General features: G+C 46.5%; 1 protein-coding gene across 1 annotated transcript; it reads left to right on the top strand.

The window, feature by feature from the left end:
• The first annotated feature begins 58,702 nt into the window (after nucleotides 1-58,702).
• ATXN1L (ataxin 1 like) lies at nucleotides 58,703-119,558 on the top strand. The gene is made up of 2 exons (XM_086945491.1): nucleotides 58,703-58,799; nucleotides 113,720-119,558. The coding sequence occupies exon 2, from the start codon at nucleotides 113,840-113,842 to the stop codon at nucleotides 115,997-115,999; it is 2,160 nt and encodes a 719-aa protein (XP_086801617.1). The 5' UTR covers nucleotides 58,703-58,799; nucleotides 113,720-113,839; the 3' UTR covers nucleotides 116,000-119,558.
• Nucleotides 119,559-144,179: the final 24,621 nt, after the last annotated feature.

The following is a 144,179-nucleotide window of genomic DNA, read 5'->3' on the forward strand; positions in this document are numbered from 1 at the left end:
TTTTGACCAGACCCTACGGAATTTCTTTGGACAGCCCCTTGCCTTGTAGGTGACCCTCTCTGCCGCCATATATAGGTCTAACCCTCGTCTCCACTACTCCAGATCCGGTGGGTCCGGCGAGCCCCAGTGTTTTGCGATGTCTCGTTTGACGACCACCAATGCAAGGACTAGGAAAGTGAGTAATGGGCGAGTCAGGTCCACCTCATTTGTCATTCCAAGTAACGCTAACTTGGGGTCCCGTGGGAGTGAAGCCTCAAGGACATCCTCCAGTTCCCCAAATATCTGGGCCCAGTATTTCTGTATTACACTACAGGACCACACTGTGTGAAAAAAGTCCCCCTTCTCTTGGAGGCACCGAAGGCAGCGTGGCTCGTCTATCCTCCCCATCTTACATAGACGCACTCTGTCAAAGTATGTCCTATGGAGAAAGTTGAATTGAATGAGTCGTAATCTAGATTTAATTGCTACCTCCCGGGGATGACTCGACACCCATCCTTGACCTTCTGACCCCCGCTGGCTACTCTATTCTCAGAAACGATAGACTCGAAAAAATAGGGGGAGGCCTAGCAATTATTTTCAAAGAAGAATTACAACTCGCCCAAAGTAACAACCCTGACTATTCTACCTTTTAATACTTAGGAGCTGAACTCAAAATAAAAAACGCCCCCCCAATACGAGTCCATACAAATACCATCCTCCTGACGATCACCTCCGATCTGCATAAGAAGTTTCTGATCTTATCTCCTCTTCACTACTGCGTTCCAACTCCAATGAACTCTTCCTTGGATATCTCAACCTCCACTGGAACAAACCCAATGATCCTACTATCAACCTTCTCAATAACCTTCACGAGATTAGCGACCTCAAGCCGATTTGCCATGCCCCCACCCATGCTAAAGGAGCTACCCTTGACGCCATCATCTCCAAACCTGATCTAGCTTCCTTATCCAACATCATCCCTATGGACTGGTCTGACCATCATCTTATCCTGTTTACTATTGCCCCCCCCAGTGCCACCCGCCCCTAAACAAAACATTAAAACTACAACTATGTCCAGAAATATTAGGCAAATCCCCCCTGGAGTGTTAGCGCATGAACTCCAACCCCATCTCGGTCACTCTGCCCCCTCCTCCAACGCAAATGAACTCACTGAGAACTTTAATAAAACTATCTCAGAGGTTCTAGACAAACTCGCCCCACTAAAAATAAAGACCCAAAAAATGTTCCCTCTAAAAATGGTTCACCTTTGACCTTAATAATGAAAGACGCTCTCTGAGACCGGCTGAAAGAACATGGAGATAACACCCTTCCCCATCCCATCTTGCTCCCCTCAGAAATGCCAGATCGTCCTACAAGAAACACATCTTTTCCGAGAAAGCCTCATTCTTTCGTCTCCAACTCTCTTGTGCCAAAAATAGACCTAGAGAATTGTTCAACATTATTAGAAATCAAACCTCTCCTGCACTGCCTAACCCGGAGGCCTCCATTAACAAATGTAAATAAATCGCCAACTTTTCAGTGAAACAATTGCTAAAATTGACTGCGCCTTCCTCCACGCTCAACTGCCACCCACCCCCCAACTCCCTCGCATTCCCAACCCCCTATTTCCCTGTCCTTGCGAACACCCCTCTGACTCCTCCTCTCCTCCTCTCATTGCTCAACACTTCTGATCCTCTCCCCATTAACCCACCGCCTAAAAACAATGCCTCATGGCATTATTTCTTCCACGTATCTGAGCAGGAAGTCTTCAGCATCCTTACTAAACTCAAACCATACTCCCACACTAAAGACCCTCTCCCGTCCGCACTCGTCCTAGATCTCAAACACGTTATTGTCCCCTAGTGGACCAACATCATTAACACCTCCCTCGCTACAGGAAATGTTCCCACGTCACTTCAACTCGGACAAATGACCCCCATCCCCAAAAATCCCAAAGCCAACACTAATGTCCCGAACAATCTCAGCCCTATCTCCAATCTTCCTCTCCTCTCCAAAGCCCTCGAAAAATGTGCTCTCCACCAACTGGACAATCACATTGACACATTCGACCTTCTAGGCCCCCTTCAATCTGGCTTCCGCAAAGGATGTAGCACTGAAACCGCACTGCTAAACATAGTAAATGATATTCATTTAGCCCTGGATAAGGGCGAGAGTTACCTACTTATCCTCCTTGACCTTACCGCCACATTTGACACAGTCTACCACCCTACCTTACTCAACGCACTCAAAGATCGCTTCGGCATTAATGGCACTGTCCTTACCTGGTTCACTTCCTACATCCAACATCGAACTCAACAAATTTAAATTCAAAACAGCCTCTCTAAACCTACTCCTGTCTCTGTAGGTGTCCCTCAAGGATCCATCCTTTCCCCCGCCCTCTTAAACCTCTTTATGGAACCCCTTACCATCATACTTAAACAAGCAAAAATCAACTACCACCTTTACGCTGATGACACCCAACTGTACTATAAAATTAAATCACATGCTGATATCCTTCACCTTAACTCTACACTAACTAAGATCCAAGCCTGGTTTCATAACAACCATCTTAAACTCAACCCTAACAAAACCGAGATCATCCTCTTCTCGTCCAAAAGCAACCCTCTCCCCATCCAAGCATGGATCGCGGACCTTAATGCCCTAAACTGCTCTTTCTCCCTCACTGATTCTGTCAAATCACTCCGTATCACCATCAGCAATAAACTCACACTCAACTCCCACGTAAAAAAACTCAGCTAAAAGTGCACTCTTCACACTCCGCCACCTCAAAAAAATCAAACCTTTTATCCCAGACAACGACTTCAAACTAATTATCCAATCTCTCGTCCTAGCCAAAATTGATTATGGGAATGCCCTTCTCTCTGGTACTCCCAAAATCCACCTCACCCCCATCAAATCCGTCCTCAACCTCGCAGCTAGACTAACAGCTAACAGTCAACGTTTTGACCACATCTCCCCTACCCTCAAGACCCTCAAATGGCTCCTCATTGAAGGAAAATCCTCTTACAAAATTGCCTGTATCACACAGAAAGCCCTCTATCAGGACACTCCAACATACCTCGCAACGAAACTCAAAAAAGCTGATAGCACCAGATTGTTGAGCAGCTCCAACACCCTTCCTCTCATTCTACCTCTTCTCAAAAAAAGCTAATCTAAATCCTGCTCCTTCTCTGGCAAGGCCCCTACCATTTGGAACGCCCTCCCCAAAGACCTCCGGTGCAACCCCTCCTATGACAGCTTCAAGCGAGACCTTAAAATTCACCTCCTCACCAAATTCCTGGGGCAACTTAGAGCCTAGGCCCCCCTCCTCATACTACCGCCCCCTCAGGAGACTGTCTTACTAGTCCTCCCTACTTTATTATATAGTTTACTCGTAGCAACGACCCACTGATCATAACTATTTGCTCTCTATTACGATTTATGCGTGATGATCAGTATGTTATTCTATTTATACTTTTATTCTCATGTGATGTTTGTTGGTATTTGCCTCATATATTGTTTATTTTATGTTTCCTTTCATCTCCAATGTTGATGTAAATCGCTCTGATACCCTCGGGTGTAGCCAGCGCTATATAAAACCTTTTAAAATAAAAAAAATAAAAAAATCAGGTGGCATTGGGAAGACGTAGTACTAATATTAATACCTTGGTGCCAGCTGCATTACATCTATAGTTGTTATGTCTTATCCATGTAGAGCAGAGGTCTTCAAACATTTTGACTCTGAGCCCCCCTAAACAAAATCTTTTGAGGTCACCCCCCCCCCCCCCCCCCCCAGGGCTTATGAGGTGATTTCAAGAATGCTTTTTCTATAGCTTATGAACCACACTAAATATGAGACTTATAAAACAGCAAATGCATCAAACAACAAGCATTTGCAATGCAATAGGTCTCGCATTAGGAAAGTTTGAGCTATTGGTATTGTAAATAACAATTTTTGTATGTATGTGTTGGTTTTGAAAATAGCGATATTAATAACTTTGTCATTTACAATGCCAATAGCTATAACTTTCGCACATGTCACACCTATAGCATTTGTAATGCAATATGTGTTGTATTTCCGTGACTTAGATGTATTGCTATTACAAATAACAATGGCTTTTAATTTGTTTTAATAATGAATACTTAAATAAAAGTTATTGTAATTTATAATGGCAATAGCTTAAACGTTTGTAAATAACTTTTGTGAAGATTATGTTCAGAGTATTTTATTGTGACGAAAATCCAAGAACAGAAGTGAAATATTAACATCTTTTTGTGACATTTGTATTAAAGCTTGAAACATTGAGAGAACTTATTTGAACCAGTTGTTGAATGGTTGCACAGATTGATGCTGTGGTGGCGCTGAGTGATGCTGTTGTGGCGCTGAGTGATGTTGTGGTGGCGCCGAGTGATGCTGTTGCGTTCAGTGATGCTGTGGTAGCGCATAGTGATGTTGTGGTGCCCCTGAGTGATGTTGTGGTGGTGCTGAGTGATGCTGTGGTGATGCAATAGAGTGAGGGCGATAGATAGATAGAGGGAGGGCCATGAGATAGATAGATAGAGGGAGGGCGATAGATAGATAGATTGAGGGCGATCGATAGATAGATTGAGGGCGATCGATAGACAGATTGAGGGCGATCGATAGATAGATAGAGTGAGGGCGATAGAGAGAGTGAGGGCGATAGAGAGAGTGAGGGCGATAGAGAGAGTGAGGGCGATAGATAGAGTGACAGATAGAGTGAGGGCGATAGATAGATAGACAGATAGATGGATGGTTGTGTGTGGTTGTGTGTGTGTGTTGTGTGTGTTATGCTTTGTTTTGCTATGCTATGTTTTGTTATGCCATGTTTTGTTATGCTATGCTATGTTTTGTTATGTTATGTTTTGTTGTGTTTGGTATGCTATGCTATGTTTTGCTATGCTATGATATGCCTCGTTTTGCTATGCTATGTTTTGTTTTGCTATGCTGTGTTTTGTTAAGCTATGCTATGTTATGCTATGTTTTGTTTTGCTATGCTATGTTTTGTTATGTTATGTTATGCTTTGTTTTGTTATGTTATGCTATGTTTTGCTATCCTGGTGTGTGGTTGTGTGTGTGGGGTTGTGTGTGTGTGGTTGTGTGTGTGGGGTTGTGTGTGTGGGTGTGTGTGTATGTGGGGTGTGTGGGTGGGTGTGTGTGTGTGGGTGTGTGTGGTTGTGTGTGTGTGTGTGGTTATGTGTGTGTGTGTGGTTGTGTGTATGTGCGGTTGTGGGTGCAGTTGTTGGTGTCTGTGGATGTGTGGTTGGGTGTGGTTGTGTGTGTGGTTGTGGTTGTGTGTGTGGTTTTGTGTGTGTGTATGGTTTGTGTGTGTGGTTTGTGTGTGTGGTTGTGCGTGTGTGTGGTTGTGCGTGTGTGTTTTTGTGCGTGTGTGTTTGGTTGCATGTGTGTGAGAAAGAGAATGTGCATGTGTGCGTGCTTGTGTGTGTGTGAGAGAGAGAGAGAGAGAGAGAGAGAGAGATAGCGTGCATGTGTGTCTCAGGGGGAGAGAAAGAGAGCAGAGTATGCGTGTGTGTGTGTGAGTGCGAGAGAGCATGCATGTGTGCCTATGTGTGTGTGAGAAAGATAGTGCGTGCGGGGGAGAGGGAGAGAGAGTATGCTTGTGTGAGTGCATGCGTGTGTGAGAGGGAGAGAGCTTGTGTACGTGAAAAAGAGAGAGTTGTAGGGAGTGCTGGTATATCCTATCAATGAGAGGAAAGGCGCCCTGCGGGACCGTTTTTCATGCAAATATTTTTGTGTTTTAGGTATTTCAAATGCTGTGTTTTTTGGACCTCTGTAATATACACACGAGGGACAAGCGGGAGCATGGAGTAGAGCAGGAAAAGGTGTGAGGGAACGCACACACCACCCTAGCCTTTCACAAACGCACCCACTGCTGACTCCGCAGCTGCAGGAGAATCATTAACAGGCACCAGCCCTGAGCAGCTGGAATGAATGATGCACCACCACTGTTGGAGACTTGATAGGGAGCAAAGGCCTGCCTGCTGTCAAGCCATGGCCCTATTGAAAGCAGTGAGCACCAATGAATGCCTTACCGTGCATAGCAGAAGGCAAAGGTGCTTCGACACTGCGCACTGCCACCACTAGGCCACCAGTGCTTGAGGCCTGAAAGGGAGCAAAGGGGTCCTTGTATCATACCACAGTGAAGCTAAAAGCACCAGTGAAGGTCTTACTGTAACTACCCCCACCACGCCACAAGTGCTAGAGGCCTGGCAGGGAGCAAGGGGTCCTTGTATCATAATAAAAGCACCCATGAATGGCTTACCGTGCCTAGCAGGAATAAATGGTACTTCGGCACTACACACCAAAGAAAGAGAGAATGCATGTGTGCGTAAGTGCCTGTATGTGTGCGCGAGAGAGGGGGGAAGAGAGAAAGAGCGTGCGTGTGGGCGTGTGTATATTAAAAGGTGTTAAAGCGGGCAGTTTCCCTTGGGCTTGTGATTTTGCTTTGGATTGCTTATGGGAGAGGACTCTCACGCCCGCCTTCCACCCACACTTTGCCTTTCTGCTGACACTTGTGACAAAGAACATTGTTGGACCAGTCTGCGTGAAAATAGCAAAAGATCAGAAGCACGCATAACCATTCACTGAAGGGAACTGCTTGATTACCCACAAACTGCCTGCAGCTTGGTTATAAGGATGGGACAGAAACTTTCTGTGACAGCATCTACAACGCTACGAAGCATCTGCAATGTGAAAACGTCTGGCTCATAGTTGCAAGTGCCACTTCGGTCACTGGTGAATTTTAGGTCTCCATACCCAATCACATGTGCGCTCTGCCACTCAAGCTTGCACTGATCCATCCATACATCAACTGGCTCATTCTTGCATTCATCCACTTACGAACCCACAAAAACACCCTCATATTCTCAAGAAAAATATGCAGGATAAATTAAAATAATAAAAGCAGAAAAAGATCAATGTAGCATATAATTTTGGCAGGCAAGTGCGTACAATAAAAATAGGTACAAAAATATACATAGCAGGTCTGGCTGTCTTGGAATAGTATTGTGCTTAGTCTATTGTTTTTATTCTGATCCAAGGTGGCTGACCTCTTGCTTCTGAACATGAATGGAAAATAATGATGCAGCAAGGCAGTCTGATTTCGAAGCAGTGGGCTTATGGGATGCGATGCACTGTAGATTAAATGAATGGCAAGTGAGTCGGTCATTGGTTTTAACACAGTGCAATAATAATCTATCCTCAAAGGTATGTTGGCTTTGCCAATAAATAATTCAGGCCTACTGCTGTTTTCATACCGTTTCAGGCACGGGCTCACAGCTGTTATACATTTGCTTTTGTAATTTGCGCACTTGTAATTTTCTCCTCATGTATCTTTACTGTTCCTATTGTGAAGCGCTCTGACGCCTTCGGGTAAAGTCTGCACTATATAAAAGCTATATAAAAACACTAAAATTAGTTGCATGAAATAATAAAAACTCACCGCCGCAGCCCGGCTTGAACAGGAAGCCAGGCAACCTGTGTTGGGACGGGGGCGGGGCCGCAAAAAGGCAGGAAGCAGACGGGAGCCTACCCCGCGCTCCTGTGCTGAAGCGCTCCTGTGCCCGTCAGCCGGAAGATTTGCGTGTCAGCTAGCGGGGCTCCCGTGCTCGTGGAGAGCCACGCCTGCTGCTGAAAATGACCCGCTGCCTGCCGAGGGAGAGAGGGACACACGAAAAGAACTCGGTGAGTGGGGTGTGAGGGGGGATGTGTGTGTGCGCGCGTGTGTGTGTGCGGGTATGTGTGTGCCTGTGTGTGCGCGTCTGTGTGTGCGCGTGTGTCTGTGTGTGCGCATGTGTGTGTGTATGTATGCATGCGTGCGTGTGTAAACAGAGCCCGATGACTGGTGGGGGGATGGAAAGTGAAAGTAACCAGCAGGCTTGCAGTGGAGACAGGAGATGGGTGTGCGCGCGTGTGTTTCAGTCTGTGTAGTGTGGGGGCTGGCTGTGTGCGCATGGGAATATGGGCACGGCGCCTTGCGCGCCCACGAGGAGGAATCTGAGACAGCAGAGACGTGGCCCCGAACGCTGTCTCAGATTCCCCCAAACACGCCAACAAAAGGTCCTTCGCTACGCTCGACCTAAAAACAGACATTATCCCAAATAAACTGCTCCCTATAATTGGGGTGTTGTGAGCCCCTCACACTCCTTGACCCCAATGCAACTCTACCTGCTGCACTAATGATAACCACAGTCCTGAGTAGCAGGCTATCTCCTCTGCATCTTTTACCTCTTGCCTTCCATGATGGATCATCACCTTGGTCCTAATGCTGGAAAGGAAAATATGCTCCAATGCCCCTTTTTTAAAGGTAGACAGTCATAACTGAGATGCAGTGGGCCCCTCAAATTCCTGGGCCACAGTCCTGCTGCATCTGCTTCCTCAATGATAACCAGCAGTGCCTACTTACACACTTGGCAGCAGTACCAGCTTCACTAATGAATGTCCCTAAAAAAAACCTCTTATATTGTCCCCTTCTTTGAAGAAGCTGTCTCTGGCCATTTGTAAACTTAAAAATAAGTCCCCATACAGTGCTCCCTATTCTGGGCCTTCTCTTTGACAAAATCTATGCATCTCGCTCCTTTCCTCTGTCTCCTAGACCATTACTGTGAGGCCCCAGAGATCGAGAGGATTAGGGCTCTGTATTTGAATGCAACCCTGCTTGCCTTCTACCTGCCAACCCTCTGACTCAGCTTTCACAAAAGAAGTGCCCCTTAATGGTTAATACTGACTTTGAGGTGCCTCTGCCTCAAAGCGAAGGGTGTGGTGGTAGTGCAGATGGTTAAAAAAAAACAGCCTTCTTACCAGCTATTAATTGATTGAGTCACTTAAAGCCAGGGCCACTGGAATTATGTGTTTCTGCATCAGCAGTGTTTTCCACATAATTATAGTTTTACTGCATTTGCTCCCTAATCTGCAGATTTGAACTAAAGAAACATGATTCAAACTCAAACGGAACAAAAGTTACTTAAAGCGTGACAAAGTGTTCCGGAGCATTGGAAGGCCCGTTGCAAAGATTCACTGGTAATCTTGTAGTTGCTTAATGCTTTATTTGGGTGTTAAACTGGTAATAATGAGGTGAAATATTTCCCCTGACAGCGTTACCTTGAGTTAAAATGACAAAATAATGAAGTAATGCTAACCACAAAATGTAGCGCATTGTGCCGCATAATTTACATTTTCTTGCTGCATAATTTAGTCAAACATGCCACATAATGTGGTCCTCTTCTGCTGAATAATTCCAGTGGCTCTGCTTAAGGCTATTTGCCCGCCCAAATCAACTCCTTCACCCGTTGTGAAACATGCTGGGCCAGGCTTTCCCTCCTGGAGGGTATTGTACCTGCCCCTAGTACCGCAAAGCAACCTTCTTACCACTTTCAGCGACTCGCGTTGTCGCAACACTCTTTTCTTTTCCCGCATCGCTGCCTGAACCTGTTGTTTGAGGAGAAATCGGTGCGCTTGGCACTCCACCGCCACCCCTAGCCACCATGATTTTTTCTACCATTTTTTGCACTTCTGCGGGGGGATCCCCCGAGGAGGGTAACATCCCCCCCATCCCCAGCCAGGGGAGTACTGCCGCTATCTGTGCTGCCAGCTCAGGGTGTACCTGACCAACCCCGGGGGTGCAATCATTGGGGTGGGTGATGCTGTGTCGCTCACCGGGGTAGATGCCGGGTTCACCAATGGTACCACTGTAATTACTGCTGGGACCACCGGTGGTGCTAAGTTTGCGGGTATCGGCGGTGTGGCTGAAGCCGTTGCCACTGGTACACTTATCGGGGTTGGTGGAGTAGGTATGGGCGCTACCGGTGGTGCAGGCACTCCGTCGGGGACCATCCCAGGTGACCCCCCTACTACTCGTGACTTGGGGGCCCAACCATAACTCCTCTTGGCTCTGCCCCGCTTAGGCAAAGCATCTAGTTCCCCCCTGGGTTGAGGGGGCACTATCACCCGCTTGGGTCTCCCCGATGGCCCTGCTTGACCATCTAACCTCTGACTCATCTCCGCCAGGTTTTCCCCAAACTGGTCCACTTTCCCCAATTTCCTGTCCATAGCTGACATTCTGCGCATCATGCCCTGCAACATGAGCTCCATGCGGGAACGCTTAGCACCGCGCCCACTAGACATTCCCCTTCCTTTGCAATTGGTAAACAACCTACACTGAAACTCAATGATACACCTATGGGCACGATGTGCCTTGTACCTGTATCAAAGCTGGAGGCTCACAGGCTGGCCATAAGCACCACGTAACTGTGACCGCAACACACCAGCTAGCGTGGGTGCTTAGGCGAGCGCACTCTAGCCCGGCGGCCCGACAGAAGCAGTAAAATGCAGGCCTGCCCGTGTCCTCGGATAGCGTCGTCCACCGTGCCACTCTCCGCCAGCTCCGTCCGCAGAGCCCCCGAATGCAGGCCTACGATGAAAAGGAAAGTTACAACACAGTAATGGCTCCTAGAGACAATGGACCTCGTAGTTGAAAAACCCCAAGCCTTTGTCCTGAACACTGTTACAGGGCCAGCGCAATATTAAATTACCATTACCTTGCCCTGTCCTCATTTCACTAGCGCCCTGGGAAATACATTTTTGAAAAAAAAACCCTAGCTGAGCGTAGAATTACCCACAATGTTAGCCCCTAGCGCTTTGTAAATCAAACAAACAGGGAGCGTTGAAAACTGGTCTCCCATCTGTGTACTAACCAGGGCCGACCCTCCTTCACCTGTCTAAACCACTCCTGACAGTCTTAAATTACTTGCTGGAATTCAGATTGTTGCAAAACAACCCTAGCTGAGCGTAGAATAACCCACTGTAGTCCCCTACTGCTTAGTATATGGAACAAACAGGGAGCGTTCAAATCTGGTCTCCCATCCACGTACTAACCAGGGCCGACCCTGCTTCGCTTGCTGATCGCTACCTTGCAGCACAATGGCTCGGCAATGCTAATCCGCCTTACGGCGATGCTAATGCGCCTTACTGCCGCGTACCAACACGTGTAACACACCCAAACGTTCCCTTTTGCTTTAATATCCCATCCGACTTTAAAAAAAGGGGTAACCTTATTCCCCAAGGCCAAAAACAAACGGTTGCCAACACTTTAGCACCCTCTCCTGCCCCGCAACACTACTGTGCTCGGCCTTGGCCTGTAGCTCACTCTCCCCTCCCTCGCTGCCTTACCGCGTGTCAATGGACCTCGGCCCGGTACTCCGCGGCCCAAAAGAGCAACCCGCCCTGGAGCGCCTCTCCGCACTCGCAGATTACTGCAATTAACTCTGCCCGACTGCCGCGCTCGCAGTTTCCTACTGCTCTGTACCACCGCAGCTGGCCCACCGCTGACCTCTTGTCCCGCGTCGATGTTCTGCGTGCTCCCTCGCTGATCCTGCAGATAAGAAAAAGGACAAAAATTATTCAGCCCCTAGCTGAGGGGCACGGAGCGGGCCTGGAGAGCGTGGGGGAAAGAGGGCGCCTCCTCCTGATTCTTGTCTTCTCCTGTCAGATACCTTCTGACAGTGGTGAGTTTTTGGATACCGAGGCAGTAGCCTCATTACTCCATATTCATTTAGAATGTTGTAGTCGCTGTTTAGGTTGTCTTATTGGTGTGTGACGCTTTGTCACAGTTGAGGTTGTATCACATGGTCAGCTCAGTGATGGGCCGCGGGTAGCGGTCAGTAGAGTTTGCAGAATTGTCAGCATGTTTCCTCAGAGAGTCTCTTCTTTATCCGTCTAGAACCTTCTGTTAGTGTTGAGGTTTGGGTGCCTGCCGCGGCGATTATGCCATCAGGCAGTGAGCGGGTTTTAGTTGCTTGCCGAGGCGATTATGCCATCAGGGCAGCGGTGAGTTTTGCGTATCTGCCGGCGTTTGCTTTCAGGCAGTGATGAGTTTTTGGATGCTGCGTTGCTGTTTCAGTTTCACAAGGTTAGCGCTTCAATGGGACGCGGTTAGCGGTCAAATGGGTTTGTAGAGATATCTGCAAGTTTCCTGATCAGTGGGTTTTCTTTTTGATCCAGTCCATTGTAGAACGTCCTGTTGAGTGTGAGGAGATGGTCGTCCAACATCTCGATGCCTAGGTCTCTGTGGAGGTCTACTGTTCGTGTGAACATGGGAGCACCTGCTGCAATCCGTAAGGCCTTACTCTGTAGTTTTTGTAGGTCCTTCCGAAGCTGTGGGCGGCAGCCACTCCAAACTGGTGAAGCGTATGTCATAGTTGGTTGAATTATTGCAGTGAGTACTTGCACCTTGCTCTGCATGGGCATCGACTTAGTCTTCAGGAGTGGGTATAATGCAGCCAGTTTGGATGCTGCTTTCTGGCAGGTCTTCTCTATGTGGTTTCTCCAGCTGAGTTTAGAGTCCAGAGTCACCCCCAGGTAGGAGCTGCTGTTTTCCCATTTGACCTCGTCCCCATTGAGGAGGATCTGTGGGTGTTTCCTGTTCTGCTTCCTGGTAAATAATGTTGCAGTGGTTTTGCCTGTGTTCAAGGTGATCTGCCAGTCGCTGTACCATTCGGAGAGTCTGCAGAGCAATGTCTCCAGGTTCTTAGCCACTTCTTTGTCGCTGAAGGATTGAGAGATGACTGCAACATCATCTGCGTAAAGGGCAAGATCAGTCTTCTTTAGGTGCGTGGGGATGTCGTTTGTGAATATGTTGAAGAGGAATGGTCCTAGGATTGATCCCTGAGGCACTCCAGCAAGAATTGGGCGTGGCGATGAGCATTCTTCTCGCACCGCCACGTGAAGTACAGTTTTGTCAGGTAGCTGGACAGTAGCTTGACCAGGTAGCTGGGAAACTGGAGCTTGATAAGTTTTTAAAGCAGTCCCTCGTGCCATACTCGGTCAAATGCTTTGGCTACATCCAGAAAGACTACTCCGGTAGACTTGTTGATGTTGAATCCATGGCTGATGATGTCCACAACTCTGAGGAGTTGGTGATTGGTTGAGTGGTCTTTCCGGAACCCAAACTGTTCTTTAGCAAGGAGGTTGTTGCTTGTCGCGAAGTCCACGAGACGGGCGAGGATAACTTTTAGAAAGAGTTTTGATAGGCCAGTTAGCAGACTTATGGGGCGGTAGTTTGCAGGATCTCGCAGTGGTTTCCCAGCCTTGGGGAATACGACGACTCTTGCTTCTTTCCAGGCGTTTGGGAAATACTGGTGCTGCATGCATGCGTTAAATATCTCAGCAAGGTGATCCACTGCAGTATCTGGGAGCATCTTGATGGCTTGGTTGGCTATTCTGTCCTTCCCTGGTGCCTTGACGTTTTTTAGTGTTTTTGCCAGGGCCAGTAATTCGCCCATTGAGCATTCCTCAATGTGTGCAGTTTCTGTTTCTGGTGGGTGCTCCCAGTGATGCTTGGCGACCTCTTGCTCAACTTCTGTTGCCAGTTTGCCTGCCTGGTTGGGCCTGAAGGATGCCTCCAGCGTGTCAGCGAAGACCTCAGCCTTATCCCTGTTGCTGCATGCCAGGTGAGTCATCCCTTGTATCGGTGGGTTTGGTTCCTTCTTTCCAGTCAGGCGACGGATCATTCTCCAGAGAGAGTTGTCTGAGTCCTTTAGGTTAGCTGTAGCTGCTTCCCATTTTTCGCCTCTGTGCTGGCTTATTTGCATCTTCAGCTGTCTTGTCAGTTCATTATACTTCTTCAGCAGGTCGGGGTGCGGTTCTTCTGCCACTCTCTGCGGGCTCTGTTCTTGTCAGCTATTGACTGCTTGATGCCCTTCGGGAGATCGTAGATAGAGCACCGTTGTAGTTTCTTCTCTGGAATGCTGTGCTCAATAGCTGTGTGGATTGAAGCTGTGAAGTGGCGAATCGCCTGGTCAATGTCTTCAGTGCTTCGCAGGGGACCAGGGACCAGTGTCTCCTCCAGGCATCTCTTGTATAGGCACCAGTCCGCCTTCTTGAAGTTGTGCCTGATGCCCTGTTGCTGGTCTTCAAGTACGTCTCCAACTGTGATCAACACTGGGTTGTGGTCGGATGTCAGCGCTGTTAGGGTATCAAGCTCCATAGACTGGGAGAGATTCTTCATGACCACAATGTCCAGAACATCCGGTTTATGCAGTGCAGAGCCTGGATAGTGTGTTGGTTGAGTCGGGCCAGCCACTACAAAGTCCTCCTTCTTTGAGTGGGCAAGTAGGGCGTGTCCTTTGCTGTTTCCCGTCCGAGAGTTCCAGCATTTGTGCTTGGCATTAAGGTCGCCTCCAATTAGTGTTGGGATGCTGGGGTCCAATAAAGCATCCAGGTCCTTTGGGCTTAGCTTGCCTGGGGGTGAGTAGGCGGCGATCAGCCGCAGCGGGCCTGCAGATGTCTGGATCTGTATGCCAGTTGCTTCAATGCTCCCAACTGGTGGTAGAGAGATCTCGTGGTGCTTCACTTTTGTGCTGACGATCACCGCTGTTCCTCCGCCCTTGGCTTCAGTGGTGCGATCTGTGTGGTATACCCTGTGGTTTGCTATGTTGAGCTTCTGGCTTCCTTGGAGGTGGGTCTCGGAGATAAGCGCTATACCCATGTCCATGGTTTCCATCAGGTGCAGGAGTTCTGCAGTTTTCTTCTGAATGTCATTAGCATTCCACATCACGAAGAGGGAGTTTCTTTTAGATTTTTCTGCCATTGCTGGTGTTTTCTTCGCCCTGGAAAAGTCCGGCGATGAGATTCGCCACCATTGTCACCACGGGGTGGATATTCATGTCTGCAACTGTTTTTGCAATCTTCGCGATGAGTTCCTGCCAGTTGATGGCTGAGCCTATTTCACAGGATGGTGCTGGGGCGGTTGTTGGTGCTGGGGCGGTTGTTGGTGCTGGGGCGGTAGTTGGTGCTGGGGCGGTCGTTGGTGCTGGGGCAGTTGTTGGTGCTGGGCTGTCCTGTTTGGGTTTAGCTGGTTCTGCGTATGATCTTCCATCCATGCGCGCACTGCTATGGCTGTTGGTTGGATTGCCATTTGGGATCCTGTGTGCCAATGAGGGTTTGTAAGTCTTCCTTTGCCCCTGGTCCATCGTTGTTGAGTGTAGGGAAGTCTTTTGTGGTTGGAGGGGTTGGCGTTGGCATTCCTTCTTTGCCTTCTGGAGGTAGGAACAGCCGCGGTAGCTTGCTGGATGTGGTCCTGCGCAGTTGGCACATTTTGCTGGTTCGGTTTCCCGGTTCCTTGTGCATTGGTTAGAGGTGTGCTCGCCTCCACAGCGTACGCACTTTGGCTTCTGTTGGCAGAAAGCAGAGGTATGCCCCAAGCGCTGGCAGTTGTAACACATGACTGGTCCTCGTTTCCCTCTAGGTGCTTCAGTGGTGACGATGCAGCTGCAGAGACGTGTGACTCCTGAGAGGTCAGCTGGCTTCCCATCATGGCTTGCTGACAGGGTTACGACAAAGAGGGGAAATTTCTTGCTCTTGTCTGCTGGAGAGGTAATCTGTGCGATTTTTTTGACTGGAAGCCCGCGTTCAGCTAAGTCCCCAGTGATGTGCTCAAGTGATGCATTTGCTGGGAGCCCCCATATTACAAAGCGCTGGGCTTTTGCAGTGGTCATTGGAAGGTGTAATACTCCATTTTCTAGTCGGTAAGTATGCTGGTCACGCTCCTGTAGTCGTCTGGGGTGGTGAGCATAATCTTGGCGTGGTCTTGCCTGGGCTTGATCGTGTAGGGGCAGGTGCAGTGTTCATCCAGCATCTCCACGAGGTCCTTGTGAGTGGCTAGGTTCTTCAGGATGATGGGGGGGATCCTTAGTCGCTTGGTGGGACCTGAGGAGGTCTCGGGTTCAGGAGCGGTGTGGTCTTGAGGGTGGGCGTCACCGTCCTGGGTACCTTGGACAGCCAGATAGCGGTTTGAGGTTGGTATTGCGCTGCTTGCGGGGGGAGGGCGGGCAAGCTTTGTTGCTTTCTCTGGTGAGTCTGGGCACGATTCGCGCCCCCTCTTCATTTTAATCTGCCATTCCATGTCGCCATCGGCGGCGGTGCTGGGTTGAGCCATGGCGTCTGCCTCCGTGGTCATTTAATGCAGCTGGATGGGGTGGGGGGGGGGGGGGGGGGGGTTAAGGGGTTTGGGCTCTTCTCCTTCCCCTCTTTGGCGCGCAGCCTGGCCCCGGTCAAGCCAGGGAGATGCAGGCCCAGCACCTTAGAGGAGCGGGAGAGAGGGCAGGGCAGGGCAGAGCGGGCCGGGCCGAGTGTCGGTGTGCAAGATAAATCAAGTTAAATCAAGCAAATCAATCATGCAGCGGAAAAGATACAACAAGCAGAGCGCGGGTGAGCAAATTGGAATCTGAAAAGTAAAATCAAACAGGCAGCGGAAGTGATTCAACAAGCAGAGCGCAGGTGAGCAATTGGAATCTGAAAAGTAAAATCAATCAGGCAGTGGAAATGGTTCAATGAGCAGAGTGCCGCAATTACAAGGTGCAAACTGTTATTAAAATCACGTTGTAGAAATTAATTGGACACAGTGCAGCAATGCCAAGGCAATCAGGGCACAGAAACAAGCTAAGGAATTTAGTCAGTCAAGCAGAATTCAGCAAGTCAAATTGCAATCAGTAGCAGCAAGAATAACAATCAACAAGCACTAAGCAGAGCAAAGCTCCGACCGAAATTCAGTAAGAAGCTGATCAAGCAATGTAAACAGGCCAGATCTATCACAAAGGACAGAAAATGGCGCCTACCGGGTGTCTGAGGTATCAGCTGATGCAGTCATCGGCTCCGGCAGATCCGCTGGTCTAATCGGGTCCTCTGGGGACCGTCTCGATTGGAATCCGGAAGCAAATGGCGGCCTGGACGCAGCTCCCACGCTCTCCAGGCCTTTTATGCTCTTGAGAAATGGGGGGGCTGACCAGTTCTAGCTGGCCCGCCTCCCCCTGGCCCCTCCCCTTGACCCGGAAGCACTCCTATTGCTTCCGGGTCAACGGTGAGCCTGCACCAATCGGTGGTAGGGCGCCCCCTGCCGCGTCATCAAGACGCGGCAAAAAGGGGGGGGGCACGCCCCACCATCGAGGAGGGAGGGGGGAGCCGGTGCCCCACCATACGTGCGAGGGGGCCGAGCGGCCCCCCTATCCTTTCTGTGAAGTAGGCCTGCATGCACTGCAGAGCATCATATATAAATAAATACATTCTAACCTCGCTGACCACTACTTGATATGACTTACCTCTAGACAATTCAAACTGCAAACAAATAAAACCATAAAGGGTGCCCAGTTTCTGATAGAGGCTTGGGACAATATAAACTGGTAAAGGACTACACAAATTCTCATAACATACGCATCAATACATAATTTGACGTTGACTGTGTGCATTTAAATGGTCAATGTTGCTACATAACGCCCGTCTTTGTAGGCTTTCTTCCTGAAACACCAAGGACCATCTTATAGTTTGGTGCAAATCAGCTTTTTTCGCTGGTTGGGGTACATTTTATTTCTGCAGAAGTCATTGGTGCAGATGGCAGTGCAATGGTAAACAGCACAGGTACAAGTGTATGCAAGTCATCTCAATTCTGACACATATGAAAGTTCTAACTTTATGTCTTAAGGTTGAGTTTTTCAGCATCTCCTTTAGAGAGGCGCTCTAACACTTACACAAGCTTTTATCGATTTATTGGACAGCTATTCCAATATAGGGGAAAAATAGTCCGGACAAGTATGTCAGTGCCAGGCAAGCAACAGAGTGAAAGTACTTTAGGACATAAGCTTAGAAGTCATTCCATGGGAGAATATTGGGGCAGATGAACAGTGCGAGGAACTGAAAGTCAACTGATAAACTACTAGAAACTGGGCATATGGACAGGCTGAAGAAGTGCTCCCTACCATTAGTACTGTAGCTTTCAGCACCATTCACTACCTTAACTTATTTATGTATTAATTGACAATATTTAAAGTCCTTATTGTTAATTATCAATTATATATAGTGCTGTTGTGTCATCTTTCAGCCACTTCATATCAGTTATAAACCAACTCTTTAAGCGGAGTAGTGATGTAGACATAGCGCATTGAAGCTGAGGTAATGGGAGTGTTGCGTCCCTGCCGTAGCCAAATGGGTATAATGGGGGATATGAAGTCCTCATGATATTTAACCTCCGCCAGGACTATTTCTGCTCCAGGAATGCGAAGTACTAAACCTATTAGAGTTTGGAATTGTTATGAAAGGACACAAAAGTCCTGATTCATGTACACCCCAAAGCTGTAGGACATTCTCTTATACACACCTAAAACCTTTTAGGTGTTTGCTGTATGAATCTCTAAAATTTTAATGAGGTGTAGGAGTTTTTTTAACTAGCAGACTATGATCTTATGATTACAAAGCGATGTTATTAGCAAGACCACAAGAAAACATTATCTTTAGCCACAAACTTAGGCAAAAGAAGAAAAGACAATAAATCGAAAGTAGCCATGTAAGCTTGAAGTTCCACTCAACACGTTTTTGAGGACTGAATGCACCCTAAACCAAAAACCAATTTTCATACGTTTGTTTTAATTTTTCTAATGTAGCCTTAACAGCTGAAAGTTAACACTTGGCACCACCCCCATCTTACTCTCCCCTAGTTTGTTCTCCGACATATTTCAAGGGAAAAGAGTTACACTTACTTTGTTCCTGTCACTGTTATCCTCCAACTGGGCAAATACCTAACCAGCCATAAGGTGTATAGGCCTATTTCCCTGTATAATTATGATTATAAATGTCAGGTGTTAGAAATTGGATTTCCGGTTGGCTGAGGCTTGCGTCAAAGCCAGGCAGAGACCACCACTCTAGTCAGGGTAAGGGAGTTACACGCCAAAGATAACCCCTGCTCACCCTCTAGGTAAAGTGACGCGAGCAGCAAGGCTAATCTCGGAGGCAATGTAGGTTAAGTATTTGCGCACGCATCCAGCAACAACACCCAAGGCCCGCCACAAAAGAAACTCCACACCAGGTTATATATAAAAATAATTAACAATCAGAGGGGGGAGAGAGAGAAATCAGAATGGATTCATTCTCCCTGGGCATATTTAAATAAACAGTTAGAATCCACTCCTTGAGATTAAGGGTGTCTCCTCCACAGTGGGGAACACCTTTATGTTTTTAGGTCTCCTCACACACCAACAGGCCCCTTGGTGTCATGCTTCATCATCGGGGTCATCGTACCCCTCTACGGGGTACGGCGTGCTGCGACCTACGGAGACGTGGGAGCACTTGTTAGACTATGTGTGGTGTTGGTGAGGGGGTATTTTGAATAAATGTGAGTGTATTGTGGGGTTTGGGAAATAGTGATAGTTAAAAAGAACCTGGCTCGTGGGGTGACTAAAAATTATTTAATAAGCCCCCGGGCTGGTGCTGTTAAAAATGAGGGTGGGAGGTCACTACGCTGACAATGTGCGTTACCTCCTTTTTGTGTGCGTCGACATGTTTCGGTGCCAGAAGCACCTTCTTCAGTGGATTCTAACTGTTTATTTATATATAAAAATAGCCTTTGTATTATACCAAACACATTAGATAATAAACACACACTTTACAATGTGCCAACAGGCACAGGCGGAATTTAAAGGGGATTATATACAGGGGACAGGGCCACGTGGGCCACTGTCAGGAATAAGCACTTTTAGAACTAGCACTTGGTATAATTAGCACTTTGTAGGAATAACACTAAGAACATAGCAGACATAATAACTTGTAGCACAAAATAGAAAATGTAGCACACAACCAGTAACCACTGGTAGAAGGTAAGTACCACGTACGCAACCCTAACCACCTTAGGAAAATATCACGCAGGGAACCATGAACTCACTAGTATAACTATACTAGGAAAAACAACCACCTAAGCATATAAACCCATTTAGAGGTATAGGCACAAAGACATTATACATGATGCTGAAATCACACTAGGCAGGTCATTACAAATTGCGCAAAGATCACATAGGGCCAAAAACATGTACCCCACGCAAGGGCACAACACATGAACTGTCCCCAAGGCCAACTGGCATCTCAGGGGATGAAACGCCCTTTGTCCACAATGTCAGGGCAGGCTGTGCAGGCAGCCAAAGAAGAATGGCAGGGCCTAAACGTAGCAGCTGCCCACTAAGTGCTGGGCAGCTGGAGAACTGAGCCTGGCACCAGCGTGCCTCCTGGCTCTCCTGTGGGCTCTCAATAAACCATGGGGCCAAAACCAACGTAGGAGCCTTGTGGACTCGAGAGAACTGGGTGCCCTGGAGCCTCGCGGGCTCTGAAGAAACAACTGCCGGGGGGAGCGGCCCACTGCCAATCGGGGCCGCTCTACCTCAGGGAAACTGCCCCCGCGTTAGTGGAGCCTCTTAGGCTTTAAATCACAAAATGCGCCTGTTGAGCCTCGTGGGCTCGAAAGAATGCGTGCCCAGACGTTGGAGTCCCTCGTGGACTCTGAGGGAATGCCCCCTCTTCGTGGGAGTCCCCCTCCTGGGGACTCGGAATACAAAAATGCCCCCGGGGTCGTTGGAGCCCTCGTGGGCTCAGGATCGCCAGAAAAAGCTGCACTTCAGCAGAGGAGCGACCCGCTACCAGCCGGGGCCACTCCTTACTACTTGGGACCCCTCCCGAGACGCCCGCACTCACCGGCTGCTGGGAGGCGGCGTCTCCGTGGGGTTTCCCTGCTCCTCCTGGCGGCGGTTCTTCTCCTTGTCGCGGGCTCACCTTTCCACACCGGAGCCTCGCCTGCTCCTCCAGGCGGCGGCTCCTCTTCTGGGCTGCGGGGGCTCTACCCTCGCTAGGGGAGCCCCGGGAGATGACGCCATGATCTTCCTCGGAGCACAGGAGCGCGGGGTGGGCTCCCATCCGCTTTCTGTTTGCAGCGCCTGCACTTCCGGGTCGTCGCAGGCATCGCGGCGGCCCGGAGTGGGGGGGGGGAAGTGGCTGGTGGCACAATCTGGGGTAAGCACCCGGTGATAACAAATAATGCGGCGAGGTCCCTGGCGGGGTGTGCACCCGTTTGGGACGTCGTAAAATCTGCAAATAAGGGGGTGGGCACCCGCGCCGCAAACTCAGCCAATTTGCGGGGCCACACGCAGGGTGGGCCCCTGCTGCGAAAAGAAAACGCTCCCAAGCAATAGGGGTATAAATACAGCACTCCCAATTGCTACAGGGATAAAAGAAAAGCACTCCCAAGCATTAGTGGCAAAACGAAGTCCAGGGAAGTTGTGTAGGAGGTGGAGGGGGCAAGGCTGGGCCCAGGGTCCAGCTCACAGGGCCCTCCAGGCAGGGAGGCAGTCCCAGTGGCGGTCCTCCTGGTGCCCAGCAGCAGCAGCAGGCCCCCTCCCAATTAGGATCAGCAAGAGAACATTTACATGGGGTCACAGCCCCTCTTTTATACACCAAATCCCTTTGTTTAGGCTTCAGGGTGAAGGGAAAAACCTGTTGCAGCTGGTTTTGGAGCACTCTGTTGTGCTCTGCCACTCTTCCTATTCACTAGTCAGGCTAGGGCACGAGTACTCATAGTACGGCCCGCGGGGCAACAGCGGCCCGGCTAGACTTCCCTGGCGGCCCGTCCAAACATTGTACCGTGTTTTTTTTTTTTTTTTAAAGTGTGTCAGCAAACACCCCTGCGGCAGCGTGACTCAAGAGACTCTGCTGCTCTGTGGAGGCGGGCGATTCCCGCCATAGTCAGAGTGGAGCTGCAGTGGCCTAAGAGGTGAACAAAGCCTCTTTAACATGTGAATGGTCTTTTAAAGACCTGTGAAGTGCTCGGGTGTGGCTGTGTATGTGTGTGTGCCCAGAAGATGTCTCAGCCAGGGCACACACAGGCAGGGTGAGATGAAGAGGGTGACAGATGGAGAGGCAGGAGGTAGAGGGGGAGAGAGACAGAGGCAGACTGAAGGAGAGCGAGGGAGGGAGACAGAGGCAGACAGAGGGAGAGCGAGGGAGGGAGACAGAGAGCGCGAGGGAGAGGCAGACAGAGGGAGAGCGAGGGAGGGAGATAGAGAGAGCGAGGGAGAGGCAGACAGAGGGAGAGCGAGGGAGACAGAGGGAGAGTGAAGGAGAGGCAGACAGAGGGAGAGCGCGAGAGAGCGAGGGAGGGAGAGCGTGCGAGGGAGGGAGACAGAGGGAGAGCGAGGGAGGGAGACAGAGGGAGAGCGAGGGAGGAAGACAGAGGGAGAGCGAGGGAGAAGCAGACAGAGGCAGAGCGCGGGAGAGCGAAGGAGAGCACGGGAGAGCGAGGGAGAGCGAGGGAGGGAGGGAGGGAGACAGACAGAGGGAGTGCGAGGGAGAGGCAGAGAGAGGGAGATCGCTGGAGAGCGAGGGAAGGAGACCGAGGCAGACAGAGGGAAAGCTAGGGAGGGAGAGCGAGGGAGACAGAGGCCGAGGGAGGAAGACAGAGGCAGACAGAGGGACAGCGAGGGTAGGAGACAGGGAGAGCGAGGCAGAGCAAGGGAGACTGAGGCAGACAGAGGGAGAGCTAGGGAGAGCGAGGCAGAGCGAGGGAGGCAGACAGAGGGAGAGCGAGGGAGAGTGAGGGAGAGGGAGATAGAGGGAGAGCGAGGGTAGGAGACAAGCAGACAGAGCAAGGGAGAGCAAAGGAGACAGAGGCAGACAGAGGGAGAGTGAGGGAGGGAGACAGAGGCAGATAGAGGGAGAGCAAGGGAGAGCGAGGCCGAGCGAGGGAGAGCGGGGAAGGCAGACAGAGGGAGAGAGAAGGAGAGCAAGGGAGGGAGACAGAGGGAGAGCATAGGAGAGTGAGGGAGGCAGACAGAGGCAGAGAGCAAGGGAGAGCGAGGCAGAGCAAGGGAGAGCGGGGAAGGCAGACCGAGGCAGACAGAGGGAGAGAGAGGGAGAGCGAGGGAGGGAGACAGAGGGAGAGCATAGGAGAGCGAGGGAGGGAGGCAGGCAGAGGCAGACAGAGGCAGAGCGAGGGAGAGCGAGGCAGAGAGAGGGAGAGAGACAGGCAGACAGAGGGAGAGCGAGGGAGGGAGACAGAGGGAGAGCAAGGGAGACAGAGGAGCGAGGGAGAGCGAGGGAGGGGGAGGGAGACAGAGGAGCGAGGGAGAGGGAGGAAGACAGAGGTAGAGCGACGGAGGGAGACAGAGCGACGGAGGGAGACAGAGCGACGGAGAGAGACAGAGCGACGGAGGGATACAGAGCGACGGAGGGAGACAGAGTGACGGAGGGAGACAGAGTGACGGAGGGAGACAGAGCGACGGAGGGAGACAGAGGGAGGGAGGGAGACGAAGGGAGGGAGGGAGGGAGACAGAGCGAGGGAGGGAGACCTCAGAGTGAGGGAGGGAGAAGGAGAGAGAGGGAGACGGAGGGAGAGGGAAGTAAAGAGGGGGAAGAAGAGAGAGGGAAGGAGAGAGAGGCAGAGGGAAATGGAGAGAGTGAGGGAGAGGGAAACAGTGAGGGAGAGGGAAACAGAGGGAGAGGGTAACAGGGAGAGGGAAACACAGAGAGAGGGAGACAGAGAGAGAGAGAGACAGAGAGAGAGTAAGACAGTCGGAGTGAGTGAGGCAGAGGGAGAGAGACAGTCAAAGTGAGTGAGACAGAGGGAGACAGAGAGACAGAGGGAAAGAGAGGTAGAGAGAAGGAGGAAGAGGTAGGGAGAGAGGGAGTGAGACACAGAGAGAGACTGAAAAAGAATGAGAGAGAGAGAGAGATGTGTGTATGCCGGGTCTGGTGGCTCAGTGAACAAAGGCGTCCGCTGCAGGGACCAGTGATCAACCTCATGGTACCAGTTTTTTTTGTTGCTCTTGCCCCGCCCCCACCGGTGCAGCCCACGGACACAAACCACACTGCAAATGTGGCCCCCGAGAGAAAGTTTGTGAGTACCCATGGGCTAGGGTCATCAAACGCACCACAGGGGGCGGAGCCAGCATTGTGTGGGGAAAGCCCAGCCCTATTCAGGTCCCAGGTGCACTCCTCCCTCACATCACTCATGCAGATCTCCCATTCACCACTGGGGCAGGCCCATCCTGACTCCTGGAGCCTGGCACACCAGCCAGCTCCAGCCAATCACAAGCCAGCCAGTCATTTCACCTAATTTACACAGACATGCCAATTTGGCACTTCCACACTAGACACATTCGTGCCACACACATCATCGCGCAGCATTTAATCACACGAGTCCGCACATACCAAACTCGAGCTTGCACTCCCCACGCATCAGGAACTACCAGGGACACATACATTCCCCATGCATTCCTATGGGAGGGCAGGCCAACCTCACTACACGCACGCACTTTACCCTGGGACACAGTGGTAAAGTGCGCAGAAGCCAAAAATCACTAACACCATGTCACAAGTAAAAGCAAAAAGTTTAGGGGTGAACCTGCCAGAAGGGCCAAGTCCAACATCAGGGATCTTGAGTAATAAGTTACAAAAAAAGAAAATGTTAAATCGTCTTGTCTAGGCCTAAAGGGTTGTCAGACTGACTTGTAAGAAAATTAAGAGGCCTCTGAAGGAAAGGGGATATGTGTATTTAGAGCAGTGCTTTCCCATGTAGGTTGCCAGCTGATTTTTGATTGGCTGTGAAAGACAAAACAATAATTAAAGAAGCCTTTAGATTCTGTATTTATCTTGTCACATTTGCTGTGACAAGATAAATCAAAAGCCAGGCTCTGTCGTCTGACAAATTGCTTCATGTTATTTTAAGGTCAGGATTGGTATTTACAAACTCCTCTCACTTTACAGTCAGTGAGAGATGGAAACATAAAGTGAATGTTGTGAATTATGTGACAATGTTGCGTACACTGTGTGAAAGAAAGGCTTTAGTCAATAAACATGTACACATTGAGCAGTTACGAAAGCAAAAATAACACTTTTTTTTGTAATTCTGAAATGTGATGAAAATAAAGATGTTAATAGAATCAAAACAAATCGAGACACTGTACTTGCTGATGCACCAATTATAAATATTCACTGAAACCTGATTTCTAAACATTATCACTTGTGTGCTATATAATGTTATCAGTAATTGCATGTCTGTGCAAATAAATGTAGTGTAATTTCAATGGAAAATGTGCTGTCTGTAAATGATAGTGCACTATCATACGATGCTTTAACTTTAGCAAATCATTAAACACATCAAGAAATCGCTTCAAAAGTATTTGAGAGCTTTCTATCTCATTTCTAAATGATTACTAAACAAAACAGATGGTCAAGTGCTAGGTTACAAAAGAATTATGAGAATTTTGCAGTCATTCTTTTTAATCTACCAGCTCTGTTCCAGCATATCAAAACGTAAACAAATTACCGGTATTTTTGCGAGGAAGGTGACAGCCTTATACATAAATAAAATCTATAGACTATGTCACTTTTTTGTATATGGGTTTAGGTGTATTTCCTATTGAGCTGCAACCTGCACTGTATTCCCATGGCACTCATGTTTACTGGTTCCTTACTGCACTACTCGCAGTCAAGTTTTTTCTTAGCATTCTGGGATTTGGAGTTCTGGTTAGGCCATTGTAACACCAGGATCCCATGCCGGAGCATGCAAAGAAAAAGAAGAAATGACAATGCCAGTAGTTCTGGCCTACATTTTAAGTCCTGACTAAAGTATTAACACTAGTTGGCCAAGCACTGCTCCCACATATAAGGGCATTAGCAGACCTTCCAGACTTAAATCCTTTGAGGGTAAACTTCTTATGGGAGACTTGAGCAACCATAACATTTCCAAAATCTACTAGACCCTGATCTCTAACCAACCTGATACATTTGGAGCATTACGCGCTGCTTGGGAGGTTGATGTGGGTGCATTAGAAAAGGAAGACTGGGCCGAGATTCTATATTTCCCCAGAGGAACAGCCATAGCTGCAAGGCTTCGGCTGGTTCAATTTAAGTACCTCCATCGAGGGATCCTAATGCATCACCGGCTATGGCATATAGGAGTGAGTGCCTCCCCCACGTGTCTTTGCTGCAGTGCGGAGGAAGGCACATTCTTCCACTCAGTGTGGAACTGCCCAGAGTTGGAGGGGTTTTGGCTGGAGGTGATCACATGTTTGGGGGGTCCTATTCTGACACATCCCGCGTAGCCTGCAGTTGGCCATCCTTCACCTTATGGATGATGTGGATGGGAATAAATATAAGTTATCCTTGCTTCTTCTGGAACTAACACTCGCTAAACATGGCATAGCCAAGGAGTGAAAGGTGGCGCCCCCTCCATCATTATCAGTGTTGAAAAAGGGTTTGGACCACTGCATGGGAATGGAGATTGTGGTGTATAAGGCTAGGGGCTGCCCCTAAAAACACCCAAACATATGGAAGAGTTGGACAGAGTATAGAGGAATCGAATGAGCACTAATCCATCAGATTCACCAACTCCTGGATGACAAAATTAAGACATTCCACAGCCAAAAAGAGACTGTATCAAACTGAACTACTGAACGTCATGGGTTAGACCAAACTTTTTCGACCCACGGATCCCTTGACCAATTGGGCATTGGTTGCAGCTCCCCATTACATTACTTCATTTTGGCAGGGGTAGAATGTAAGCCCAGCCTATGTAGTACTTCCATGTTAATGCCTCAGAATAATTGTGATGAAGGTATGGAGAATAGTGTATGCAATGCAGGGATATGTCTACTCTTTTTTCACAACATTTGCACGCCCCGGGCCATGCGATGACTGGCTCCATTTCCTGCTTGGTCACGGCCAGCTCGGAGCAGGACACATCCAGCCAATCATCAAACAACAAAAAAAGAGAGGTCTGGTCAAGCACCTAGCTACCAGGGATATGGAGCAAACAGATAAGAGGGTTATTTTGATCACAGTCACTCTATCTGAGTAGGAAAGCCCTCACACACCGACCTGGTCAGTGTCATGCTTCATCATCGGGCCCCACCGAAGAGACCGAGTGTCTCTTCGGTGTGCTGCGACGCCAGAAAGACTGCGGAGCTGGTCGTGTGGGGAGGACGTGTTGTGGAAATTCTAAAATTAAAAGTGACTAACAGGGTATCAAAAAAACTTTCAATGAGTGATCCCTAAGACACGTGTAAGTGGTATATGTGTCTGAATTTAAAGGCCAAGGTTATTAGGATTTTGGATAAATTCAGCTAAATACCACAAATTCTAAAATTAATCAGTCAACATGTTTCTGCCTTCATTGTGGTATATATTCACCATGGCATTCGTCAGGACTATACCCCGGCGGTATGGACACTCTAATAGTCCACCCTGGCCTGGGGACGTGAAAGTGAAAAAGGAAAAGTGAAAAAAGTGCTTAAAAATTAGAAGAGCAAATGCTCATTCCAAAAAAAACCCAAATTCAGGGGTGTATCAGCACCTGTAAGAGAAAATACACAGACAAACAGATATGGACATACATACGATTAGTATATGCCAGCGTAGACTTATCATAGTGCTCCTAAGATGGTGGCAAACCTTTGTGTGCCCACAATAACTGATATCTTATGCACCATCCAAGTAGCCCTTGGGGATGTTGTACATGCTAAGAGGTGGAGTGCTAAAGGTGTTTAAAAACTACTATTGTAGTGAGGGAGATAAAAACACGATGTGAATTCTCCATGAGGAGGGATCAATTTGACCAAGTGGTCGGTGTCCCCCCTAGAATGGTAAATATGGAGAGCATCTCACTTTTAAAACAGGGCGCTACTAGCACCATGGGTCTCGGGAGGAGGATTGGAGCGCGCTTGGCACATCCTAGAAAAAGAAGGAGTGAAAGGTCAACACAAACCACACAGCACACAGGCACTTAGCTTATGGGGATCGCGATAGACGTTCCGCTGGGGATGCAGACTCACGCCCTCAGCGCTCGCAATCCGCTTGTCAACCTGCAAGATTCCTCTGAACCGGACCCCGACGATGGAGAGCGGGGCCGGTAAATGGGTTTAAGAGCGCTCTGTTTCTGTTTGCGCGCTCGATTCCGGGTTGGGCGTGTCAAGCGCGCTCCAATCCTCCTCCCGAGACCCATGGTGCTAGTAGCGCCCTGTTTTAAAAGTGAGATGCTCTCCATATTTACCATTCTAGGGGGGACACCGACCACTTGGTCAAATTGATCCCTCCTCATGGAGAATTCACATCGTGTTTTTATCTCCCTCACTACAATAGTAGTTTTTAAACACCTTTAGCACTCCACCTCTTAGCATGTACAACATCCCCAAGGGCTACTTGGATGGTGCATAAGATATCAGTTATTGTGGGCACACAAAGGTTTGCCACCATCTTAGGAGCACTATGATAAGTCTACGCTGGCATATACTAATCGTATGTATGTCCATATCTGTTTGTCCGTGTATTTTCTCTTACAGGTGCTGATACACCCCTGAATTTGGGTTTTTTTTGGAATGAGCATTTGCTCTTCTAATTTTTAAGCACTTTTTTCACTTTTCCTTTTTCACTTTCACGTCCCCAGGCCAGGGTGGACTATTAGAGTGTCCATACCGCCGGGGTATAGTCCTGACGAATGCCATGGTGAATATATACCACAATGAAGGCAGAAACATGTTGACTGATTAATTTTAGAATTTGTGGTATTTAGCTGAATTTATCCAAAATCCTAATAACCTTGGCCTTTAAATTCAGACACATATACCACTTACACGTGTCTTAGGGATCACTCATTAAAAGTTTTTTTGATACCCTGTTAGTCACTTTTAATTTTAGAATTTCCACAACACGTCCTCCCCACACGACCAGCTCCGCAGTCTTTCTGGCGTCCCAGCACACCGAAGAGACACTCGGTCTCTTCGGTGGGGCCCGATGATGAAGCATGACACTGACCAGGTCGGTGTGTGAGGGCTTTCCTACTCAGATAGAGTGACTGTGATCAAAATAACCCTCTTATCTGTTTGCTCCATATCCCTGGTAGCTAGGTGCTTGACCAGACCTCTCTTTTTTTGTTGTTTGATAATTGACTGGGGTTTAAGAGAGTGCCTCTGATTCTCCCTACCTCTCTCTTTGTTGTTACACACATCCAGCCAATGACACCGGGGTGCCAGTGTTCACTACTTGGGAACCACTGCACCAAGCAATCATTGACTACAGAAGCAACCCCTCAGAAACCCATACACTGATGGAGGATGCCTCCCCCACCTGCCAAGCCATCACCTGCCTTCGATTCTCAGTGACGATCGACCCTCGGAGATGGGCACCGGCAGTCGATACATATTTGAGCAAGATCAACTGAGGCAGCACACATCTTCTCGCCTGCCCCCGGTAAATTGGTAAAGAGCACAATTCCCTCCTGTTCCCCACTCTGCCACAGGAGACTAGATGCTCGTCCACGTGACTGTGGACTCCAAAGTACTCAACCCACCGACCGACTCTGGAAGAATGAAAAGCCAGGTCTGCAATGCCTGGACCCGAACCCGTGACTCGCAGATCACCACACTCAACAAACCACCCCGCCTCTAATACACCACTATTGGACTTGGCCTTTTCCCCCGAAATTTTTTACTTTTGACCCCCTTGTCTAGGATGTCTCCCCCATGGTAATAAACCTGTATAGGCCATGTGTGGTAGGAGTTGCCCTGTGTTAAAATTTAATTTTATGTAATGGTGTGAGCACTTGTAAATTTCCCCCCATTTTAGAAATGCACCTGACTAAAATGTTCTGTGTTTAAAATGTGTGCCATGGCCATGGGTTTTGCCACTGGACTGCCATAGGTCAGCGGTCTAGATATTATTACCCAGCCACCCCTAGCTTTTGGAGGGAAAACCTGGCACTCAGGGTGCTCAACCCCTCCCCTTGAGCCAGTTTAGGCCAGCTTTGCCAACATTCTAGATGGTTCTGGCACTGCCTGGGAGGAGGGTGTAAGTAAGGGGGATGTGCCACCAGAGAGTGAGACAGAGCTGGGACAGGAAAGAGAGGGGACCTGCTGCGAGGTGTTACCGCCACATGGGCCTGTGAGCTGGGCCCTGCACCCCTCAAAACCCCCCCTCTACTGTCCCCGGGGTCCCTGATGGAGGAGGGCCCCCCTCTAGGTCCCTGACGCTGTTGGGACCTTGAACCACGCCAGCGCTGCGCAAAAGAAGCGCCCAGGAGGTGAGGAGCGGGCCCCTGAGGAATTGTTGTGGGACTGTCTGCCCCCCCTGCTGAAGCTGTGGCCCCTTTGGGAGCGCTGGGCTGTGAGGAGCCTACTGTGAAGTGCTGTGGGCTGCTGACTGGCGTAGACTGCTGCATTGCCCCGAAGCGCTATGAGTCCAAAGACTGTTGCAGCCTGTGAAGCGCTATTATTTGGAAGCGCTGGAGAAGTGCTGTATTCCTACCCCTGCTGTGTGGGCTGAGAAAGGAGCTGAGAGCTGTATGGGCCTATGGGGAGGAGCGGTGCGCTGTGAATAGCGCCGTTTGCTGAGGAGAATAGCGCCATATAAATAATTAATTAAAAGGGAGCCTACCCCTTACTGCCGCCGAGGAGACTGTGGCGCTGCTTGAAGATTGCGCCTTGTTGCCGCCGATCTCACCGCCACGGCCTGGCGTTTGAGGGACCCCCCCACTGTGGTGGTTATCATCGCGACGGCCCCCGGTGCCAGGAGAGGGCCGCCAGAGTGGAGTGAGGGCCGCGATAGGCCTAAGACCGGCCTTGCCCGCATCACGTGGCTGGGGCGCAGGTAACGGCACCTGCCACGCCCCCAGCCCGCCGCATACGGATTGGCCTGCGCGGCCGTGCCCCTGGAAGACCGTGAAGGGATTGGCTGCCGGCCGGCAGCCAGAGATGAGGAGCCGACCCGAAGCCCTGGAACCCCGTGAGGGAGGGGGACCCGGGTGAAGAGCCGGTGCAGGGCCCCCATGGTCGAGGGGGAGCCCCGATTGTGGCCGTGAACCGGAGCGGATGCCCATACCGCCGGTGAGTGCCCCCGCTGAAGGAGGCCGACGGACGTCCCGGGTCCCCGTGTGGAAGGGGAGGGGCCCGGGTGAAGTTGTGGAGTTACCGGTGCGGGCCCCCGTGGTCAAGGGGGAGCCCCGATTTTGAGCGACCGAAGCAGGGAGCCGGCTGGAGGAAGTCTGCACTCCGGCAGGGTTCCCAGCCCGTGAGGAGAGCCCCGCATGTGGAGGGGGACTGACAGGGAGTGTCTCGGCACAGCGTTGGTGCCTTCCCTGCCCGCGCCCCACGAGGAGGCGCCCCTGCCGAGGGAGAGAGAGCGTCGAGGCACAGGGGCATGCCGGTCCCTCCCCCTCATCTAAAGAGAGTCCCAGAGGACCCCAATGAGCTGGAGTCAAGAGGTGGTGTAGCGGGGCCCCCGTGGAGACGAGGGAGCCCTGTGGGGAACGGCAGAGCCCGGGCCAGCCTGGGAGACAAGGAGGGAGGGGCCTCGAGGCACATTGTCGGTGCCTGGCCTACCGCAAAGGGAGGAGCCCCGGAGTAGCCCGGTGAGTGGGGCCCTATTCAGACTGTGTGAGGGGGTGGAGAGGGCAATGGGGCACAGGGTCGGTGTGCGCCCCCCCATGACTTGGAATATTAGAGACCTTGGATGGTAAACATACCCTGAACTGGACAACAGCCTGAAGTGCGAACTGGTGTAGGCTGGTTGTCAATGCTGTGCCCCCTGGTCCCCCATGGAATCATTAAAAGCCCCAAGAGCTAGGGCCAGGACTTAGGTTAATGCTGGGTTGATGTTCAGGCCGATGGTTTCGCGCCCAGTGAGCTTATGGCCTAGTGTTAATGCCCCTGTTAATGGTGGGCATCCCCATGTGTTATACTGCTGAGGCCGACTGCCCCTCTAGGGAAGTGTTAGTCGCCCGAAAAGATATTTAGGGTTGCCCTAATGAAATGTTTATTCCTGCCCAGTGACCAGGTTATAGGAAATGTTTTATTGGTTGTGACCGGTTATTACCGTTACTGATGCCAATGTATATTGATGTTTCACGCCTGCTAGGTGATCCTACGCTGATTCCAGGCTGTTATACAAATAAGGTTGTGGGCCCCTGCGGATGTTATTTACCTACCTAAGTGAGCCTAATGTACGCACTGGTGAGGTGCGCAATGTGGTGGATGCCCAGGTTATTGCTCAGGAATAATGCGCCAGTGTTGATATGCTTATGGTTAAATGCCTAATGTCACAGCGTAATGTGTATGCCTAAGGTTCTATTGCATACAAGGTGCCTACTACCCTGATGAGATGGTCATCTCCCTGGCCTAAGGTGATGAGACCGATATCTAATGTTGATGTGCCCTTTTACTGCAGGTGTCCTGCCCCTGTGCTGGCCTGACGTGCCATTCCAGGCCCCGGTTTACATCCCATGTTTATGAGAAAACCTGCTGCTTTATTACAGGTGCTCCTGTCTGTTGGGATTTGCTGTGATGCCATGAGGTTTTCCTTTACAGGGGTCGTGTTGGAGTTATTCTGCATGGGGTATCCTGATGCTAATGTTGTACTTTGTAGTTACAGTCTACTGCTAAGGATGAGAGCCTGAGTTGGCCCCGCCATAGTGACCACAGGTTTAATGACAAGTTTAATCACCTTCTTTATTTCAGCCACGGACTTACAGACTCAGCCCTTACTTCCCATGTAAATAATCCCCCCTGATACACTTGGCTCTGGTGCCAGTTGGCGCCGTGTTGTGATACCACTGTTGATGCATTTTTGCCTTGCAGGTTGGAGATATTCTACTTATTGATTTTCCAACTCAAACTGGTGTCCTGCCTCTTTTGTGGTGTGCCTAGTGTGTCGTCTGTGGGTACTGCGTGAGTGCTTCACATGTCCTCTGAGGTTTGGCCTGCCCGCTTGGTTCCATGCTACCCCCCTGGAGATTTGGTAACCCCATTTCTTACAACCACCACTGCCTGACAGCATGCTATACAACAAACACATTCAAGACCAAAGTAATACATTCTGGGCGAGCCACAATTGGAAGCCAAAAAAATGCAACTGAGAATGTGTGTGAACTATGATCAAACATACAAACAAGCCTGCATAGCTTGCACAGTAATGCAGATACAAAACATACAAGAAGGAAACGACAAGCGAGTCAGCCTCTAACAGCATTGTCACACTTGCCATGCTTGACGTCTGCGATTTTCCCTGCAATGCCCTCACAAAACATATAAATACATTCCAAGGTCACAAAGCACATCCACAGAAACCCCAAATATTTCCCCTTATAGACTCACTCCCTATCACTGCTGCTGACCCCTCATTGCCAAATGCACAAAATTCAAACTTGAGAATTTCAACCACCTCCGAAATACAATGTTCATTCTCGACACAAAACAAGCATTTGCAATGCAATAGGTCTCGCATTCGGAAAGTTTGAGCTATTAGTCTTGTAAATGACACATTTTTTATTTATGTGTTGGTTTTGAAAATAGTGAAATTAATAGCTTTGTCATTTACAAAGCCAATACTTTTAAGTTTTGCAAATGTGAAACCTATAGCATTTGTAATGCAACATGTTTTGTACTTACGTGACTTAGATGTATTGATATTACAAATAACAATGGTTTTTATTTTTTTTAAAGTAATTAATACTTAAATAAAAGTTATTGTAATTTATAATGGCAATAGCTTTAACTTTAGTAAATAACTTTTGTGAAGATTATGTTCAGTGTGTTTTATTGTGGCGAAAATCCAAGAACAGAAGTGAAATATTAACATCTTTTTGTGACATTTGTAATAAAGCTTGAAACATTAAGAGAACATATTTGAACCAGTTGTTGTTGAATAGTTGCACAGATTGATGCTGTGGTGGCGCTGACTTATGTTGTGGTGGCGACGAGTGATGCTGTGGCATTCAGTGATGCTGTGGTAGCGCATAGTGATGTTGTGGTGCCCCTGAGTGATGCTGTGGTGCCCCCTGAGTGATGCTGTGGTGGTGCGATAGACAGATAGACTGAGGGCGATAGATAGCTAGAGGGAGGGTGAAAGATAGATAGAGTGAGGGCGAAAGATAGATAGATAAATGGAGTGAGGGCGATAGATAGATAGATAGATAGATAGATAGATAGATAGATAGATAGATAGATAGATAGATAGATAGATTGAGGGTGATAGATAGATAGATAAATAGAGTGACGGCGATAGATAGATAGATAGAGTGAGGGCGATAGATAGATAGATAGATAGAAAGAGTGAGGCAGATAGATAGATAGATAGATAGAAAGAGTGAGGCAGATAGATTGATAGATTGATAAATAGAGAGTGAGGGCGATAGATAGAGTGAGGGCGATAGATAGATAGAGTGAGGGCGACAGACAGATAGATAGAGTGAGGGCGGCAGATAGATAGATAGAGTGAGGGTGACAGATAGATAGAGTGAGGGCGATAGATAGATAGAGTGAGGGCAGGGCAGGGAGTTAGAGAAGGAGGTGGGTGGAAGAAAGGAACAGATCAGCACAGCAGAAGAGAACAGGGAGTTAAAGAAGGAGGTGGTGGAGGAGAGCAGCAGATCATCAGAGGTTAACAGGGAGTTAAAGAAGGAGGCGGGTGGAAGAGAGCAACAGATCAGCACAGGAGAAGAGAAGAGAACATGGAGTTAGAGAAGGAGGTGAGGTGGAAGAGAGCAGCAGATTAGCCCAGCAGAAGAGCACAGGGAGTTAAAGAAGGAGGTGGGGTGGAAAAGAGCAGCAGAACAGCACGGGAGAAGAGAACAGCGAGGTAGAGAAGGAGGTGGGGTGGAAGAGAACAGCAGAACAGTACGAGAGAAGAGAACCGGGAGTCACAGAAGGAGATGGTGGAAAAGAACAGCAGATCACTACAGGAGAAGAGAACAGGAAGTTAGAGAAGAAGGCGGGTGAAAGAGAACAGCAGATCAGCACGGGAGAAGAGAAAAGGGAGTTAGAGAAGGAGGCGGATGGAAGAGAGCAAAAAGATCATCACAGGAGAAGGCAACAAGGAGTTAGAGAATGAGGCGGGTGGAAGCTGAAAGCAGATCAGCACAGGAGAAGAGAACAGGGAGTTAGAGAAGGGGGCGGGTGGAAGAGAGAATCAGATCAGCCCGGGAGAACAGAACAGGGAGATAAAGAAGGAGGCGGGTGGAAGAGAGTAGCAGATCAGCACAGGAGAAGAGAAGAGAACAGGGAGTGAAAGTAGGAGGTCGGGTGGAAGAGAGCAGCAGATCAGCACAGGAGAAGAGAACAGGGAGTTAAAGAAGGAGGTGGGTGGAAGAGAACAGAAGATCAACACAGGAGAAAAGAACAGAGTTAAAGAAGGAGGTGGTGTGGAAGAGAGCAGCAGATCAGCAGAGGAGAAGAGAATAGGGAGGTAAGGAAGGAAACGGGTGGAAGAGAACAGCATATTAGCACAGGAGAAGAGAACAGGGAGTTAGTGAAGAAGGCGGATGGAAGATAGCAGAAAGATCATCACAGGAGAAGAGAACAGGGAGTTAGAGAATGAGGCGGGAGGAATGGAACAGCAGATCAGCACAGGAGAAGAGAAAAGGGAGTTAGAGAAGGAGGTGGGGTGAAAGAGAACAGCAGATCAGCACAGGAGAAGAGAAAAGGGAGTTAGAGAAGGAGGCGGGAGGAAGAGAACAGCAGATCAGCATGGGAGGAGAGAACAGGGAGTTAGAGAAGGAGGCGGGCAGGAGGAGCCAAGCCTGCAACCGCGATGGCCGCTTAGGCTCTTGGCTCCGCCAACCTTCTTGCTTTGCTTCTACATCCTGTAATTTATCCTGCACTCGAGTCGTGTTTTTGCGATGGAGAAATGACTCTGCTCTCTTTGGCGTGTTCCCGGGATTTTTTCCAGCTGTAACACCGGCGAAACGTCCTCGCTTCTTCCCCGGCCCTTAATGACCACGAGACCGGGTCTTTGAGTGTGGGGGACGGCCAGCCCCTGATACAACAACAGCGGCCATCGAAGACGGGGAGGAGTCGGCCGGCCGGAGTGGGTCTACCGCACTGCTCTTCCCTTGCTGCAGCCATCCAGCCCACCCAGCGGTTTTGTGTGCCTGAGATACATCGTAGATCTGGGGGATTACATTGTATCTATTCCCCGCCCGTGAACTGCCCGGACAATTCTTTCATCTTTCCCTACGCTGTTGTGGGAGCCATTTTGAGCACCGCGTACTCGGCGCTTGGCACTGAGGGCTCTGGATCGCGATTGTGGGTCCAGGTGATTGCCGAGACCGCATCAACGCCGCAGATCGCGACGATATGGAGTCTGCTATCCCTGTGCTCCCGACCCTATTGTACTCTGATGAGTGTCAGCGGGGTGATCAGTTGGACGCATGGGAGGACAACGGTCGGGCTCGAGAGTTACTACCTGCCAGTGAGCCTCGAGTGAGGAGGAATGCTGGAGCCTATGCTTTTGGGGCACCGCCGGGGATCAGTGATGTTCTGGTTGCTCTAGGTGCTTTGCGGGCTGCCCTGGATTGTAGTGCCCAAGACCTGGGGAGTCGGCTGGATGCTATCGCTCCTGCTGTGTTCTTGGCTGAACGTGATTGTTCTCGAGTGCGGGACACTGCGCCATACCCTGCACCCGACCGCGGTGTACTGCTTACCCCGGTGGATATGGGGGTGTCGGGGGACCAGGATCTCGAGACTGCCATGGTGCTAACTGATATAGTCGGGAAGAGGTCTGGTGTTCGTGGACTCGTACAGTGGTTGGAGAATCGTCTCCGGACACCGTGTCCGGCAACTCATTTGTGGTCTGATGGTGTGACTCTACCTCCTCTCATGGAACTGATACTACCGGACTGGTCTACTGGCTTTGGGGGATTAATGATGCGCGTGGATCCTTCCCACATCGTCTTTGATCACACATTATTGGTTTTGGCTGACTTTGGTGGGCAGCTTAACGTCTTATTATTGCCATCCCGTTCGCCCACTCCATCTAAAATGGCGGCTGGACAGCTGGACTCCGTTGATGCAATTGACCGCATGGGGCAAGGTTGAGGATGTTTTCTTGATTATTGTTGCACGTACGGCTGGTGACTACGAGGGACAGGCGGGATATTGACTGATCCGAATGTTGGTTCTGTATCGGTTTGATGGTCGGAGGGTGGGCGGCTGGGAGCCCGTACATTAATTGTCTTCTCCTCCTCCATTTTCCTTCTTCACTTCTTATCTAACTATATTTCGGGTCTCCTATTTAGGGCGACGGGCACACTGCTGGGGGGATAGGCCATGGCCTTCTGCAGGGGTGCGGGGTGGGGGTTTGGGGGTTGGTTTCTGTGTATCTTCTTGTTTCCTCCTTGGTTCTATGGCCCTTTTTCTTTATTCTTTTTCTGTCTTATTTTACAGGGTTTCTATGGCGTAATAATTTTTTGTGGGGTGGGGCAATGGTTTGTCACGTATAGTGATTGTGTTGACTGTTACTCTGTATTGCTTACTTTGCCCTTCACTCCCACTTTAATTGTTAAGTTAGTTGCCTTCGTACAATTTGAAAGTCGGCTGTAGATCCTGAAACGATCGCTTGGCATTGATCCTCTAATCATTAGAATAAAACAAAAAGAAACCTCATCCATCCTGGTATCGTTTTGATACGGACATTATCCTGAGCTACAATGGGGCAATTGTGAGACGTAATGTTGCATGCTTATGGCTTTATTGATTTGCTTGCCCATGATTGTATCTGCTATACGTACAATAAAGGTTTACCAAAAAAAAAAAAAAAAAAGAGAAGGAGGCGGATGGAAGATAGCAGAAAGATCAGCACAGGAGAAGAGAACAGGGAGTTAGAGAATGAGGCTGGAGGAAGAGAACAGCGGATCAGCATGGAAGAAGAGGACAGGGAGTTAGAGAATGAGGTGGTGGAAGGGAACAGCAGTTCAGCACAGGAGAAAAAAACAGAGTTAAAGAAGGAGGCGGGTGGAAGAGATCAGCACGGGTGAAGAGAACATGGAGTTAAAGAAGGAGGCGGGTGGAAGAGAGCAGCAGATCAGCACAGGAGAAGAGAACAGGGAGGTAAGGAAGGAGGCGGGTGGAAAGGGCAGCAGATCAGCACAGGTGAAGAGAACATGGAGTTAAAGAAAGAGATGAGTTGGAAGAGAGCAGCAGATCAGCACAGGAGAAGAGAACAGGGAGTTAAGGAAGGAAGCGGGTGGAAGAGAACAACATATTAGCACAGGAGGAGAGAACAGGGAGTTAGAGAAGGAGGCGGGGTGAAAGAGAACAGCAGATCAGCACAGGAGAAGAGAAGAGACCAGGGAGTTAAAGAAGGAGGTGGGTGGAAGAGAGCAGCAGATTATCACAGGAGAAGAGACCAGGGAGTTAAAGAAGGAGGTGGGTGGAAGAGAACAGCAGATTATCACAGGAGAAGAGAACAGGGAGTTGAAGGAGGCGGCATGGAAGAGAGCAGCAGATCAGCACAGCAAAAGAGAACAGGGAGTTAAAGAAGGAGGCGGGTGGAAGAGAGCAGCAGATCAGCATAGGAGAAGAGAACAGGGAGTTAGAGAAGGGGGCGGGTGGAAGAGAGCATCAGATAAGCCCGGGAGAACAGAACAGGGAGATAAAGAAGGAGGCGGTGGAAGAGAGTAGCAGATCAGCACAGGAGAAGAGAAGAGAACAGGGAGTGAAAGAAGGAGGTGGGTGGAAGAGAACAGCAGATCAACACAGGAGAAAAGAACAGAGTTACAGAAGGAGGTGGTGTGGAAGAGAGCAGCAGATCAGCACATGAAAAGAGAATAGGGAGTTAATCAATCAATCAATCAATCAATGCATTTATATAGCGCACTACTCACCCAGAGGGTCTCAAGGCGCTTGGGGAGGGGGGGGTCCGCTACTGCTCGAACAGCCAGGTCTTGAGCTGTTTCCTGAAGGCGAGGTGGTCTTGGGTCAGGCGGAGGTGGGTCGGGAGGGAGTTCCAAGTCTTGGCGGCCAGGTAGGAGAAGGACCTTCCTCCTGTGGTGGCTCTTCGGATGCGGGGGATGGTGGCGAGGGCGTGGCCGGTCGATCGAAGCTGGGGTGTGGGATTGTAGAAGTTGAGGTGGCTGTTGAGGTATCCTGGGCCTTGGTTGTGTAAGGCTTTGTGTGCGTGGGTGAGGAGCTGGAAGGTGATTCTCTTGTTGACCGGGAGCCAGTGCAGGTTTCTCAGGTGTCCGGAGATGTGGCTGTGTCGGGGGATGTCGAGGATGAGTCTTGCTGAGGCGTTCTGGATCCGCTGGAGTCTCTTCTGGAGTTTGGCAGTGGTTCCGGCATAGAGGGAGTTGCCATAGTCCAGTCGGCTGGTGACGAGGGCCTGGGTGACCGTCTTCCTGGTCTCGGTGGGGATCCACCGGAAGATCTTACGTAGCATGCGCAGGATGTTGAAGCACGACGCAGAGACGGCGTTGACTTGTCTGGTAATGGAGAGGGAGGAGTCCAGGATGAAGCCCAGGTTGCGTGCGTGGTCTGTTGGTTTGGGTGCGCTGCCCAGGGCAGGGGGCCACCAGAAGACGTCCCAGGCGGAGGGCGATGATCCCAGGATGAGGACTTCCGTCTTATCTGAGTTCAGTTTCAGGCGGCTGTTCATCATCCACTCGGCTACGTCTTTCATCCCCTAGTGCAGGTTTGCTCTGGCGGTGGCGGGTCGTTGGTGAGGGAGAGGATCAGCTGGGTGTCGTCGGCGTAGGAGATGATGTTGAGGTTATGTTGGCGTGCGATGGCCGCGAGGGGGCTCATGTAGACATTGAAGAAGGTGGGGCTGAGCGAGGAGCCTTGAGGAACGCCACAGATGACTTCGGTGGCTTCTGATCTGAACGGGGGGAGGCGGACTCTCTGTGTCCTTCCGGCGAGGAAGGAGATGATCCATTCTAGTGCCTTCTCCTGGATTCCGACGTTGCAGAGGCGCTGTACTAGGGTGCGGTGGCAGACAGTGTCGAAAGCCGCGGAGAGGTCCAGGAGGATGAGGGCCGCTGTTTCTCCATTGTCGAGCAAGGCTCGGATGTCAAGGAAGGAAACGGGTGGAAGAGAACAGCATATTAGCACAGGAGAAGAGAACAGGGAGTTAGAGAAGGAGGTGAGGTGGAAGAGAGCAGCAGATTAGCACAGGGAGTTAAAGAAGGAGGTGGGGTGCAACAAAGCAGCAGATCAGCACAGGAGAAGAGAACAGGGAGTTTAAAAGGAGGCTGGGTGGAAGAGAACAGCAGATCGGCACAGGAGAAGAGAACAGGGAGTTAGAGAAAGAGGCGGGTGGAAGAGAACAGCAGATTAACACAGGAGAAGAAAACAGGGAGTTAAAGAAGGAGGCGGGTGGAAGAGAGCAGCAGATCAGCACAGGAGAAGAGGAGAGACCCCACCTGACTCTGTGCGTAGTCACCTGGGATTCCTGCTCCACCCCCTGATGTTGGCGGACGGCTGCTGCGGGTTGGCCGGCGTGTAGAGCGGCCTGCCTCTGCTTCGCTAGGAAGAAAATCAGTGCGGCGTTTCTTTTTTCGAGTGTGGAGATGCTTAGACACTGGTATCGATTTCGAAGCTGAATCCGCATTTGGGGCTTGTCTTTTGAATCGGAATTGCCGGGACCTTAGCAGGTGAGAGCAGACGCTGAGGCTGAGTGAGAGTCCGCGTCTGTGGCTCCCTGGGGTATCGTGATTGGCAGTGCTGGTTACTGGGGGGCTTTGCAGGCAAAACCTGGATTGCCTGCTTCTTAACTATTTCGCGGCTGGCTTCTGGTTATTACTGCTGGTTACTGGTTGAGGGCTGGGGGCTTCACTCTTTGTTTCCCCGGGCTCCGTTTGGAAAGCTATTTGAAAACGATGGACTGCCATACCTGTAATTAATCTTGGATGCTGGGAGCAGGAACAAACCTTGACTCGGGACGCCACCAGGCAAAGCCGTGAGGGGAACGGCAGTGTATCCCGGCACAGAGGGAGCGCCGGGAGACTCCCTCTCTCTCCTACAGCACCAAGCAGCCTCGGGGGCAGCGCGTGCAGAGCGCCCATAGGCGCTATTAAACAGACTGCGGCCTCTCGCCCCCGAGTCGCGCACGGGAGCGCCCGGGGCTAAGCCCGGGCAAAGGGCGGGCCCACTGTGGCCCTCAAAGGCTGAAGAGGCTGGACTGGGCCAGATATCCTGGTCCTATTGAACTGATCCCGACTTGTTTAATTATCAAGTGAGACTTTCTATCTTTGTAATTATTGTGTTCACATTGCCATATATCTTGACTTACGTTTTGCCCTATTCGTGACACAGGATGTCTAAATCCAAAAACGACAAACTGTACCATCGATAATTATATGGTCAGAAAGGTTTCCCAGATCAATAGTGAATGACGGGCATCGCTGGGGAAGGGGAGTACTGCAATTTGTTTGGTTGAGCCGCCGCAGGTAGTGGGGGACGTTGTGATGGAGGCTAACTGCGATGGTTTAGTTGGTGAAGAGCCCCCAACACCCATTGTGGTTAGGGCGGAGGTATATTCAGATCATCATAATGTATTTAGTGAAGAGCGGGAGGAAGTTCCATCTAGCACAAGGCCGGTAAGGACCTGCAGGAAAGCATTGACAAAAAGGGGGGGGAAGCAGAACAAGAAAGGAGGTGTTGTAGAACCCAAAACTAATATTGGCCCAGGGATTAATCCCTTTGTATTCACGGGGAATAAAGACGGTAGCTCTAATTTAAACATAAATATTGAACAGTTTACCACTCTTATTAAAAACTTGGAGTCCAAACTGGAGGCAAAATTAGAGGAGGCACTGAGACCATTGGTTGCCAAGATAGACACCCTGGTCACGGAGGTGGCTAGGCTTGGTGGCCTGGTCTCCCCCCAACAAAGGGCAAAGACATGTATAAGAGCCAAACCGTGGGAAGGAAGGCAGGTAGCGGTAGCGCAAGGTAGAAACCAGCAGAATACCAGCAATGCTGTGGTAGTGGCCAGCACCGCGAGTAGTAGGCCTTCAATAACCCCAATTACCCCACTTCAACCGGAAACTTCAAACCTGCAGTTGCAACCCAATCCAACTGTATGTAATAGAGCGGATCCTAGACCCCAAAGAAGTAACCGCTATCTTAATCTACTACCGGACTGTGCGCCATTTGTGGTGGTTTTGACCAATGTTCCACCTGTTGGCACCCATCCTGCTTCACCTCATGGCGAGTCGCACACCTCACTCAAAAACGAAACAGTGTCCTGGTTAAATAAAAACTGTGGTTTTCCGATTGGGTATTCAGACCAGGTAATGGCGGTAAGGAGGGTGAACTGGGTGGGACCGTCTAAAAAAGTAGGCAGTGGAGATTGTATTGTGGTGAACTTCAAACATCCCCAACATGTGGCCACGGTACTTCTAAGAGCATCTTCTTTAATATATAATGAGGGTAGTGTATGTGTACGCCCGCTAGGGTATTTCTACGCACATTTGTGCAATAACCCCCCCCCCCCAACAAAGGCTTGCGACACCCTTGTGCGATATTCAGACCCCGGTCAATGACACGCGTTTTATGTATAACATTGTTAATTCGTGTGGACCTGGAAATGTTGTTAATACGCACAATAGATCTAACTTCACTGATCATTATCAGCAGGGATTTAATGTCAACACACAGAACAGGTATGAGCTTCTATCAGGCCTGGAGATGTGTGATTGACATGAGATACCTGTGGGTCAGGGCACGATAATCTCAGATGGTCTAGTACCCACTATGAACTCACAGGATAAAAGTGGACGTAGGAATGTTGTTTCATGGAACGTTGCGGGGTTGGCTGCAAAAATGGCAGATGTAAACTGGCTCACCTATATCAAACAATTCAAGGTTATTTGTCTCCAAGAAACATGGTTGGTAGAGTGTGATTTGTTCTTAGAAGGGTACAAGGCTTTCTATGTACCTGCTACACCATCAATTATAGGCAGGCTTGGTGACTTTTGTTTCTATTCTGGTCACCTCGAAAATTCACAGAATTGATGTATATCAACTAGGCGTGCAGGGTGTAGTCCTAAATGGTAAAAATAGTAGGGTTGGTCTGGTGAATTTTTATAATGCTATTAATGATACTACAGCATCTAATCAACTTCTTGTACTTCATGCTTTTATTACTACTTCTATGAAGGACTTTAGTCATAACCTAATGATTATGGGAGATTTTAATGTGCATTTGTGTGGCGATCCGCTTAAGAAATGCATAGTGGACTTGCATTGTGAACGTATTAATGGTTTACATTTGGAACACACAGTGGATGGGGAACTGTGTAATGCTCTATTAGACAATTTGGATCTCTCATTGGCTATGACACTCAGGGATCCCCTAAGAAGTTTTGAAACTCCTACATTTAAGGGGCACATTCATTGACCATATGTTACTATCACAGACTATGTTGCCCTTCCTGGAATCTTTCGATATTGAGAAAAGCGAATTTAGTGATCACAACCCTCTTGTAATTTATTTGAAGGGATTGGGGATCACCAATGACAAGCAGATACGTAGTGCAGGGAGGTTGAATACTACAGATGGGAGGCGGCGACTTAAATAGTCAATGGTTACCCCGGATCTTCTGCTTAAAAACATTGAGGAAAATTTTACAGAGGATATTGTTAACTGTACTCGGAAGGGGGCAGAGCCACGGGAGGTTTTACTTGCCTACCAAGACCTGTCGGGGAAGGTGTCGGACCTGCTGATGGTCCCAGCTAAAAAGAGTATGGAGAAAGGTGGGCCAAGGTGGTTTAACCATGATTGCTCCAAAGCTGCCCGCAATCTTAGGTTAGCCTTGTCAGCTTCCCCGAGAATCCAGGAGAATATTGGAGCATGTCGTAAAGAATATAAGTCTGTTCTTAAAACCCATAAGGAGTTTTTGAGAGAAGAGGCATGGTGTGAGATACTGGACCCATCCACTCTAAATTGGTGACGGCCTGGACTGCTGCATAACTAAGGAGGAGTGGGAGCAGCACTTTAAAAAACTGTACTGTTCAGAGGACACTGTAAGAGTGGAGTTAGTCACTGGCGGTAGAGGAGGAACTATTGAGTTTGACAGTAGGGAGGTGTTGGAAGCCATAGAAGGATTGACAGCAAGAAAGGCCCCAGGACCTGATGGGATTCCCCCAGACTTGTTTAAGTCTAAACCACATTTTTGGGCACCTATTTTGGTGGCAGTTTTTAATGCTGCTGCCAAAGCAGGTTGTCCGCTGGCTTGGGGACTATCGACTATTGTGCCAGTATTTAAAAAAGGAGATAAGGGCAGTCCCCACTGTTACCGGCCAATTTCATTAATTGACTCGATGGTCAAAATCATGGGGAGAATTCTGTTACAGAGATTTACATGCTGGGCGACCGACAATAACATCATGTCGACCTCCCAGTATGGTTTCTGGGGGGGGCGTTCCACCACAACCCAGTGTCTTAATCTGTTTCTCGTACTGAGTAAATATACGGTGGCACAGAAGGGAACTGTCCATCTCGCCTTCATGGACCTGTCATCAGCCTTCGACTGTGTCAACAGGGGAAGGCTGTGGCAGTACATGAGGGAGAGGGGAGTAGATACAGGGATTGTCGACTTCCTGGTGGACATGCACAGTTATACCAATGCTAATGTTAGATACTCTGCGAATGGTGACACTACTGGCAAGTTTGATATTAAGAAGGGAGTGCGCCAGGGATGTATTCTCGCTCCATTTCTTTTTAATTTTTATATAAATGAATTAGATGCTGTTTTACAGAAGGTACAGGCAGACTGTCCTAGAGTGGGCAGGCGGGGTATTCCAGTTCTTTTATACGCAGATGATGCGGTTTTAATTTCAAGAATGGAGAAGGGACTCCAGATGCTTTTAAATGCTTTTAATGCTTTTATGACCGACAGGGACTTACTGGTCAATAACTCCAAATCATACATTATGCATGTTGGCCGGCAACCAAAAAAGAATTTTGTGTTTAAACTTGATGATGTGCCAATCCCGGTCACAGAAACGTTTTCTTATCTTGGCGTTTTATTTGATACCAAACTTAGCTGGGGCCCTCACTTGGCCAAGAAAAAGGGGGAATTGGCGAGGGTCAACGCATCCATTTTCAATTTTGCCACGAAACTGGGGAAGAAACCAGTTAGTGCAATGGTACAATTATATAACGCCAAATCAATCGCTACAGCAGTGTATGGCAGCGAACTATGGGGCTATGTAACAGGAGAACAGTTACAGGTCGCTGAAAATAATTTCCTAAAACGTCTTCTATGTGTTGCCGCCAGTACTCCTAATCTGGCAGTCCATGAAGAATTGGGGACACAGTACCTATGTGATAACTTTGCTCTAAGGCCGTTGACCTGTTGGGTTAACCTGTGGTTAAATCAGGATATAACTCTTACTCACCAGATTGTAAGAGATCTTGTATCTCAGGATAATTCTATGTGCATCCCCTAGCTAAAATATTTGAAATCCTGCTTTGAAAGGCTGGGGCATCCAGATTTGTTTGACCACCCTAGCGGGATTGTAAAGGGTGATGTAGCAGCAATTAAACATGCATTCTGTAATGACAGGCTCGCCAAAAGAGAACGTGAGGAACTGTTGAAGCCAAGTGTTAGGAAATATGTTATGTTATGGAACCTTATTTAACAGGATCGTTTACTTCACATGAAAAATTTCTCTTGTCAAGGTTCAGATTTAATATTTTCCATCATCTTTTAATCAGACCCAAGTCGGACATTTTTAGCAAGTCTGCAGCTCCCTGTGGCTGCGACGGGAAGTCTCCACAGGATATGCTGCATTTTATGTTTTTATGTAGGTTTTATGAATATCCCCGCCGACGTTATCTTGTTGCCCTCCTAAGAAGACTTAATTTTAACCAAATCAGACCAGCTCTTATTTATCTACAGCTCTTGCACAGTGACAGTGTTCTCCAAATAATAGCGTTTTTAAAACTAGCTGTTAGACTGAGACTCTATCTGGACCAATGACCGTTTTATTTTGTTTGAGTAATTGCCCAGTTTCTGGATTATATAACTATGTCTTCTGCACTTCACTTTGCACTGTTTGCACTTTTTAGCCATCCCGTCTACTTATCGTTATTGAGATATGTGTAATATGACTTTGTACTGTGGCTATAATCTGTGGCAATAATGTGAATAATGTGTTTTTTTTTAATTGTATTGTTTATATGTGTACTTTTATGGTTTGAAATATAACCGAAATAAAGTCTCTTTTGATTTTGATTTTTTTGAAGAGGAGAGAACAGGGAGTTAGAGAAGGAGGCAGAGTGGAAGAGAGCAGCATATCAGCACGGGAGAAGAGAAGAGAACAGGGAGTTAGAGAAGGAGGTGGGTGGAAGAGAGGAGCAGATCAGCACAGCAGAAGAGAATAGGGAGTTAAAGAAGGAGGTGGGGTGGAAGAGAGCAGCAGATTAGCACAGCAGAAGAGAACAGGGAGTTAGAGAAGGGGGCAAGGTGGAAGAGAGCAGCAGATCAGCAGAAGAGAACAGGGAGTTATAGAAGGAGGCGGGCGGAAGAGAGCAGCAGATCAGCAGAGGGAGAAAAGAAGAATACAGGGAGTTAGAGAAGGAGGTGGGTGGAAGAGAGCAGCAGATCAGCACAGTAGAAGAGAACAGGGAGGTAGAGAAGGAGGTGGGGTGGAAGAGAGCAACAGATTAGCACAGGAGAAGAAAACAGGGAGTAAGAGAAGGAGGCGGGGTGGAAGAGAGCAGCAGATCAGCACAGGAGAAGAGAAGAGAACAGGGAGTTAGAGAAGGAGGTGGGTGGAAGAGAGGGAGGGTGATAGATAGAGGGAGGCCGATAGAGTGTGGGTGATAGATAGAGGGAGGGCGATAGATAGAGGGAGGACAATAGATAGACAGAGGGAGGGTGATAGATAGAGGGAGGGCGATAGAGGGAGGGTGATAAATAGAGGGCGATAGATAGAGGAAGGGCGATAGATAGAGTGAGGGAGGGCGATAGATAGAGTGAGGGAGGGCGATAGATAGAGTGAGGGTGGGCGATAGAGTGAGTGAAGGTGGTAGAGTGGTAGAGTGAGGGCGGTAGAGTGGTAGAGTGAGGGCGGTAGAGTGAGAACGTGAGGGCGGTAGAGTGAGGGTGTGAGGGCAGTAGAGTGGTAGAGTGTGGGCGGTGGAGTGGTAGAGTGAGAGTGGTAGAGTGAGGGCGGTAGAGTGAGGGCGGTAGAGTGAGGGTGGTAGAGTGAGGGCGGTAGAGTGAGGGCGGTAGAGTGAGGGTGGTAGAGTGGTAGAGCGATGGCAGTAGAGTGAGGGCGGTAGAGAGGTAGAGTGAGGGCTGTAGTGTGAGGGTGGTAGAGTGAGGGCGGTAGAGTGGTAGAGTGAGGGCGTTAGAGTGAGGGCGTGAGGGTGGTAGAGTGAGGGTGGTAGAGTGAGTGCGGTAGAGTGAGGGTGTGAGGGCGGTAGAATGAGGGCAGTAGAGTGAGGGCTTGAGGGCGGTAGAGTGGTAGAGTGAGTGCGGTAGAGTCAAGGCGTGAGGGCGGTAGAGTGGTAGAGTGAGGGCGGTAGATTGAGGGCGTTAGAGTGGTAGAATGAGGGCGTGAGGGCAGTAGAGTGAGGGTGTGAGGGCAGTAGAGGGGCAGAGTGAGAGCGGTAGAGTGAGGGCGGTAGAGTGGTTGGGGGACGGCAGTGTGCAGGAGCAAGGGAGCCGAATATCACAACCATTGGTGCTGACAATTAAGTGCTCGAAAACCACGGGCTCAAATTAAGCTCTGCCCGCCTTCCTCATAAATATACACTAACTGTTTTCCTCTCAAATGGCTCACTAAGGTAAAAGCTTTCAGATGCCACCTGCAGATCACCAGCTTAAATTCCGACATGACCAACTCAAACTAACATTTTTCTGAGGTCGGTAAACCGAGTCCTATTTCGATATGATCAACACATTTTATTTACAACTGATTAGGACAGGTGGTAACAAAGTTGGAATATCACTAACTCTTTCACAGAAACCACACAGGTGTGCTGTAAAATGTAGTAAAGGGTGGGATTTGTTATTAAAGAGCCAAAACCGAAGCTTTTTTCAAGTGTTTACTGCAACAGCGCTCGACTATTTTGGGAATGTACAAACCAGGACGCCCAATATAAACATTGGTTTTCACATAGTCAAAGTGGGGGAAGCAAGGTCTGAGGAAGGTAAAACCACAAGGGAGTACAACTACGAGTAAAACTTTGAAAGGAAGGCTTTTTTCTGCTTATAAAACCTCATGACCGCTGACCCGCAAGAAAATAGACTTTTTAAAACGTTTTATCGTCACCACAGCTGGCTTTAGCGTGCAGAATACTCCACGGCGTCACGCTCTTACACTGCTATTTATAAGTTGAAAGGTAACCATTTTACGGGCCTCGGAATGTTGTAAAGCAAACTCAGTCCTGCTTGGGAGACAACCCGGGACATCGAGACTGCACAAGCACCTGAAACACATTGTTGTATTTTAATTGCATTTATATAGCGCTTACTATAGCGGACTGACGAGGCACTGAAGCGCTTGCATGCATTAATAAACTAACCTATCTTGCACAATAGTGCTATATTAACAAGCACAATTAGTTTAAAATAAAAGCCCGGGTTCATTGTTGCCCAAACTGTCATAGATCAGACTTGACTTGAAAGTCTCCTCGAATCTATACTTTAAAAAAAAAAACTAAGCCTTCACCTCATCTAGGTGCCCTGCCCCTAACTACATCTCACCCCTGACAGATGACCAGCTGCTGGAAGGTACGTCATGTGTTTAGTGCTATGTATGTGTGTAATGGGTGTGCAGCGGAACGCTTCCCGGCCTTTTTAGAAGACAGGAACTGCTTGCTTATTCTATATGCTAGTTTAGTGCACTTCATGGTTAAAAGTCCACAAAAAAATAACCAGACTGATTTCCAATCTAAAAGAACATTAATCTCCTAAATTGAAATGACAAAATCCAATGACTGTTCAAAAACTGTGGTGCAGCAGCTTTAGGGTATCCTGTAATCCAGAGGGATAGGTGTTCGATATCAATATATTGTTGGGTCACACAAATCCATCCGTTCTCCTGTATATCCTGAACCCAGTTACAACTTGTCAAGGTCCACCAGTGACCTAGCCGTTAGAAAACAAATGGCATCGGTTGCAAAAGCAAGCATTCCACTGTCATTATCAGGTGAATAGATTGATACGGCTGTTAAACAAAACAGCGAGCACTGGTAGTTACAAAGTTCCCCTTGGGCAGGTGCTCTGAAAATAGTGAATCACGGCCCGTGTCTATCTGTAAAACCTAAATCTGCTAACCTCAAGAACGAAAAAGCATTGACAAAGTCAATAGATCCTGCCAATGTGAAAGTAATTAGCTTTACTTAGGTGTTTTGCCATGTTGTACGGCACCGTGGTTGTGCAGCATGACAAAAGGTCAAGGTTTTGTTTCCTGGCCGCTCTGCTGGGCAGCTCTGTATAAAGAGTTGTCTGTTTGCCCAGGTGAATACACAAGGAAGACATCTTGCTATAGTGACCTGTGTCAGTACCTACATCACTGCTGCTAATGTTGAGGTCTACTACCCGTGTCCGTAACCTGTACCTATCAGAGGTTGTTCAACTAAAATGCACAACAGCTATTTTACGGAGCCTTGAGTGATGGTGAACTGGAAGAGGAGCAACCACACGCTCTATGCTCATGTGCCAAGATGGGCATAACTGTACATCCATATGGGACAAACTGAGTTGCAAGTATATCTCCTATATGCGTGGTGCTGAAAGCGAGCACTATGGGCCCGTGACTTCCGTTTTCAATTCGGACTGATGAGCTTTGTAGTTGAGATGGAGCTTGGGGTCGAAGGTCTCTGCAGCAGTGACTTAGGCAGAGTCCAAGCTTGTTAAAGATATAAGAGCCCTTTTTAATTGCTGGACAAGCTCTTCAAATGCCTCATACGTTCCACTCACGGTTGAGCCTGTATAGCTTTGTTTGAAAAGCGATATGACCCGGCTAACACAGGCCGCGACATAGAGCTATTTTTTCCTTACATCTGGTGGGGGTAGGCTACATGAAAACAGGATGGAGGGTGGTAAGGGGCAACAGGATGGTAAAACAAGGCAGCGCTGGTAGGGGGGCTGGGCACAAACTGAAGTGCTCTGGGTAATGTTTGTGCAAGGCGGGCAGAAAGGACGGCCGTGGGAGGTGGTAGGAGAAGTAATAGAGTGGTGCAGGCAGGGGGCTAAGAGTGGAAGGGGAGGAGGGAGCGAGGAAGATCGAATGGAAGGGTAGAGACTATGAACAGAGTCAGGGAAGAGACAGAGGGAAGGGGAGGAGGGAGAGGGCATAGATTATAGGGGGAGGGTGGGATATAGAACCAGGGAAGGGATGGAAAGAGGGGAGAGAAAAGGAGGGAAGGCAGGGGAAAGGATGGTGACTGGGAACGAGTGAGAACACAAGCTCTGCAGGACACGTTTGCATTGTTCTGTCAGATGTAGGGAGGGGGTGGGCAGGCTGATTAGCTGCGGAGCGGATCTCTTTGAAGTAGCTCACGGCCTTGAGGCCGTGAAAATTAAAGCAATTAGGGGGGAGGTGGGAGGGAGGCTGATAGGCAGAAGGCTCGGGGAAGATGTGGGATTAGAGGGAGGGGGTGGGCTGCCTGCAACTCGAGCGACCATATGGAGAGGGAGGGGGGTGGGCTGCCTGCTGGGAGAAGCTTGTGTGTCTTTGATGATCGAATGCAAGCTTTTGCACGAGGAGCTTGTGGTCACGTGATTCACGTGAACTGTTGAAAATTCTCATCGTAAAAAGTCAGCTTGGTGGATGGGCGGCAATAGGTCTCTCTGCGAGACCTAAAAAAACATTCTGCTTGAGTACTTGGCTGTGTTAATATCGCTACATATACTTCAATAAAATGTGTTTTAAAAACAAATTGTTGACAAAGCGAAAACAAAACAAAAACAAGCATTGGCATAGCCAATAGGTCTCGCTTTTTGGACCCTATAAGGATTTAGTTATACAGCAGAATATCCTTGGTGCAACGACCCCCAACTGTTGCATGGCTAAACACTTATAAGGTCCCAAATGCGAGACCTTTTGGCTATGCCAATACTTGTTCCTGTGAGGGAGCGCTAGTTAAGGACTGCACATTCATTTATGGTATGCCCCTTAAAGATGAAATGATTTGCCCAGAATCACAGGATGTTGAGCCAATGTCAATCCTCAAACCTTCTGCAGCTCCATTATGCCACATCCTCTCACCACTTTCATGGTTATAGCGGTTAGTTCGAATAATAAGGGCTTTTGACGGGTGTGTGTATTTTTCTTCTAATCCATTGATTACTGTTAAATTAGGTCAAAACTCGAATTACACATGGACTTGGTTACTCAGATAAGCTTTAATAGGAGGAATAAATATTGACGTGTTATTTGTTTCTGTTGTGTTTTAATGAGGATAAGGTGCTTGATAGGTTTCCCGAGTTAGTGGAGAAGTGTGGCTCAGGGGTTAGAGGCGGCAGACCCGGAAGCTGAGATCGGCCCTGGACCAGGGTTCAATTCCCTGCCTTGGCGGGTCTTGGGCTAAAAATTCCACGGACTCGATAATTCTCGCTCCGGTGCCCTCTCGACTCACGGGTTCACACTCTGCGACTCTGGGCAATAGCTTGCTTAATCTCCACAACGGCCCCTTGCGGCGGGATGCCTGGCTTTCACCTTGTGGATACCCTGCCGGGGTTATCTCACAGGGGAATACCAGGTAAGCATGGGCGAATTTTGCGAATCTCGCGTTCGCGAATTTTGCGGATTTGCGAACTCGCAATCCGCAAAATCCGCGAATTCTCGCGAATTTGCGGATTTTTTTTTTTTGTGTTTGCCCGGGTTTCTGCGAGTTCGCGAGAGTTTTGTACAATTTCGCAAATTGCGAACTTACCTGTCGGGTCGCAAGTTTCGCGAACTTGTTGTTTCTACGTGTCCAGCCTGTTTGGGACACTCTTCTTCATCACTGCCACTCTCTGTCACCACTGCCACTCTCTGACTACTCATGCCACCCTCTGGCCCACACATGCCACCCTCTGTTTCATCACAGCACCCTCTGGTTGTCCAGTCAGTGTACATTATTGTGGCAACGCAAGCACACCTTCCCTGCCTCAAGTGACCTGAATTAATTTGGGGCTGATTAATGTGTCACAGAATATTTTTTTAGCTGGCACCTGCTTCCTTAGTGCTTCCTGATTAGTGATCTTTTGCACTTGCTAAGTGCTTTCATTGTTGCAAAATTAGTTACAACACCTGCCCTGCCCCAACTGACAATAATGAATTAGGGGCTGATTAATGGATTTGAACTTCCAGCCTGGCTCCTGCTTGTCTCCCTTAGCTGTAATTCAGGACCTTTGTGGCATATGTGTAACTATTCTGAGGTTCAGAGCAGGGTCACATAATAGTTGCAACTGGCAACTGAACTCTGGAGGGGCCCCTCAGGAAGCACTACAGGAAATGGTTACTAATGATGAGCCTGAACTTTTGAACCTGGTAAGTAGTTTCAGTTTTGCTAAGATCGTATTTCTGCAATTTTGCACTTATTCGCGGGGCGCGAAGTTGTACTGGGAAGCCGCGAACTCACGCGAACAGTGCGAGCAGTGCGAGCAAAATCCGCTGCTCGCGGATTTGCGGATTTTGCGGGAGATTCCCGAATCTCGCGGATTGCGAATTTACCGAAAATCCGCGAGCGAAACGGATTTTCCGCCCATGCTTAATACCAGGACGGGTTCCCTAAGCAAGCGCCGGGAAACCCACTGCGGGTAGCTGTGCGCTATATAAGCTCAAATACATTTACATTTACATTTACACACCATGCCAGCCCCGCCACTCTGGAACGCCTGCAGAGGCCACGTTAAAATATATATATATATATCTGTATCATGTTACCTTTTGTGGGGTGTGGAGCTGGCGGGTATGGAATTGACAGGTGCCTCTGGTGACTTGAATCTAGGTAGCCCTGTGGAGAGGTGGGAAGACATGGGTCTGTGTGAGAAATGTGCCCGCCTTCCATCTTTCCGTCCTTGCATGTCTGTTTACATGGTCCAGTGACTCCCTCAGCATAGAGCTCTAGAACTGGACGCTGGATAGCTCAGGAGGTGGCACACATATCCAGTCTCCCAGCCTATACATGGAGCTCAGTCATCACCAGCGGTTGAAATGCCTAAACACGTGCGCGCGCTCGACAAGCACAGCAGAAGGGGGTAGGAGGGGGGCTGCGCGATTCACTTGCAGGAGTGATAATTGCTATCATATGGCGGCGCTCGCTCCCGCAAGTGAATCGCCTGACGTGCACTCATTGCCATTGAAGGCAATGGAACGTGTGCACGTGTTTGGCTGAAAAGCTGAAGCGATAGCAATAGGTCTTTTTTTGCCTAACCAGCGCATACGCGTTGTGTAGGCGAGACCTAATCAGGTGCTTACTGTATACAGTGCTTCTGTGAGACAAAAAAGGAACGCAGAATAATCTATGTCAAGACTTGAGGCTCTGATTATGCTTCTCTTTTTTATTTAAATTTTTACAGCTCCCAATAAAAACGTTAAATTGAAACTACTACTTTTCCAATTTACACACCATAGTCACATGTACCAATCATAAAGCCCTCAGCCATATATAACCTTCAACCGCCACTTTATGTCCTCTTTTGCTGCCAGTTAAGTGTCTCATCGCTTATATGATTACTTACAGTGTTTTTACTTGATATTGTATTTCTTGATTAGCGCTGTGTTACACAATTTCATTTCAGGGCATTGTGCACTACTGCAACCTGCTTTGTACTCTACTGCCCATATTGTGGCTCAATTTTTCTTGCAGTGTTATTTTTTTTCCTTTGCAGTTACTTCGAGCTATTTTGCACGTTGGGAGCGCTTCGGCCTCCTGGCTATGTAGGGCAGAAGCACAAGCCTAAAATTGTGGAGTGTGCAGTAAGGACGTGCTGGTCTCCTCCTCGCGTAGTCCTCTTTCATTAGGTCTCGCCTGAGCCAGGGTGCATGCGATGCTATTCGAGACATTCAATAAGGGCTTTAAAGTTTGGAACACACGCTTGTGCATGTGCTTTTCTTTTCTCTACCTGCTATTGGCCTTTGCATGCGTCTTTTTAATAACGACAGCACGCAATTGGCCAAAAGTGGGAGCATGTCCTGCCTTCTCTTTGTTGTGGCCTGGTGTGCTCGTGATTAGCAGGGCATTGGCGCGCAGTGTGCCAGATGGTGGGCTGGCTGCACTCTAGCTTCAGGTTACTTGTTTCATCGGCTTGGAATGCACCTCTGTATCACCTTAAGTTGCAGCATGACATAGGAGTTTATTTAAGCCTGGGAATGTGGAATAAAAGGGGTCTGTGTATTTTTTGAGCTGCTGGGAGATATCGGCTTTCCACGTGCTTATAAGGGTCACCTTCGCCTCTTATGTTCACACTGCCTATAGCATCTGCTCTCTGGCTATGGTGCCGTGTGTATGCCCTCTCCCAGCTCCCACGGCCGCATGCACACTGTTCTCACGGCTTGTACCCCTCACTGTGAACACGCCTTGGAATGCCGATGTGCCCATTGCCCCTCACTGTCTGTGTCCCTCTGTTTGTCATTGCCCTCTGCTCCCCCTGCTTGCACCAGTGGTTGCGCCCCATGACCACTCTCTGTGCAGCTCTACCCAGACCACAGTCCGTTTCTGCCTGAACCTCACAATGCCAACGTTCTGCCCAAACCTCTCACTGTCCCCTTTCTACCTTACCCTCTTACAGTCTCTGTTCTGCCCATACCTCTCACTGTCTCATTTCTGCCTGAATCTCTCATTGCCCCCCGCTCTGCCCGAATTGAACACTGTCACTTTTCTACCTGAACCTCTCCCTTTCCCCTTTCTGCTTGAATCTCTCACTGTCCTCGCTCTGCCCGAATCTTTCACTATCCTATTTCTGCTCGAACCGCTCATTGCCCCCGCTCGGCCCGAATCTCACACTGTCACTTTTGTGCCTGAACCTGTCACTTTCCCCTTTCTGTTTGAACCTCTCATTGTCCCCACTGTCCCCTAACCTGTTACTGTCCTATTTCTGCCCGAACCTCTGATTGCCCCCGTTCTGCCCGAACCTATCACTGTTCCTTGTCTGCACGAACCTGTCACTCCCTCCTTTTGACCTGAACTTCTTCCTTTCTCTGCTCTGCCCAAACCTGTCACTGTCCTGTTACATACAATTCTACCTGCATCATTTGTGCGCCTATTAACTCACATTACCTCACCTCATAGTGTTTGGAAGCCACTCTTTGCCCCTCGCCCATGACCTCCTGTGCCTCTCCCTGCCCCTCCATGTGCTTATAAGGGTCACCTTTCCCTCTTATGTTCACACTGCCTGTAGCATCCGCTCTCTGGCTATGCTCCCATGTGTGTGACCTCTCCCAGCTCACACGGCCGAATGCCCACTGTTCTCACAGCTTGTACCCCTCACTGAACCTGTCCCTTTCTGCTTGAACCTCTCATTGTCCCCGCTCTGCCTGAATCTCTCACTGTCCTATTTCTGCTTAAACCTCTCATTGCCCCTGTTCTGCCCGAATCTCACACTGTCACTTTTCTGCCTGAACCTGTCACTTTCCCCTTTCTGTTTGAACCTCTCATTGTCCCCGCTGTCCCCCCTAATACTCGACGATCCCAGAATAACAATTCATGAGAACTGAGTTGTATGATAAGCCTGACATGTAGAAGTACAGACGTATAAATTAGACTCTTGCTACACACACATAAATTGTGTTAAATGGTTAACAATGTGTGTTTGTGCTTTGTTCGTAAACATAGCCAATAGGTCTTGCCTTTGGGACCTTATAAGTGTTTAGCCATGCAGCACATTTTCCTGGCTTAAACTTGCGTAAATGCGAGAACTATTGCATTGATACCAATGAGTGATAGCAAAACACAACAGTATCTCCCCAAAAACTACTGTTTTATCTTGTCACTGCTTCCTCTCTGCTGTTGACGTACCTCCTGTCGCACGTCAGTCACATCTTGTATTTAGCACCGTCATCGGAAAGCTGCAACACGACACATTTATAAGGTCCCAAAGGCGAGACCTATTGGCTATGCCAATGCTTGTCTTCGTGGGGATTTGTGTGTATGTGCGCCTCCCCCTATTGCTGGCTCACTTAGCGCAGTTTGATTGAATGCGTCAGTGGCGTGTTAACACCCACCTGTGCCTCTCACACTATGCTCTCCCCGTAGATACCCTGGTTAGATTATGACTTCCAGGGTTGAAATAATTTCTTAGGCCGTTTGCCTAGAGTGCAGCAGGCTGCTCGCTCCATGCTTTATTTGTATTGCTACTGTGCCTGCCTGGGGTTTGCTTATTTGGTGGCACTCCCCCTCTGAAGCTCTATTTTATAAAGGTGTGATCAGACTCCCCTGAAGTTCAACTGTGACTGCTTTACAGCTTTATGGCGATGTATGATCCATTTGAAAGTGAGATGGACCAATATTATCATGACCTTGTGGGGTCTCTGGAGCAAGACCTGGTCGAAACCCTGGATGTTGGTGTCCAACAGTCAGTAAAAAAGGCCTTAGTTAGGGCTTTGGGCCCTATTATTCGACGTCTGCATTGCTAAGCAAGTAAGCAAGGATGTATCTCTATCCCTCTCCTTTACTGGGTATGATGGCCCACCTCACAGACAAGGCCAGACCAGAGGGAAATCTGCAAAGGAACTCCAGTCAGCAGCCTTTGAAGAACTTGCAGACTTCCTGTCGGGGGAACTTGAGTAAAGCACTCCTCCTGCTAACGCCTCGTCCACTTCGCAGAAACTCAGGGATTCAGACTCTTCAGGCTCTGATAGCTTGGACCATGATGACGAGCCAAGTCACATCAAAAGAAAGTGCAAGGCTCACCACGACGAGTTCCAGAAGCGCCTCAAGGTGCTTGAATTTTAGCCAGGAGACATCATCCACCCAGGGTCCACCAAAAGTGGTGGCTGATTATGTATAGTCCCACATATGCCAGGGCCTTGATAAAGAGGTCAGGGCACAACTAAGCTCTGAATGCCCCAGGCCGAATCTCCCCAGCAAGGGGTCCAAAATGTCTCTCATGGACCCAACTATGGTCATATATCTTAAAAAATACTCAAAGGATCCCAAGAAGGGACCGAATCGTGCCTGGTGCAACGATCAGGAAAAGTTGTTGGATGTCACTGGCCCTCTCAGTAAGATCTTGCAGCTGGCTTTCCAGGCCAAAGATTCTGAGACCCCGTTGTCTTAGTAAGATGGGCTCAAAGATCCATGTGTCAACTTGGAAATGCAAACTGCGCAATCTCCACTGAGCGTAGCCGCTCCATACTCATGAAGATTGACCCCAATCTGAAGGAACTGGAATTTTCCGATGCAGGTCCAGTGGCACAGGGTCTCCTTTTTGGGAGACAAATACTCATATACAGAAGACGGTGAGGGTAACTAAGTCAGCACAGAAAATAACCAAATTAATGCATTCAGTAGTTCAGGTAAATTCCAATCCAATGTACGCTCAAAACCTCATTTGGATCCACCGAAAAAATCCAATAATGTCCATAATCAAATTCCAACATGTTGAGGGAGCGACTCAAATTTGTCAAGAAATATCAAAGGTTCACAGATGTGGATTCCCCAAAGTGTTCTTTGGGGAATCGGCTCTTTGACATGTGTACTGATTAATGAACAATGAAGATGTACCACTGGTCCACACTATCTCTGTTGAAATAATATCAATAAAGAACACTTTGGGGAATCCACATCTGTGAACCTTTGATATTTCTTGACAAATTTGAGTCGCTCCCTCAACACATTGGAGTCTCCTTTTTGGGACTCTATTCCTTAAAAACTGTCCAAGTTGGTGGCGATCCCTGGGGTTTCAGGTGGATTCGGAATTAGCACAGCTAGTCCTTCCCCCTGAGAAGATCAGGAATATCAGGGAGTTGAAGCCTGCTTTGTGCAGACAAGACGGTATCATTGAGATCAATAGCTCGGTTTGTAGAGCTTCTAGCATCTTCTATCCAGTTAATCTTCCTGGGCCCTCACCACTACAGAGCCCTTCAATAGCTCAGGAGTCAACACCTCCAGAGGGGCCTCAATTATTCGGAGCAAGTCAGTTTGTCAGAGAAGGCCAGGATGGAAATGTCCTGGTGGTTGGATCAGAAGGCGGCCTGGAATGGCAGAGTGATCTTTGGCTCTGCTCCGGAGATGATTATTGAATCGAATGCCTGATGATGGGACTGGGGTGCGAGATGCTGTCCGATCTCGACGGCGGCAAATAACTGTTGAAGGGGAACTTTCAACAAATCACAAACTCATCCAGGTTTCCAGTCAGTGCTTTAAACGGGCCGGTACCGTCCAGTACTGGTACTTTTTTATTTTGAGAGGGAGAGTACCTGCTCTTCTCAAGAGTGACGTAATACTTTAAATTGGAGAGTACCGGAACTTCTCAGAAACAAGCCTGTACTCTGGTGGAGGGTACCTACCTACACTTCTATTTTTCCATTTCAAGCACTGTTTGCAGTTACTTATCACTGTTTCCTATGAGGAAAGAGTACACTGAAGTCGAAATCACTGGCCATCATAAAGAAAATGTCATAACATCGAAACTATACCAGAATGAGAACTTATAACATCAGCAATCAGTAGATCCAAACAGTATAAATACATATATATAGGTTGGGTTGGATAAGCCTCGCCTACATGTCCTTAAAAAAATAAAAAATTCTTACTGCGAATGCTAGAATTTTTTTTTGTTCAGTGTGCTACTTTCGAGATGTCAGATAGTCGGTCGAAATGCAAGGACTCTGTGGAAAGGGAAAACCGCCAAACGTAACAGTGAGGTGAACGTATTCCAGTGTAGTCTGAGCCAAAGCACACAGTATATTTGATCTAAATTGTCAACAATGAAAGCTCTCCAAGAGAAGCAAGTTAAGAGACAGCGTATATTCTAAATGAGTCTCCATTTCTTTGGTTGAGGGCGTCTGATATGAATGGAGTTCCTGATGTCTTCTTGTGTGATCGATTTCTCTTCCCGGATTGTAAATCAAGAATCGTTGTCCTTCCTTCATTTCTTTCATTGTAGGCCAGACGGTGACGCGAGTGCCGCGCGCCGGCTCAGCTGAGAGGGGCTGGATGACGCAGGGTCGCGCGCCGGCCGCTGTGCGCAGGAGGGGTTGTGGTCTGAGCGATGCGGAGCCGGGCGCACTCGGAGCGGCCGCGGCAGGCTCCTGGAGACGGCTGTGTGAGTAGCCGCGACCCGGGGATGGGTCTGCTGAGACCTGGGAGGGGCGCGGACGGGGCAGAAGGGAGAGATGTGCTCGGGACATGTGAAGTAAACCTTTGCCCCTTTAGCACGGACAATTACGGTTGAGGGAGGCAATACGATATCACCCTCCAAAGGAGAGGCAGAGCCAGTCTGTCCTGGGCGAGAGGGGTGAGAAAGGTCTGTTCCTTGATTAGGGTCAAAGGGACTTGCTACGGGGACTAACGAGCTGTTTGCCTTTAGAGAAGGCAACGAGATCCCTGGGGACCTAAGGTTAACATTTCTGGCTATTTACCTAGAAGGTGGGTAAAATAATTTATTGCATCAAATAAAAAAAATGAAATACATGCCGCTTATAATACCGTAATCTTATATGCTCAGAGATATATTTGTAAAAACAATGGCGGAGTCTGGTATTCTCACATATGCCTAGTGTGTAGAGAAATTATTTTCATTGATTGAGAGTGCAACATATCCGCGCTGGATTGGTGGAGGGAGGGGGTGAATTGAGTCGAGGCTTATTTGATCTGGTATGAGTGTGGATATCTGTGTGACCTTGGTGGGGTTAACAAGATCGGTCTGAGTTGGGTGAATGACGCCTGCTTCGGGATGAAGAGCTCTTCCCTTGAGTGAAAGTGTGCGATGTACTTTTAATGGGATGGCGGGAGCTAGGTACGTATAGATCTTTTCAGGTTGATGGAAAAATATCTGACTTTAGGTGCAGTTTTACTTAAGAGATTTAATCCAGGCTTCTCCAACGAGTAGGTCGTCGGCTAAAGGTAGCTCTCCAGCTACCTGCAAGTGTCTTTCCTGTGTGCAGTACAAGTATACGATTTTGCTTGGATGGATAAATATATGTATACCATAATTGAAAAGTGTATATTTGAGACAAATGTGTTTATTTTCAGAACTTATCAGCTGATGTTTGGAGAAAAATGGTTGCATTTCCAAAATACAATTACATTTGATATTTGAGTGATAAATCATCACTGCTATGATTGTTATGTTTAAATATATAGATTTATGCCTCATTGCCAAAGCTTTTTTCCAATTAAGGCTGGCAACCATGCCTGATGTCCTGAGTTGACCAGTGCTGGTAATATTGCTTTTAGTGGCCACTAATGTAATCTGGTGTGATGTGGTCAGTAGTGCAACGCTAATAATAGTACCTGTGAATGATTGTAATTGAACATAAGTAGCTCGTATTACAGACTTGGTTGAATATCCCTTATAATCTCTGGATTGGGTCCGTCTTTCTTGTAGATGAGTCAGCAAAGGGAATATGCAGTGTAAGGCCAAGGGTGATAAATTCTGCTCAGATAGGATAATTCTACTAATGAGGGTCATTCATGTGATGGGTGTATAGGACTCCCATGGTAGAACATAACGCTAGTGCTAGTTGACAAAGATGCCGTTAGTAAGGAGGAAATACCGATCTTCAGTGGGGTAGGTGAGAGGGGGTGCAGTGTGTGGACTTTAGTGTGTTTGCCTTTGTCATATTAATTAGGTAGGACACAAGTGCGAGAGTTCCCACCAGTGCCTTGTTACATTGTGTTTAACAGACAAGGGACGTTCCAGAAAGCGCAGTTGGACAGTTTGTCAGCGGCATTCTGTCAGATGTACACTGTTAGTCTATGCTTTGTACTTAGTACACTTTCATTACTTGGCCCAGCTGTGTTGTATCTTACCTCGGTTTAACGCTGGCGACAAGCTGCAAAAGGTCCATGGAGTGCGGTGAGGAGACTGGTTGGTGCGCTGATTACTGTGTATGTTTTTGGCAGAGCCTGACCTGGGAGTTTTTCGTTTAGGACTGCACTTCCCAACAACCAGTCAAGCGCTGAGATTTGTGTCCTGTAAATAGGGTGACCAGATTTGGAGAAGTAAAAACTGGGACAGGCCAGACATAGAGGTAAGGCTAAAGATATATATATATATATATATATATATATTCCGATAAAAAGGACATTTTGATGTCAGAGATGCCCATCCTGTCGGGCCTGGTAGAGAGTGTCAGTTCCTTAATATTACAAAGAAAAACGTACTTCACCTTTCGGTTCCGTAAAATAAGCCCGCCAGCCAGTCATAAGTGACAAAACTTTTAATCTCAATAATGCTCATAGCATAAGACGTTTCGACCCTAAATGAGTCTTAGTCCTATGCAGATAAAGAGAGTGATCACTTCATTGGTATTTAAGTAATTGAAGCAACAACAGTGAGGAAGGACATGTAATTCATAACACTTCTACATGCGATGTAAACAGGAAGAACCTTTGGTACACAAAATCACCCAAGTGGATATTTCTTAGTCTTTGAAAAAGTCACAGTGTATATGTCAAGGGTTTGATGCACTGATACATCAGTTCAAATATATTCTTTCCTAGCATAATTTATTAACACTGGTGGCAGGGGGGTGTCTGTGTGTGGAGAGAGATATTCACTGAAAGCAGCAAAAGTTAAAGTAACACCATAGTTAGGTGTGATTAAAAACATCTGCTTTTGTTGGAGGAAAAAACATAGAAATTTACTGAGAAAATAAAAGGTTAAAGAAACGTTCTAGTTGGGTGAATAGGTCGAAGACCACATTAACATTTTGAACAAAAAAAAACTAAAAAATTCACTAGTTATAGACAGCAGAGCAAATTATTATTTGAGCCCCCACAATGCACTGTTTATGACCTCACATACTACATCACTTATGATGGCTAACTATAACTTGTGCCCCCGCAATGCACGGTTTATGACTTCACATACTGCATGACTCATAACATGTTCTGACTTCATTAATGACAAGTTTGCAACTTGGCAAAGATTCTGCATACTAAGTATTGTAAGTATCCTTGAGTTATCTGTCAGCTGTCTAAGCATGACTATTTCTACGTAGCATAGAAGACTGTGTGCAAAAGGTATTAACCCCTCCCACGCTGGTGACGGAATCGCTCCGTCACGCCCCTCGGGTGGGCTGTGCTGGTGACGGAATGGCGCCGCGTTTTATTGAGCCGGCGGGGCCATGACGGAACCGCTCCGTCACAAGCACAGCTCACCCGAGGGGTGTGACGGAGCGGTTCCGTCACCAGCGTGGGAGGGGTTGATACCTTTTGCACACAGTCTTCTATGCTACGTAGAAATAGTCATGCTTAGACAGCTGACAGCCCCCGCACGCCCCTTAGCGCCGCAGCGAAAGGGTTAAGCTATGTACATGTGATTGTTTTGCATCAGAAGATGGTTTATCTGTAAAAGTTTCACCACTATATGAAGGCTTCTGGTAGTATAATCTTTAGCATCTTCAGACATTGCTTATTTTAGGCAAATAATGTATTCTTTGCCAAGTATTGCATAGTGTACACTGTCCTTAGATACTTTTTTAATACTCTGTAGTGTATTTCTCATGAATTCCTCATAAGTTTCACGGTCTGCGAACAGTATGGTACAGAATAAACTATCTCCATAGTGTATACTGTTTACAGTACCCACTTGTATACTTATATCAACTTAATTTCTCTATATAGGTTCAGTGACTGTCAGGGGTTTGATACAGACTAAAACTGTCCATAGTAGGGCATTCATTTTGGAACAGATGTTCAGCATTTTCAAGTACCTGGCTTGCTCTAAACAGTTGTATATAGATTGAACACCGTATACAATGAGGGTTTCCCATGTATCTGTTAATTTGAACTACGCTACACGTGAACTGTGTGGTATAGGGTTGATGCTACACAAAACCCATGCTTTCTACACCTAAGGGAATTGTATCTGAAATTGCATTAATAATGCTCGTTTTATTCTGAGCAATTTGGTACTTTCAGGCCTTCAATGCCTACTAATTTATAGAGCTGTATGTGCAAAACCGAAGCTTGGATGATGTCATCAGTGATATAAATGATGTCATGAGTGATGTGAGGTCATAAGCAGTGCATGACGGGACGCTAGTTGTAGTTGGCTCTGCTAACTATAACTGGTACATTTCTGTGTTTATTATTTTTTATTTTATCTTTTTAGTTCAAAATGTTAATGTTTTCACAGACGTATTCACCTAATTAACATTACTTTAACCTTTTTTTTCTCAGTAAATTTCTACGGTGTTCATTTTTTTTAAGCATCACTGCAGGCAAAGCAGAATTGTCTGAAATAACTTATGTAATTTATCTTTTTCATGCGACCCAAGAGGAGATCGGATTTAGGGTAGTCTTGTAAATGCACACATTTCCTAGGCTAGGTTTAAATAACATTAGCTAAGGTAGGGCCTCCACCCTGTATCACCCGCCTTCCTTCCCACTCTTTTCCTATCTGCTGGTAGCATGCAGCTGACCTCATGTGCGGCCTGAAACAAAAGATACATTATGTGAGTTATTAAAGACTTTAGAGGCACCGAGCATATTTTTGACTTTTGCTTTGCAGTTTGAATTGAAATTTGTCCCAAAAACAAAGACATGTATTTAAAATTAGAAAACGCGTCAGAATGCAGTGACAGTCCACTAAAAACCAGAACTGTGTGGGGAAATCAGGGATGTTTGCTCACCATACATCTAAAGCACTGCTCCTATCCGCTGGAGGGTCTTTGCAGTCCAGTTGAACAGTCTGTGGTAGTATGTAACTTTGGGAGGTGATGGAAGTAGGTGGAAGCTGTGAATTGCTTAGGGAAACAGGTTACAGAAAAACCATTGTGGTTTTGGAAAGACACAGGTTTTTTTATTTAAAGACACCAAGTGCATGAGTTGTTGGCTGAACATGTAGCTGCTTTAAGGGTGTAGGCAGCTTTAGATGACTTGGGTGGATATTTAGATAATTATGTTTGTGATCAAATCACAAGTTTTTGCTTCCACAAGAAAATCCAGTAGTTCTTATGGTGTAGCAGAAATCTGGCTCTTGAAGAAACATTACTTTGGGCAAAAGGGTTGAACGGTAAATTCTAGTGTACACATAGTTGGACAGTGGAGAAAGAACAGTGAGCATTAGAGGCTGGTTCCAAAGATTGCAGGACAACCAAGGGGGTGGCTCAGAAGCTAAAGCTATTTGCTACAAGTGTGGCGCCAAGAGGCTTGCCAATGCTAAATTGTGTCCAGCTCTGGGCAAACAATTTTATAAGTGCAAAAAAAAACAATTGGTCCTTTCAGCAGGGTTTGTAAAGAATAGCAAGTGCATGTTATTGCATTAATTGGAGAACAACTATCTAATAGTTTCGAACGGTGCAAGGTAGCCTTGTCCTTAAAGACAGGATGTGGTAGTGGAACAAAATATAGATTTTGTATGGTCGTGATTGGGGGGAACGGAGGTACAGGTAACAGTGAATACAAGTTCACATATCACACCAGTTTTAGTTGCTTTGTGTGGGGATGATTTTGGTTAGAGTAAGTTGTTTTCCCCATGACATTTTGGCGTTTGCACATGATGTGAGTAGGATTAATCTTGATGGGTATTTTGAATCCACTGTGGTATTTCAAGGACGACAACTATGTGTGAGGGTCTCTATTGTGAATCAAGGATGCAACATCTTGCGGTGGCCTGACCATGGTAATGTGGGAATGGTGATACGCCCTGCCACTGATAATCCTATCAGTGTGTCGGAGGGTGTGATGGCCGATGAGATCAGCTTTTTTCTGAAATACCCAAAAGTGTTTCAGGAGATACTTGGTTGTGTGCGTAATTTTGAGCACAAAATTGCATTAAAAGAAAAATCTTGCTAAGTGGTTAATCAGGTATGAAATGTTCCATTGTGCATAAGGGATGAGCTTAAAGCATGTTTGGATGAGCTGTTTGAAAGACGGAGTAATTGAGAATGCTAACTCAGCGGAATAGGTACCATCAATTGTAGTTGCCAAATACAAGTTGAGTGTAAACATTTGTGTATGGACCTGAGTTCACTGAATAAGAACATTCTGATAGATTGCAACCCTGTGCGCAGGATACAAGAACTTTTAGCATCCCCCTAAATGGGACGTCAATATTTTCCTTGATAGATTTGTGGACGGCTTACCACAGGACAAGATGAGCGATTTAAAACACTCACAGCTTTTGTCATACCTTTTTAAGCTTTTGTTTCTCGGCCATGCCTTTTGGACATGTTTCAGCAGCGTCAGTGTCTCAGAAGTTAATGTTAAGATTCTCTGGGCATGAAAAAAGAAAACTAGCGTACTAGGATGATATCCTGATGTTTTTCTATAACCAAAAAAGAGCATATTTCACCATTATATAAGGTTTTAGGGATCCTCAGCTGTCACAGTATGCCTGTCAGAAAGTAAACTTGTTGATTCTGTCCTACTGATGCATGAGTCTACCAGTTGTATACACTGCTGTTTACAATAACAGCGATTATGAATAAGGACTGGGAATATACCCCACTGCTTCGTTCTGCAAGGTGTCAATTCTGCTCTTTATAAAGACAACATATTTGGAATATCATGAATAGATCATATCCACATACATATTCAACAAGTATGAGTACCACACACATAAATATGTATAGTGTATTTTCAGCATATTATGAATTTATGGTGTTCAAACAAACATTCTGCGTAGAGTACCCAGATAGTGTGCGAGAGGAGCCCACTTGCCTCATGGTCTGATCTGAAGGGCTTGTGCTTCCGCATATGTCTCTGCTTGTTCCCCAAAGCAGGCAGTGACCCTGAGCCAGACAATTGTAGAAGGGGGAGGGCCTTTCATCCATGAATAAAGAGACACTTCTAGGCAAGCAATAACTGTACCACTGTTAACCATCTTCTATTGATTTGTGGACAGGTTTGATATAGCCTAACAGGGTCCATCTCAGGGAGCAGTCGACCTAATACGTTTGCATCAACAGACATTTCTGTGCAAGCTTTCCTAGCTATTGCCCATATTGACCAGCTTGTGCATCATACCGTTTGTATTAATTCGAGAGGTTTAGTGTTTTTTCTGCTATTATTGTGTTTAGCGCTTCCATGGTCTGGTCTTTTTCAATATATACACGTGGAGCACGGGTACTACAGTCAAACCAATAGTTTGCACAGTGGCATTGTGCTGTGTGATTCAAAGCAAGACACAGTGAACCCTCTGTGTCATAAGCTAGGATGGGTAAGGTCCATCTAAGCCTAGGGTTTTTGCTACCCTGTATCAATTGACTGAGCTGTGACCTAATACCTGTAAGGAACCTTTTACTGAGATGCATTGGAATATAAATATAACAATTTGAGGAGTGTTATCATTTTTTTAAATTAAAGCAACTCTTCCCACTATAGACTATGGTAATGTTGTCATTTGGTCTACCTGCTCTCTAAGCTCAAACATGGCCAGTCCACAATTGTCCTGGATCAGTGTTTGTCTGTCTCTCGAGACCTGCGCTCCCAGGTATCTCACTGGTCCCTCAAACCATCTGAGTTGGAATTCTAATTCTGGTTTTATAGCAGCAGCTGTAAGTAGTAGCATTTCAGATTTCCACTGGTTTATGCAGCCTCCAGACAGGCTGCCAAATCAAGTTATTTCATAAAGAAGGGTTATAAGATTGGTCTTGGGGTCTTTTATAAAGAGCATAATTTCGCCTGTGTGCATAGATAACAGGAAATGTCTTGTAAGGTTCTGAGGTATATCCACTGACACGTACACATGCAAGGGGATCTATGTATAGTAGTTTGTTTTTTTAAAACAGATTTTATTTGTCACAGGTCACATATATTGCATAGCTCTGTAACCCGGAGACTGCAGCACACATCAATGAAGTTACAATAATGCCGTAGACTTTTATGCCAAAATATGTGTAGCACAAGACAATCCCAGACTGTGTGTAAAAGTGTGCCCTCATGCGTCCCACATCGGAGACATTCAGGGGAGCCTATCATCCCTGCCCTCCACAGTCGCACCCTGGTGAAATACACACGATGTAGGTACTTAAATTGCACTAACCGCAGGCGTGTGGATATCGCGGCTCCTCGCGGACTCTCCAGTGCCTACGCCCAGTCTTCTTCTTCAAGATCCCCCCCCACCCCCCACCCCACATCCCCCGCCTATGCTGTTCGCAGACGCTGTAAATCAGTAGAGCAATGATGGACTAATGTCTGGTATATGCGTGAAATCTTCCGGTCTGGCAACTCACCCATAAACACCTTTGCCTCTAGAGTGCTAAACTCAGGAAGGGACTCTAGCCCCACCAAATGAGGCAACAATGCGTGCCTGAATTGCAAATATTAAAAGAATTGGGACCACGGCATTCCATATTCATTGCACAGCTCCTGAAAGGATTTAAGTGTCGGACCGGTCATCACGTCACCCAGGGACGAGATCCCTATGGAGTCCCGGCCCTGAAAACCTTGCAACGCCCCCAGCTGAGGCAGCCGCCCATTACTCCACAAAGGCGTTTCACGTGTCAAAACATTCCACCACCCCATCCTGTGCAAAGTCTTCTGCCAGACATGGAATACCACCTGTGTGGCCGAGGGGAGGGCTCGACGCAGCGGCGCTGAGTAGAGCAGCGTGTGTATCGACCTGTTGCCCATCAAATGTCTCTCCACTGCGTACGCCGGATCTTCCCTATCTCCGTACCACCATTCATTAAGCACCAACAGATGTGCCGCCTGATAGTAGGAGAGGACATCCGAGGTCGCAAGCCCCCCTATGTATGCAGAAAGGAAGCACATGCGTAATGCTACGCGAACTGCCCCCCTTCCACAGAAACCCACCCAGAGCCGAGTTTACCTGCTGAAACCAAAGCGGCGGGATCAAATAGGGGTGATTCTGAAGTTGATATAGCAGACGGGGGAGCAACACCATTTTAAAAATGCGGTTCAAAAGGGGGTGGTGATGGACGGAGCATCTGAACCAATCAAACACTCACACCCAGTCAACAGATCTGGGTTTAATCCATCACCGTTCTTTAACCCACTCTGCCACCCCAGTTCAGACATGGCCATATACAAATCAGTCTGACCCTGTGCCTCATGGGAACAGTCCAGCCCGAACTGCCAAGCCATGCCTTCCCTGGACCGGAAACAAGCTTCCTAGGACCGGTTTCTGGCATTACAGCCGTCTTCAGCCAGGCTTGCTTGAATCCAGTGGCAAAGTGAGCAAGAGACTCACGTCTGAGCATACCCTGCCATTTTAAAAATAGCCGATCTACCGTAGATGGTAAGGGGTATACGAGACCACGCCTTGAGATCCTCTTGTGTGCGGTCCCACACCAGGGCTAGGTTCCGCTCCCTAGAGACAATCGGTGAAGCCGAAAGATACACTCCAAGGTATTTCATCCCCCCATGAGCGAGTTGTAGAGCGGAGTCCGTAAATATCCGTAAAGAAGAAGGACATCATCGGCATATAGCTCTATTTTATCAACGACACCCGGGGCCCACCTAATGCCCTTGAACTGAGCCTCAGTACGTACCCACGCCGCCAGCGGTTCCAAGCAAGCGCAAATAGATAGAGGGAGAGGGGGCACCCCTGACGCGTGGCCCGGTAGGATATTAAAGGAGCGAGATATTACCCCCCCCCCCCCCCCCCCACCCGAACCAACGTCGTAAGATATGTATAAAGTAGCCACAGGTAAGCCAAGAAGCGTGGGCCCAAATTAAGACGGCTCAATAATGCAAACAAATACACCCAACTCAGGGAATCGAACGGCCTATTCATATCCGTCAAGAGTAAAGCCGCTGGCTCTCCGAGCCGCCTCCAGGCCGATATTGCAACATGCGCTCGTCTGATATTGTGATGAGTAGCCCTCTGAGCATGAATCCAGCCTGGTCCGAGAGGACCAAATCTGCGATATGTGGCCTAAGCCTAATGGCCAAAGCCCTAGCCTGCACCTTGGCATCAATATTTAGGAGGGAGATAGGGCGATAGGACTCATGCCGCTCTGGAGCCCTCCCTTGTTTAAGAAATATCACCACTTCTGCGTGTCTCCAATCTGGAGGAAGCGAACCACTCTCCAGCGCCTCCTCAATTACTGATCTACGGTGAGGGCCTAGCTATACTGAAAAGCGTTAAAAAAAAAAAGTCACTCGGGAAACCACTTGAACCCGGGTGCAGCTCCCCCAAGGCTGTCATCAATTTGTCGTCGGACAGGGGTTGATCTAACCTCTCCCGCACCTCGTTCGATACCGCCGGGGGGGATCGTCTATAAACTTTTGAACGGTCTCCAGGAGACACTCCTGGGGTGCATACAAACCCTCATAATAGGCCGCGAAGCTTGCAGCGATAGCCGAGGGCTCAACAACCGGCGCCCCCCTCCAGATCGAGGACCCGAGGCAACGGCTGGGCATGTAGGGAGCCCTGACACAGGCGGTGGAGCATCTTACTGGATTTATCGCCCCATTGATCTACTCGACTGCGCGTAGCCAGCCAGGCCTGACGCGCCTCATCCATCAGAATCGCAGAGTATTGCTGTTGGGCTAATATTAATTGTCTCCTCGCCAAACCTCCATCGGCTTCCTGGCCTCTACGATCTAACGCCTCAATGTCCGCCTCCCGACGTACCAAGTCTCTCTGCCGCTCCGTCCTTGCCGCCACGCACCAGGAGATATAGACATCCCGCAACGTTGGTTTCAGGGCCTCCCAAAGAACCGCGGGAGAGTCCACGGACCCCGCATTAGTGACCTATGTATAGTAGTTTAACAAGATTAAACAACACTAAAGAATATTTGGGGCACATCAGTACACCTGATGCCATCAAACCAGAAAAGATTTGCTATGTGCCTTAAAAGAGTCCCCAAAACAGACTCAAAAGGTCATTGTTATTAAGGCTTTGTGAATATTAAGCATGGTTTGTTCCTGGGTTCGCAGTAGTGACTGAACTGTTTAAAGAAATTACTAAGGAAAACATCTTTTGTGTGGGGTGAGGACGAGAACAGCGCATTTGAGGGAGGGAAACTTATGATTGTGTGTGCCCCAGCTCTCAAACCATTTGGTTTCTGGTTGAGCTGCATTGTGACATTTGAAAAAAACTTAGCAAGTTGCTGTTGAATATTTGAAAACTTTTTGGGGGCACAAGATTCAAGGTGGTTACGGATCATAAACCTTTGATATTTCTTTTGGGAGCGTGAGACACTGGTTACACAAGTGTTTGCTGTTGTCTCGCCTTCAGGGATTCAACTTACACATGTCAGGTTTCCTGCTGCAGAAATGCTAGAGCAGATTTTTTGCCACTTTTCCCTATCGCACCCGAGGCAGATATTGGAGTTGATGATAGGTTAAATGAATGTGTGGTTGGTTTGGCTTGTGTGTTGAAACTAAATGTGGAGATCGTAAGTACGGAACTGTAGTTAGAATGGTTTAAAGCGTGGGGTGAGGATGAAGTTTGATTACAGGTGAAATATTTGATTTGTAAGGACTGGTCTGAAGAGAGTAAGTTTCCATAGACACCAATTGGTTGGTGCAAAGCGAGAGATGAGCTCATCATTGAAAAGGATCTATTGTTGAGATGTGATAAGCTTGCGCCTCAGTCAGGGGTTAGGGAGCATTCGGTATGGCTGCCTCACTTTAGGTATGTATGATTGACGTAAACAAAGAAGTTGAGGTTATACCTTTTGGTGGCCTGGCTTTCATGCTTTTGTTGATGTTATCATGCTGTCATGATCTCTATGTAAGGATGCTGAACAGTATTTTATTCCACTTTTGTCATCACTAGAATTCCTGTGTTTTTATCGTGGGAGAAGGTGGCAGTTGTTTACATGGACCCTAGTTCGGTTTTATTTGATAGAGTAAACTCCTTGATTGGTCACATGGACTACCATTCTAAATGTTTTTATGTGTGTCTTGAGCATGCTGATTCTAGGTCTGTGATTGACTTTTTGTGGTTTGTTTTTAGCAGTGAAGGGTTTCCCCTGAGGATCATAAAGGATAGATTGGTACAGTTTGTCTCTTCTGAGTGCAGCATATGTTTGGAAGCTTTTGAGAGATTCACACATTGTTTTTAGGGCTCGCGTCTGTGTTGCAGTGCATAGCATTGCTCGCACAGCATGAGCTCTTTTTGTAGGGGGTTCTGAAAGCTGCTCACACACTCGTGCGTGTGGTTTTGCTTTCCGCGGCTGCCATTGGCTTTCGCATGCTTAAAAGAAAAAAGCCAGCACGCAATTGGGCAAAGTCGGGCGCATGTCCCGCCTTTGCTCCGCTCATTCCCGTCAGTGGCTAGCACGCGCATCATTGCATGTTGGCTTCGCTGCCACGCTCCCTAGCCCCCACTCCTCTGTGTTTTATTTATAGCTGCATATCACAGTATTTTGAACGCTCAGTGCTTATCTAATGCATTTATCAGTGAGGCACTAGCTGGCGCTCTTAAGGTGACAGTCTTTCGACAGGGCAAAGCCCTCTCGCCAGGCTGACCAGCACAGCACCAGCAAAGTATTTTTGGGATGACTACAGCCCTTCAGCGAATATCCCGGTAGCGGGCTACATTGATGAAACGTTAACCGTCTTACTCCATACCTCGTGTATTTTAACTTGTATCTGCATATAATTGTATTTTATGACTCGCGCTGCTCATTTAATCACATGATCAGTGAGGCACTTGCAGCCTTTTTTAAGGAAGTAGTCTTTGTACGGGGCAAAATAAGTCCCCCAAACTGACCAGCACAAAGCCCCTAGGTGTTTTTGGCTGTTTTCAATATTTTAGATAAACTCCCCCAGCTGTCTAAATTGGTTGAATGCTGGCAGTCGTAGCCCCGCATACATCCCTTTCACCCTCTGCTGTTAAACTACCCAACATCGGACATTTTCATTTACAGCTGCATTTAAACTGTATTTATAACTTACGCAGCTTATGAATTCTTTTTGCGGATGCACCCATTTGCTCAATTTTGGACGTTTACCTCACGCACAATGTTATTCACCATTACGAAAACAAGGTTTAATACATTTTTTCCACCCTTTAAATTGCAACTGCACAGATTGCTTTGCTTTAAGGTATTTTAGAGTTACGATATGGTAGGTGAATTTTCTGGGTTGCATTTAATTTACATTGTCTGACCATCACCATATCTCACTGTGATATTTACTGTATGTTGCCTGTTATACTCACTGGTGCGGCAAACGATTAATTTTGCCTGAACATTATTTACGCAGATATAACATCTCGCTTCTTTACAAAAAAATATAACCTGGTACATGCAGCAACCGACATCGTGTGGTCACAGAATAGTGAATAATAAGAGGTCAAAGCTAATCTATCTGTTCTTTGTAGCCAGGACATTCCTGAGGGAGGTACTGACAGGTGCTCTTAAGGCAGCAGTATTTGTATGGGGCAAAACAACTCTTGCCCAGCTGCACAGCAGCAACAGTGTTTGAAAGCTATCGTACACATAAAACATACTGTAACAGCAGGGAATTTTAAAAGCACAAGGCTCGCTTTGCCTTTTTTGTTAACATAAGTGAATTTAGGTCAATTGGCACAGTTTAACCACAATGCACTCAAGATTCTTTGCAACCCAATCATTCAAGCGCCTGCCTGCAGCTTCCACTGAGGGGTCACCATCGATGCTGCCAGCAGAAGAGATTCTCGTTCAATTCGGGAGCCCCACTAACTTCTCTGCGCATGCCCCACATAAGCCAACAAAAGGGTCTACTGGGACACGCCATTTCTTTTCCATTGTGTATTACAGAAAGTGAAGCTGCCTTTTCATAACGGTGGCAGAAAACCTTCTTCCACGCCATCAAAATCCTTTTTTCTCTCCCAGAATAGAAAAAAAGTGTACTCATTTACTGCTCTGCAATATTTTCGTTTTCAAATTTTTAATGAAAAAAAAAAATTAAGGAAGAAAAGTAATATCCTGCCTGTGCCGATGTGCTTCGGTTTCTATTTTGGCTTGCTGTAAATAGCTTGGATACTGAACACCTGCGCGTCCAATTAATATGTATTAAACAGATTCATGTGACCAACATGCGTTAAGCACATCTGTTTCATTGTACAAGTCCCTTCCCACATAATTGTTACGTTTAGTAACAACAGAATCCTTTTATTTACACTTCTGCCCTTTGCCTCCAAAGAGCAGGTACCTAAGGCTTGGGTGATATTTCTACCAGCACTCCATTCCTCTCACACTCCAACCACACCTCCGCCTCAAATAAAGCCCCTCAACCAGCACTCATGCTATTTACATAGAGCTCACCCTATACTTGTACACCTCTTACCTAGTGCAGTGTAACATCGCTTACCTTGTACACTCAGACAATTCCCATTTTGCATTGAACATACATCAATCATCATGCATTGAGGCACTTCCACCCCTGCACTCTGACACTTATCAACCTTCATTCATGCACCACTCACCCTGCACAGAGAGCACTCACACTGTTCTCCCTGCACTTATACACTGGTCCCACAACTCTTATTAATCCCATAAACAAACCTAATGCATTTACCAATGCTTGTTACATTTCCGCTGGAGAACAGTAAGTTATTTGTGCACAAAACCAGTTCTCCTCTACCTTTGCGTTCCATCTTGGCTTTATCAATGCTTGCTCAGCTAAGGCCGTCTTCATCATCTGGAGACAAATGCATATATTTTTTTCACTCTTTGCTATGGCTAAATTATGTGGTATTTTTCACTCTTTCCTTTTTCCCTCCTTCCCCTCTTATTGCTCGACCCTTTAGTCTTTCTTCTTTTTGTTTCTTTCCCATATTTCATGTGCTTTCTTCGTCTGTAGCTCTAATATATACCCTTCTCCAGCCTTTCTCTCTCTACTTCCTTTCTCCCTCCGTCTTTAATTATTGTTTTGCCACCAACTGCAGTTGCAAAATCTTTATAGTGCACGAATGTGTCTCTCCTGGGCTTGTCCATTTTTGTGTAGTCTTTGTGTGCATGTATATCTGTAGGTCTGCATTTATAGGTCTTGCTATGTGCTGCTTGTATCTGTGTGTGAATGCTAATACGATTAGCTCTAATGTTGCGAAGCATGCAGTCAAAAACATGAACAATTCTGTTTTTCTACATGATCACATTAAATCCAGACCTATTGGCTTGCCAATTACTTTTTTTGTTCACGTTGCTGTTCAGAATTGGCAACAGGAATTGGCAAAGCCAAACGACCGGCTAACAAAGGCGAGACCTATTGGCTTTGACAATGCTTGTTATTTATGGCCCCCAGTTCAATGGATTGGTTGAGAGGGTCAGCAGGATGTTTAAAGAATATGTGCAACTTGCAGTCCAAATTGGATATTAACCTGTTAAATGTGGGCACTGTGGCATGTGTTAGCTTTTTGCCGACACCGGGGAAGTACCTAAAGGACCCTCTGATGATTTTTATTTATTAATTTTTTACTATAATGACGATTCGGGCTTAATGCGCACGCACTTCATTACAGTAAAAGCAAAAGTAAAACAAGCCAATGGGCTCATTTTACTTTCACTGTACAATTGCTCGGGGGGGCTAACTCAGCCCCCAAGCACTGATTCTATTGGTAAAGGTACCATTGGAGAGGGGAGTATCTTCTTTTTCAATGGTTCCTCTGCCCATTGGATCCCTGCTTGAGTATTGCCGCAGGAGAGCCATACCCAAGCAGGGATCCACCCAATAGACACCAGGGAGAGGGAGAGCAGCCCCTTTGGCAGTTGGTCAAGGGGTCAGTGCTCACCCTTCACCAATAATTTTTTGTACAATCTATCTGCGCCCCCCTCAATAACCACTGATCTGCCAGAAAGCCGACTAGGCACCAGGGATATTTTTATGTAGAAAAAAGGAGTGGGGATTGCCCAGCTTTGTCGTGGCCTACCCCCACCCAAAATAAAAGTGGAACGTCTTTCTGCCCCAAAGCGAATCTGCCCCCAGAAAGCCCACTAGACAACAGGGGGAAAAAATACATATATTGGAGTGGGAGCTGCCCACATGGCCATGTACCTACCCCAAGTAAATCAGCCAACAGTCCCCCCCACCCCCCGCCCCCTCGGGGGGCAGATGGGGTAATCACCCCAATCTGTTCACAGGGGTTGGGGGAGACAGAAAGCCCACTAGACTACAGAGAATGCCCCCCTCCCAATATAGGGGTGGGGGTGCCCCCTATGTGCATGGTTATGCCCTACTCCAACTAAAGGGGCAAAAGGTCTTCTGCTCCCTGGGGGCAGATTAGTGTTTTTACCCCCAATATGTCACCCCCACCTACCCTCCTCCGGGGTGTGGGGGGGGGAGCAGAAGAACAGCAGAAACCCCACTAGAAGGTTTTTAAAAACATTTTTATGTAGGTGTGGGGATGCCCAGCATGGGCATAGCTATGCCCCCACGCCAAGTAAATAAGGCCACATTCTTTCTGCCCCCTTGGGTGGTAGAAAGGGGCAAATACCCCTGATCTGCCCCACAGGGGCAGCCTGCCCACTCTATGGCAGCAACAAATATTTTTAATAAAATAATGGGGTGGGTCTTTCCCATCATAACATCGGGCCCCACCAACACCCCTAAAACCTCAACAGCCTTTCGGCTTCCCTGCAGACTAAAATATCCCATCTTAATGGCAAGCACGAGAACATTTGATTCTTTTGAGTGTTGTTTTTACATATGAACCAGGAGAGTCCGCAGACTTTTTACATATGCTGTGGTCTTGTGTCTTTACACTCATACTGGCTGGAGGTTGGGGTGGCACTTGCGGCGTTCACTGAAAGGACACTACCAGAGACAAGGGAGGTGTGCATACTGGGTTTATATCGCAGACCCAAGAAGCACAGAGTCACATCTAGGTTTATTGAACTGGGCCTTATAAGTAGCTAAAAGGCTAATCACTAAACGGAAACATGCAACCCAACCCCCTCCCTTCCCCCCCACGCAATGGCCGGTTGGAGGAACTGAACTCTTTTAGTATAGGCACAGGGGGAAAGTATGTCATTACACAGGGAAGAAATAGCAGGACTGCGTAAATACCCTATTGCCCAGCTGTGGGGCGCTATACTGACGGATGTGACGCGCATGGGTGGGAAGGGGGGTGTGGCTCTTCCCAGGAGGTTGAGAGACACGATGAGGATGATGAGGTGGAGGCAAGCACGACTAACTCTCCTTGAGCCAAGGTAGCGATGATAAAATCACTAATTCTCTTAATCACCAGGAAAATGGGGGACCCGTTTAATTCAGCATGGCTACATGGCCGACACATTTCCTCTAAATATACTAATCAGGGCATGACGATGATTATGTTTGTTTGTTTTTATGCTTAACCCCTTCGGTGCTTAGGACGGCCGGGGGCCGTCCAAACCCCGCCCGCTCATTACTTCTTCTGCACCGCTGGGGAATTATCGCAGCACGCAAGGGGTTAAGAGTAAGATTCATGAGTATAACAATTTGTATCTGATTTTGCCTCAATTTGGCATTGAGCCGTATAGTCCAGTACAGACATGGATGTGTAAAGTTGGGATAGGATGGATCATTTTCTCTGATTAGTACGGATACTAAAAAGTGATCCTTTTGATAGCTGATACACCGAATATGCAATCTGTGATCAGTCACTAGCCACCTGGACTTAATGTAAACCACAGTTTGTGACTGCACCGGAAATGACTGCTGTTCTTTTCCCACACTTGTGATGGTTTCCTTTTTGCCTATTATCCCATCCGTGCATGAGTAATTAGCTTTCTCCCCTATTCCCTCTTCCCCCTCCTTTCCTCTTTCATTTATGTCCACTGTAAATTGCTTGTTTGACAAAATGCAAATAAAGATATCTTTTTAAAAAATGAACCAGGAGAGTTTGGCTAACTCTCAATATCATCCCACTTGCGATGGTGAACTGCTGCACTTTTTGGGCTTGGGTAGGTTGCCACCTGTAAAGACCTACCAGTTCCAGACAGTTCTGGAAGCAAGACCTCTGGGGGAGTCCAGGGTGGCGTGCTTCGCATGCATCCCCCACCATTTTCTTAACCCAAAGGCACTGCAAACCTCAAACGTTGACTAAAAACCTTTCCCTCACATTTCTATGAGGAAAACTTCTGGAATCTGCAGGGAGCCACCAATTTCCTACCACACCGCATTCCCCCCAAGTCGCCCATTAAAAGTGGTACCTCACTTGTGTGTGTGTGAGCCAAGAGACCTTGACACAAAAGGCCCTTAAGTCCTACTTGGAGAAATCAACAACAGGGGTAGCTGCAGGATTTGGGGCCATGCTCAGCCACCACCCATGGAAACTTACCAACCACAAGCATTTTTGAAAAGTAGACAACGAGGGGATTCCAGGGTGGTGTCCCTTGTGTAAATTCCATGAGGTTTTCTTAACCACAATCCCCAGCAAACTTCAAACTTTGCCTGAAAACATTAATTTTCCATACATTTCTGTAATGGAAACGTCCGGAATCTGCAAGAATCCTCAAAATTCCTGCAACCCAGCATTGCCTCACTTGTGCCACTGAAAACAGTGCACTACTTGTGTGGTTGGGCCTAGTACCAGCGACAGGAATGGATCAAACCGAGGTCAATGGGAACCCCACGCAAGGTTTCCTATTGACCATGGTTTGATCTGTTCCTGTTCTGGGCTCTAGGAAAGTACAATCAGTACATGCTACAAACCTAATCCTCTTTAGAAGGGTTGCTCGAATTTTACACCATGTCTGTTAGTTACATCAGGACTACAACATTTTATGCCTGTCCAACATATAACAATTGTATAGCTATTGTTTACAGTCAGACTTGCTTGCTAATGCAAGCCAAAAGCAGATTAGTGTTCTTGTATAGTCAGGAAAAGTTGTGTTCATGTTTATTGCCACCGTTGGGATCGGATTGTGCATTCCCGACTCCTACCTTGAGTTGGTACCCGGTATCTCCCGTTTAACCTGGGAGATACGGTTATTCTTCACTGATCAAACCTTCCTTTTGGACTCTGTTTTCTAGGGGACTTCTTTGCTCTTCAGTGTTTGCCTCTGTCCTAATGTGGATTAAGATATTACCAGTCTTGTATCTTTCACCACAAATTGGGAAAGAAAAAGCCACATCACAAAGAAGATTGTCAGAATTCTTTGAGACTTTTTTAAGCCCAGTATCTCTCTGCTAACCACCTTTAAACACTGCAGCAACATTGAGGAAAAAAGGCCGTACAACGGAGAAGGTCTGCATTCTCTCCTAGAGTGGACCCATAATGTTTAATTGTTAGAAATATTGGGTAAGGAGCCAATGCCGGTTGCTCAGTAGTTCAAGTATCGTGGAATCTGATATACACATTTCCACGGAGTCTCAAAGAATACTGAAAGTGGCAGTGCTGTCTGAGCTTTGCAGTGTGTTGGGTGTCACTTCATTCCACTTTAAGAACTCCTTTAAAGCACTTTTCCTTGTTGTTCACAGGGATTATCTGCTTCTTCATTGCAAAGGTCCCCACAGCTGTGCAGCCTTTGCCCCATACCCCTTTCCCTCAGATTGGCTGCAAGGCTAATTTTCATTTTGGCTGCCATACTGTGAATCACACAAGTAGCTTCCAAATTAATCCTAAAGATGCTAAACAAAATTGAAGCATATCCATTGGCAGCTCATCCAAAGTGATTCCTACCAAAGTAGATTTTAGCAGTAACCCTTCCATGTATGTTTTGTAGATGCCCATTGCCCTGCAGTTATTAATTTCACTCCACTCCCGAAGTCTCATCAGTCATCTTTGAGATCACCAGTGGCGTGTAGTAACATTGTGTTGCCATTGTTTAATCCTATTTCTATAATCCGCAAAAACAGTAATTCCTTGTGTAGTCATCCGCAAAAGTTCAAGAGTTTATCCCTTTTTTTGCTTTACTGTGATTGCATTCCATTTAATTGGTATGTTCATTATCTGTGCTAAGAATCATTGCACTGCAAACCGTAGGTCAGCCCTCTTCTCCTATTAGGTGTATTTCACATGAACTGCTGAGTTCAATCTTTTGTCCGTACACCAAACAGTTTGTTTTTGTCCTGAGACGTCACATAGTAGGATCCTTAATATTCATAACAAACAGCTATGTGATTTTCGATTATCAAAGAGCTTCATATGGAGAGTTTCTTTATCACTTGATCTCTGCAATCACCTCTCTATCTTCTTGGAGATTAAAGTTCTGAAAATGCTGCATCAGCCCTTTGTTCTCCAAAGGACTGACATATGAAGTTTTCTGTAGCATCATCCTTCACTAAGAGATTTATTCAGTTATGAATTCCCCAAGAACTGTCTACCCCTCTGAATGTTACCACCAAAGTTTTCTTGATATCTACTAATTACCTTGGTTGGATATAACCTTCCTGCTTCCCGGGGAGTAAAACCATAATCCTTCCTATCATCATTTTAGTATATTCAAATACATATTCATTGGTGACACAAGGTGATGAGATGCAGAAGAACAATTTTTCTTATATTTATAGATGTCATGTGTTCCATCATAGTAAGTTACAGCAAAATTGCATTGGACTCATTCTATTTCCCTATTAAAGTCAGTGAACTTTGTTGCTGTTACGACTTCGGACACTTCTTAGCTGGACCACTAGTTTTATGTCTTCACAGGGGTCAGCTTTGGAATATTCAGGCTGTCTTTAGTAGTACATTTTAATGTTATCACATTGCCTACTTAGCAATTATTTTTTTGTTTTTGTTTTGCCACTGTGTACGGTCTTCTTTTAACCTTACTCTGGATGAGTAGACCACCCTCAGCAATGGTTTACATATAGTTCTCACTACATCTCTAGACAGCTTTTCACCAGCATGTTTCGATATACAATTTTTTAATTTGGTCCTCGTTTTCTTCTTTACGAGCTTGTCCAACAAAATCATATGATAGCATATCTTTGTTACGACTGCTGAAATGTCTTTTTATTTAAAAATTTTACATGACACCCCCTCCTCTGATTTAAGTATATCTGGTTATGTTTTGTTCTTTGCATACTTCTTTTAGGAATGGATTTTAACACCGCAACTATCACACAGACCTATTGCTAACAATTTATAGATCTTTAGGTTCACCTTTCCAGAGAAGAGAAGCAAGGAAATGACGATGTTATGTTATGTTATTTCCACTTGTAGCGCGCACGGGTACTCATGATAGTGTCCCGGCGCGGAGCTCGAGAGGAACAAGAAGAGATTAAAAAACAAAGAGATGTCTTGAGTTTCTTTTTAAAAATGGCGGGCTTCTGAATTGACCGTAGGAAGGGGGGGGCATTCCAGGCTAGGCTGGCCTTCACGGCGAGGGAGCTGCCGCCCATCTTCTGAAGTTGGAAACGAGGCACCCTGGCAAGGCACTGAGTGGCAGAGCGAAGGGCACGAGCCGGGCGGTCAAAGGAGAAGCGCCTCTGGAGATGGAGGGGGCCAAGGCCATGAAGGGCTCGATGGGCCAGAACCAAATATTTAAATCTAACTCTATCTGCAACAGGAAGCCAATGGAGAGAACTGAGTTGAAAGGTCACACTAGTCCTGGCTGAGAGACCCAATAGCAATCTGGCAGCCGTGTTCTGGACTACCTGAAGTTGTTTGAGCAGGTAACCAGGGGACCCGACAAAAGAGAGCATTGGCATAGTCCAACCGGGAAAGGATCAGGGCACAGGTGACAGTTTCTCTAGCTGCTTGGGGAAGGAGCGGAAAAAAGGTGCGTAGAGGCTTGATGAGACCAAAGCAACAGCCTGCCAGTTTCTTAATGTGGGAGGAAAAGGATAGACTCTCGTCAAACCAGACTCCCAAGTTTTTAGCAGACTGTCCTGTCCCCGAGGGGAGCGGGAAGTCAGGGGGCCACAGCTGTTCACGAAAGTCAGTGGGAAAGCTGCCAAACAGTCAAATCTGAGTTTTGTTCGTTACGTTTTAAGCTGAGCATCAGCTAGCCATTTAAAGATGGAAACTAGGCACTGTTGGGCTGCCACAACTGAGCTGGAGGTCTTGTCCCAGGTGAACAGCACCTGTGTATCGTCAGCATAGGCCATCACCTTAGCCCCAAGCTCCTCTGCCAGATGTAAGAACGGCGTAACATAAATGGTAAAAAGGAGCAGGCTAAGGGAGGAGCCCTGAGGCACTCCCGTGGTAACCAGCTGAGGCGAAGAGGAGAAAAGGTGGAGCCAAATCTGCTCGGCTCGCTCTTCCAAGAAGGACCTGAGCCAGTCCCAGACTGCTCCACATACCCCAATCTCAGCCAGACTGGCCAAAAGAAGGGCATGAGGGACCGTATCGAACGCAGCCGAGAGGTGAAGCAAAATTAATGCTGCCCTCCCGACCTGCGTCCCGGCACTCCCAAATAGCCTCGACCACCTCCACCAGGACAGTCTCAGTGCTGTGAGAGGTGTGAAACCCCGATTGAGCAGGATGCAAGAGGCCCTCTGTCTCCACATACTCTGTAAGTTGGCTGTTAACAACCTTCTCACAGACCTTAGCAATGGCTGGGAGAAGGGAGATGGGACGATAGTTCCCAGGAGTGAGAGGATCCAGGGAGGCTTTCTTCAGCAGCGGCAGTATCTTCGTCTGCTTCCACCTCAGAGGAATCGTAGCTGTCTGGAGGGACAGGTTGACCATACAGTTCACCTCAGACGACAGGCTCTCAGCCACTGAAGCCAGAAGCCTGGCTGGCAGGAATCCGAAGGGGAGCCCAACTTGAGCCCCCTGAGGATTTTAAGGGATTCCAGGGGAGTAACTGCTCTAAAAGCTGAAAAGGAGCAGACAGGGGCAGCAGGTGGGGAAACCAGAGGACCCATGTTACCGCCATTGCCCACGGAGAAGGAAGCTTGAATGGCCTGAATTTTCTCTCTAAAGCAGCGGGAAAGCGTATTACACCATGCGAGAGAAGAAGGAATAACACTCGCCTGGGCCGGGGGAGAAGTACAATTCTGCACTATGGAGAACATTTCTTTAGCATTGTTCCTTGCTGAATCAATGCGGGCAGCAAAGAATTGCCCCTTGGCCACGGCGATAGCCTCATAGTAGATTTTTTGCATGGCTCTCAAATTCCTCTTGGCCACAGAACAGTAGCCACTCTGACACTAGGCACGCTCCAAAACCTTGCAGTCATGCTTGGCGCTCTTGAGAGTCGCAGTAAACCATGGTTGAGACGGCGAGTCTCGGGCAGATCTAGAGGGTCGAGCAGAAGCAGCAGAGGTTGCTGCCTTGGCAACCCAAGTAGAGAACTCGGACAGACACTCCTCCAGTGCTTCCGGCAAAGCGGGTCTGGACAGGTCCAGAGCCAGTTTAAATTTCACAGGGTCAATCCTGCCGAGAGCACACTTCTGGTGGGGAACGGTCCGGGGAGCGACGATGAAGCCAACCAGTGGTAAACAATGGGCACACTCTAAACTCCCTGTTAGTAAACAAAATGTCTCAGAAGCATACGATGTTTCTGGCAAGACCTAAAGTATAGGGAATTGGGTGGGAGAGAGGGGCAAAGAGGTAAAGGTTTAAAAAATTTATAGCCCTAGGGTGAAGGGGTGTTAATGTGTCCTGCCGAAGGGAAACTGTCTTTTCCATGCAGCCTTTAACACGCGGTACCTTTACCATCCTCTCTTTACCACACAGGTAAGTATTTGTATCTTTATGATACAGTACTTTGCCATGCAGGTAAGTAATTTTTTTTTGTTACATAACTTACTTTTTTATGTTATTTTCAAAAACATATTTTGAAGTTTAGGCAGAGGTAAAGGGAGGTGAGGTTGACTTGAGGACGCAGGGGTGGATAGAGGTAAAAAGAGCTGATGGTGACTTGAGGACTCAGTGGTGGTTAAAGGGAAGGGAGGGTGAATTTAGAATTTGAGGTGGGTAATGGTATGGGTGATTTTAGGGTTCGGAGGATAGAGTTAAAGGGAGGTAAGTATGATTTTAGACTTCGGGATGGGTAGAGGTAAAGGGAGGTATGGGTGCATTTTGAGTTCGATGGTGGGTAGAGGTAAACTCTAGTCTCTAGGACAACACCAGTGGTTTGGTTCTTTTTGCCATGCCAAAAGCAAAGTATGACTATTACGGTGTCTACATTTAGCCCTCCATGATGGATTGTAGTTAAGGCTCCCGGTTTTCCGTTTAAGCGGATTTTTAGATATAAATTCCGACTGAAACCCTTTTGGTTTTTGTCTGTATTTATATATAGAAACGGGAAAATACTTACAAAACAAATGCTCCTGCTGCCTCTGTGCTCCACTATGAAATCAGAGTCAGAGGTGCACAGGGGCAGCCAAAAGAAATCGGAAACTGCTGAATAAGTGCAGGTGAGAGCGCTGTGTCCGCAGAGACCCTCCAGCACCCCTCACATCGGTTGTCACGCAAGGTATACATTGTTTGAGCAGTGCAAGCAGCGATGTCCATTAAGAGGTGTGAAAACACCCCAGGACATCGGCTGCAGGCCCAGCAACCTTTTGTTTTGCTTTTAGTATGGGCGAGAGGAGGAGGTTGATGTGGCAGTGCACGGGGCAGACATGCCTCCAACAACTATTAGCTGGCACTGACCAGATCAAAAAGGAGCACATTAAGGGCACCATTTTAAAATATAGAGGCTCTTCGTAGGTGGAGCGATGGTCCCATGACCTATTTTACAGTGCCTTATAAACCCAACAGCCGAATTGAGAAGATATTTCCCCTATTGACAGTGAGTAATGTGATCTTCCTACTGTAGTAGTGTGGAGGGATGCACTTGAACTGCGGCGTTCAGAACAGAGGCCTAACTTTGTGTGCCAAGAGCTAGGCCTACATCGTGTGCAAAAATATATTTAAAATTAACAGTAGTCTTTTTTAAATTTTTTTTAAATAAATGTAGTTGGGTTGACCTTTTCAGGCGGAGGCACAGGAGTATGGAGAGATTGGTGCTTACGCCGTGGTGTAATGGGGTGGTGGTGGTATGTGAGCGGCGTGGGTGCAGCTCCGAGACGTGCACACAGCCCTAACTGACTTGCACTCTGGCTGTGTGCTGATATTACCCCACTGAGGACCGAAGCAGTGCCCTGGCCGCCACGTCACGAAGTGCCCTCTCACGGAGTGCAACAGTGCAAGGAGACACTGCGGCCTGAAGAAAAGAGATAGCGTCATTACTGCCCCCAATCGTGGACCTTACATATTGTTTAAGACAAAAACAATGGCAACAGAGTTCAGGGAAAGAACTCCTAAAATGACATATCCTAAACAGGCCTCCTAAAAAGAATGAGTTCAGTAACGCGTCCTAAATTACCCGGAAACGTGTTCCATACTTGTAATACACAGCAGGGAAAACGTTTTGTGTGCTTCTTTGTGGTAATAGTAGGTTGCTGCATATGATCTCCGGATCTTGTGCGGCCTTATACTGCCACTTGCTCTTGTCTCCATAGGCCCTAGGCGCCAGAGAGATTTCACTTCTCTGGGTAGTGATGGAGAGGGCCTCCCCTTGCCGAACAGCCACCAGGCAGGAGAACATGCTTTCTTGCCCTCAGTAGGGGCATAGGGGTGGAACGATCCACATGCCTCCTGAGGGTAGGAAGGAACTGCCCTGCACTCTCAAAGGAAGGCACGGTCGCTCCCAATATGTAAAGTGCGCTAAGCATAGGCTCAAATTGGAAAAAAACAGCAAAACAACCTAGTGCATGTGTGCATGTCAATTGAAATAAATGAGGGAAAATACTAGCTTGTGTCTTTTTTTTTTTTTTTTTTCTTTCTTGCTACAAAAATAAAAATGGATAAATGCAGATAAAATGACCCAAAAATAAATATGGATAAATACAGATGGAAATGTTAAAAAAAAATATATACCATTTAACCGGGAGCCCTAATTGTAGTGTAGTACCCCGCTCATGTGAATCTGGAAAATGAGTGATTAAAAAATAAGTTAACAATCTAAATAAAATTAACTAAGATTGTCCTCTACCAACCTCATACATCCATGCAGTCAGGGGATTTCATGACTTCCCCCTATAGGTTCCACCATCTTGATTTGTATCTAGAGGAACAAGGGGAATTCTGTGTTTGGTCTAAAACTGTGGGATGCTTGTCTCCATATTTGCTTCCATTCCATTCTGGGTGCCTAGTGAAAGGCAGCAGCGGCTCCTTTGTAATGACGGAGGAGCGTCACCTCACTTCTCAGAGCCAGCAGTTGAAAAATAAAATGATGATTAAACAATTTTATTATGTTATTTTTCACTGACTTACAGAGACATGCGAGGGCGGGGCCGGGCATGGCTGGTAGGAGGATTGATGGGCACTTGTAAGTGCACATGTCAATTTGGCCGGCTCTCCTAGAGTGGCCAAACCAACATGCACACTTATATTTCTCCATCCCAGCTGTATTGCACAGTCGGTGGAGAAAAATGCACAGGTTCCCTTTAACTGAGCAAGCGTCAAACCAGCCCGCTCTGGCCAATCCCGGTCCTTCTCTTATGCTTGGTAATGACATGAGAGCAGTGTCTGGATTGGGTCCATAGTCTGTGTGGCCCATGGACCTGAGGAGCACCGAAGCGACCGTCAATGGCAGACGAGGCTTCTTATTTAGTATTTTTCCTCGCCTGCTTCCCCACCACTTTATATTGACAGCAGTCCCCACCGGTGAAAGGTTGCAAAAATCTTATTTTTTAATGTAGCTGCCTTGTCTAGACAAAGTTCTCTGTGCTATTGACATTCAGTGAAGTGATTATGTATTCAGTACTTGCATACTAGTCCTCTATGTATTTTAAATTTTGGATATTGCCACATGTGTTTTTTTTTATTGTTGCGGAGGATAGGTCAGTTCTGTACGTTTTTGGCGTTTTGTGACCTGAAAAGTTGAAATGGCATGCAGAGAGGCTACCATATCAACTGACTTTGATGAGTAACTTTTTGGCCATGGTAGATAGCAGGTTGCAAGGGGTGGAAATTAACCCTTGGCAAAGCGCTACGCTTGTGTATTTTGTGAAGTTTGCCCTACTTCACACTACGCAAATTGCCCGTAGCACAGTGCAAACATGTGTAGCATAGCGTAGTGCAGAGGTCAATGTTTGCTAGCTCACGGTTCTCAACATAAAGTTGGCGACCGCGAGCAAGCTAAATGACATCCCAGCGAGACTTTTTCCTTGTTCACGAACAGCAACACAAGTTGCCGAGCACGAACGTGGAAAGTAAACCTCCTGGCGAAATTCTCAACGCTCGGAGGTCCGGTTTCTCATTGCGAGTGGTCGCGTATGCTCGCGATGAGAAACTACCAGTCCGCATTGAGAAAGCTGCCGCTCGGGTAGAAATCTACTCGAGTGGCAGAAAACGACCGCTTGCACTGTTCAAGATGCAGTTTGAACTGATTGCACAGTGCGGACAAGCATCCTGCACTGTGCAATCAGTGCGAATAGCATTTTGCACAGTGCACTAGCTCGCGTAGTGCGCTTCACGTTGTTACGCGTAGCGCTACTTCGCGTAGCGCTTCTTCGCGAACTACGCCCATGCTTAGTGGAAATATGATCAAGTGGGCATAATAGTCAACATTGCTAATTAAACTCTCAAGTTAGGAATTTGAATGTGGGTATACAATTTAGCTTATTGTGATTGATCCTTTACTTGGGCTCAGACTGTGGTGATGAGGATTGGTGCATTCATGGGATCATGGGATTTTGCTGGAATAGGTAAGGCTGGTTTCAGTGTTTCTGGCTAAGTTCAGCTAGAGGCCTTTGAAGTGAGTGGAGGTTTTTGAAGAGGAGCGGTTTACATCTGAGAAATGCATCCATACATTGAAATTCCCCATCACTAGGTCATGGCACACGCTTTGACGAAATGGCAAATTTTCCGTTTGGTGTGCAATAGCAGAGAATCAACAATTTCCTAGCTAAAGTAACGGAAAGTTTCAATTCTATTACGGACTCGGAGGCGAGGATTATGCTCATCTTTCTTTACTTTAATCAAGCAGCCATTCAAAGATAAACAAAGATAAAACCACTATTCCCATGAACCATAGGGAATAAGAACACAGGAACAATAGAGAGTGTCCAAGTATAGGCAGTCCTCCTCCAATGCACCAATCACTTGGCTCCTAGGAGTATTTAGTCCTCTGTTACTCTCCAGTCCTCCTCTTTCGTCGCGCCAGGCCAGCCAGTCTCAGATCCTCATGAATCTTGTTTGCCAGAGTCGCCTACAGAAAAAGAGGCACATTATAAGCAATTGCAGTGGATAAGGTTTAGCTCTACAGGGGAAAAAGACACCAAAACATAACATGCGTATTCAAGAGAATGGCAAGAAACTTGAAAACCAATTACTTACCCCAGTACGAGGGTGGGAAAGGTAACAATGTAACTGGTACCCGGGTGGGATAATCCTCGCCTCCGAGTCCTTAATAGAATTGAAACTTTCCATTACGTTAGCTAGGAAATTTTTGATTGTATGGCAGGACCAGAGGCAAGGATCATGCTAGTTTAAAGCTTACTCACCACCAAATGTGCCATATCTAGCACCGGTTGAAAATAGAACCGCTTAAAGGTGGAGTCCGAAGACCAATCTGCCGCATTGAGAATGTCTTCCAGACAAGCTCCCAGGGTAAACACTTTGGAGGCCATGGCCCCCCTAGTGGAATGGGCCCTAAAGGCCCGGAGATTGATCCCAGCCTCCTGCGTCACCCACCGCACCCAGCGGGCTATCGTGGGGGAGGAGACCACCTTATGGGGCTTCTTTAGAGCAAGGAGCAGTCGGCGCTCCCCAGGAGGACGAAATTCCTCTGACATCTCCTCGTAACCCTTGAGGCAAGATACAACGCTGAGTTTAGGAAAATCCGGAAAGGCCGGGTATGAAATAGAGGTCGTCCCGCACTTCGTCCGCTTCCGGATTGTGAAGGTGACCCAGGAAGGGGAGAAGATTCTGCCGGAGTTGTCCAGAGTGCGGACGTCCAAAACCTGCTTGCATGATATCAGGCAAAGAAGCATGGCCACCTTAGCCGAAAGTTCTTTCCTGGAGAGGTAACGGTTTGGTGGCCACAACAGAAACAGTTTCAATACCTGATTGACGTCCCACAACTGGGAATAGCAAGGCTCTGGAGGTAGCGAGAGACGAATGCCGAGGAGGAGGCGACAGACCAGAGGATGCTCATCCACCGGGGCACCATCCACCAGGGAATGACCAGCAGAGATGGCCGACCAAAAGGTATTAACGGTTCTATAGGCCACCCCGTCCTCCGCCAAGGTAGCCAAGAAAGTCCGACCTCCAGCTGAAGAACCAGGGAAGCTGGAAATCGAGCCGGGAGGCAAAGAGGTTCACCAAGAACGGGCCCCAGAGGAGCTGGAGGTCCGCAAACACCCCCGGGTGGAGCTTCCACAGACTCACGTCCTGTAAGTGTTGTGAGTGGAAATCCGTGACCCGGTTGTCTTGACCCGGGAGGTATTCCGCCATCACCGAGACGTGGTGATTCAGGCAGTACTGCCATAAGTTCGCCGCTAGGTCTGAAAGAGACAGCAGCCGGGTACCTCCTAGATGGTTGATGTACTGGACCGCCGATATATTGTCTATCTTGAGGAGGACACAAGACCTGACCAAGTCCTTGGTCCAGCACCAGATCGCGAAGGAGCCGGTTAAGAGCTCCAGACAGTTGATGCGGAGTCGTTGCTCCTGAGGAGACCACACACCTCCTGTAGTTAACTCTCCACATCGCGCTCCCCAACCAGACCTGCCGGCGTCTGATTCGATAACGAAATCGGGCGCGGAACCAAAGATCACCCGTCCATTCCAGGCTTCATATTGGCAAGCCACCACTGAAGTTCCTCCCTGGCCTCGGCCGAAAGGGGGACCTTCTGAGAGTAGGAAAGACCCCTGCGAAGATGGCAGGCCTTGAGGCGCTGGAGGGCCCTGTAATGTATAGGGCCCGGAAAAATGACTTGGATGGAGGCCGACAGGAGACCCACTATCTGATCTAGTTGACGCAGAGACAGGCGGGACTGAGCTAGAGCCATCCTGATCTTGTGGCGGATCTTCGCCATCTTTCGCGCCGGAAAGCTGAGCATGGACGCGACCGAGTCGACCACAAAGCCTAGGAGCACAACCTTCTGGGCCGGAACAAGAGTGGATTTCGCCTCGTTGATAATGAAGCCCAAGTCTTGATGGAGAGAGATTGCGTATTGCAATTGACGGATTAAGGCCTGGGGGCACTGCGTAATGGGTAGTATATCATCCAGGTATACTATCAAACGCATACCGGACACCCGCAGGCGCTTGATCACTGGCCGAAGAACCTTGGTGAAGCACCAAGGCGCGGAGGAGAGACCGAACGGGAGAGTGGAGAACTCGTACACCTTGTCTCGCCATAGGAATGGCAAGAACCGCCTGTGAGGAGGGAAAATGGGAATTGTGAGATAGGGTCCTTGAGGTCGAGGTGCGCCATCCAATCGTTAGGCCGGAGGAGGTCGCGCAATAGATAGATCCCTTCCATCTTGAAGTGGCGGTGCAAAAGCCACCCATTGAACTCCCGGAGGTTTATGACCGGTCGCTTCGTCCCGTCCAAGAACAAATTGCTGAGAAAACCGCGTTGGTGAGGAAAAGTCTCCACGATCACCTCTGTGTCGAGCAATGAGAAAACCTCTAGGTCGACGAGCACCGCGTCGGCGGCTGAGAAGGCGAGCGGGCGCGGGGGGACCAGTTGGAAGGGCTCCCCTTGGAACTCTATGTGAAACCCCTGGACGGTTTGCAACACCCAGGCGTCCCCATGACAGAAGTCCAGGCCTGGAATAAACACGCCAGACGGCCCTCCCACTTTTAGAAGGGAAGAAGGGTGAACACTCACCGGAGGAATTGGATGCTCCATTGCCTCGGCCGCCCTTGCCTTTCCTTCAACACCTCTGGTCAGATAGAAGTTTCCAAACCTTGCTTGGTCTTTGTAATTGTCGTTACAGGAGCCTTGCCCTCTGCCCTGGTTTTGACGGCCGGACGTGCGGCCCATGCCATGTCCGTCCCCCCGGAAAACCAGAGGACGGAAGACCTTACTAATGGAGGATTGGGCCTAGTCTAAGGAGGTGAATTTACTGACGAATCTTCCCAGCTCCTTAATTAAGGGCTCTCCAAAGAGACTTCCCTGAGCCATGGGCCCCGCCTCAGAGTCTGCCAAATCCCTGAGTTTATGGGTCCACCTTAAGTAACAGGCTCCGACGCCGCTCTGTGGAAAGCGCGCAGTTGGCGTTTCCTGAGAAAACCACCACAGGTTGGGCCCAAGATGAGCGATTTTCGGGTGATATCAGGGAGCCTGACTCTTTGACCTCCTCCGCCATGTCTAATATTTTTGTAATGGGGCCCAGGGCATCAAGGAGCTTGTCCTGACAAGCGGGCCAGGATCTGTCGATACCCCGTTTAGGATCCTTAACAAACGTCTGGAGAAATGTCGCCATCCGGGGGGCAATCTCCAGAGTAGCCGCCACCTTGCCTGCCAGGGAAGGTCGGGGCATTCCGCCCTGAGACAGTTCCTGGCTGTGGTCTCTAACGGCCGGCTGATTCTGCTGGCGACGTACTGGGTTACTTTCTCTGTGGGGGCCCAGTCGGAAGAACGGGGTTGAAGGATGTCATCAGGGTCCAGCATGTCCGCGCACAGATTCTGAGCGTCAGGCACAGGACCCGGACAGGCCAGTAGCCAGGGACGGGCCGGTAGCCAGGGACGGGACGAGAGCCAGGGACGGGATGGGCAAGCCTCATAGTCCGTGTCACCATCAGCATTCCCTGGGGGAGGGGATGGCACCGGTTCGGGGTTGCTAGCAAGGAACGCCCGCTTAAGGCGGTCGAAAGCGTTCCTGTCCACTCCAGAATCCCTCTGGCATTTAGCCAGGAAGGGCTGAGACTCAGTTGGGTTTGCGCCGGCGCTGGGCGAGGAAGTGGGGAGAGTTTACGCCTCTCCTTGGCCAGTTTCTCACAAGCCTGCTCAATTTTGCGAGATAGGCGGTCCTCTAGAGGCGCCATGGCCTGCTCCACCGCCTTGCGGATAGACTCGTTAACAGCGTCATAGAAATCCTCATCCCATTGAAGAGCAGTGAGGGGGTCCTCCTCCCACTGATCATCCTGGTAGGGCTCTTTGTTGTACTCGCGCCATGCTACCAGAGGCCAATCAACACACAGGTAAGTGGGAAAACACACAGAGAGGTGTGACCTCACAATACAAGGGGCTGGGAGTCAGCCTAACTCTGGTGCGGGCAGTGCTTGCGTTAAATGCGGGTCAAAAACCCTGGAACAATCAGCCCTGGTGCAGTGGAAACAATGGGCAGCCTGCTGGTGAAAGTAATGTCTCAGTACAGACTCCCCCCCCCTCCCCCCCCCCGCCCCCAAGGAGAGCCTGAAATAGGCCTAATTGTAATACGGACCCCCGAGGCAGGAAAAAACCCACTGAAGAACTCTGCCTAAAGGTACTGCGCGAGCGTTCGCGGGGGCGTGAAGCAAGCAAGAAACTGCCTCAAGACAGGACAGACCACCCAGGCGTAGCGGCAGGCAGGGCTTAGCTCAGCGATGCTTCTCCGGCAGAGGAACGCGCGGAATGCCGAGACAAGCACGTCGGGCGAGAGACGCGCACAAGCGCCCTCTGGCGGCGGGAGGAGCGCCGCGAGCCCGCACCACAGCATGAGCCGTTGGGGAGTGAGAGTGCTCCCACGGCTCTGAGCGGGAAATCGAGTAGCGGTTACAGCTGTAAAAGTCAGTCAGTCAATCAAAAGAACAAAAACAGGCACTATGAAAGCAAGTCTCGAAGCGGCGGCACCTCAAAGACCCGCTCTGGTGAAGGCAGCCCAATCGCTACGATTGAAATTGACAAAAGCACATCAACAATAACAAAGAGGAGCGCACTAGCACAGCGCCGCAGGTCAGCCAAACAAATTACTCCTGTAGAAATAACAGCACAAAGGCCTACAAATCATGAGGAGGAAGAAAAAAGAAGCACTTATCTGGCCACAAGCAACAAAGAAAGAGGATGACTGGAGAGTAACTGAGGACTACTTACTCCCAGGAGCCCTGTGATTGGTGCATTGGAGGAGGACTGTCTATACTTGGACACTCTATTATTCCTGTGTTCTTATTCCCTATGGTTCATGGGAGTAGTAGTTTTATCTTTGTTTATTCGTGAATGGCTGCTTGATTAAAGTAAAGAAAGATGAGCATAATCCTCGCCTCCTGTCCTGCCATCTCTAGAGGGGCAATTGGATAGGAGGGTCAGCCTAGTACGAGAAATCTGTTAAGTGGCGCCTCAATAACCAGCGTTCCTTGGCTAAAATTCCTATAACGAGATTTCCATGAAGAATGTATGTTTCATGTCTTATGTGTATGTTTTTAAGTGTATGTAAAAACAATAAAAACTTGTTGAAATTAAAAAAGAATTTAAAGTCAAATTATTAATTAATGTCGTATCTCAGCAGATCTGTTTTTAAGCATTATACCGTCTTTTCCACTACTTTTAATTTAAGCTACATCATCTTATAAAGTACCTTGAATTAGATTTTTGGGGTAGGAAGGGGGGAGCCAGATGACTTTTATATAGGTCAGTGTCAGTCTTTGTGCCCCTTTGCCTTATTCTTTTTTAAACTCTTTAACTTAAACTTATTTTTCCTGCAGTCATTATTTCAGTTAATCCAAACGTTCTCAAGAATTTTACGGCACCTGCTTAGGAAAAAATTACATTGCCTTTCCTTTATGTTTCGAGGTGGGTAGTCGGAGTGGCGCATTATCTAAAGAATCGTTTTCTGAAGTGGAACGCTCTTGCATTGCACAATTTGGGGTCCAATTTTCTCAGTGATTAAATCCCCATTCGTTTTATCACTGGACTGCTTTTAGTAGCCTTCCAGTATTGTGGGGAAATTCAGGATTATTTTCATTTTGCCCCTGGAGCTGCACGAGGAGCTGAAGCTTTTATTAAACTCCATTATATAGACTTTAGCACTTTGGAAATCAATACGCCAAATAGAAGTGCTTCTCTTGCTAAGCATACCACATTTGTGAAGTACAGCTTCTGCCTGTGATTGCATTCTAGGCATTGAGCCATACTGTTAAGGGATATTAACGAAGGGCCACACATGCAGAAACTCAGCAAGAAGACATAAATATTAGTTTCAAGAGAAAATTGGCATTATGAATATTTGTCAGCAGAGAATTCTAATCAGCCTTCAGGTAGGTCTAGAGAAGCAAGGTGTGCCGTAGAGAAGTGGAATTTCATGAAATATCTGTGCGTCCAAGAGACGAGATGCGTAAGAAATCTACTTGTCCTGCAACAAAAAACCCCAAAAAACACTTGTTCCCTTTGGTGCCAAGCAGTGAGGTGACAAATTATGGCAACTTCTCTGATTATCCTCTTTTTATTTCGGGGTTTGGATTCTAGCAAGGCTCTGATTTTCACACACTTCTGCAAATCTATGTACGAGGGCTGGAAATCGTTGGGAAGCAGTAGCTCAAGGGTTGGAATGTCAGTGAGTTTCTATACACCGGCTAACTTGCATGGACAATGGTATTCGGATCCTCTCCACACTAGAAAAGGATAGTTTATTTGTTGCAAGGGGGGCAGGAGTAGAACCTTTTGAGGTTGGGGGAAAAGGGGTTGTAGAAAAAGTGAATTTGCAACGCTCACCTAATTTTTACGTGAACAAATATAACTTAGCAAGTGTATTTGTACAGCACATATTCACCCTAAGGTCTCTTGGTGCGTGAATAAGAGATGTGTATTGTTGTCCAACTCAGTGGTACTCATTTTTTCGACCTTGGAAGGATGAAACTGTGAAAGGACGTACCTCAATTCAAACCTTTGACCATGCATATTTGCTCATAAGAAATAGTAATTCACTAACGTTTGCTACGAGGTCGGTTTCCTAAATTTCTGTAAACTGTTTTGGTAAACGGTTGTGAATTTCAAAATGTCCTAAATCTGCTCCAGGGTAAGGACATATGTCTACAGGTGAACGTGTGTTTCTTGGTTTAAGAATTCTTAAGGTTTTACACTGATTTACTCTCAATTGTTTTGTAATATTGGCATTTATCAAACCTATTTTACTAAAAGATGCATCAGAAAAATTGTATTTTAAGCTTCTGTAACAGTTTGAGGGCTTTTTATTAGGTTGCAGGTTTTTGTGGGTAAATCTGAAAGCAAACAATTACTAATCATTCATGCTTCTGTATATAATCAGGAAGCATTATATTTTCATATTGTTTACATTACAAACTCATGTACAAGCTTTTGTAATGTAATGAAAGGTGGGCTCACTGCGTTTACCTGCAAAGCTGGCTCTAATAATAAAGGCTTTGCATTAAAGATTCATACATACAAGTTTGATCCATTTACTCATATGAATTAGTCTTACTTTATTGACAGACAATCCTTTTACAGATCGGTTTCTAAGTTGGCATCCAAAGGGTTTGCCCTTCAGCGGGTTGGGCCTACTTGTCCATTTGACAAAGTAAACCTGAAAACCTGTTGCCCTTGACTCAAGCAATTTCCCTGGATGTTGATCGATAGAAATTCCACACCCCTGTCTGTAACCTTGTACTGAGAAGGAAACAGTATTGTTTTGAGATAACACAATTTGGTTGATTTTTAGTAGAGGCCTAACAACATGTTCATGGTGATACAGATTTGAAAAGAAGCATTAAACCCATAATTCATTAAACCCATAATTACCTCTGCACAACCCCTAGTAATCACATTATTTTAAATTATCAGTTCCACCCCAGCCCTCCACTCCCCCCTTAAAAGGCCCACCATTTCCCTCCTATCTTGCATACTTTTGAGAACACTCTTTTTCGGAATATATAAGCTCCTTTTTTCGTACACCAATCCATACCCGCCCTTCATTCTACTTGCGGGCTCTGGTGGACTTCCGGTATTTGGCTATATCTTTTTAGCAATCCGCATCCCAAGTCCCACTAACATCCGTTCTCCCCAGGCACCCTCCAGGTCATCCAAGATTCCTAAAAATGCAACCCTCAGTGACGTTTCCAATGGGTGCCCTGGACTTTTGTCAATTGTGTGAATAACTGTGGCCAGTAGTGTGTGATGACCGGGCAACTATAGCAGGTAGGCACTGGCAGTTTATGTCCTTCCACAGCCGGTGGGGTCTAAGACATGTATGGTGGAAATATTTAAGTTGCACGAGTCTTAGACATGCTAGAATTGCCAGAGAGTGGGGTGCCATACACACCTCCCTCCAGTTGTCATCATCCAAGGAACCCAACCTTCCCTCCCACCATACTTTGAGGCTTGAGGTGAGATCGGAAGAGTGAATGACCAATGCCCTGTAGATCTGGGATATCCCTCCTTTCTTCAGGGTCCTGTAAGCAGTCGGGTCTCAAGCTAGTTGTATTCACAGACTTCGACAAGAGCCTGTCGGTGTTTCAGTAGGGTGACTCAGTTGCAAGTAGTGGTAGAATTGGGAGCTGTGCAGTGAGATTTCAGTTTGGAGTTCCTGAAATAATTTTATGTGGGAACTGTCCCAAACATCTCCCAATCTAAATATGCCTATTCCTAGTTACAAAACCCTTTCAGTCGTGCCACCTGACTCAGCCAGCAGCCCGTCCAAAGGGGGGTGGGTCTCAAGGGTTAGGGCCTGATTTAGATTTTGGCAGGTGGATTACTCAGTCACAACGCGAGGAATATCCTGTCCGCCGAAATATGAAACTCATTATATCCTATGGGATTTATATTTCGGCGGACGGGATATCCATCACCGTTGTGGCAAAGTAACCATCTACCAAGTTCAAAATCAGGCCCTTAGTCTCCAGTCCCACCCAGTTCACCGCAGTGCTGCTCTCCATGCCAGGAACACTGCTTTGGTCACCTCTTGGACTGACCCCGGAACAAGTGCACCATAAAGTAGTTCTGTGATCTTGTTCAATCCAATTAATAAAATCTCACTCCTTAACACGTGGTTGTTTCATCTCCAGTGTATCCAGTCATTCACCACCAGACTTTGTGCTGCCCAACAATAAAGACTGACATCAGCCATAGCAAGTCTGCTATTGTGTGTCACATGAACACATTTTCTTTCTAAAGGCGATCCTGGGAGTCTTATTCTCCCACATGAATCTGGCTATGTGAGATTGGAAGGGGAAAGTTCTGGAACACGTGTAGATCATCATATTGAAAAGAGTCATTCTAATGATAAGGTTGAGGGACAGTTTAGTCCATCCATCAATGTCCTCCTGAGCCTTACAGGAGCAGCCAAAGATTCAGCCTTCATGTTAATTCGGGTTTCGAGGCCATGTGCACTCCCGGATATAGGAAACTGAGATGGCAGATCAGAAAACCCATCCACTAAGATTCATCTCACTATCAGGTGGACCTAGAAGGAACTTGGCCCAATTAACACCTAAACCAGTTGTCATCCCAAAGACTTCGAGAATGTGAACGAGGAAGGGTCCTTTCTCGGCTGGGTGGTAGAGGAACAAAAATATGTCATCTGCATACAAGGCAACCCTGTTTTCCGGTGCCAGCCACCAGTCGGACCCTAAACCTTGAGCATCACAGCACACCCACGTCACAAGTGTTTCCATGGCCAACGCAAAAAGAAGAGGGGAGAGGGGACATTGCTCCTTCCACACATATCTGGGCCTGCAGTGTTACATAACTTGGAGAGCGGACCCCTCAGCACTGCACCTCAAAAGGCTCAAAAACAAGAGAAATGCCTACTTCAGGAAAATAAAGCGCACAAAATTGGACTTCTTCAGCCGCCAACTGGACCAAGCAAAAAACAGGCCAAGAAAACTCTTCGAACTAATCAAAACCCAAACAAAGGCACAACCCCTACAATCAAGTAGCACAACAAGCGACACCCCACACTGTGAAGACTTCTCTGCTTTCTTTAAGCTAAAGACTGACAACATAAGAAATGACCTCATCATGGATGTAAGCCGATTCCCCAACCACACAAGAATGGCTAACACTCAACCTAAAAACATGGCTTCCTGGCAGTACTTCGATACCTACTCGGAAGAAACAATACACAAACTGCTCTGTACCTTGAAGCCCTCTAACCACCACACAGACCCTCTACCTGCTAATGCTGTAAAAGACTTCATCCCCTTGCTCCTCCCTCTCTGGACCAAAATCATCAACTGCTCCCTGCAACAAGGCCTCATTCCGGACTCCCTCAAGGTGGGGCAAGTCACTCCTATACTCAAGAAACCTACAGCTGATCCGACTGACCTAAACAATTACCGACCCATCACCAATATCCCCACCCTGGCCAAACTGCTGGAGAAATGTGTCCAACTCCAACTAACAAGACACATTGACCAATTTGACCTCCTCAATTCTCATCAATCAGGATTCCGAGCGAAACATAGCACGGAAACAGCTATGACACACATAATTGATGACGCCCTCCAAATTCTTGATCGCAATGAGTCCTGTCTCCTCATCCTTCTTGACCTCTCGTCAGCATTTGACACGGTCAAACATGAGAACCTCCTGGAACTGCTAAGCACTAGAATGGGTCTATCGGGAACGGTTCTCAAATGGTTTTCGTCCTTCCTACACAACCGATCTCAGAAGTTCAAGATCGATAATGTGCTATCTTCACCTGTGCCTGCGGATGTAGGTGTTCCACAAGGATCCTCCCTCTCCCCCACTTTGTTCAACCTCGTCATGGAACCGCTCGCCACCTTGCTCCAAGCTTCTAATGTCCAATTCCATATGTACGCCGACGACACACAACTGTACCTAAAGCTTCAATCTCCGGAAGATATCAAACATCTGAACTCCACGCTTATTAACACTCAATCTTGGCTAGCCGATAATCACCTCAAACTAAATGCTCTGAAAACTGAGTTCCTTCTCATCTCACCCCCGGCGAAAATTTCCACCACCCAAACATGGCTCAACAACCTAACAGCACTCAATGTCCAACCCACCATCGTGGACTCAGCGAAATCACTAGGCATCACACTGGACGCCAAGCTCAACATGCAGCAACACATCAGCAAAGCCACAAAAGCAGCTAATTTCCAAATAAACACACTGAGGAAAATCAAACCCTTCCTTCCGACTGAAGACTTCCGAACTGCTGTACAAGCGTTAGTCATCCCTCGAATCGACTATGGAATTGTGACCCTCAGTGGACTCCCGCTATCCACAACAGCACCCTTAAGAGCCTCCCTGAACGCTGCCGCAAGACTCATTACTGGCTCAAGAAAACATTCGCATATTTCCCCAGATTTAAAGTCCCTAAAATGGCTGCTGTTTGAAGCCAGAATACAACTAAAAATTGCGGTTATGACACACGCGGCCGTGCACCACAATGCACCCAACTACCTCGCTCAAAAATTGTCCATATCAGGAGGTTCGAGGTCCAATAGAAGCTCAAAAAATCTACTCCTGAAACCCCGTAGATTCAAGAAAGAGAAAACCTACAAGCGCTCCTTCTCAGGAATGGCACCCAGGATCTGGAATGCGCTCCCGCCTGAAACTAGGCGTATCTCCTCCGCTGCACTCTTCAAGAAAGAGGTGAAAACCATCCTTCTGGCCAAGATCTCCTGAACTTTATAGGTAGTGGTTCAGAGACTCTACATTGCCTTGTTTCAATGCTCACCTTGTCCTTTGGCATTATACCTCTACCTGATGGTGACAATACTACGCTTCTTTCGTCCTACCGACCAATATATGAGACACATTGGGTCACTGATTCACCCTCCCGATGCCCTCACTCAGTGCGTTCTCTATACTAGAACACTGTTATAAGCCTGCCACACACCCAAGGTCTACCTGAACACCTATGTAATGGGTCCCATGACTTGTGCCGTTTTATTACCTGTTCACCTGACTGTATATTGATATGTTTTATGTATTTTGTTTTATTATTATCCTTTCATGTTAGTGACTACTACATTGCTCCCATTACCTCTGTTCTTTCCTACTGCCCCTACCCTGCCATTGTGAAGCGCTCTGATATCTGTAAGGATCTTGTTCGCGCTATATAAAACTTTGAATAAATAAATAAATAAATAGATATGCACATACACCCAGAACTGAGATTAAATTCCCATTTTGAATAGTACCTCTTCAAGAAATGCCCAGCCAAGGGAGTTGAAGGCCTTTTTGGAATTACAGAATTGAAGAGCTGAAGCTCCTCCAGGGACTTAAAACAGGCCAATGCCAGGTGGACTCTTTGGATGCAGTACTCCATACTTCAGTTTGGGATGAAGCTGCATTGGATAGACAGGCCTGTCACTGCACAGAGAAACCCCACTGCCAGCACTTTGGTGAAAATGTTTTACCTTCATGTGTGTTAGTGAAATTTGGTGGTAAGATGAACATTAGTTTAATAGGGGTAAGAACAACAGAATGAAGTCTGTTGTAATGTAATCAACTGGGAAGCAGTCGAACCCCTGGGGTCTGACTGGAGTTGAGATCAGTAATGGCCCTCCCCACCTCTTCTGGCGCCATAGGTTGGTCGAGGTCAGCCCGTTCAGCGGGGATCATGCGCAGCCTCTGCAAATCCGCAATCAACGGGAGTCGCCGTTTCACACTCAGAGCAACCCTGCTTCAATTTTAGATTAGCTGTTTCATGTTCTGTGATAGGAACATATTTCTCCCACTCACTGCCTCTGATATAAGAACTGGCAATTCCCTTCATGGTGGCTTTGCCGGCTGCCCACAGCATCCCTGGTGAGTCCACTGTCCCTCCGTTGATCTTAAGAAACTCCTGAAGTTCAGTGAGAAGGAACAAGGGAAACTGGTGATTGAAGAGAAACCAGGCATGAAGATGCCACATGGCCTCTCACCGGCCTCCAGAGTACTTACGCGAAGCATAACATGGTCATGGTCTGATATATCCCCTGGCAAAATACAAGATAGTAGACGTCTGCAGGCGATCGTGAGTCGGGACCAATAAGAGATCAAACCTGGAAAGTGACCTGTGGGCTTCAGATGCATGGGTGTATCCCTAACCCCCCACCCCCACTCACCCCAGATTCCACACCCTCCAGGTGTTGCATAGTCCCAAGCTATTCGCCTAGTCAGCCAATCCCCTCTATGTCCGCTGCATCCTACCCAGGGGTCTAAATGACTCAGTGGAGTCCATAATGTTGTTGAAATCCACCATGATGTCATACTATGAGGTATGTTTAAAGTGAGATGTTTGAGAATCCGCATTTTAGATTTGATCAGTTGGGGCAGGTTGGGTGTTGTAGACGTTGAAAAGATTGCAGTGGGCGCCTTCCTGCGAGCTGTTAAAAAGCACATATCTCGCCGGGACATGAGGAACTGGCTCCCTCCTAATATAGTCCAGCAGGCCATTTACATTTTAAGTTATCACAGTGTAAGCATGCATATTGGATGGAGTGGACTATATGGCTGCGTGGTACGGCTAACCCCAGTGTGCCTGCAGGCGTCAGCTGGGCACTGGGTAATCTCTACTGGTAATGTGGTGGTTGGGCCAGATTAGGTCCACCATGAGGGTGCATGACTCCAAGCTATCTCTTTGAGCATGGTAAACCTAAAAAGGAGCAAACATCAAAACCAAAACCAGTTCTCACCCCCCAATTCATCACCTCCCTATACTTTCATCCTTGAAGAAGCATCTGTCACCCAAACTTGGCTACCTCCAAAAAGGAACTAGGCGAAGGCTCCTCCCAACACTTACCATAGAAAAATGTACATAGGAAACTGTGTTCCTGACATGCTGCAGTTTAAGGGTCAGGGTGGATTGTTTGTCTCCAAGTAATGTTCACCCTTTGTTGTGTCGGTGTCGTGGAGCCATCTGGGCCTCCGGCCATTCATGTTCCTTGTCAGAGTCTGAGGATGCCCCAGACTCACAGGACCGCTGTTGCCTTTTAGGGACTTAATTCAGTGGTAGCGGTTGCTGCTCTATCAGCCAGTTGCATGCCGCTTTGGATTTCGTAAACACTTGGGGGTATGAATAACACGCAATTTGGCCGGGTAGAGGAGCCCATGTAGAAGTTTCATAGCGTGAAGCTTCAGCTGGTTGTGGTCATACGATTTGCGTAGATGTTGCACCTGATGTGTATAATCTTGAAAGATCATGATGCGTCCGGATTAGAATAGCACTTGTCTCTTGGTATGTGCCTCATGCAGGATAGAGTCTCTGTCACAAAAGTAAAATTGTTGGGAATTTGCTGTGCGGGGGTACCCATTGAAGGTTTCTTAATTAGTAATCTGTGCGCCGTTCAATTACAAAATATGGAGACAGGCTGTTAACAGCATCCATAATTAGATCCATTGCACTAGGAAAATATTGGGCTCTGCTCCCTCAGATAACCCTGTAAAGCAAAGATTGCTAAATCTGGCTTTATTTTCTGCATCATCCGCACAGTCTGTAAGAGTCTTGAATGCTGTAGTTGGTATGGCACATCTATTTTGAGCTGTCTCACTATTTCCTCCAGTTCATATATTCGGCCTTCCACTTCTGATACCCTGTCTTTTTTCCTTTTTTTTTTTTTTTTTTTTTATTGGAGTTCATGGTGCAATAAGGAAATACATAAATACATTACCATATGCAAGGTTTAAGAACATCTGATACATATATGAACAATTAAAGAACACAGTATTGTAATGTAATGTGGAGGTAAAAAATTGAATAAAAATCAATCAATAAATATAGCAATACAGTACATTTCAGATTCTTATTCTATCATCCATCCACTTCTTAACCGGGGCCCATAATCGTCTTCCCATTTCTCTTTTTTTAGCGCCTTTAAATTCATAAAGGCTAGACTCAATATTGTAAATAGCCTAGAATCTAGAGATCCACATCTGAAAAGACGGGGCTGTTACATCCTTCCAACCGGCCGAAATAATAATTCTAAGTACGGCAACTGACATAAAAACCAAAGCGGCCTCGTCATCTGTTAAAACCAGTTTAGAATCTGAGCCAAATAGCATTAGTGTTGGGGATAGATCGATCTTATGACCTAGCAGCCCCTCCCAGTATTTTGTTATTCCATCCAGGACAGGGGTCAATCGTTCACATGTAAAGAACATATGTATTAGGTCTGCTTGTCCCTTATCGCATCTTGGGCAACAATCATCATTCTTAACACCCCAGGCAAATAATTTAGCCGGTGTATGGCATAGATTAAAGACTGTTTTGAAGTGTTGTGCTCGTAGATTGGACGCCCGAAAAATCTTTTTGTTCAAGATTAATGCTAGGTCCAAATCTACATCCGGGTTTCCCAATTTAATTGCCCAATCACTTTCCACTTTTCCTACATCGTCCTGTAATCTGGACACAAACAGATTGTACATATCTTTAATCTTCCTACATCTTCTTCTCATACCTTCAACCACAGGAAAATCTACAAGGGGTTTAAGCTTTGGTCTACAAGCATGTAAAATGCCGGAGATTTGGCCATATATAAGCCAATGATTTGAGGGGAGGCCATATCTCCTTTGCATGTCCTCAAACCCGCTTATCCTATCTCCTACCATTAGATCTCCATCGTCTTAACCCCTAAATCCTTCCAGACTTGCAGTATCCCGTCATTGTTTAAATGAGAAAAGAGGCTAGAGTTAAACAAGAGAAGAGACGGATTGACTTTAGGAATATGAAACATTTTTAAAATTGATTTCCAAACATACCATGCACCAAGCAGGACCTTAAATCGTGCCTTTCTATAAAACCTATATTCCAGTTCGGTTAACAGTAATCCCAAAGCTTTCTCCCCCATTAGTAATCGAAAGATGGAAGGGGGACCCTGGTTATCTACAATAATTACATCAGTGTCAGATTGAAACAGAATTGGCATCTGGGTTAGGAGACAGGTCCAATGATATAGTCTCAAGTTCGGAAGTGCCATCCCACCCCTTTCCCACGGAAGAGACATAAGGGTCGTTGAGCGTCGAATCTTGCCATACTGCCATATGAACTTGATAAAGACAGACTCTAGTTGCTTCAGAATTTTCTCCTCAATATATAGGGGAATTGCTCTAAAAAGATAAAGCACCCTTGGGAACATCGCCATTTTTACAGCATTTACTCTCCCGACCAGCGAAAGATGAAGGGCATCCATCCTTTTTAGTTCTACCTCTATGGATTTAATAAGGGGAGGGTAGTTCTCTTCCACTATCTTACCCACTGTAGCATTTATCTTAACCCCTAAATATAAAGCAGAATCAACATACCTAGGGTCGGGTCTTGATATGTTTCTAGAGCAAATTATCTGGGTTTTAGATTCATTCAGGAGATATCCTGAGCCTTTACCAAAACGTTTAGCCATCTGTACCAGTTCTGGGAGTGCTTGCTGCGGGTCTGTTGTGATAACCGCCAGGTCATCGGCATAGGCTAAAATCTTGTTTTCATAACCATTGTAGATCACAGGGGATATTCTGGGGTTCTCTAGAATCTTCTGAATAAGCGGATCGATATATAAAGCAAATAATATGGGGGAGCAGGGACAGCCCTGCCGTGTCCCTCTACTTATCTTAAACTTGTCTGTTTTCTCTCCCATTACCGTAATTGTCGCTTCTGGGTCAGTATACATAGCTTTAATAGCCCTAGCAATATTTGGACCAAACCCCCTCCCAGCCATAATCTTCCAGAGGAAGCTCCACTCCACCCGGTCAAAAGCTTTTTCTGCGTCGAGCAGAATCATGGCCATCCCATCCCCCATGACTTCTGATACCCTGTCTACTGTGTTGCAAACGTCTTCTTTCAGAAATGCCACATCCACTCATACGTCACCAGTCCTGAATTCCAATGCTGATTTCAAGTCTTGAATAGCTTGCAGAATCACGGGGGTATCCCCCCCCCTCCTGTGAACAAGAAGTTTGCCCCCCCCCCCACAAATCCCCCTCACTTCGCCAGCTGATGCTGTGTATTTGTCAATTTTTGTCTGCGCCTGTGGGGCTTGGGCCTTCTTGCACCCCTTCATGCTGTTATCATTGCGTCTGACCTACCTCTTGACCCAGGGGAGCTGCCTTAAGCCAGTGCTAGTGTTGGTAGCAATGTAGTAAATCTGCTCCCGTGAGGGGTGGGGGAAAGCAGTCACCAAGCTAGCTGGTGTGGACCTACCCTGCTTGCACCACGTAGGCTTGTGGACGGTGGTAAGCATGATCAGTCAGGCCCTTTGGTGTGCGCCAGCAATAAAAAGTTCCCAAATGTAAGGGGAAGTGGGAAGTCTCCCCTGTGGTGGTAGGCAGGGGGGGTTGTCCAACCATCTAACTCCCTTTAGGGTGCAGCACCAGTTCATCAGTCATGGTATCCCCTCCTTTCAGGGCCTTCCACACTTCAAGCACCGCCGGAGGGTGCAGGAGCAAAGGCTATGTCCAAAACTGCTGCAGAGGTTGGGCTGATCTTCTCCGCGAAGCTGGCACTGGAAAGGAATGCCTTGAGTGGAGACGCCGCTGCTCCAATAAATGCTTCTCCCGCTGAGCTGCACTCTGCTACTTTTCGGGACCCGGGACTCTGCAAGCGGTGCTTGTCGTGTTCTCCTTCACTGGGCAGGAGCTCCTTCAATGCTCCCGGCCGCAGTCATGGCCTTGCTTGGCCGCTGTTGATCGCCATCAATATCCCAAGAAGCCCAGGCACAACGGGTCCCAAGCAGCTAGGGGAGCTTTAACTGTATCTGGACTGTGTTGTGCATGCCAGCAACCTGAACAGGGAGGATCAGGCGAGCGTCGGGCAGGACCTCAAACAAGAGCGTCCGTCATCTTGGCCAGTTAGTCCTCCGAAGGAGACAGTATTATCATTGCATCTAATTTCTAGTGTATAGCTTTGTGTCCCCAACAGGACGGCAAGCATGTCAGACATTGGTGGCATTGAGTCTGTTTATAATGAACATTGACAGTTAACTGGAAAAAAGGAATTCCAAATAGCCAAGTGGCTTAGACTAGGCAAACGAGAAATAGGCTGCCCTGATCTTTTGACTGGCCCTTTTTTCAAAAGGTTCCATAAAATTCTCCTTCACCTTGCCTTTCTCTGCATGACTTGTCTTGCCTCCCATGTTCATTGGAATTTTTTTTTCTTCAAACTCCTTTTCAAAAGGTGAAATTGTGCTACTGAGAAGGACAAGTTGGAGAGTAGCTGTTTCCATAACGTGGGAAAGAGTATTAAGTTCAGAAGGCATTGACCTTTCTGAATGCAAATCGGCCAAAATTAAAAGCTAGCCTCTGTTTCTTTTCTTCCACTGTGAGCAACAAGGGAGGGGGGGGGTTGTGTGTTTGTGTGTGTATGTATGTGTGTGTGTGTATATATATATATATATATATATATATATATTACACCTGGGACATACAGCTAGGGTTGTGAAATTAGTAAACTACAGTATCATAAGGAACTATACTAGAAAGAATAAATGATAGGAGGAGTGCACCACAATACCAGTGTGATAGATGCTAAAACAAAATAGGTTTTCTGATCCTTGCGAAGGGAAAGTAGCTTAATAAGAAGATGTATTCTGTTAGAAAGCAAGTTGGCAATCATTGGGCAGCGGACAGCAAGACCTGTTATGAATATTAATTCTCTCATATTGGGATCTCAGGCCTAAGGAAGTCCCCACCTCACGGTATCCAGGAAACCCAATCGAGCTTGAAAAACTTGGCCACATCATCATGGCTGATGCCTTTGTTATCAATGTTCCTTGGCAAGTGCATGCAAGCCAAAGAACATCATATACCACTGGTCTTGCAGTGATGCAGGATTTTGTTGCTGAGCAAAGTGGAGAGATTACATCTTTTCAGCTTGGCAGGCAAATTGAACTGAGGCATGTGGTGGGAACTAGCTAACAACAAGCATTTACAATGCAATAGGTCTCGCACTGGCATTATTTTGAGCTATTGACATTGTAAATGTCATAGTTTTTTGTGAAACATAAATAAAACGCATTGTAATTTTAAATGGCAATAGCTAAAATTCTTTTAAATGCGAAACCTGTTTCATTGCATTTACACTAGTGTGAGCTATTGGCATTGTAAATGGTACTGGTTTTTATTAATGTGATTGTTTTTTAACAACATAAATATAATGCATTTCCAATGCTAATAGCATATAGTAATGTTAATATGATACTTATTTCATATCAAGATGGTGAGAGCTTTTTTTTTTTGTAATTACAATGCTTTTGATGTATGTGTTTTAAAAACCCTCCAGGGGTGCATTAAAATGCAGACCTTGGTATACTAGCAGTGAAGCTGAGAAGCATTTATAATGCTTATAATTGTAATGGTAGTTTTGGCAATTATCAGACCCACTATGTAGTGTAATTTGGATGGGCACTTTTTTAAAATATTATTAAGAACGCAGTTTATGGTTTAGATTCCTTAAGTTTTTCTGCTTCTCGTGAATTAATTAGATGAGCTACTGATACAACTAAAATGAAGTATTTCCTGTAAATCTAAGGAGTAGATTGTTGTCTGTAATAATGTGCAGTATAGTGATCAACTGAAGTCTATAACATTTATAGAAGGTGACATCAAATGGTTAAATATCATCAGTTCAGCGCCGAAAAGCACGACTAGTAGTGCAAGGTTAACTGCAGCAGTGCAGTGGTGTCATCCTGAAAGAGTTAAATATCAGCTGTGCATCGCAGAGAAGCACGACTGGTAGCACACGGTTAACCACTAAAGCACTACAGTGCAGTGCAGGAATATGACTGTGCAATCATCAAAAGTTTAAATATAGTAGTGCAGTAAAGTGTATTAATACGTAATGGCATACAAGTGTAGTGGCGTCTTATGCTGCGGCGTACATTGGTAAATCATCACACAATGAGAGTTAGTAGCAGTCCAGTGTAGCGCAACGAAGCAGAGACACTTAATTACCTACAGACGAAGCCTCCCGAAATTGCCTAATCGGACCAAGCTGTTACCACTCCTTTGCGCCAATTAACAAAAAAATGTCCTCACCCAGGAATTAAAAGACACAGTCTACATCATGAGCATTGTGTTTGCAGTGCCAATTTGCTGCTCAGGTTCCTCGTGGTTCCAAAGGTTCGTCCAAAAAGATCAACATCACTTCACAAACACTGGAACGGGCAGGTGCAATCTGGTGTTTCTCACACTCCTTGTGCAACCAAAGGCAGGCTGCGCTGGTTACCTCGGTAACGTGACACAGCACAGCAGTGCGTGTGACGTGTGTAAGATTATTGGATAAGCTCTGGAAATTACGTTTTTTTAAAAAGGATTTGGTTGAGCCAAGAAGAAGCATGAAGCTAAATCAGGCCACATTTAAGAACAACTTTCTGGCTAGACTGATGTATCAACACTCAAGACACCTCAGGGCCTTCCAAGCTCTCTGTTCCTCCCTGTCAGCACGCGACAGCAGGAGCTCACAGGCTCAAAGTTCTCTGCAAAATCTTCTGCTAGTTTTAAAAGTTGCAAAACGAGTTCAATTTTAACAAAGAGAAGCATTATACAATATGTTGAAAAAAAGTCATACCGAATGTGTGACAAAAGCGAAAAGGATACCCAAAGCAAAAGTAAACAACTAGGAAAGTGGAAACGCGCCATGCTCGTTGTGCGTGCCAAGCCACATTTAAGAACAACTTTCTGGCTAGACTGATGCTGATGTTTCAACACTCAAGACACCACAGGGCCATTCCAAACACTCTGTTCCTACCCCCCCCCCCCGTCAGTGTGTGACAGCAGTGATTCCCAGGCTCGAAAACAGACGCTGGGCTGGGGAAGTTGAACCTTCTGTTCTTTGAATGCGTCGTAAAAGGGCATTTGGTCGGACACACACCTCTGGCAAAGACAGCTTTTATTGCCCTGCTATTTTGCACATCAAAAAGAATCCAGTCCGGATGAGCCAACCGAAAAGGAGACAGTGCGGAAACAAAAAAGCCTCGGTTTCAATCGGAGGCCAGCGTTTTACATAAACAATGACGCCAGCCAATGAAAATGAGGGGCGGGACTTCAAGTCCCCTTTTGAAATCTCCTCTCTCACAATATGTCTCGCAGAGCGAGCAGCGCATGCGCTCTGCAATGCTAGGCGAGACCTAAACACCGGGAAGATGTTTTGGCAGTGAGGTTTACAAATGACAATAACACTGACCGTGCATGATGATGAAGAGTGATAAATTACAGAAATGAAAGTCACTGATTGTTGTGTTGTAGTATTCTTAGTTAAGAATGTGGGATGGATTCTTAGAATAGGAATGTGTGTGTGTGGGGTTCCAGGGAAGGACAGTTGATGAGGGAACGAAGACATGTAGATGTATGATAAGCAGAGTTGTCAATAAAGAAGATAAGAAATGAATCTGGAATAAGTGTCTACCTTACAATTTGGCGACGGAGGACGGGCAACTCTGCGTGAACCCACGGAGTAAAAATAAGGAAGCCTGAAATAAGGTGAAATGAAGACTGAGACGGAGGTGAGCGAGACGAGGAAATATTGAGTAAAAGTGAAATGGAGGAGTGAAATTGACCGAAGACGGAGGTGAGCAAGACGACGAAGTATTGAATTGAGCTCTGAATGACTATTTTTAAAGAAAATATGAAAAACGTCTTACGCGTGTGAAGCAGCGTGTGAGGTGTCATCTGAGAGGCGCGTGGAAGGAGGTAGTCATCGCGTGCGGCAGCAGCGAGAGGCGCGTGGAAGGAGATTGAGTCACTGCGCGCAGCAGCGGCAGAAGCAGCGTCATTGCGATTGTGATGGAGGGAAAGGAAAAGAAATGCGCACACGCTAATTGGCGAGCGTGTGACATCACGTTGGCGGCCATTTTAACGAGTTGGGAAGACTCGTATTCATTTTAAAGCAGGAAACAATCGTAAAAGGATCGAAAAAAGGAAATAAGTAAATATTTCTTTTGAAGGGTAGAATTGTAACAAAAAGGATATTTGAAGTAAAAAAAAGTGGAGTTGAAGAAAAAAAAGGATAATTTAAAAGGAAAAAGGAAGTAATAAATGGAAAAAAAAGAGGAACAAACACTAAAAAAAAGGAAAAGTGTATTACAAAGCATAAATTAATACTTTAAAAAGGGAAAATGTGTGCGGCGCAAACATTTACATTAACGCCACCAATACCATTCTTAACAGAGCCTGGAGAACCAAAAATAAGATGGCAAGAGTGGAAAGTATATTTCAAAAATTACATGTTCACTTTTAAAAATGAGGAAATGACACCGGAAATTAAAAAAGGAATATTACTACATTCTTTAGGACCAGAAGGAATTAGGCAATATGAGCGGATGCAAAAAAAGGAAAGAGGTGAAAAAGAAACAGACGTATATGAGAATGCATTGGACGACTTAGAGCAGAGGTCTTCAAACTTTTGGATGCCGAGACCCCCCTGTCAACATTTTCAAGCGTAAGGACCCCCTCCTGACAAAAATTTCTAAACCTCTAGGTTATGAGGAAGGTGAGGACCAAATTATGCGACAGGTTTGACTAAATTGTGTGAGTAGAAAATGTAAATAATGTTCTGTGATGCTGCGTATTTTGGGGTAGCATTGCTTTATTATGTAGAATTTTTTTAAACACAGTAATACTGAGGAAAGATTTCACCCCATCAGTATCAGTTTATAACCAAAATACAGCAATTCACATCAGAAAGATGTCTAGTCAACCTCTGTGAAGGGCCTCCCAATCCGCAGGAATACGCGCTGCCACATTAGAAGCTCACCTGGCCATGGCCGGGAGCAGCAAGGGTGAGTACATGGTGATCAATGTGAGTGCATGGTGATCGGTGCGAGTGCATGGTGATTGGTGCGAGTGCATGGTGATTGGTGCGAGTGCATTGCGATTGCTGTGAGTTCATGGTGATTGCTGTGAGTGCACGGTGATTGCTGTGAGTGCACGGTGATTGCTGTGAGTGCACGGTGATTGCTGTGAGTGCACGGTGATTGCTGTGAGTGCACGGTGATTGCTGTGAGTGCACGGTGATTGCTGTGAGTGCACGGTGATTGCTGTGAGTGCACGGTGATCAGTGGGAGTGCACGGTGATCAGTGGGAGTGCACGGTGATCAGTGGGAGTGCACGGTGATCAGTGGGAGTGCACGGTGATCAGTGGGAGTGCACGGTGATCAGTGGGAGTGCACGGTGATCAGTGGGAGTGCACGGTGATCAGTGGGAGTGCACGGTGATCAGTGGGAGTGCACGGTGATCAGTGGGAGTGCACGGTGATCAGTGTGAGTGCACGGTGATCAGTGTGAGTGCACGGTGATCAGTGTGAGTGCACGGTGATCAGTGTGAGTGCACGGTGATCAGTGTGAGTGCACGGTGATCAGTGTGAGTGCACGGTGATCAGTGTGAGTGCACGGTGATCAGTGTGAGTGCACGGTGATCAGTGTGAGTGCACGGTGATCAGTGTGAGTGCATGGTGATCAGTGTGAGTGCATGGTGATCGCTGGGAATGCATTGTGATCGCTGGGAGTGCAGGGTGAACGTGAAAGTGAAGGCAAGAATGAGAAGGGAGTAGTCTGAAAGCAGGGTGCATTCCCAAAAACTTGAAGCGTAGGGTTTCAGATATAAGTTAAATTATTGCTATAATGGCATTAATCCGGGTTCGAGGGTGGAGGAAATAAATAATGTGCTGATCCTGCAACAAACTTCCAGTCTAATGATTAGGGTTACCAGCTCATTATTTTGATGGCCCAGAAATAAGCAGTCACCTACAGCTGTATTTTTTGCACTTATCTGTGAATACTTAGAACAGCAAATATAAATAGAAAGCACTTTTAATTGTGTTCTAGGGATGCCTTAATGATCCATGACTAATAATTAAAGAGAATAAAGGCAGAAAAGTCCCATACCTAATTAGTACATACTTTTTTATTTATAACTCAATTTAGTGTCAAGAGTAGGCCTCTGCAGGATCTTTAAACAACACATAGCAGGCATGTTTCTTTTGGCTACCCAACTTTATATTTATTTTCATTAAATGCATTCTCACACTACAGCAGTAAGTGTAAAAATACAAATGTAAGAAATAGGCAGAGTGGGGGCCCAGGGGGTACTGGAACCATAAAAAAACGAATCTTTGGTAATCTGTTAACAAAGGCATGTAAATATGCTAATGGTCTTTAAAGCCCTATGAAAACTCGGGCCGGAGATAAGACTCCAGACACTGCCCAGCCAAGGCCCCAGGAGCGCGAGCTGCACTGCAGCAGCCCGTGCTGAGACACAGGATGGGGGAGGAGGGGGGCTGAAGCCCTGGAGGCAGAAGTGACACTGTGAAGGCGCGACCCCCTTTGCATCGTTCACGGCCCCCCGGGGGTCGCGCCCCACCGTTTGAAGACCCCTGACTTAGAGAGATATTATGCACCAACAGTATGTGTAGCAATTGACATTATAGTTTTAATAGACTACTTTAGCAAATGGGTTGGATTAGAAATTGTCAAGAAAGCTGATGCAGAAACAGTGATAGACTTTCTTAATGGTGTATTTTTGAGAGAAGGGTTGCCTAAAAGAATTATCAGTGATAATGGAACACATTTTACAGCAGCAAAGGTAGAAGATTTTTTTTAAAGGAATGACATAACACATGCATTGACGTCTGTATATCACCCTTCTGGTAATGGAGCTGTAGAGCGGTTTAATCGCGTCATTAAAGGACAATCCAAATTGCATGTGAGAATAAGAAGAGTTGGGAAATTGAGCTTAAAAAAATGTTGTGGGGTTATCGTCTCACATCTTCTCTCACTGGTTTGAGTCCATTTGTGATGATGAGAGGTAGGGAACCGATCACAAGGGATAATATAGGATGTATGGATAGTGCAAAACATATCGAATGGTCACCGGAAAAAGTAAAGGAGAATATCATAAAAGCACAACAAGTGTACAAAAGGAACTATGTTAAGAAGAATGTGACAAGGGTGGAAGAACTTGAAGTAGGAGATTGGGTAAAAACTAAGAAGTGGGGATAGTGGCAAAAGGAGAAAGTGTATTTTCAAGGCCGTGTATAGTTGTGGAATGTCTAAGAAACTCGGCTAGACTTAGTGATGGTCGGGTAGGGCATATGAGTTGAATAACTAAGTGTAAAAATGTAAAAAAAAGCAGAAGAGGAGGATGTTGGGGGAGCTACAGCTATGTTCGAGGAATGGTTGTGGGAAGATGAAGTGGAAGATGAAGTAAGAACTGAAGAAGACAATTGTATAGAAAATGAAGTTGTGTGAACAAACTTGTACAGATACAAGGAGATTGGGAAGATTTGGAAGAGTCATATATACTCCTCACAGACTTGAAGATTATATGTTAGTTTAGTTTTATTTATTTATTTATTTATTTATTTATTTTTTCTTGTAGTTTTCTTTCTTTTTTTTCTTCTTTCCATTGTGTTGTATATAGTTTCCATTAGCTTATTTATTATTGTAAAGGGGGAAGATGTGTTGTGTTGTAGTATTCTTAGTTAAGAATGTGGGATGGATTCTTAGAATAGGAATGTGTGTGTGGGGTTCCAGGGAGGGACAGTTGATGAGGGAACGAAGACAGGTAGACATCGTCAGTGATGTATGATAAGCAGAGTTGCCAATAAAGAAGATAAGAAATGAATCTGGAGTAAGTGTCTACCTTACACTGATGGGAATGCGTTTGGAAAGGCACTTTACTGTATCCAATTTGAAAGTGTTGAAAACGAATGAAGCATTGCGATGATGTAGCGTCGGTGATTGAGCAGAATTGCGACACTGTTCTGCCACAAAGACCAGAAATCATTCTACTAGCAGCCTGGTGCCATTATCTACCATATTCTAAGAATGTTAAACAGATTCCTCAAGCTTCCTTGGCATGAAAGCAAGCAATGCTTCTCATCAGAGAAGCAAATGTATAGCGACTACAGATGGCTGGCTACTGCGTATTCAGAACGTCTGGCTATGGAAAAACTGACGAGACCATTGAAAATAAAGTCTGAAATTTTGAAACCGGTTGGGTACCGAAGTTGTGCTTTCCTTCCAAGGTGTTCGGGGAAATACTTTTCCTGTCTGATGCATCAAGGTCTAGGAGGAACTGAGCCAAATGTAATGAATCCTACCTGGAATGACTTGGAATACTGCAAGTGAGAGTAACACACCTCAAAGGGCTGAGCTGACCATGAAACTCACTAGATTTGTTTTCTTTGCAGTAGAGCATTGTCAATGATTTGTATCACTAGATCTCATTGTAGGTATGAACTTGGGGTTTCAGGGTGAGCTATGGAGAAGTAGGGGGAGTAGTTAAGGTTACATGTGCTTTCTTTTTTGTTATTCCCTTTGGCTGGGAAATGTTTTTTGGATGCGATATATGAAAGCTCAATAAGAAAACACTTGACTGTAAAGGTTTCCTTCCTGTGCTTAAACGCAGATGACTCTCCTCAAGACAGACTATATAATCATATGTACTCTACAAATAGTATAATCTATCGACCTCTTCTTACTTGGGCGCAAGAGGTCATTAACTTCCCATGATTTTGCAAGAATATTCACTGCCACGTACAGGAACCTCCGGATAGTCTATTCTTTTGCAGCATTTGTAACAGTCCTAGCCGCCACTGCTAGGTTCCAATACTGTAAAACGGACCCTTCTCTTCATTTCCACTTAACCAAATCCATTGTTGCCTTGTCCTGAGCGAAACTGATTTCTAGAATTATTAGTCTTTGTGCCACGATCGTCCCTTGTTCCATGGATAACATTTGATAACCCACCCAGAAGCACTTCCAACTCCCCTTAACTTCACTTAAGTTTGCTATTGATGTGTCTCAATCTCAATTATGGTGATAACAGTGCATTGTTTTAAGCAGTAAAAATGAGTGGCACTAAGCCGCGCTGTAATGGGCCCTAAATAATATATTTTGTCATTTATATCCTAGCTTGGACTATGTGTCAAAAGGGAAAGGTCCTAAATATTCCTCAAAACCCCCTCTCTCATTTCTAACTTTTACATGTTAGTAAGGCCGGCCTGCTTGCCTGCCCAGAATAATGTTTGGTAATCGTATTTGATTGCATTTGTAAAAAGATAACAGAACTTAACTGCAATGTTTAAACGAGTCTAGACCTAATAAAACATTGCCTATTTGAAAGAATATATATATATTTTTTTTTGGGGGGGGGCTGATTTTAATTGTTTTACTGGTGGGGGGGCGTAGTATTGAAAAGTTTGAAGACAACGGCCTTAAGGGCTAGTGTGGTTCTTGATGGGATAGGAGAGCACAGGAAAAGAAAATAGATGGGTATCCGCACAAATGGAGAACTTTAAAAAAATCTCTCAAAACCACTTTTCGTTCTTATATGCCTCAGAATTGAACAAAATTCTTTTAGCGCAAGTCTGTCACTTCATCCTTCTCAATCGATGTTTTTCTTTTTTTTTGACAGATGAGGACTCCCCAGCCAATTGCGATGGGGACAGTTCTTCAGATGCCTTTTAACTGTGCCTACGGATGGCCTTAAAGCAAAGCCACACCAAGAGTGGTCCCTGGAACATTGGCGGTCAGTATGAAACCTGTCCACGAGAGAAACCAGGAATGCCTTCCTCCGAAGAAACGGGACCTTCCACAAAGCACAGAGGAGACTCCCAGTGCTGCCAACATCTCAGGAAATGACACACCGCAGAGCAGTGCTGCAGAGTGGCCCAGAGGGGTGCTGGTGGCGGCTGGGCAGAGCCATATGGGATTGAGATATGGTGATGGGGGTGAGGCGCTTACAAGCGTGACTGTGGATCAGTATGGCAATGTCTACAGAGTTGCTGTACCTGCAGGCAACTTGGCCTCGTCTGCTCTGCACCCTGTGGTTAATATGAGTCCGCTTTCTCATCCGTTCAGTGTAGGTGCCCCTGTGCTGCAGCACCCAGGCATTTCTTATTCCCCTATCCAGTATGCCCCTCTCTCACATACCTCAGTGCAGTTTATAGGCTCTTACGCAGTTCCCTATGCAATGCCTCCTGGGTTTTTGCCCAGTTCTTTGGTGTCCCCTTCTGGCACACTGGCACCCACACACATTCCCCATTATGTGCCATACAATTCCATACTCTCTGATGGAGCCACCCCTCCCCCACAAACTTCACATGCTCACACATTCAGTAAAGCTCCCTCTGTCCACCATGCTGCTGCTTCTGCTAGTCAGTCACCCCATCATGCCAGTCCTCTGCCTATAGCAGTGTCCCAAGGTAGAGTGCCCGTTTACTACCACACTAACTCCCGGATTCCTGCCACATACACTTTGCATGAGGCATCCGAATCCAGCCCTGGCTCGCCTCCAGAGAACATAAAGGACCGATCTCCGTTGAGCGTTAACCCTGCCAATGGAGGGCAAAGGGAACAGATATGTAACCAAGGAAGGAGGGCAAGTCAGGCCATCGACACCCAGGGCCAAGGGACAGATGACTGTACAGCTGGAGCTGCAGCAGAAAACTTTGTAAATTTACAGATTTTTCAGGGTTACCAAACTAGGCCAGAGGTCGCTTTCACTGCACATCGAGGAACACCAGACACAGACCTTGAGGTTCAACGAGTTGTAGGTGGTTTGGCTTCCCAAGACTACCACACTCTGCTGACTCAGAGAAAGGATGCCTCCAGCCCTTTAAATCTGTCCCAACATGTCACTGAACACCAGGAGGAACGAAGGGGCTTGTCAGCCCACCATGCACAGAGAAACCCCCCTCAACCTGTTGTGGAAAGAGGCCAGCTGAAACATTTGTATACCTCATCCTTGGATCAAGCTTCACACGCCCAGTTACAGAGAGCCATGGTGATTGCTAATGGGGAAACTCTTCTGGTTCCACTTGGAGCAGGACAAGGTCTGGTTTCCTCTGCAACAGAACTTACAAAGGGTGCTTTGGAAGCAAAGAAACCAGATATGCCAGCAACTGAGAGTTTCCAGACAAAAGTGCTGACCTTTCCAGCAGTAGCAGACGCCACCACTCCTGTTCAACCTGTTCTTGTCCAACCTCCGACCCCTTCTCCTCTGCCTTCTCACTTCATGAAGGGGGCAATAATTCAGCTCGCTACTGGAGAGTTGAAACGCGTAGAAGAGCTACAGACTCAGGATTTTATTCGAAGTGCAGAGGTGAGTGGAGGATTGAAGATTGACTCCAGCACAGTGGTTGACATCCAAGAGAGTCAGTGGCCGGGGTTTGTGACATTGCACTTCATGGTGGGTGAGCAGCAGAGTAAAGTTACCCTGGATGTGCCGCCTGAACACCCTTTTTTTGTCTATGGTCAGGGATGGTCCTCCTGTAATCCTGGGCAAACAACCCACCTTTTTGCACTGCCCTGTCACAGGTTGCAGGTGGGCGATGTTTGCATATCTATCAGCTTACAAAACTTGAGTGAAGGTGCTGTCTCGCCATCTGAGTACCCTCAACCTGTCCAAATGCCACCAAAGGAGAGAACATTGCAACACCCAAAAGAACAGGCCCCTTCAGTGGAAAGGAACAGCGAAAGGAAAAGTTACACATGCAAAGATAGCACAGTCCATTCCTCCAATAACGATGCTTCAAGCCCTGCAACTGATAGTCCCCACTGGACAGGACCAGCTCCTGGATTCCAAAGATATGATGTGCAGTCTGAGGGGCCTCGACCCTCACCTGCCCGTCCCTCTTTCATTCCACAGGAAGTGAAGCTCTCCATTGAAGGGCGGTCAAACGCAGGGAAATGAAAATCCCTTCAGTGGAGAGCATTGCACAATGAAGCCATCACAAGCAAGTAAAGTTCAATTTGCAAATACGGCTGTGGATATTCAGCCCATTTTCTTAAGATGCATCTTGAATCAACTTGTGGTGACGCTTGAGTTGGGCTGGGAAAGGGATTTGACTCGATTGGTGCTCAGGATGTGCCACATCCCTGAACTGGTCCTCTGCTTGTCAGCTGCAGGAATGACACGAATCTTGAAATGGGTCATCCTTCAGGGTGGCATTAGACCTGCCATGTGGCGAGTGATGGTACCCAGTGTGGCAGCTGATGCAGAGAGGGTGGAACTAGACCTGGAAAGTGACTGGTCCCCTATGTGAAATTAGATATGGAAAGTCGCCTGCCTCTATTTTGGCACAAGGCTCTGGCCTTCCGGCTCCCATGCAGAAGCTAGAGAAGCTGCCACAGAGGTGGTAATCCATATGGAAGACAAGTAGCTTTTGACTGGTATTGAAAATGGGAGGCAGGTCATCTTAGAGTTCCACTGGGGATTGCGGTGACTCAGGCGTAGCACTTAAGATGGGTAGCAATAGTGGCATGGAGCGCTCCAGAGATGTGGTGTCAGGCGCCCTGTAATGCAATCAAAAGGCTCTCTGGATGCAGTCTAGATGGGTTGTGACTGGCTTAATGCTTCCGTAGAGCTGGGGTGTGAAGGGCCCTTGGCTTCAGCAGAGCAGGGGTGTGATGTGCCCTTGGCTTCAGTAGAGCAGGGGTGTGAAGGGTCCAACGCTGCAGTAGAGATGGATAAGAATGGCTCAAGGTTGCAGTAGAACTGGTTGGCAAGGGCCCATGGTTGTAGTAAAGATGGGATTTGAAGGGACTAAGGCTGCAGTAAATGTGAGATGTGAAGGGTATATACCTGCTTTAGAGTTGGAGTGTAAGTGACCCAGAGATGGCGTAGAGGTGACGGCTCCCAGGCTGCATTAGAGATGGGCTGTGAAGGGCCAAGGGATGCAGTAGCAGTGAGAGATTAGAGTACTCTGAATGTAGTAGACATTGAGGGTGAAGGTCCTTTGATCCATGCAGTATAGGTGAAGGACAAGGAATGCAGTAGAGATATGGTAAGAAAAGCTCTGGAATGTAGCTGAGGTCGAGTGGGAAGATTCTGTGTACTGTAGAGATGTCTGTGTGTGACAGGATGTGTAGATGGAGCACAGGTGCATTTGAGGACACTGGGGATGAAAAGCTCTGGATGCAGTTGAGATGAATGTGTGAGGAGATTTATATATTAAATAAATATTCGTTGTAACGGTCTCCATGAGTGATGTAAAAATGGGATGTGGAGGACTTAGGGGTACAGTAGAGAGTCGGAGTGAAGAGCTCTGAGGAGAAAGTAGAGATGAGGTGCAAAGGTCATGGATGTAGTGGAGACCTGATCGATGGAGTGTAGGTCTGCTATACTGATGGGACATTTTGAGCTCTGGATTTGGAAGAGATGACGTATGAAGGGCCAAGAGATGCAGTAGAGACTGGTTCCGAGGAGTTAGGGATGGTGTATAGATCGGATTTGAAGCCTTCAATGAATGTAGTGGGGATGTGGTTGGAAGGGCCTTGGAATATAGTGAAGGGTACAGTGTTGCAGTAGATCAGGTACATAAAAAGTCATGTAAAGAGCCTGAGATGTCATAGGGCAATGTGCAGTGGATGGCTTTGAAGATGCATTAGTAATGATGTGAAGCCCTGGGACACACTAATGATGGCGTCTGAAAGGCTCTGTCTATGCATTTGAAATGGGGTTTTAGTCACCATTGGATACAGTAGACAAGGGATTGTGAGCTTTCCTGGGATATCCTGTGGATGGGTGTGCAAAGCATAGTGGATGCAATGGTGAAGTGGTGCGAAGTGATCTGGTGGTACAGTGGGGATTGGGTGCCAGAAAGTGCAGGGTTTCATTAATTTTGAAAACTTCCTACTAGATGCTACAAGACATCAAGTGAAACAGACGAAGAGGGAGTGCGTCGGGTGCTAAAATGCAGCCGCAGTGATGCTTTTCATTAAAAATGTTTTTCTTGTCCATTATTACATTCATCTTTGGCTTAGGATTTCCTAATATGTACGTACACCAGTCAGACAGAACATCTGTTAATAATGACATTCTTGACCCACCGTTTGTGGCACATTGCGAACAAGTTAAAATAACAACTTTCCCAAATGTGTTGTCTGAATTGTGGGTTACCCGGACGGGTTAGTCTGTCCAGGGAATGTCGAGAGGTGTGTATTGTATCTACATGCGGGAGGGGGGGTAATGAACTTCTGAACCGGAGTTGGGCTAGCTATAGTAGTTACTCTTTTGTTGAGTTTGCTCACAGTTCAAGAGTGTGCTTGCGCCCTGCCCTGTGATCACGCCCGGTTCCCCCTGTGGCCGTAAAACTGGGCACTATTTCATGCCATACATCTGGCAGTGGTTTCCTGTGCACTAGTCTCAACGTTGTCTTCTCTGCCCCCACCCAGCTGGACACACCTGTCTTCCACCGTCTATGTGGTGAGTCGTCTGGTGACTTCCAGTGCTCAGATATGTTTTCGATAAGGTGGAATCAGTCTAGGCATTAGTTGTTTCTGACTGTAATAGTTGTGATCTTTAGCATAATGAATGCCTAGGGCACAGCATGTACTTGAGCGTTAACTTTTACTCTAACAAGAGGATATCAGCTTAACGCATTATTCCACAAGAGATGAAAAGGGTGCCAACCCACCCCCAAGGTTTAAATTGAAGGTATTGCTACTGTCCCATAAAATATAACAAGTTAGGAGCATGAAAGCTACTGACTATTCTAAATGAAGAGAAAAGCCAGGTTCTGTAATTGGTGGTTGCTTTAGTGAAGAGGGACTGTATTTGTTTGATTTTTGGATTGTTTGATTAAGTAATTCTCTTGACTAGAACTGTTAGATCACTTTATACCTCTTTTCTCTGGTTCTTTGAACTTTCTTTTGGATCTAATCTTTTTTAATTTGTTGGGGGTATTGGATCTACTAGAATACCCGCAGCCTTCATTTGTAGGGCAGCTGGTGGCACAAGTGCATATGACCTTACCTAAAGTTCTCAGAAGTATCAAAAAAGAGCATTACATTCCTGCTTTTGGGAAAGGAAATTTGAGCATGGAGAGCTGGTTCACAAGAGGAGTGAAGATTGCAACAAGTACTCCAAATTCTAATGCTGAATTATTGTGTATAGTTAAGCCAATGTATACAATCTGTCTTCTTATATATGTATAGAGGTAACGCCTTGCCCACACCTCAACACACTTACAAGGGCATTTTGGCCATGGGAGTACGGGGGTGCATGTATCTGTGTTCTCAAATTCGGCAGTGTTGAATTAATGCATTGTTTGTTTTTAAGCTGCTACTTACCACAGTAGCTATCTTCAACTGCAGATGAGCGCTAGGTATATAGAATATTTCTGGCCCTAGTTGTTTTCTGGGCATGCAACTTTCAGCTGCCTTTGACATGTCATGTACTATGATCAGACTCCATTACAGTGGCAAATTGAATTTTAAGGGGAAAAAACAATAAATCCATTTCCACTGAGCCGCACCTGCTGTTTTTCTTCTCTGTACCTCACTGATAAGTGGTTTCTTTACCTCTCTCAACCCTCTACGTGCAGTCTTCACTGCTTCCTTTTGGGACACATGCACTGTTTATTGTCAGTTGGTAAAAAAACCCTAACTGTACTGTTAACTATTCTGTGGCCATGTTGACTTGAAACGGTTGCACCTTGGAGCACCAGATACAGTGCCTGCGAGCACTGAGTCATAAGTTGTGTCCTGGTGTTTACTGACCAGAGTTCCAAGAGAGATGGATTTTCCTTTGCTGGCACTGTACAGCTCAACTTAAAGTGTCTTTGGTAACCCCATGGATTACTTTACTTCCGGTATGTGCGTCTACATCTCATAACTTACCTGTGCTGATGGAAAGTTCTTAGCACTGCCTGCTCTGTCTGTTGCCACACTGTAGTACATGAAGGGGAATGCAGGTCCACGGTCCTCTTCATATCGGCCCAGTGCCGTATGTAACGCCCACAACCTGTCCTGTCCCTTTAACCAACAGCACTTTCCATACAGTGACTACCAAACTCAGAGGTATATTTTTAAAAGCAAAACTACAAGTCCCAAAATGTAATATTTTGTTAGCTAAAACAGTAGCACTGGATATAAGAGTCATGCACTGACCCACTGGACAACTATGCTCAAAGACACTCGCTTCAGCAAATTGTCTGCACTGAAGAATCGTTGACCATATACACTCCTGACTGGTACCTGCCTGTGACTTTTGAGCACTGCATAGCAACTTCACTGCTTTATCAGATACACCATATTAGTGACCGCTGCCTGTAAAGATTGAAAGTCTCCAGACTATCCTGGTGCTCACATGAAGTAGACTTTGGCAATACTCAACTGTCTTCCCTGACTACCTGCATATAGACTGCACTGAGGTGGAAGTGCCCCCCGGCCATTACAGTTTGCAGTAAGAAGTATTTAACTATGAAAATAAAATTTATTGCTACAGAAATACTGCTTTTAAGATATTTCACCCAAACTTAAAGTGGCAATCCATTGTGAAGAAAAGTAGCCTGTTGGAAAGAAGATGCCATTTATCTTTGCTCTCCTATAGACTTTCAGATCTTTCAAAAGTAATGTTTCCAATTTTTGAAGGACTCTATGGTTCCTTCCACTGGGATTATAATCCACTTTCATGCCAGGAGGAAGTAGTTCTCCATAGTTGTTACACAGAGCCAATCTGGGCATTCAATATGGTTCCATTCACGTGAAATTTAGTCATATTTAGATTGTATCCTAAGCAGGGTATCCTTTAGTAAGGTTTGAGTAATCCATGATTTTATGAAGGGGTGCCTCCTAATAGACCTATTGAAATCTTTTAGAAACTGATGAGTCATCATTTGAATCCATGCATTGATGCAAGGTGGCGTTTTTTATAGCTGGCACTTCTAATACAGGTTTTTTATTTTTTAACTTTTTTTATTTATTGAGGGTTTAAGCCATCCGGCATCAGGAAATCTGTACAGATGCAGCAAAATCCCAGCATAGTACAATCTAATAGGCAACAATTCAATGTGGTCATAACATTTCCAACATTTAACAAAGTTTGTTGTGGAAAAATCTACACATGAAGTAGACAATACCTCCAGGACTAGAAAGAATATATCAACAGCAGATATCAGCATCAAAACTTTTTTCAATGCTTTTAGCGGAGTAAATTCCCCAGAAACAAATCATCAAAAGCAACTCAAACAAACCCTCCCCCCCCTCCCGGATCACATACATAGAAATTCTTCAGCTATGCCATATGTCACGGCATCTAACCGCTCTGAATGACCGTATTACTTTATGCTGAACCTAGGAGAGCCCGTCTGCTGCACCACAACTTCAACATCTTCTTTGTCTACTTGTGTTCCCTCCGACACCTGCGTTTCAGTGGTCTTCTCTAGGGGGACCTCGGATATCAAGATGTACCAGGCTCTAGCATTTTCTTCCAATTTCTCGTCTCTCCTGACCCTCTTCATTCTGACTAGTTCCGCTGTTGCTCATTCCCTTAAATCTTTGGCCCAAGCTTCCACCCTGGGGGGCAGGAAGCTCATCCAGTGTATCGCTATCCTGGCACTTCTAATACAGGTTGAGTGAAGTTGTGGCACTGTTGCTGGGTGAACCATGTGCCATATTTCTCGACAAGGTGGCACAGTTCTTCCGTCTTATCTAAAGATGTTGTGTAGTTCCCCATTAACTAGATTGCAAGTTTGCTGGCTTGTTTTCAGAACCCTGAAACTCTAGAGGATGGAGCACTCCATACTCTGGATGAAAGATGTGTTGAATTACTACATGGAGATCAATAAAAATGAGAAGGCCCAGAAAGGTTTTGGCCTCCAGTGGCCAACTGATGTAGGGGGGCCTGCCAGAAACAGTGGATATCGAGGTGCATTGTGAAATATATCCGGCTTTGATATAAAAAAGCAAAAATTATACTTTGGTGCATTAGAGAGCTCTTTCTACAGGACACAAGGTCACAACAGGGGCTGTTTAACAAAATGTCCCTCTAATTACGATCCCCGAGGTGGCCACTTAAAGATCAAGCCAAAGATCAAGCCACACATTTGTGCTCATTATTGCTTGCATTCAGATGCTAGTGTAGTTGCTCAGATAGATTAGGCTGCTTATCAAGAACCTTTTTGCTTTATCAGATTATCTTCAAATGCTCTGATTTTGCTCGACCTGTCGGCGGCCTTCGACACCATCGATTATAGAATTTGCTACTTAACCGTCTGAATTCTTTCAGCATTTCCCTCAAAGCTCTCACAGTGGTCTCCTCGTTTCTGTTTGGGAGGATACAATCGGTAGCCTTGGGCAGCTACGATTCTCCTTCCTTTGTTCTTCCTTTCCTTGTTGCGTCCCACATGGCTCATACTTGAGACCCACTCGTTTTAATATTTTTGTATCTGAACTAGCGGCACTTATTAGCTCTTTCATATGCAGATGATACACAAATTGTTTTGTCTGTTTTAAAACATTCTCTGCCACCGATGCAAAATTTTAAGGACTATATGCTGGCAGTCAGCTTCTGGATGAGCTCTCATTGTCTTAGATTGAATTCAGATAAAACTGAAATAGTCATTTTTGGCAATTTCTCACCAGGCTGGTCACAGAGTTGGTGGCTAGATGAACTAGGGACGGCACCCATCCCAGTCGCCAAAGCAAAGAACCTTGGTGTGATTATTAATAATAAATTGCCTTAAATTGAACTTTAAGGCACAGGTTAACGGCATCTCCTCATCTAGCTTTTTTCTTCTTGAGATATTCAAAAAAATACTACCTTTTATTCTTGCGTACAGCAAGAAAACAGTGATTACTTCACTGATTCTTGCCAAAGTAGACTACTGCAATAGGCTCTATCTTGGTATGCCTGAGAAGCAACTTAACAAGTTGCAAATGAACCAGAATACTGCTGTTAGCTCTTGTTAGGAATCTCCAAGTTTCACTCAGTCGGAAAACACCTGCAAAAGATGTATTGGCTCCCAGTTAAGAGCCATCATCTTTAAGGCCCTTTGCATTACCTATAGGGCACTTCATGATACTGGTCCTCCGTTCCTGAGGCACCTGCTACACTGGTATGCTCCTAAAAGGCATCTTCGTTCAGATGGAGCTAAACTGATAGCAACTCCAAGATTTTTTTTAAACCGGCTGGGGTAGCAGGAGCTGTAGGGTGGCAGCCGCTAAACTCTGGAATAATCTTCCCATTTCCATTAGAACACTTCTAACCTTGTCTGCTTTCACATGAGCTTGCCTACTCTGGACCACAGCGCCAAGACACCTCTGGGTATTCGTGTGCTTAATTTATTAACATAACATCCAATGCCCACCACACATGAACGGCACAGCTGTAAAATCTAGAGACCGTTTCTAGCTTGCTATGGAAATGTTACTTAACCTCTTGTAACAGATATGTAACCAATACACCCATGCTCCTATCATTGGAGGTTTGGCTGCATACATGAATCCAGAAAAAAAGAAGCAAGGTCGATCTGTCTTCCACAAAATAGTCTTTACTCATTGTGAACATTTTAAAATGCATAGACCTCTATTTCTTGATTACCAAAGTTCTGATATATTTTTGTCTGTAGCTTCACATTTTTAAATGTGAAACATAAAAAAATTATTATTAAAACAGAAGAAAATATTGGTATTTTCAGGTCCAGGCTGGCAGCAGGTAATAATCTGAAGGGTCTGAGTCTGGGAAGGATCTTTCTTTGGAGAACTATTGTTGCAGGGAAAATACCTTGTGGGACCCTTAATACAAACCCAACTGTTTTGGGCTGTGCCAAAATAAAGGTGAATTGGAAGATTTCCGTTTGGGATAATTAAGATCTGCTATGGTTGCTTTGTTCAGTGAGCAACAATCCTGGTGTTCATGGTGTGATCTGGAATGCAGGGACTTGTTTGTGCTCAGAGGACACCTCTCAAACTAAGATTTAATTTCAAACGAATTTGACACCTTCCTCTAATTTAATTGCCAATCAATATACTAGGATATTAAGAAAGGGAAATTAGAGGCATTATACTTGGGTTAAGTGTTTTAGCTGGTTGGGATTGCATTTGAGGGAGCGATGTGCGTGCAGACAAGGGTGGTCAAGAGTAGCTGTTTTAATAAAAATTCAGCATCAGAACCATTCATGAGATCTGCCTTCGAGATTAGAGATAATGTTAATGAGACATGCCTGAGTAAAAGGTATCTTTACCATACATCAATCTAAGAAGTGACCTGTGAGGGTTGAGAGATGCAGAGTATTGCAGTGTGCTTTTAAGCTAATGCTCTTAACCCATTTCTCAAAAGAAGTGACAAATCTAGAAGGTTTGCTTTAAGTTCATTCTGTGTTGCTGTGGACACTAATCTGCTTCCTCCAAAATGTTACCCATAAGAACTTAAATGCAGTGTCACAAGCTAACCATGTTTGTTTGTTTTGTATGGTAATCCATTTAATAAAGGACCCATTATACTGGAGTGCCAAAGTGAGCTTTGCTAGATCCCTGTGGCCAGAGCCATCACTATGGAATCCCACAACAACCTCACCTCACTTCCCATGGCCAAATTCTATAGCTATAGCATTGTGAAGGCTGCAATTTCTTCCCTGCAGAATATGTCTGTCTTTAGTACCAAATTCGGAACCCCTCACTTCCTTGGTAAAAATATTTTTCTGTAGCACCATAGTGGTAAATCTTTCTTCCAGGTACTGTGACAAGAACTCCTTGTACAACCTTGTGGAAACCTCTCATTCTCTCCTTTGGCTAGAGCACTTTTATGATTTTTGATCCTTTCTAATGCTGCTGCTGTTTTTACATATGAGTCTGCTAGGCAATAGCTCATACATTTGTGGTGGGGGCAGTGGCGACTGTATTTTGCCTCTAAAGATGCTCTACTTGTGCAGGAGTGCACATATAGGATACCAACAGCGCCTCACCAGTATGGGCGAAGCAATATGAACTCTCTGTGACAAGAGCTGCCTCTTGATGAGTCAGCAATTTTCTGTGTATTATACCTGATATGTAAAGGATGTACTAACATAATTAATATTGCATTTTAAGAAAGCCTTAGAACTAGTTTGCTGCTCCCTCTGATTCTCTTATCCTACCTGATCTGTAACAAAGCATTAATATAGTAATTGATTTATTTTTTTGTAACCGTTTAAATAAATCAATTTGTATTGCACCAGTGTACCTCTGGTGAAATTCATCAAAGTGTTTTACCATTTAAAGCCTCTGTCTTTTGAAATTGTATTTTTCTTGTTGGTACTCTTCTCTGATTAATATGTATAAACATTTTTTTTACCCACTGTGTTTTCAAGTTCTTTTAATGCTTAAAGTAATTTCTGTTTATGTATGGGGTCTGTAAAATCCATGGTCCAATATTTTTATGTCCCATTATGTGTACAGCAGCATCTATTAATAGTGTCAGCTACTTGCTTCTTGTTGTGTATATCTGTATCTGAAAGAAAGTGTTAGTTATATATTCCTTACCTTAGAATTACCCCCAGGCTTCAGACTGGATCCGGAAACTTTTTCATCAGCGGTACCCCTGCGTGTCGGTCGACTCCACGTTCGGCGTAGTGCTTGACTTGATGACGTCACAGTAGCTACATAGACGCCATTCTTGTGTTCCGACGTCCGTTCTGTTCTTTATTTTTCCGCGCCATCAAGCGCAGATCCAAAGAGAGCAGTAGCTCCAGTCACTTTTTGACAGACTTTTCTCGACTTCGTTTTTGAGTACATCGACTCCTGGTGCACGGAGAATGCCCGGCTTCAAGGCATGTGGTTCCTGTAAATGACTGATGTCGGTGACAGATCCGCAGAACGTGTGCCTCTACTGCCTGGAGCACGACCATGACCCCAAGTCGTGCTCCAACTGACGAACCATGGCCCCGAAGTCTTTACGGGAGCAGTCCCAAAAGCTCCTCGAGGCCCGGCTGTCGGCTCTGCGTCGCTCAAGGTCCTGGTCTCGTGAGAGGTCGAGGGTCTGATTGCAGAGTCATCATCACTCCTCTTCTCAGTTTCGCACTCGGTCAGGTAATCGAAGCATAAGAAGAAGTAAAAGAAGCATTGTCGCTCTTCGACTTTCAGTCGCCCGACACGACAAAGGGTGCGAATGGTGCCCATCCTGTGGCTCAGCGTGCGGAGCCTTCAGGGTTGACTCCGCCCTTCCCTCCTTTCCCACGAGCGACCCCTGCCCAGCTTTGTCAATTTTACGAAGCGATGCATGCCATCTTTGGGCAGCCCGACTCTGCCGGCGTGCCTTGAGGCCCCACGAACTCAGCTGGTGGCCCTAGGCCTTTGACGCCGGATGCTTCGGCCTCAGCACCGCAGGGCCCCCTTGAATCCAGGCCTGGATCCGGATCAGCGCCGGTCGACCTTGTTACACTTCCACCGGTGCCAATTCCATCAGCACCACGTCCGAAGCTGATGCCGGCTGGACCCCCAGCTGGCATTGACCCCGGCTTCCACCCCGATGTAGACACAGAGTTAGGCCGGATCCGGCGCCGATGGGTACTTTTGTCCCTGTGTTCCACCCTGGCCATTTTCAGCTAGATTGGCAGCCAGAAGAGGGTGAGGAAGACTGGGAGGGGTCTGGTGACCCTTTAACAGACCTGTTAGATTATGGTCCGCACTGGAGAGAGGATCTGGGGAATACCAGTGGTCTGGATACCTCCCCAGACCTAGGCATGTTCTCTCTTCCTAACATGGCTACAGAGGAGGGATCGTCATACGCAGTGGAGTTGGTAGGGCGGCCGAGGCTCTCCACCTCGAGCTACCTATGGTGGCAGTCAGGACTAACCTGACAGATGTGCTTCAACCGGCAACAAGCTCTTCAGAGCCCCTGCTGCGGTTCAATGCAGCCCTAACAGACATCCTTTTGGGCACCTGGTCCAGGCCCAACACAGGGGCTCCTGTGGATAGGATGATTGCCCAACGCCACCGCCCGGCCATGGGCAACCCCACTTTCCTCTCCCGACACCCCAACCCTGAGAGCTTGGTGGTCCAAGCCTCCACTTCCTAACGCTCCACCAGATAGGGAATCCAAAAAGCTGGACCAACTTGGGAAGAAGATGTTTTCTTCCTCCAGCTTGGGACTGCGGTCGGTAAACACTGCATGTCTGTTGGCGGTTCTTCCCACTCTGTGTGGGATACGGTGGCGCAAGTGCTGCCTCAGTGCCCGGAGGAGTCCCGGGCCGTGCTCTCTCGTGCAGTTGCCAAGGGGAGAGATGCAGCAAAGTTTACCATCCGCTGTGGACTGGACACCGCCGACTCGCTGGGTAAGACGATTTCAACGTCGGTAGCCCTTCAAAGCTACGCCTGGCTGAGGTCAACTGTTCGTGGCATGGTGCACAGCAAAGGCTGTGGATCCCCTTTCCTCTTTCGGACGTTCTCTTGCTCCTCCTTTCTTTGGCCCAGCAGGGCTCTGCTCTGGGCACTCTTAAGGGCTACCTGTCGGCCATTTCAGCCTTCCTTAGGCTTCCTAATCAACCTTTACTTTTCAAGTCACCTGTTGTAAATAGATTCCTTAAGGGCATTACTCATCTTTTTCCTCCTGTTCCCTTTGTAATGCCTCAGTGGGACTTGAACTTGCTTCTTACCTATCTGATGTGCGCTCCCTTTGAGCTGCTACATAACTGTCCTTTTATGCCTTTAACCTTGAAAACTGCCTTTCTGGTGGCCATCACCTCTGCACGCAGGGTGAGTGAGCTACAAGCTCTTTCTTCCAAGCCTCTCTTTATGGCTGTTCATCCGGACATGGTCATCCTCAGAACTAGACCCTCCATTCTTCCCAAGGTGCTCACTTCTTTTCACATTGGCCAAACAATCACTTTGCCTCTGCATCCTTGAAAAGAAGAAGAGAGGCTCCACTGTCTGCATCCAAAATGTGTGCTTTCCTTCTACTTGGATCACACCAAACAATTCCGGTGGACAACCAGCTCTTTGTTGGTTACGTGGGTGCTAAGAAAGGTCGGGACGTGCACAAACGGACCATTTCCAGGTGGGTCGTACTGTGCATCAAGGCTTGCTATTCTTTGGCAAAGAAGGAGCCTCCATTGGGGCTGCGCACCCATTCCACCAGGGCGATGGCAGCTACTACTGCTTTGAGATGGGGAGTTCCGCTAAATGTCATCTGTCAGGCAGCTACGTGGGCATCGCTGCACATGTTCACCAAACACTACTGCCTGGACAGCCAAGTCCGGAGAGACGGCTTCTTTGGCCATTCTGTTCTCCAGGACCTTCTGGTGAGAACTTAGTTCACAGACCCACCTCCAGGATTTTTTTTGCTGGGGTATCTATTCTAAGGTAAGGAATCTATAACTAACTGTTTCTTTCAGATGAACAAGTTACTTACCTTTGGTTACAATATATCTGTAAGAAACATAAGTTATAGATTTCTTACTGTCCCACCCATCCGCCCTGTTCTGTGAACTGAATTATAGGGTTAAGGACTTCCTTTCAGGGCCCTAGTTTTGTGCACCAGTGGTCAGTGTCTTGCATGGCTCTGCGTTTCTGGTGTGGAAAGTTGTGTACAGAACTGACTTTAGCGCGCAACGGCGGCGTCTATGTAGCAACTGCAACGTCATCCCGGCGACCACGAAGCCGACGACAAACACTGAGTCGACCGACGCCACCTTCCGATGTGCAGGGGTACTACTGACTAAAAACTTTCTGGATCCAGTCTGACGCCTGGGCTAATTCTAAGGTAAGGAATCTATTAACTTTTCTTTCTTACAGATATATCGTTACCGAAGGTAAGTCACTTATTCGTTAGGGACACAACGTCTAAGTTGAATTTAATGTCATATTACAGTTTTTTTTTTTACATAAAGATTTGTTTATTCAAATTTTTTATTAAGACATACCTGAAACATGTTTACAAAACAAACAAGAATGAATGGGAAAAGAAAAACACAATACAGCACTGTTAACTGCACACCCACCTCTACCTGTCAGACCAATCAAAATTAGAATCCTACATCACCACGTCCTTTGTTGTATTTCCTTGCAGGTGCCTGTTGGCATTTCACAGGGCACACAAAACTGCATCAGTAGCACTGGTTAGCAGTTGCATGTTGCCAAGATGGTTCCATGATCCACAACAAATTTTGAGATGTTTGGGAGGACAACCCCTTAATGTGTAAATCGACTCTTCTGCCAGAGCACATTACTCCATGCCTCTTAACGAATCTGAACAAGCATTTGCAATGCAATAGGTCTCGCATTTACGAGAGTTTGAGCTATTGGCATTGTAAATGGCAAGGCCTTTTAATTATGTGTTGATTTTTAAAACATAAATAAAAGGCATTGCCCTTTACAAAGCCAATAGCTTACTCAAACTCTCGCAAATGCGAGACCTATTGCATTGCAAATGCTTGTTGATTATATCGTGGGTGTTACTTTGAAAAACTATTGGGGGTTGTCGGAAAGCTAATGTTGCAGATTTCAGAAGCAAAGTAAATTAAGTTTTTTCGCTGAAAACGGCAGCTATTAATTTATGACTTTTTTGGCTCTATGTTCAAGTGTCGAAATAAAGGCAGGTTGTGTTTTTAAAAAACTGATTTATTTGCACTTCTGAGCAGAGATATTTTAATTACCCTTTTATTGGCAGTCCCGACTCGGAAACTCTCAGGTTTAATCGCACTTTACAGAGGATAAATCCAAAGAAATGCATTTTCAAGGATCACGGCTCTACATGTATTTCTGGCTAAATAAACGTTATTGGCGGGTTAAATGATTACATTGAGAGCTGGTTCGAGCGGGACAACAGTGAAAGGAAATTGAGGTGGGGCAGTCAGTTTGGCTACTAGTGATCTCGCCAGAGCGTACTCAGTAAATTGCCACTATCTTTACAGCTGACATTGCGAAAGCAAATTTACAATTCAAAACCCAGTCCAGCTGCATTTTGACTAAATGTACACTCTAGGGGTAATTGTATCCTTGAGTCTTTCGGTGTAAGTTTAACAGCTCGACAGATCAAAAGTGCTGTGTCCCTCTCCTGCAAGTATATGAAAAAGCATTTGCAATGCAATAGGTCTGGCATTAGGAAAGTTTGAGCTATTGGCATTGTAAATGACACATTTTTTATTTAGGTGTTGTTTTTGAAAATAGATACATTAATAGCATTGTCATTTACAATGCCAATAGCTTAAACTTTGCAAATGTGACACCTATTGTATTTGTAATGCAATATGTGTTGATAGTGAGTGAGTCAGTGAGTGAATCAGAATGAGTGGGAATCAGTCAGTGAGTGTGAGAGTCAGTTAGTGAGTGTGAGAGAGTGGGTGAGTCGGTCAGTGAGTGGGTGAGTCTGTCAGTGGGTGAGTCTGTCAGTGAGTGAGTGGGTGAGTCTGTCAGTGAGTGAGTGGGTGAGTCTGTCAGTGAGTGAGTGGGTGAGTCTGTCAGTGAGTGAGTGGGTGAGTCTGTCAGTGAGTGGGTGAATCTGTCAGTGAGTGGGTGAGTCTGTCAGTGAGTGGGTGAGTCTGTCAGTGAGTGGGTGAGTCGGTCAGCTTCGCTCTGCAACGCCAGCGAGACCTAAAAATGACACACATATATCCAATAATTCAATCAAGATCTGTCCTTTCACAATTCTCTATCACGTTTCTCCTCAAACACCCTAACAACTAACTTTTTGGCTTTGGGATGAGGGAACTGGTGGACATGGTCTAAAGTAGTGTATACATTTCGATCTTCTGACTGGACTGCCCAAAACGTAACTTTCTCCCTCGAAAGCTGTGCTCCATGCTGCAGGGTGCTTAGATTCTGCTGTTAAAAAGCATCACCACAGTACTTCAAATTCTCAAATGGCTTCCCATTGCAGCTATAGCTATATATGAAACACCTTCAGCACTCATAAAGTCCTACACATCTCTGCTCCACAACACCTAGCATTGAAGGTAAGATATTTGGCATGCTCAGGTTCACACACAAACCAGCACACTGCTTCTTGAACCACTGACTTTCAGAGAGGAACATACATTTAAACAGCCCTATTTTTGTCTCTGGTCTAGACGCCGCACATTTGTTGTCTTAAAGAGAGACATGTTGTATCTGCTTCTGGGCATACAGCCCGCCTATAGGCTTCCCATTTGCTGAAAGCCTCGTTGCTCTTTTTTACCTTCTCCCCATTTATCAAGGGCATGCATAAGCCTTGTGTCTTCTGTATTTTGCCCTCCCCAAGCCACCTGCCCAATTACTCCTCGACCAACGCAGAGGCCAATTTAGGACATTATGTCTGCACTACTTTTTTGATTGTTTAACAGCGCTTTTCATGAGGCTCCCAGTGCTTTTCGAGACCAATCTGCTTTGCCACTTGAGGCGCTTTTCCAAAGTCCACATTATATTTTGATATTCTTGTGCGCTGAGCTAGAATGAATAATTTCTAGGATTACGATCTAGAGAGAGTTTTCAAATATATGTGCGTTCTGTATTAGCAGGACTTAAACCGGTGGGGGGTCATGAGTTTGTTCTCCCACTATCAGCCACCTAATTCTCATAGTTATACCTCACTCCAGTTTTTGATTCTCCCTGTTCTCAGCTCCCTCTAGTCGCGGCTTGTTATCTGGCCCTTCGTTTGCCTCCCCTGTTTTGACCAGTGCTTTACGTCAGCATGTACTATCCGGTATTTAGTACCTGCACAGGTACTCTAAATAGTAAGTACCACCAAGTCCATATTTCCATTTATATCACTTACATTGACTTGGTGCACAGCGCCCCCTGTGTGCACGCCATTTTGTTTCTTCAGTTACCCCTGGTCTACTCCAACACCATCCACAATTTCCCCCTCATTATTAGCCCATGATGTTGGCTCATGGAGGAATCGCCAGCTTAGACAAACATTGTGTCCACTGCCAGGAGTCACTGTTTATGCCCCAATCCGTCAATATAAACTAATGGTGAAACTACATTCCCTCATTTTTCAAAAGGATTCTCCCACCTTGAAAATGTTGCCATGTATGTACAGTCACTTAAGGTGAATGCGAGTGGCAGCCCCAGGTATTAAATTCACACTGAACTGAAGCACCATCTTCTACTCTCACTTTTTCACAAAATGTCCATGTAATAATGCTAATTGGATTCACGGGGCTACGCTTGTCTTTCTCCTCTTACATTAAATAAAACCTGTGTAAATGTGTTTGTTCTTTGCTACTCCATATAAAATGCGTGTAAAAATTCATTTCCGTATGTAACGTTCCTATCTTTATGTAAAGCAGCCTTCGGGTATTACCGTTGCTCCATAAATAAATACTCACGCCTTTTCTATCACGCTTTTCTCCCATGGAATTTCTCGCCCATGATCTCCACTTACACTCCCCACGCCCTGTCACAAGTCCTCTCCGGCAGGCTCATACTTAGTTCTCCATTATCACTTATCAATCGTGGTCATCTTCCTCTCCATATTGCCTGCGCCCTCTGCCGTGGCCAGGTTCCTGCCTCTAATCCTCTACCCCGCATCCTCCAGTAGTGATAGTCTCCCTTGCACCAGGCCAGGTTTATCTCTGCCTTTCCCAGGCCACCTTCTCCCCGTGCCGCCAGGCCTCTCTATCTACCCTTAGGCCGGTAGCTCCTCCGTGAACTCTGACGCTCGCCCCCTGGGCTTCGCTGCCGTTGCCCGGGTGCTGTCACGGCTTCCCAGCCCCACGCGCCCCGCACAATAAGGCAACTTTATGGGGAAGAAGATCAGCGTCCAGTGCAAGGAAAGGCGGGGGAGGGAGGGCAGGACCGGAAGTGGGAGGAAAGAGTTGAAGGGGCGGGCGAGAGACATGGCAGTTGGAGGGCTGGGCTAGGGGGAGGAAAAGCGACAAAGACAGAAACAGGGTGGGTGTCAAAGACACGAGATGACGAAAGCTTGGGACTGAAGGGGAAGGCTAGATGAGGAGCAGAGGTAGCGACCATTGCAGTGAAACAAAACCAACTGAGTGCGACTCGAACCGAAAGTGGGAGGTAGTCGTGGCGAGCGGCGGAGAAAGGGCGGTCGAAATAAATGATGGACAATTTTGCGACTGAGACCAGCACACTGTAAAATGAGAGGAATAAAGCACAAGAGGTTAGAATGGCGGTAAGTGGGGCTGGGGTGGGCGCTTGTATGTATGCGATGGCGGGGGGCACTTGTATGTATGCGGCGGCGGGGGGGGGGCTCTGTATGTGTGTGTGTGTGTAGGTGCGCTCCTGTGTGTGTGCGGCGGGGGGGTGCCGGTGAGTGGGGAGAAGGGGAGAAGTAGGGGGGTGCGCGCGTGTGTGTGCCTTCCTGCCTGCGTGTGTGTGTGTGTTCAGAGAATCTGTGGCAGGGGACGAGCACGGCGGCGGGCTGGGCGTGCACGTTCGCGCACCCAAATCCGGCAGAAAAGGTCTTAACACCCTCTTGTCCCTCATTCCCCCGAGACAGGCAGCTATAAGTCTCCAGCTGGACGCATCCTTTGGATGCTATTCCAGGCGAGACCTAAAAAGGGACTTCCATTGAAGTGCAGTTTCCCTCTTGGCCAACCTTAAGACACTTCCAATCAGCAAGCCTGCTCTCTTGTACTATCCAAGTCCTGCTGTAAATTAAGAATCCACAGTTTTGGATTCTTTTCAATTGGAATACTAGTCATGGCCTCAAGTCGCAGATTTTCAGGATCAGTATGATTGTGTAAGTAGACTCTCCCAAACAGTGTATATAAATGTGCCTGTGCTTCCACCACTTGTCAGATAGTTTGGATCACGTCCCCTGCACATTTTCCACAACCTCTCAGGCATATAGTACACTTTATGGAAATGTGTGTGTGTGTGTATATATATTTATATATATATATATATATATATATATATATATATATATATTTATATATATATTCACTCACTGAAAAAAACATAGGTTATAGACCATATATAGTTAGGAATTAGCATTTACAAAACCTTGAAAATTCACTGAAAAAACCATAGGTTATAGACCATATATAGTTAGGAATTAGTATTTACAAAACCTTAATTTACTCGCACAAAACCATAGAAATTCGCATATATAGTTAGTTGCAATAACTATATATCGCGCACCCGCAATCCACTGCTGATGATGTCACATATTACATCATTCATGACATGGTCAGTGACATTACTGATGACAACATCCAGTGACTGTATGTTTCTGTAAAGTTAAAATATGTCTTACATATTGAAGAATGAGTGGATGTATAAGTGTCTGGATGAAGGATTTAGTAGGTGCATAACTGACTGTATGAGAGAGTGATTAAATGTGTCTCACTGAGTGCATGGGTTAGTGACTAAACTGTCTTAATTTGTGCATCATTATATCTGTTGTTCTATGAACTGCTGCTGCATGTGTTGATCAGTAGCTATATGAGTAACTATATGGGTTATTCATTGGTTGCCCAAGTATTTGTATAGGAGACTGAGTGTGTGTGTGGGTGGCTGGGAGGTGTGTGACTCTGTGCATACATGTGTGAACAGTTGATTCACTAGATCTATGGGTTCAAAACTGCATGTGGAAACAGCTGTATGGGTGGTTGACTGTGTACGAGTGTATTTGTGAGTGAATGGATATCTCAGTGCTACATGTCAAAGTAAGTACATATGTAAAACACAGTACATGTGAGAGTTCACATATATAAATTACTGTGTATAAGAGCCAGTGAATGTGTGAGTGGCTGCATGGATCATTGTAAACTTGTATCAGTGATTGTATAAGACAGTAAATATGTGTTAGAATATGTTTGAATAAGTAAGGTGTGTATAACTGTATAGTTGAGCAAATGGAGGTGTGATTGATTCTTTGCATGACTGACTAGGTGTGTGAGTAACTCCATGGATGAGTGACAGTATGTGAGTGTCTGTTTACACTGAGTGTATCTAAGGTTATATTAGAGTCTGAAGAGGTTCATCGTATTATCACATGAATGATGTCATCAGTGATGTGATCAGTAATGTCAAATGAGATGTCATCAGTGATGTTATCAGTGATATCATTTGAGATGTCATCAGTGATGTCATCAGTGATGTCATTTGAGATGTCATCAGTGATGTCATTATTATTATTATTATTATTATTATTATTGCATTTATTGAGCGCACAGCTACCCGGAGGTTTCCCGGCGCTTGCCTTGGGAACCCGTCCTGGCTTTTCCCTGTGAGATAGCCTCTACAGGGCATCCCCAAGGTGAAAGCCAGGCATCCCGCCGCAGGGGGGCCGTTGTGGAGATTAAGCAAGCTTAATGCCCAGAGTTGCAGAGTGAGAACCCATGATTAGAGCAGGCACCGAAGCGAGAATTATCGAGTCCATGGACATTTGAGCTCAAGACCCTGCCGCGTCGGGAATTGAACCCTGGTCCCGGGTCTGACCTCAGCTTCCGGGTCTGCCTGCTCTACACCGCGAGCCACACTTCTCCACTCTGCCTGCTCTACACCGTGAGCCACACTTCTCCACTAGTGATCAGTGATGTCATTTGAGATGTCATCAGTGATGTCACTGACCATGTCATGAATGATGTAATATGTGACCTCATCAGCAGTGGATTGCGGGTGCGCGATATATAGTTATTGCAACTAACTATATATGCGAATTTCTATGGTTTTGTGCGAGTAAATTAAGGTTTTGTAAATGCTAATTCCTAACTATATATGGTCTATAACCTATGGTTTTTTCAGTGAATTTTCAAGGTTTTGTAAATGCTAATTCCTAACTATATATGGTCTATAACCTATGGTTTTTTGAGTGAATTTCAATGGTTTTTTAATGGCAAATATCAAAAGCTGTCAAATGTCAAGTACGTGATAGGTAAAAACATTTTCGTGTTTATGCACGCTGATGTGCTTTGAACGCTGCCCCTCTCCCCCCCCCCTCTTTTCTCTTAGGAGTACTCTCTCTTTGCAGATAGTGAAGGGTAGTTAACGCAGGCCTTTACCCCCGTTGTAATCCGTCGTGCCTGCTGCCCTCTCTATTTGATTGATTGTTATCCAAGCATTTACTGTTTTAGAATTGGTTCTCTTTGGTTCATTTTCTATTTACAAACAAGCACAGAATCGCAATACTCTGTTTAGTCTTTGCAGATAGTGAAAAATCGTTTAAAAAAACAAAAGGAATCGAGCAAAATCAGTAGGCCACTAATGGGATCTCTTTTTGACCTCGCTAAAATAGAAACATTAAGAACAACCCCTCATGAGAAATACGAAACTAGTGAGATGAACTTAGCTCCACACCATGATGGCTGCAAGACAGCTCGGCTCCGCCACCCACCCCACCCAAAATAACGACAAACCCTATGCAAATATTATAAATATATACAACACACCAGCAAAGTAACAGGGTAAAACATTTTATTAAATAACTATTTACATAACTATTTTATACTTTTTGTTGCCCGATCCGGCTAGCTCAATCGATGGAGCATGAGACTCATGCACTCTGATCTCCTTGGCCTCAGTCAAGCATTAATAGTAAGATTTTCATACATGAGTGTACTTTTTGCCTTTTGGTGACTCTTCCATTGTCCCACAATCCGTTTGACCTGAAACGATTACACAAATAAAACATTTGTGAGTTTTAAATTTCCGGAGAAGTATAATTCACCAATACCTTTCTCTGTAGATCTTTTTCCATTAACAATCCCAGTTCCATCACCCGCCCAGGATATCACTACTGTTAGTTGTCATTGTTGCTTCTGTTTTAATAAAAAATGTTTTAAGGTGTTTACTGTTTTTTTTGCGATGTATATATTTATAAGTTATTAAAGTGTTATAATCCTACTAATTTTTTATCGATTATTGCTCTTTGAGATATTCCCTGTCTACAAACAGAGAAGAATAGGAATATTCTGTCTCCCTTTGCAGATAGTGAAGGATAGGTAATGCGGACTTTTGTCCCCCGTTGTAATCCGTCATGCCTGTTTTTCTCCCCACTGATTGATTGATTGGCTGGACATTTATTGTTCAAGGAATAGTTCTCTCGAGGTATTCTCTGTTAGCAAATAACGTGGAATAGAAATATTCTGTCTAGTCTTTGCAAGTAGTGAAGGGTGGGTAATGCGGACCTTTGTCCCCCGTTGTAATCTGTCATGCCCATCTACTCCCCACTGATTGAGAAACTAGTTCCACCCGGACCATTTATTAGAGGTACATCATCTGGCTCAACCGGAGAGTACCCCTAATAAAGAAGACATATGTAAAATACGAAGTAATCACTGTATCCTGTTAAACAGAAACTTTAGCATGAAACACACTTGAAAAGGAAGGGAAAGAAATCGAACAAAATCAGTAGGCCACTGATGAGTTTTTGACTTCGCTAGAAATAAGAAACATGGAAGTGGTGAAAGAAGCCAAGCTTGACGTTACGGCAGCCACGAGGTAGCTAGGCTCTGCCACCCCCCCACTGCTCCAAGCATGTCTGTCCCACCGCCCGCCACGCCCATTAACGGTAACATGAAATAGATACAAATCAGCAGATACCTACCCCCATTCCGGAAACTCCCGAAGTGCAACAGGGCCACGGTTACGCCCATCCGGAAGATGAGGCCTCGACACGTGCAGGGCGGGGCCCGGCTAACCGTTATCAGCCGTGGGGTGGATGGCCCGAAATGTACTGGTCTCCCGATTCCCTTCTTCTGCCGCCTTGCAGGGCACGGGGGGGATGTCTTGCCTCTGCCTCCGACCCCCCCCCATCTCTTATCGCCTGGTCCGGACATCACGGATATCAACGCCAGGTATCGGCTTGGGGTGCGCTGGGAGGGAGAGGCCGCGCGAACGAGCCTCTCCCACCCCCACAGGTGGGGGCCCCTCAGCTGCACCCCCAACGCTCCACTCACCCAACAAAAGGTCTCGTCCACTATTGCGAGGCAATGATGCTCCGCTCACCCAGCGGGGGTCTCATCCACTGTTGCGGTGCAGCAACGCTTCTAGTTTCCTGCGTCCAGAAACGTTCTCCTCAACTTTGAAGATTCTATAAGAGCCACGGGGGCCCCCGACCCCCGATGGGGAATGACTGCCATGATCACCCACGGAACGACCACGACGTAGCCGCGGGACGTCGGCGCGCTCATGCCGGCGCCGGCCTCAGTCTTGAAATGACCAAAATCCTGCAAGACTACCAACTTGATCAGTTCCGGTGGGACACCAGTATGACCCGGTAGGAGAGATTGTTGCCTCCCACCCCACTTTGACTGATGGTTCATGTCGGCAGTCCCCTCTGCTACCCTTCAACGAAAACTTTTGGACTGCCGAAAGAGGTCCCGGTCCAACCACGAGTTGGTGGAGACATTTTGACTATACTTGGACCTTCCTGACCTCACCCAAAATGGCGCCGGTACAAATGAAACTCTCAACTCCTTGTTGTGCCCCGATTGCTCAGCCTTGATATCATGAGATATGTATGCACATGAATTGATATGGGATAAGACTGATTACACGTTCGGACAATGAATTGATATTAAGTTCTAATGCATCATTGATTACTGTATTTATTGAAGGTTCGAATTGTCGACACTTTTGGTACTTGCTCACAATGAATTATCGATATGATTTTGTTGCACTTGTCGCACTTTTTACTATGAAATCAACGACCACTGACTGTTAGGTTTTCCACAAATAAATACCCCCCCCCCCCCCCCCCCCCCCATTTACAGTTCCAGCCTGCCCACGGGGGTTGTAGGCCCGTATTTGTGCAGGTGAAATGAAGCAGCTCAATTAGTTTAGGGTTAAAAAAGTATAGTACGCAGAAACATTGAAAATATGAATGGTCCAGGTTTGTTGTATGTGTTTTTCATTTTTGTACAGCATAAAGCAATCGATAAAGATCCTGGTATTTAGCCTCTACTTTATATGCTACCTGTATCAGGGAAGTTGTTTTAAATGCCCCTAAGCCACCCCGAAGGAATGTCACCTGGCCCCCCTAGTACGAACGAAAACGACCCCGTACCACTGTAGGTTATCTCTCTTCCTCAAAAATGACAAAAATTACTTTCTAGGACGTTTTGGACATTGATGATTTTCATATGATCTATTTATTAAAGTAATACTCATCTCTCCGCATGAAATTAATTTTCCACATGCTACACAAGTCAATCTCATCTGCCCAAAGTTCTTTTACAGATTTGGGACCGTTTCCCTTGCCTCTGACTCACTTATTGCTAAGTCATTGGTGGATGTTTTTGCCGGTCGGGGGTTATCCACCAAATCTCGAAGTTGCGCTTTAGAATAATTAAGAGGGTGCCACCTCTCCATGTGCCGATGCATGGTATGATTACCATAGCTATATTTTTTTTCGGTCCCTCTCAAGAGTTTTTTTTTGCAGATGAGGCAGGTAACGAACCTGGCATTAACTTTCTTTTCATGAGAAGGAAAAGAAAAAAATTGCCAGATAAAATTCTCTTTCACATGGGACGTTCTTGGCATTTCTTTCAGAAACTTTTACATCACTGTGTCATTTCTTTGTCTATCCTGGTTAAAGCAATGTCATGTTTAATATAAGCACTTCCACATAGGATTGGGTGCATTGTTATAAGGCATGCTTTAAAAGTGATTTAATGAAATGAGCGACATTTCACTGAGTGAGTTCAGCAACACTGATATATGAAAACATTGGTGGAAAATGATATTAAATGTTACATGGTGTTCTTTGCAGGAGTTTAAGTCCTTTGTTGCAGTGGCAATTCTGCCTCAGGATTAGGGGGCCGGGGGGCTGAGTGGTACTTGTATGATATGTAGAGTGAAATAACAGGCTCTCCTCATGAGAAATAAAACTCTGTTCTTGTGTTCCTGCTTCCAGCGCCCGTCTCTTTATTTGGTAACCGTTCAAGATGGGAACTAAGTGGCGTCTTGTGCCAGCAGCCTGGGCATCGGTTGTAATCTGGGCTGAATTTTCCTCAGCACGGTGTGTGATTCTCCGGGAAGAGCAGCGCATATGGGAGGAGGTTTATGGCCCATACATGAGAGAGAGAGAGCGTGGGTGACCAGTGCATGGGGGAGATGCTTGCGAGGGTGGGGAGGCATGCTGAGGATCGGCGGCGTGCAGAGAGCGGGTCTGGTCAAGGCATCTAAAATGGCTGCCGTGCACGACAAAAGTGTGGCATTGGAAAAAAAGCAAGATGGCGCAGACAATGTTTATCAATACAGATTAATTTATAACAATTATTTTTAACAATATATTTACTCGCAGTGTCAAAATGGCGGTCAACACTTCCTGATTTCCTTCGAATCGAACGTTAACAGAAGTCAAGCAGCAAAAAAAAAAAAAACGCTCACGCGCAACCGCTGGAAGACAAGTATCAACATATATGAGCCTCCTCAACCACCCTCACAAAACATAGGGGGTCAGGATACGTCTCCCATACCCCCTTATACCCAATACTCACATTGCTTTTCCTCCATCTTGTAATTTAATTAAATCGAAACACAAAATAGCGAATTCCCGTTTCGCTACCAGTTTGTGACCCGGTTCGCGAACCGAGAAGCGCTTCTACCGCGAAAAATCTAATTTTTTTATTTGCCCCACGGGACCCTTTAATAACCCCAACATCATTCCTAGGGGGTCAAGAGGAGTCTACCTTGCCCCCTTTCATTAAATTCCCCCTTCGTTTTTCTCCTCCTCTTGTCTCTCGATCCTACCGAGAGACAAGATGGCGGCCGCACCGGACTGTTTAGAATGTTGACAGACACCGGAGAGCCAATCGGCTTCGCTTCGCAAAGCTCCGTTACGCGAAAAGTACGCGATCTGGAGCGCTATCTGGGACGCTGTCACAGATATATCTGTTTTTTTAAACGTTAATTTCTCAAAATCCACTGGAGCACATATATTGAGACCCAGCAAAGGCACATCGGGCTAACAGTCCCTACAATTTTGCCAAGTTTCGTGTAAATCCATTCAGCCGTTCGAGCTAAAAGTGAGGCCAAACGCCCTATGGAAAAATGAATTGGAAAAACGCGTTTTGGGACCCCCCTTTTTTCTCGGCCCCCCCTTAACGAAACCCCCCCAAATTTCCAGGGGCTGCTCAGAAACAAAATGTCCCATTTTCCTGAAAATTTCAGCCGATTCCGTCCACAAACGCCAAAGTTATTAGACATAGAATTTTCAAAAGTTCCATAGAGAAAAAATCCTAACTATATATACCTACTGGCGACCGCCAGTAGGTAATATATATATATATATATATATATATATATATATATATATATACGCTCCAGTTTACACCATAAAAACAAGTCACTCTGCAAGCGGGTGCTTTTACCGCGATGGTGTCCGCGGTTATATGTCAGCTCCGAATTCCTAGTATTACCCAGCCGGGTTCAGGAAACAGCACTCACAAGCACAGCAGTGTGTTAGCAGGGGGGTTTATTCAGGACAGACGCGTTTCGGGAGAACACTCCCTTCGTCGGTATTCACATCAGAGAGGCAGTATGCAGCGCCATTATCTATGTTTGTCAAAGCTGTTAAAACAAACAAAGGACTATACCACAAGCGCGACATTAAGCGCCATCTTAGAATGTGCAATTTAGACATAAGCTGAATGGAATTGCTAGCAAGTCAATTACACCCGATATAAAGCTGTGTATCGGCACAGTTGTTATCTTAAAAATAAACCACATATTAAACATATTCGGAAACATTCTATATCCAAGCCTTGTGGCTAAGACAACAGTTCGTTGTTAAATACAACTCGAACCCCAGACACAGGTCACATAATAAATGTGAGAACGTCGGGCAAATCTTGCCGTGGATCGGCAATTGCAGCCCCTTAGGACTGCCACAATAAAGGTGTAACAAAAACCAAAGCAATTCTTCAAAGCAAATATCGCTTAAGGTAGCATCTTCCATCATAAACACAGAAACTCTAGAATATAATAACTTTCAAAACACCATACTGTACTTATTCCACTCACATAATACTGTAATCCATCTTATCAACCCAAGTGAGAGGCCAGTTCTTCTCCCATATTCAGACCTTTAGGCGCCTTAGTCTCCAGATCTATAATATATCTAGACTCAAGTCTCCTAAGTGTGAGCAATCTATTGCCCCCTCTCGGATTTTCTCCTACTTGGTCCAGACAAAAGTACCTTAAAAGATTCCTGTCACTGTTATGTTTAATGGAAAAATGAGGGGCCACTGGATACGAAAAGTCCTTATTTACAATGGCCCGCATGTGTTCCAATATCCTTAATTTAACAGGATTGATGGTACTTCCAACGTACCTTAACATGCAGGGGCATACTAGGCAGTAGACTGCATGATCAGTGTGGCATGACATAAATTTATTGATTTTCCTCCCACCTTTACAGCCAGGGACCTCATAGGTTAATGTCCTTTTGCTTGCTGAACAGGCTTTACATTTTCCACAAGGAAAAAAGCCTTTTGCGTCCTTCAAAGTGCCTAGTTGTTTGTCAATAGGTTGTAAATAGCTATGAACTATTTGATCACATAGTGATCTCGCCTTCCTGAATGTTATTAATGGTGCGCTGGGAATGTCAGGCCCAACAATTTGGTCTGATTTTAAAATATGCCAATGTTTAGACAAAATTGATCGTAATTTGAAGGAGTCCGCAGCATAGGGTGTTATCATGCGGAATCTTCCTTCTGTAGTGGGGCCTGACTTCTTAACAAAAAGACTGGCGCGGGGTACTTTCCTAACCTTATTAAGGGTCTCTTGGAGAAGATGACGATTATATCCTCTCATTACGAATCTCTCCACACATTCGTTGGCTGCTTTTTCAAAATGCTCATTCTGACTACAATTGCGCTTGAGCCGCAAAAATTCCCCGTACGGAATGTTATTAATCAGTTTACGGGGATGGCTGCTGGACGCGTGTAACACGCTGTTCCCAGCAGTGGGTTTGCGGTAAAGTTGTGTACAAATGCGTCCATCACTGACATTCACTTCTAGGTCCAGATAATTGACCTTTTCCCTGTTGATTTCACCAGTGAATCTTAAGTGATGCTCATTGTCATTGAGTATTTGAATGTACTGATTGGCTTCATCAATCGATCCGTCCCACACTAGGAACAGATCGTCTATATATCTGCTCCATGCCACCACTTTGTTGTTCCAGGTGGCAAGCCTGGGGGCCCAGGCTACCTGCTCCTCCCACCAGCCTACGAATAAATTCGCATAGCTGGGAGCGAAGCAGGAGCCCATGGCCGTACCAGACAGTTGGCGATACATAGTGTCCTGAAAGAGAAAGATATTGTTATCCAAGCAAAATGCAATTAATTCCAATAACATCTTATTATGCATTGCATATTTGAGTTATTTTTTGTTTAAGAAGTATTCCACTGCGTGGAGGCCCTGTTCGTGATCTATACAAGTATATAAACTTGTAATGTCCAGGGTAATTAGTACATAGGATGGTTGCCAATCCAAAAGTTCCACCTTCTCAATAAAGTCAGTAGTGTCTCTGATGTATGATCTCAAAGACAGTACAAAACTGAACAAATGGTGGTCTAGAAATTTAGAGAGATTCTCTGTCAATCCTCCCATCGAGGAGATTATAGGTCTCCCTGGGGGGTCGTTAATGTCCTTATGAACCTTGGGTAGGTGATAGAAACAAGGTAAAATAGGGTTAGTGGTCTTTAGAAAAAGGTATTCCTCCAGGTCTAACATCTGTTTGTCATGCCATTTTTTAAGCAAGCCATGAAGATCGTTAATGCTTGCTAGATATTCTTGTTTCTTTATTGGGGCATAACAAGAAACGTCCTGTAGTTGGCGCATAGCTTCTGCAACATATTTGGGCCTCGACATGATGACGATGTTGCCTCCCTTGTCAGAGGGTTTACACACAATAGTCTTGTCCTCCATTAACGTTTTAATGGCTAGTTTTTGTTCCTTGGTGGTGTTAAATTGTATCTTCTGATGACTCTGTGTTGTTCTCATGGCCATCAGATCCCTGGTGACCGCATCAGAGAAGATATCAATAGGATCCACAGCAATCTGAGGGACAAATTTGGAAGCCAGCTTGAAGTCACTCTTGGGTGCAACCTGATCGATATTGACATTTGCCAATCTTTGAGTGAATGTATTGTCCACTGTATTAGTTTCCATATCACCCTCTCGCCTCAAATTATGTAGGACTTCACAGGCAGTTAGATAATTAACGGTTAAGAGGTCCGTATCCTTTTTACTCTGTCTCAGTTGCTTGACTT

This window comes from Lissotriton vulgaris, chromosome 12 (genome assembly GCF_964263255.1).
Source record: "Lissotriton vulgaris chromosome 12, aLisVul1.2, whole genome shotgun sequence".
Classification (NCBI taxonomy): Eukaryota; Metazoa; Chordata; class Amphibia; order Caudata; family Salamandridae; genus Lissotriton; species Lissotriton vulgaris.

Excerpts from the sequence above, each read along its gene's own strand:
- ATXN1L (XM_086945491.1), top strand. The coding sequence starts at position 113,840 with ATGAAACCTGTCCACGAGAGAAACCAGGAATGCCTTCCTCCGAAGAAA.